The 144,179-nt window shown below is 38.2% G+C and overlaps 1 protein-coding gene and 1 long non-coding RNA gene across 4 annotated transcripts; one reads left to right on the top strand and one right to left on the bottom strand.

Moving 5' to 3' along the window:
- Positions 1–32,491: 32,491 nt before the first annotated feature.
- On the bottom strand, positions 32,492–121,859 carry KHDRBS3 (KH RNA binding domain containing, signal transduction associated 3). 2 transcript variants are annotated; one of them, XR_008433190.1, is made up of 11 exons: positions 121,376–121,859; positions 95,357–95,475; positions 84,162–84,278; positions 81,912–82,058; positions 75,481–75,620; positions 67,433–67,625; positions 55,346–55,428; positions 40,123–40,181; positions 36,698–36,847; positions 35,264–35,320; positions 32,492–33,237 (listed from the first exon to the last, which is right to left on the bottom strand). XR_008433190.1 is itself a non-coding variant. In XM_053954586.1 (9 exons), the coding sequence occupies exons 1-9, from the start codon at positions 121,461–121,463 to the stop codon at positions 36,756–36,758; spliced, it is 1,038 nt and encodes a 345-aa protein (XP_053810561.1). In that variant the 5' UTR covers positions 121,464–121,859; the 3' UTR covers positions 35,815–36,755. The 2 variants fall into 2 exon arrangements, 1 of the variants encoding a protein (XP_053810561.1); XM_053954586.1 differs by lacking the exons at positions 32,492–33,237; positions 35,264–35,320 and having other exon boundaries at positions 35,815–36,847.
- A 274-nt stretch (positions 121,860–122,133) lies between these two features.
- Positions 122,134–130,987, top strand: LOC128790543 (uncharacterized). Of its 2 annotated transcripts, XR_008431795.1 has the most exons (6): positions 122,134–122,452; positions 122,762–122,877; positions 123,056–123,186; positions 125,094–125,202; positions 130,490–130,552; positions 130,654–130,987. It is a non-coding gene; the product is annotated as an uncharacterized LOC128790543 (long non-coding RNA). The 2 variants fall into 2 exon arrangements; XR_008431793.1 differs by lacking the exon at positions 122,762–122,877.
- Positions 130,988–144,179: the final 13,192 nt, after the last annotated feature.

Here is a 144,179-nt window from a genome sequence, read left to right as displayed (position 1 = left end):
TGTTTGTTTTCCCAAGTAACTGGTATGAGTGATGGAGAGCTGCTTCCCTGGGCACTGCCGAACAACTGCCTGAACTTGAGTGAGAAGTGGTGAATGAATTCCTTGTTCTGCTTTGCTTGTGTGCATGGCTCTTACTTTACTTATTAATGTGTCCTTATCTCAACCCACGACTTTTCTCACTTTTACTCTTCTGTTTCTCTTTCCCATCCCACAGGGAGCAGGGGAGGACTGGAGTGAGTGGTTGTGTGCTACCTAGTTGCCTGCTGAGGTTAAACCACAACAGTATTATATAAAACACATAATTATATTAATATGGTTATTTTTGTACAACGGACAGTGTATTTGTTATGAATGCCTCACATGTACTGTGTTCTGAATATGTTACATGAAGTGCACAGCAGTTCATATGCAGACACTACAGCAAAGGCTTTTTATAGATATCTACAAATGTTTATGGAGTTGACTATTACATAAAACCACCAGTAACAGCTTCTTGGGGAACCCAGTTCTGTCACTGCATGTTAGGGAATATCTAAAAGCTGCATGGAGCTCCTCAGGAGACACCAGCCTCATGCTACCTCCTTCCTGCTCCCTGATTAGATTCAGACAAGAGGTAGGGGCTAAAGAGAGGGCTCTGCTGAGGCTGAGGAAATTTGAAGAGGCAGGAGAGTTCAGATGTCACCAGTCTTGAATAACACCTAAAATCAAGTCACAGGAATGAGATTTCAGAGTCAGACTCCTTATTCTCACTTATTCCTTGTGCTTGTTGTCTGCATCCATGCCCAGATCAAGCCCCCAGGCTGGGAAGATGACAGATAGTTTAATTCCTAAATCTTCCATGCCTATACTATTCCCAGGACCAGGCCCATGTTTTCTTTCCAGGCTGCACTTTTCCAGCCACTCAAATATTACTTTACAGCCATGTTTTGAGTCAATTCTCAGTTACCAGCTTCTTGTGGAGCTTGGTGATGTCATTGGATGAAGGATCTCTCTCCACAGATAAAGTACTATTCATTTGTACCATATCCCTTCATAATTACTGGAATCTGTCCCACTTGCTAATGCAGAAGAGAGAGGTCTGAGTAACAGGAAAATACTCTTAATATCACAGATTACTTCTCCATGGGGCAATTTGTCAGAAACAGTTGTGAAGGTTGTAATCCACATTCACTCCTGCAAGATCACAGCAAGGGAGCATACAAGAGAGTAATTTCTGGAATAAGGGGTAGGTAAAGGGTGAAAAGAGCAGGATAAGCAATTCTCAGAAGCTCTTTGGAAAAATATAAACAATCTGGTAAGGGGGAGGAGGTGTGGGAGTTGAGCAGAAGAAAATTAAAAGGATAATTAGAAGAGGAAAAAAATTGCATTGCTGAGAACATTTTAGCTGGTGAAGCCAGGGATTTCAGATGAATTCACAGCAGACAGATGGTAAAAAGGGGGAAAAAACCACCAGCCAACAGCACACCCTATAATCAGTTCCTTACCATGAATATTAGGGGGATTTAGTTAGGGATAGGGAATAAGGAGCTAGCAGCTTTAACACAAAATTGTTTTGTATTTTTGCAACAGAGGAAGAGGGATCAGAGCAACTAGAAACAAAAACCAGAGCCCTGGTTTGTTGTGGAGTGTGAGCTGGAACAGTCAAATAATCCTCACCATCCCATACTGATATTTTAGCTGCAGTTTTCACATTTCCTTGTGACTGTAGTTGGGATTATCTTTTTTCCTTGGACACAAATATCTCTGGGCACCTGAAAATTTAATTGATGAACAAATGGGTAAATAGACAAGTCTTTATCCCATATCAATAATCAATGTATCCTAAAGAAAAAAAAAAGTGGAATTCAATAAAAAATTTATAATCAACTCAAATACGTCAATTCCTCATCCTTGGATAACATCAAACAGAAGCTATAATAAGCAAAACAGGAAAGAAGGAAAATCATCTCCCCAGTGACTAAGAAAGCACAGATCTTCCCAAAGCAACAGGGTGAAGGACAGAGATTTGAAAGCTGCTCTGACTACAATGCATCCTCATGGCATAGGGCAGAGATCAAGAAAGGAAAATTGCTTTGGTTCAGCACCACAAATGCTGCTGTCTTGCCCTGGATGCAAACATGACCCTCACAAACCTGCTTGGAGGTCCCTTCACAGTATTCTCCAGAGCCCTGATCTATGTCTCAGCCCCTTGGGGGCAGGTGGGGGTGTCCCCATGAAGTAATTTTTGGCTGAGATGCTTCCCTTTGGTTGTTTCTCTTTTTTTTTTTTTTGGTAGCTAAACTGAGATGCTCTACACATTACCAGCTTTCGTGAGGGATATGCTTACAGAAGTGACTTGTTACTCCTGTCTAGTCTAAAGCTGGGCTCAACCTACTCCCAAGATGAAATGGATCCTCATGCAGACTTGGAAAGGCCCTAAAAAAATGAAAAATTTCATTAGAAAAACCATTTCCCACTGAAATTACTAGCAGAACTCCCATTGAGTCAATTAAGGGAAGAACCACAGTGTTTATAGCTCCCAAAACTGCTTTAAGATGAGGACATCTGACTCATGAGGATAGTAACCAGAGGCAAGCTACTCACACACTTTATTTTTCATGGAATCATAACTCTGGACAGCACAGATGAGACCAAATTGATTTTAAATAGAGAAACTTTTTTTTTTTTTTATGTAACGCCAAAGCTTTCAGATAATTTTGCTGATTTCAATAATAATTTAAATTTACACTCTCACATTAATTTGGGATTTTTTACAGAGATATTACTGAAAATTAAAGGAAATTAAATGGGAATGAAAGAAAAAAAGCCCAAAACCTTTGTGATTCCTCTAGTGGCGTCTCTCTCATGAAGATGATTTGATTTTGAAGTGCTGCAATTTGCATGTTATCAGTTCATGCCTGGTTGGAAACAGGTTATATTTTGTGTGGTTTGCTTTAGTTTCTTCTGTTACTGCTGAGGTACTAAAAACTGTATTTAAAAAAGGCAAAGGATTTTCACAAGCACATGTGTCACAGACAGGGGGAGATCAGGAGGGAGTCATTCATCCTAGCCATGGATGTCCCATATTTCCCCTCACTCAGCACATGTGGCGCTGCCCATGCGCTGTGAATCTCTGGACACAATCCTGGCTATCAGCAGCTCCAGGAGAGAGCTGCAGCCCCCCAGCCCTGGCCAGGGGGGCAAGCAGAGACCTGGCAGGCTCTCCCAAGTCCATCCTTGCAGACAAAGTCCATGTTGTCCATAGGTTTCCCAGAATTCCTCAGAAGAAGCTTTCCAGCCTTCCCACTCCCTCCAGGAAAGCAGTTCCACCCATGCAGTGGGCTGCATTAAACATCAGCAGCTGTGGGAAGTTTCATATAACATCTTTGACCTAGATCATGCTCTCTCCAAACCTCTGCCTCTCCCAGCTGTTGGATGCTCCTTTTTGCACAGCCCAAAGTTATGAATAAAATGGCTTGGAGGACCTGAAGCTAAAAGAAATGTCAAATTATGATGGGTAATACTGCTCTGCTGGAAGTACAAACTTCCTTTTAGAATAATTTCTAAAGAACAAAAGTCTCCATTTCACAAGACCTGGCTTTGCAACAGCCATTTCCATATTTCAGTTGTTTCTTCTCAGAGGCTGTGATTTCTTGATAGATCGGAACTTGCATCACTTCATCTTCCACTTTACTAATTTGATGAGCAAAATGGAACTGCTGTGGTGGCAATTTAAGCGTATTAAAGGAAAAAGTTAATCCAAAATTTTGATTCGCCAAATTTAGTCCATTTCCATTACATTTAATAACTTCAGCCTCTCTTAGTTCATCTGTACTTATCTTTAAGTCTGCATGGCTGGGTGGCATTAGAAATAAGAAGATTATTCATAGTAGGGTGCTCTGCCTATGAACTTTTTCTTAGCACTCAGTAGAGATAAAGAATATTTGCTCAACTGTATATCACTTCATAATCATGAGAGGTCGGCTCTTCTGTTCTTATAAAATCATATCTCACATCATCAGCCACAGACCTTTCAAAAAATACCAAAAAGGGTATAATTAATTCAAGCAGAGTAATCATTAAAGTATGAGGATAGTCAGAGACATGCTTTCTCATTTCCCTCCAAGCACACATGAATTATGAGATCCAAGTCACAGCTCTTGTACGGGACTAGTTCATGCATTTGTGGAGAGGAGGGAACTTGCTGCATGAATTCTCAACTTTCCTCTGCAAATCTGTGCACAAAGCATTTGGGTCTGAAGGCCTGAATCGTGACGTGCTTCACCACACCATGGAAAAGTGGGTGAGGAAGGGAGCCTGAGGGAAAAGCTCAGTAAGGACTGGCACTGGCACGGCTGGGAGGGAGCAGGCTGGGCAGCTTCCTCTGGGGCTGGCAGCAGGTGCTTCAGTTCTGGAGGATTTAAGGAGTGACTGGGGAGGGGGGGAAAGTGAGAGAAAAACTTCCACGCAATCCTGCAGCATCTGGTGCTTCCTGGCCTGTGGAGTCAAGGAGAGAGAGCGGAGCCCTTGGAGCTGGCGTGGGAGCAGGTGGGGGAAGGTGCTGCTGTTATTTGCAGCAGACGTTCCTTAGCAACAACCTGGAGCAGATGGAGGGCCGGGTACCACTGAGCAGAGCCTCCATCAGCAGCCCCTCAGCCTCCTCGGGCTCTCCCGCGCAGGGGGAGCTGAGGCAGCACAGCAAATTCTACCCGAGAGCTTTTCTCCAGACAAAAGGAAGGGCTAAGGTGATCACTTTGACTCATGCCAGCTTGAAGCCTAAAGATATGTGAGCAAATTTCATTAAACAAGTTTGATAAATACCAACAATATTGTTGCAATTATATAGCAGTCGTTACATATACACATACATATATGCATACATATATGCATACAAACATATTCTGTTACTATAACTGAGTAACTTGGATTTCTAGGAATGCTGGTAAATCTCATAATTAAATTTAAAGAACATAAATGTGATGAAAAAAGTGTCTTTAGGTTATACTAGCCACACTTGATTAAAAAAAAATATAATGTCTTAATCTGTATCTGAAGTAAAAGGAAGATATCAGATCCTAATCTGTCTGAAGTAAAAACAAAGTGATAATCCACAGTTAAAAAGGTTATTTGAAAATGGACAGTTCACAGATGCAGAGGATTTCAGTGAAAGTCTGCATTGGCAGATGGATGTATTACCAAATTGAAGAAAACAGGGACCTTCTGTGGGATAACTAATTAATCTTGTACATGGAGAATGTGGAGAATCATCAAAGTTGAACATAGCTAACAGCAGAGGTGGGGCCTCCTGCAGAGTGTCTATAAAGCTGTAAAAAATACCACCAACTTCTGCATGCATCCCTTCTTTTCTTCAAAGTCAGGTGTGAAGAATTGAGCACTCTGATATCATATCCTCTATTATGATATTGCATATGTAAATATTGTCCTATCATTAAAGGAAAAGGAACCCTACTGTTTGTATTTGATCTGCCTACATGCCCTTGAGGTTTGGCTGTGATCTGCATGCAAAAGCAAAGGGGAACAAAAGTACTAAAGCCATAAAATTTCATGATCAAGAAAGAGCCATAATTGTCTCTAGGGGGAAGAGCAAAACTTCTCTATTCAGAGTTTGTACATAACAAGAAGTATTGGTATTTCTTGTGTCTTTTTAGGGCTAGGATGTTTGAAACACATCTAAGGCCATATTATAATTATGTTGGTAAAACTCATGACTTCAATTCCTCTTTTCTATTAATATCACCATCGACAAAAATCTGATAGATTAATTGATTTATCTTCCTTGATTACCTTGATTAATCAGGACCTAGATGAACCTTTTAAAGACGTAGGAATAGCTCTGTAGCCAGCAAAAGAAGATAAACACTTGATTATGTATTCTGGTGAGTCAAGCTCACCCATATGGGATCTCATCTCCATTTCCCTTCTGCTAATCTACCTCTTAGCAACATTTTAGCAATTCCTGTGGGTGATACATCAGTGAACAGAAATTGGAAAATGGCAGATGAGTCCGAACTTCCTTCCATTAAAGACAATGGATGCTTTATTCCATTAACACCAAGGACACCAATCTGAGCAATAATGGTATTTAATATTATTTCTTTGGCAATGGCTGGACAAAAGGAGAAGAATTCTTTTTTTTTTTTTTTCTTCACTGTAGAAGTATAAATTAAAAAGAATGTAAGCAAAGCAAGGCTGAAGTTTTCTGTCTCATCAGAATTTAGGAATTATCAAAAATTTTGTAATTTGAGGAACTTGCTAATTTTCCAGGTTTCTCATAGGTACCCTACAGGTTTGTCTAATTCTAACCTTTCAGCCCAATTCTTTGTCCACCATCTTACCAAATTTTCTGATAATTCCCAGCTTCCTGACAGTTCATCTGCCAGATATGACAAGATCTGAGCATGGAGCTGCATCATGGATCCTCAAGAGCCAAAACTCCCTGTCTGATAGACCACCGTGCTCTCAGGCTTTCCAGGGTTTCCACAGCTCCAGAGTCAGGGATCAATACCCTGTCACAGATAATTTTCAATTCTTATTTTTCCCCTTGAGAAGCAGTAAAGCTTCTCAAATTTCAGGATATCAGATCTTAGGTGACTGACCTATGTTGTCTCCTCAATCCAAAACCTGGGGGCAGCGTGAACCAGCTTGGGCACACAGGCAACATTTTGTTGTGGGTGTTGCCAGACGAGTGGCAGTTCATACATGGTCATTTCTTAATTTCCAATTACTGCCCTATCAGGTCCATTTCTATACAGTATATAGTGGGTTGGACTAAACCAGGGGGTGCTGTGTAATTTGTTTGTTTATTCAGCCCCGTAACAGTTACAGAGATTTCACAGACTGAATTACAGCTCTCAGGTAAAATGGCCCCAGTCTGTAGCCAACAGGCACTGCTGTCCCACACCACTGAGATGGGAGTCCCTGCACAGGTCTGGCAGCACTCCTCACCTGATTGTGCTGAGTCTGTGCAAACTCCTGTTGAGCTGTCTGTGGAATGCAAAACAGCAGCTTTAGCATCTCACTAGATACTATTCCTAGCTGCCTTAATGTGAAATAAGTTTGATTTAAACTGATGTAGGACTGTCCAGGTTGGGATTTGCAGCACTTTTATTATGTTGATTGATGTGACTCCTTTTCTTAAACAAGTACCGCAGGAGGGCAGGTAAGGGTAAGATGAGGCAAAAAAAGAGCAGTATTATTACTGTTGCTGTAATTTTAGCATATTTTTCCATCGCAATCTTTCTCCAATAACAAGATACTATCTATCAGCAATCTGCTCTAGTGGAAGGTCCTTGCCCATGGCAAGGGGCTTGGAACTTGGTGATGCCTTAAGGTCCCTTCCAACCCAAACCATTCTGTGATTCTATGATCTTCTTAGCCATTATAAGGCAATAGTTCTCAAAATGAAGTATGGGCAGGAACTGAGATTAGTACGCAATCCCATACATGACATCCTTGCCTTACAGTTGCTGCCAGCCTGAACATTTTCTTTATGTTTAATTAAGTAATTTAAAATAGCTTCTTCCACTCCTTTTCACACACATAAAGCAAAATACATAATTGATATTTCCAGTGTTGTATCCTTTATAACTTTATCCTCCATCAGGGCTGATTCTTTTACCTGCTAGGAGAGCCAACTTCACGTTTTGTAGAATATCCCTTTTTTATGCAAAGCATTAGCAAGAAGGACATTTCAGCACCAATCCTGAGAAAAGGACATTGCAAAGTGTCTTCATGTTGAGATAAATTCAGTGTAACATGAATAAAAAAATTTCCAGTGCATTTACATTCTGAAAGCATACCTAGTTGGAAATCTAGATAGCTTGTTTAAATCGTCAGTCTGCTGGGTTCAATGCCATGGAAATTGGAAGGCAGTTCTGCTTTTCAGGACCTCCTCTACTGTATCTTGTAGAACAAATTTGAATGTGCTTATGACCAGAGCAGAGAAATTTGATTGTGACACTTGTTTTTATGGATTGTGTCACTTTTCATAATACACTGACTTTTCCAGGCTTCAGTTCAGCAGGCTATATCACTTGATTGCAGAATAATTAGTGTGAAATACATTTGGTTTTTTCCTATACTTCTGTTTGGGTTTGGGTTGTTTGGGCCTTAGGTGTTTTTTTTTGGTTGGTTTTTTGTTTGTTTTTTTGTTTGTTTGTTTGTTTTTTTTTTTTTTTTTTTTTTTGGAAAAGGTTCATATGAGCCTTTATATAAAGGAGCCGCATCTTGTATAATTTACTGGAATCTTATTGTTAGTCTTATTATTATTACTACTACTTATATTTTCCACTCATAAAAGTAATAACTTGGGAAACAGCTCCTTTGTCTTGTGAAGATTCATCCTATTATAGTAATTCCATTATTCTGGTTAATCCCTAAAGACAAAGAGGAAATTTCCCTGCCAATAATGAAGGTATTAAATAGCAAGTGATTCATTTCTGGTGCAATCATTGAAATTGTCACCAAGCACACAGATGGTGACCTTGGGGATATGAAAACCTTGATGCAAATTTCTCTAACCCACCCTTTGGTTTACTTTGGTCTCAATAAGGTTCAGATATTACACAATGACCCAGTCATCCCAGGACACACAGATACAGTGCTGAGGCTTAAAGGAACAATTGCAGAACAAACTTTTATATGTTAACTCTGGTTTAGAGGGAGGAAAGACTATAGTCTCAAAAAATGCTATTTAGAAAAGGCTGTCAAAAACAATAAAACCTAAGATGGAAGAGGTAATTCCTGCCATTGCATAGTTATTTCATTCCATTTTGGTTTTGACACTGAAAAATACCATTATATGAAACTTACTGTCTCTCATACTCCTAAGGATGTTTAAAAATAGCTGTCTTTTTGTGTGCCTTCATGGCATTTCTTTCAATATACCTTTTCCCTTATTTTTAATTTTAAAAGTTCTCTAGTATTAAATATTTTAGCTGTACTGTCTCACTCTTATTTAAATTCTCCTGGCACTTGTGAAGAACTACTTCCTGCAGGAGTGAGAGGCAGCTTTCACTCCAGATTGCCTTACAATTCCCCAGTGACAGCTCCCCCTTTCCTTGTTTACTTTCCTGGAATTAATGTAATGCCACCTTCATGATATAGGGGCAGATAGCAGCCTTCCCCTAAATTCTTGTGTATCAGCATCATCTCTTGTGCAAGGTAGAGAACAGGACCTTGGTGAAAACAGCACACAGAAGATGGGGGATAAATCACCTCAAACTTTCCAGTCAGTTTGTGGTGTAGTCTGAAAAAACATTGCACCTAAACAAGGGTTTCCCAGCACTGGCTTGTCAGGATACCAGCACAGCTGTATGTCCATTCTGAGCTCTGTTCTGGACAATTCACACATGTAAGTTGAGTCAACCCCCCATTTCTGTACCCTCATGCCCTTTCCTGAGAGAAAATCTCCATGCCCTTGTCCAAGCCTCTCACCATCAAGAACACAAAGCTATGTCTTCATTAACATCCATCACTCCTAACCCAATGCTTTCTCCATCTGCACTTGCATTACCAATCTGTGCCTTATCAGTGTTAATGATCAAGCAGGTCCTTAGACAGAGGCACACATACCCTCAGCTCAGACACATCTCTGAAGAAACCACCAGGTGCAGCTGCCTTTGCCCTTTTGCATTTGCTTGAGCGCTGTCACCAGCACACTTACCATGCTTGATAAACTCTGGAATAAGCTATTCCAGACTCCTCAACTGCCTGTCTCTCTGTCTCTTCAGTAGCAATAAGGTCATTCTTAAAAATAAGGAAATAAAAATTCTTTTTCGTAGAAGGGAATGACCTTTATTTTTTGCATGTCTAAGAAAGCTGCATTAAAATAAGATGAATACTGTGACAGGAGACAACTAAAGATGGTAAATTTAGGCTGACACTTTGTCCTTAACTTGAACTGTTCAACAAGTGTACAGTAAAAACAAAGATTTGGCCTAAAATCAGATTATTTTGGGATATGTCGCTGTGCAATATTTTTAATACATTTTCAGGTACTTCTTGAGCAGCCTGCTGTAGGAGACAGAATCACTGGGAAGTCAGGAGTGCTGTAAGATCATCACTGGGGATTTGAGTCCCTTAGGACCCGATGCTATAAAGTTAAATCACAGCAACAGAGTCCCTGCCCAGACAACTCTGAAGTTAAATGCCAGAAGGGATACAACAGATGAGTCATTCAGGCAGATGAGGGAGGGATAAGAAGAAAATGAACTGGCTGAATGGATCTGATAATAAAAAGAATGAAGGTCAAAAGAAAAAGGCTTGTGAGTCTTGACAAGGAGGTTTCTCACAAAGGTGGGAGTTATGGGAAAGTACCAGTGAGCTTGAGGAAGAGTCCAAGAGAAACATGAATGTGGAGCTGCTTCTGTCACACATCTAGAACAGTCTTTTGGGTGACTGTAAGTTTTATAGTCTATCCAGTTTGAAGCTAAGTGTTCTGAGATTAAAATCATACAGCAAAACATTGTAAAATTTAACTGCAAAACCACATCAAGTTAGACTCGAAACACTTGGGGAAAAAATTTGCACACTGAGAAGTCAAGACTGCTTTCCAAGCAGGCAGCCAATGGAGGCTCTACCCCAAAACTGCTTCCAGTGAAGTTGAAACTGAACACCTGGGTAGAAGTGGGAAAACTGAGAAAACAAAGGTAAAAATCCAGGTTGCAGAGGGGCTGCCTGCATAGCGTTAAACTCTTTGTAGGGCTCATGATGAGGATGGACTATGAGGGTATTTAAGGAGGATGAGGCCATGAATTTTGCCATTTGTCATGGGAAACAGATGGCATTAAGGGATAGGGCAACTAGTGGAAGCTGGCAGATCGTGGGTGGAGCAGAGGCAGGAGCTGACATTGTGATACTGATTGAAAGAGGCTGGGGAGATAGTTCAGTTCAGTTCATTTGGTTCAGTTCAGGCAAATAGGTGCTTTGTTTTTGTTTTCTTGTAATAGGAAAGGAGAATCCTGAGGGAAGCACAGAAGGACGTCATGGTGGGATGATGTGGGCTCAGTAGCCTGGGAGATCATTCCTGACAGCAGCGACTTACACGGAGAAGGGGAAGGTCAGTTTATACAGGGCAGGGTGACAGGCAGCTTCCTTGCTTATGAAAACAAGATCTGATCAAAATCTGGGCAGGAATGTCAGAATGGCTACAAAAGCCTTTAATTTGGGAACGAGTGAGACTTAAATTTGAACACTGCTAAGGAACTGAAAGTTCAACAGAACTATGGGATTATCTGTAGCAAATAATTTCAGATTATGATTTTAGGCAACAACCTTAATAAGAGTAGGAGATGGACAAGGAGAGGAAATTGAGAAGGAAAATAACTTTTTTGATGTTTGTTTATATTTTATTTTTCTTTTCCTTTTTTTCTTTGAACATATGTGAGATAAAGGAGCAGATAGGTCAAAGTGAACAGGTAAATACTTGCAAGATGGGAGAGCCATTGAGGAAGAAAAGACAGAGTAGGGAAGTGGATGAAATTTTTCTATTGGTGGAAGCAACCTAAATTTAAGTTACTAGATTATTTCATGCTGTGATGAAATACATAAAGGAAGACCCAAGTTAGTGTCATCCCTAAGGAACATCAACTTCAGCTATAATTTAGGCACCAAATAATCCGTATGGAAGGGGCATGGTATGGATTCTCCATCCATAGAAACACGCTTAATGACAACAATTATGTTGACATGACAGCCAGAGCAGATGTTTCACCATGTATGTTTCACTGCTCACACCAGCACTTACTAAACCAATACTCAACTACTTAAAATATTCTTCAATATCATTTTTGTATTGGTTCCTTTCTGATGTATATTTTATTCCTTTTAAAGCAGAAAAGTGAGCTAACTGAAGCACACAAAAAAACCCCTGCAGCTGATGTTTTTAACCACAGTTTTCTGGGAAGGTTGACCAGCAGTCATGAGTCATTCAGGGTTTTCATTTTTCTTCATGACTTCAACACAGTGTCACTAATGTCTTACTAACTTAATTGTGCTTGTTTCCTTATGCAGAATGAATCCTGACTAAAGAGTCAATGTTCCTGGTACAAATTCACAAAACATATCAGAATTTCCTCCCAGCATCAACAAGGAAAAAAAAAAAAACTGATTGGTCTTTTAGACTGACTTTCTTTCCAGTCCTATTTTGAACATGGTAGAAATTTTGCTGTTCTGAGCAGATGGTTTAGTAAAGTTGGTAGGTAACTTCCTACATTTTGACAGTGTAAAAAGTTACCACTAGTTTAAAATTGTAACTGCAAACCACACCACATTGTAGATAAATTCTATTATGAGAATTAACTCAGAAAGTCTTATGCAATACTTTATTTTTATTTATTTTTCCATTTTAACAAGAAAGTTTTACTATCAGGGGCTTTTTTCCATCCATTTAGGCCCAGCTCCAGTTTCAACATAAGATGTTGGGAAATATTGTATCACTGTGCAAAAAAAAAATCAAAACAAAGCAGTTGTTCAGCAGGACAAAACAACTTATCAGTGCCCAGCTGGGATGCCAAGAGGAAAATCAAAGCAAGCACTGGTGTCTGTAGGGTCCTGCACAACATGACAAATGTACACAGTGATCTCAAGAGAAAGGAAGATGAGCTCAGGAAGAGTGTAATGAGCAGTGCTCTGTCTTTGGGAGTCAGCAGCACCAGGAGCAACTGCAGTTCCAGTAAAGCTCTGCTGCCTAAAACATTTTTACATTGAGCTGTTGCTAATCAATAGCAAGGAGAACTCCTGTTGCTGTGTATTCCACAGGAAAGACACCACAAAAGTTTCCCATGACAGGTTCATGGCTGACAGGGGCCTTGGAGACCCTTCTGAGAGCCAGCAAGGAAGGGCAGGACTGCGAGGCTGGGATCCATCCTGCCTCCCCTGCTAAGGAGAATCTAAATCTTCTGCAACCCCATGGTAAACAACTCCCATTTCCAGTGGGAAAGAGGTATTTGAGGGGGGCCTGGTCCCATCCCAGGGTGACTCCTAAGAGAGTTGCTGAGGGTCTTGGTGCATGGGTGGGATGTGATTTCAGTTAAAAAGGGCAGTGAGATGAAATGGAGAGAGGGACAGGGATCAGTACAGGTTGGTGTGGGTCACCTGTGCCCTTCCTCTTGGGCTATGCTGGTGCCATGAGGTGCCTCTCACAGTGCAAACAAGAGACAGGAACTGTCAGGTATTCCCTGTAAAAGGTGTGTCTGATACACTCACAGGAAAACATGTACCAGGTTTCTCAGCTGATCATCAAAAGGGAGGGGTTCCAGTGCTGACTGACCCCAGAAAAGGCCAGGGGAAGTGTGAAAGGAAGTTGTAGCTGGCAGATAGCTGAGTTTTTCATCCCCAGCTATGTAGCAGGATGACATTAGCTCCTCTGATTGAATGGAGGCCTCTACATAGATATCAATAAATAAATCAAAACCACAAACATGAAAGCTGGGAGTGTTTAATTCAGACTTGACTGTTACTTTCTTCTCTGCACCAGGACTGGACCACTGTGAGATATAAAGAAGCATTGACTCTATTAGATTTGAGCTATTTACCATATTAATCATAATCCAGCTCACCTTTCAAAAAGTAAATAACATATTTAAGATTATCAGACTCAGTTTTGAGTAACATTTTTCTTATTAAACAAGCACACAGGACTGGCAAAAATCAATAGGAGAGTTAGAGTAGCCTCCCTGTAGAGGGTGTTTGTTATCTCCCGTAAGTCACAGTAAAAGATGACAAAGCTGCCACATCATAAGGAAAAGTAATTTTACAGGATTCAGGTGGGTTCAAGTTTCCATCTTCTCACTGTAATCCAGTGAATCATGTGTTTCTACCAGCTAAATGAACCTGCAAGCCTGTCAGACACAGGTGGTTACAGAGCTCAGTGTGCTGATTCCCATTTCCTAGGCCGTCTTTCCTTAGCTGTCCTCTTTAGCAATAAAAAATGGAACTCTAATTCTTCAGGGTCAGTGCAGGTTGGTGTGATTGGGTGGTGTAACTGCCCCCAGCTGCAGGTGGCTGGCTGACCACATCCATATGGGGAGAGGAGGGGATCCTCATTTCAGCTGGCAAGAGGAAACTTGAATGGTGTCCAACACATTCATCAGCCAGGTGACACAGTTCACTTCCCTCACTGTCCCTGTCACCTCAAATAACTGGAAATGGCCATGTAAAGTGAGTGAATTTGCTATAGTTTAGATTAAAATTATCATGTATAAAAAAAGTTTCCAGATAGTCTGATTTTTCTGTGCAGTTTCAGAAGTGTGAAACTTTAAAATTAAGAACTGACAGTAAGATTTTTAGGGAAGGGGTATTTCTTGTTGCTTATTTATTTGTTGTTTGTTAAGGGAGGGGTTTGGTTTCTACCAAAGTGGAAGTTAATCTTAAATTCTTATTTGGTATGTAAGAGCTATTATTCATTTGTATTATCATAAAGCATTAGATCTTGCAGCTGTAGTGGGAAAATCAGTGGGAACAAGACGAGGTAAGTAGCCATTACTGATAAATGTTTCTAATGCAAAGGAAAGGAGGTAAAAGCAGAGAAGGATTAATCAAATGGCCTGTGGTTTTAGAGCGTTTTTGTTTCAGGGAAAGGACCCTTATACTTGCCCTCCAGATAGTAAATTGCTTTCAGGGGGAACTACTGCCAATTGGTGAAAACAAACCTATATATGTAGAGATGTTAAGGACACTGGGAACAATAATAATAGTATTAAAAAGTAAATATGTGGCTTTGCAGTTTTACCTGTTGCAGTACCAGTCTCAGACATAGAAGGATTTTTCCTTGTCCTCTACTCTTTAGCTACTACCTGAGTAGAATAAAACTGTTCTACCAATGACTTTCAAACTTCACAGTTTGCTTCTGTTACCCAGATTAATGGGCTATTATTTTCTGTGTTTGTCTTACTACCTTTGTTATTTCTGACTTGAAGTGTAGCTCCTGATGATCAATAGAGCTTCTAATATGCACATACTCACACTGTTAGCAGTACTAAGTCATGCACAGGACTCACAGCCGAGAGTTCACTTTGTTAGCTCTGTTCTCCAGCAGTTTCATAACCTTTCCCTGTCCTCTGCATACGTTTTGATAACTAGTATTGAGTGGCTCTCCAAAGTGAATACTGTACCCTGTTTAATGAAATTAATCAATAATACTTGCTATCCTTGATATTACATTCTGGGGACATTGAATTGTACATCTCTGGAGCACAGGGTTGATTTTACAATGTTTTAATATTAATAGCAGGTTGAATTGAAAAACTCTTTTTGTTCCATTTTAATGATAGAAGAATTTCTCCTCATGTGATGTAAAAGAAAACTGTACATTCCATGAAAAGCAAATTATTTGCAGGGTCTTTCTAATTCTGATGTTTTGCTGTAAGTTTCCTGTCAGGCCACTGCAACTGGGATAGTTCACAATCAGGTTAAGATCATTCCAAGCCAACACCAAGTTTTGGTGCCAATACCACAACCTCTGTATAAATGTGTGGTTGATGCATACCACAGGAAAGCTTTCACTGCAAGAAATCCCTATTCAAGGGAGTATGTGGTCACCTGAAAAAGTGATATGTGGAGCTGTAATCACGGGAAGGCAAGGTCGTCTGAGAGAAGGAAAGGTCTTGGCATGAAAACATCTGCCATGTGATTAGTTAGAAAATCCCCAAGGAACTACTTGAACACCCCAAAAATCAACCTATATTCAGCCATATATGATTGTTTCACAAAGACATAATTCCTGCCTCTTTTTCCTCCACAGCTTTTGATTAAAGAAGACAATGAGTCATGGTTGCCTCTCTGTAGCCCATTCTGAATTTGTCTACAACCAGCAGATACAGACAATGGCCACTTTTCTGAGGTGTCATAAATAAAAGTTTCCACCTTGGGCTAAACTACTGGCTCTCTCGTGGAGCACTTGTTGGGACCTCTGCACTGTGTGGAGGGATAGTATCTAGTTTTTCAGTTCAGTACTCAGCCATGATTAGCAAGAAATCCTAATTTCCATGCCCATATTCTCTTATCCATCACATATCCTCATTGCTGCAACAATGCCTGGGCAGTGGAGCCCTTTCACTGGTTAGTCCTGATTCATCTGTGGAGCAGGTCCCATACACAGATGCAATATGTGCATGTATTTGTACAATCAGTGACTGGAATGAACTGCACCAATTCAGCTGTCACAGAAAATTATAGCGATTCCCAAGATATATGTTATGCATGTTTAAAGAACACATAGTTTTGTGGTTTTTTTTTTTTTTGTTTTGTTTTGGTTTTTTTTTTTAAGTCAGTAATTGTAATTCTTTCCAGATAAAGAGGAAAAGGGGTAATCCAAACCTGCTTTTGGGTTACAATATGGCTAGATAATTATGCTACATGTGTCTGGGATCATTCTTTGGCACAGATTTGCCTCTATCTGTACTGTTAAACTCTCCCAGCCTTGGAAACAGGGTGGGCATCCAAACTGGTTTCTGGGAATGGTCCTGGGTCAGTGCTGACTCCCCAGCTGTGTCCAGGATGCATTTGGGAGAGTGCCAGCTGGATGGAGCCAAAATCATAGCAGGAGCCATTTAACAGGTCAGTCCATCAAATTCCCATTGCTGGGAACATTCCCTGGTGCCATTCAATTAACCAGGATAGATGTAGTCCAAAAGTCTAAACTAATTACCATGAGAAGAGACAGTAATTCAGTGACGGTGTTTCATGGCCATATGCTGGCATCTTTGGAGCCTGGAGAGGAAATGAAAACATCTTAAGGAGAGCTTTGCCAAGTGAGAGCTCCAGATGACAATTGAAATAGGGGAAAAATATTAGGCATCGACAAATTGTGAGCAGAGTAAAAATCAACAAATGAAGAACAGATGAGCCCATAGAAATAGGGCATGATAAAACTGCCCTTCCCTTGCTTCCAGAGTATTTCAATAGAAAGGAAACATGGTGAAGAGCCAAAGAAGCAAAATACTCAATTATTTACAAAATTGTGCTGTTTCATTTTTAAAAAATACTCTTTAAATGCTGTGTTTGCTTTACTGGAGTGAAGAGTTAACCACAGCCTGTTCCTCAGGGAGAGCCCAAATCAGCTTTCATTTCAAACAGATTTCAAACTCTGCTATCCTGGACACAGTGATGTGAGGAACAATTACAAGAAATAGAAACACTTTGTCAAGAAGTCTTAGGATAGCAAATGTGCCATGTACATGCTGGAGCCTTGTAAAATTCAAACTTTCCCAATAAAAATGCAGTTGTAAATGATAATTTCCTCCTCGGGTTGAACTGAAGAGGTTGAAAAATTATATGTGTTCTAGAAATTCCAACTATCTTCTGGCATGGATTTAAAAATGGGGTGAGATGAAGTAATCTAGTTGCACATGAGAGGAGACTGCACTGTGATACTTCATTGTTCATTGACCTCTGAACAGTTTTTGTCAGACCTCCAGGGCTAGCAAATATCAGGATCATGGGAAGCTATTGCATCAACAAGGAGATAAACAACTACTTCAAAGGCCATTTCTTGCACTGTGGCTCTGCATAGTATCAACTACTGGATGCACTTTGAATAAAGCCTCAAAAGGTGAATAAGCAGGGTAAATTCCCTACTTGTTTACTGGACCACCGGGTGGGTATGATAAATGTCTCTTCCTACTCTTGTTAAATAGAAAATATTTATCTACTGAACCTCCAACTAAGCATGACAGTGAAAGAGGAAAGCAAAATGTACACAGAAGACACAAAAGTAACCTGGTTGCATCTCAGCAAGTTCTCCTTTATCTGGAAGAATACAAAATTTGTTTGATACCACTGCATATCAGAAATGCCTCACTCCCACTTGTAAGAAGACATTGTCATAACATGATGTATCTACCCTGTTAGCTTTTACCAACTTCCATTCACTAAATAGTGGGAGATGGATAAAGGTCAATTGGCAGCTGAGATAATTGAGTTTAATCATGAGCCACCTAAGTGAGGGAAGACATTACCACCTGGCATTATATAGTAAGTACATTAAACTGACTCTTTTCTGAACTATAAAGGTCATTGTACATTGTATAGCAAAGGTTGTGCTGTGAAAATGCTAATTGATTTTTAATACTGGCTGCTGACTTTCCTGTAGAGGGTGTCAAGTGCCTCTTGGGAGTACTTACTGACACTCATTCCAAATTCAATCATCATTGTCATCCCATGCCAGCAAAAACAAATGGATTTTTGAGGTCCAGTCCAGCAAAGCTGGGAAAGGACTAAGTGACTCTGTCCCTGAATGACTAAAACGCCTCTGTCCAATTTGGGTAATATGTTTGAATCTCTCATCCTGAAAGAAAGATAATCCTGTCCTCTTGCCCATGAGATTCAGAGATGGAAAGGGCAGGTTATCACCATTCACAGAACAGGTCTGAGCACTTGGTACCATGTCTACAGGGCTTTAAGTGATTAATTCATATTTCAACTGACTTAATTAAGAGTTAAATACAGAATCAATACAGAAAATATATCACCAAACCAGAACAAGTCCTGAGGAGGACTCTGAGGTGATCAGGGCTGGAATGCCCCAGAGGAGAGGCTGAGGGATGGGCAGTGTTCAGCATGGAGAGGAGGTGGCCTTGGGGGACCTCACAGCAGCTCCCATGCAAGGTCCTCAAGACGATGGAGCCAGGCTTTTCCCAGTGGGGTGTGGGGGGAGGATATCAGAGTCTCACACTGAATAGAAAGAGGTGTTTTCCCTATGAGGATGGTCAGACAGTGGAGCAGACTGCCCAGCCACATTGTGCCTTCTCATCCTTAGAACTTTTCAAGACCCAAATGGATCAAACTGAGCCATGTTACAGGATCCCATAGCTGACCTTGTTTAGAGAAGGAAGTTTCAATAGAGGTCTCCTGGGGTCCATTTAACCTGAACCCTGTCAAGCCCATGAAATGGGCACTTTGGTGCTGGATACTCCATTTATGTGAGCCATCTGGGAGAATGGACAGGTGGGAATATCCATCATTCTCCACACTCAGCACACACAGCAACCAGCACAAGCCAGATGTGCTTCCAGCACAAAGCTCAAACACCTCTGAAGGGGGATACTACATGGTGATATTTTGGCTTCTGAAAAGGAGACAATTGATGAATTTATCTGGCATCTGTATAAATGTCCAGTAGCCTACTCCTGACCCTCATCTTCAGTGCCAAGAAATGTATTTGAATTGTACACACAGTTATAAAATGAATGCAAAATTCAAATCTTCCTGGTGCCGGTCAGTTGAGTCAGAAGCATTTCTAGGAAATCCTCAAAGATAAGTTTAAGATTTGGAAAAATGTAGTTTGGGAGGGCTGTGGTGTGACAGATTACCTGGCTCACAATGGTGGGCTGCAATGACAAAGGGAATCTCTGGCAAGGCATTGGCATATTTCTGTGTCCATAATTCCCTCAGTTCTAAAATGAATTCTGGAAGGTTGATCATAATTTGTATTAGATCACTACTATGTAGGAACAACAACAATCTGTGACAGCAGGGAGACAGAAGTTAATGATGACAGCACTTTAACAAAAAACCAAACTATAGAAACAACCAACAAAATCCAACCAACCAACCAACCCACCAACCAACCAAACAACCCACCCCCCAAAAAACACCTCACTACAAAAAGCAAAACTCCCCTATTTCAGAACTGTGTATTTCTAAAAAAAAACCAGCTCCAGAACCTCTTTAAATGGCACTTCCAGTAGTTTAGACAACATTATCGTTTATGTAGAACTTGTCACAGCTTTGCACAAATGCTCAAAATAAGGAAAAAGCAAAAAAAAAAAACCAAACCCAAAAAAACAAAAAAAAAACCCAAACAAACAAACAAAAAAAAAAACCCTAACAAAAAAAAAAAACCAAACAATAAAAAAACAAACAAAAAAAAAAACCCAAACAACAAAAGCAGATGAAAAAGCACTACCGGGGCTTAAAAGGTACAGGTGAAAACAAAATTTATTATTTATTCCCAGTGCAATCCAAGTTTCTTTTGTCAGATTTAAAGAATTTCCTCCAATTTCCCCATTAATCAGCTGATGAAGCAGACCCACATCCTGACATGAAGCATAAGATAACGTCAACATTATTTGCAAACTGCTATGTTAGGGTGACAGCCTAATGCTTATTACTATCAAATTACTGTCATTTTATTAAAAGGACCAAAAGCTCTGGCTTTGCTAAGCAGAGCTCCCAGTCCCACCAGAGCAGTGGAGCTGCTCCCTCTTCCCCCGTGCTGTTCTCTGTGATGGAGCACAGCATTTGCATCTGTCTGCACAGGCAGCTCTGTGAACGTGCTGGCTAATGAACAGGGCAGGGAATTTTACACTCCAAGACATCTTTTATCTGAATATCACCCTCTGGTTTTTGATAGATTTTTGTTTGGAGGTTTTGACCTTGTTTGTTCCCCCCCCTCTCCCCCACCGAAGCCTTCTTATGTATTATCCCAACAGTTTATTGTCCTAATAGCTATCCTCCCTGTGGTGTTTGTGTTGTTGGGGACAGATTCTACTTGACTTCCTCTGTGCTGTGTCAGTTCCAGCACTTGTGAAGTGACATGCTATGAAATTTTAGAAAAGATATCACTGTGCCACCTTCTAGACTTGCATTTCCTAGTCAAACAGAATGTAATATTCTCATCACCTATGCTGTTCTAGTGTAAAATAAAAATACTTGGTAGCAGGTCTGGGCTAATTCACTCCATAGGATTGCATGCAAACACCCTAATATTTATTTTGGCATTGCTAACAAGACCTGGAATTAGACACTAAAAAAATTCAACCTTAAAATCAGTGATGATACCCTAGAAATAATATTGTTAAGAGCTGGAAAAAGCACAATACTTACACAAGGAAAGGAAGGGCACGCAATGTCTTCTGTGGTGTTTTAAACAAGGTTTGAGATCCTTTTATCCAGCTTTGGAAAGAATTATTGAATTTGCATTTTTTGAGGGGGGAAATACATTTTGAGCCTATTCTGCTGAATGAATACAAGCACCAGGACTGGGAGTCCTTGTGCTGCACTCAGTGCAATCATAGCACAATTATTTAGCTAAGGCTTAATAATTTCTTGCAGTACAAGTTAATGTTATGAGATTATCACTTACAATTTCCAGAAGGATTTCATTACATTCATAAAATACCAAGAAAAAAGGCATCAAATCTAGGTATTCTGTGCTCCACTTGGTGTGGCCCTTCCCTCCAGTTTGCTTGTTACAGTTGTTAATGAGCAAACTGCAATTACTCTTGATTCAAATGGGAGTGAGAATGACCTTTTCCACTTTTGTTACAGAGAAAATAAATGCAGGATATGTTTCTCTGTACATATTGCAGGAACACACATTCATTAGCATGTCCCACAGAAACATACATAATATGGGAGGTGGGAAATAGGATGGGAGTGCTGACGGATAAAAGCAATTGGCTTAGTTTGTCACTGTTAAATCTCCCCAGCTAAAACACCCAAAGTCAAGCTCAGTGTCCAAACCAGGCACCACCTCACTGAGCTTTAGCAGCTGATTTCCAGATATGAAACTGAGATTTGAGAATCCACCACTGTGAACCAGAACCAAAAGAAACTCTGTTAGATGACTACACGGGAAAGTCCTGCCTCCTTTCACCACTTCTTACAGCCTATTCAGCTCTTTTGCCCAGAGAATTTGTGGATGTCCCATCCCTGGAAGCCCCATCCCCAAGGCCAGGGTGGATGGGGCTCAGAGCAACCTGGTCTAGTGAAAGGTGTCTCTGGCCATGGCAGGGGGTTGGAATGAGATGGTCTTTAAGGTACCTTGCAATTCAAACAATTTTATCATTCTATGAATCAGAGAATCTCATACAAAACTGAATGACTTTTAATTAACCTATTTAAATGTATATCTTTGCTTCATTTGGATTTTTTATCTGATATCCATCATTTAGGGAAGCACTCCAACTCATCATCCAACCCAGTCGTGACCATGACTTGTCCCATTCGTGAGACACAACCCTTCTACTGTGTCAAATTCTTATTCTACATTGTTGAAATTCTTTCAACCCTCTACTTTAAAAAAGGTAAAGTTGCTAAAATGAAGGCAAGCTATGGAGCTTGCACAGCAGGAGAGTGAATTTCATATATGCACAGAGAATCTTTGTGTGAAGACTATTTTTAGGTGAGCTGTACACAAAGACCAATCCTGAGGGTTTGGAAAAATTAGCATCCTTGAATTTTTCAGGAGCTATTTCTAAGCTTGGCTTGGCTAATCCTGAAAACCAGAAACAGCTCATGACCAGACTTTTCTATGTGACAGGAAGGAGCTTGCACATCACACATGGCTAATCTGAGGGAGCTGCATCGGGGTCACTTTACAGTCCTCATTCTGTGTTATGTGAAATTGCCAAGATGATACATCTTTCTATCTAAAAGAAAAACAGATACTTGGTGTATGGATGTATTTTGTGGTTTGTTTCATTGGTTCATTGCTTGGTTGGTTTTTTAACATCTTTTTTGCATAATAGATTGTTTACTTATTATCTAATTTTACTAAAACACTTATGTCAGATCTTCTGGTATAAATGGAGGAAGTCAGCTGAAAAACTACAGTGGGAATAAACACAAACTCAAATTAAATATAATTTATCCCAAGAACAGGCAGAAGGAGCACATCTGGTAGTATTCTAAGGCTATTTTTTCAGTTTCAAACACAAATGACCTCTAGTACACTGATATTTAATTACAACTATTTTGTCTGATTTAGTAAGCCTGAAAGTCTGTTCTGTTTCTTTTCTGTGTGGGGAGAGGTGAAAAGAAATAGTCATCTGCAAGGATATAATAATTTAAGGATGCATCCCTACCAATATCGGATTTTAAGTCTGCAGATGTTTGAAAAAGATTTTAAAGTCAAATAAGGCAGAAGATTGGGAGCTCTTTACTCCCAGGGAATTTCACATGCTTGAAGAACAGCAATTGCTTTGTCTTCTGCTGAAATGCCACTCTCTTGGGGTAAAGAGAAGCAGCTGTGTAATAACACATAGTGATGCCACACAGGAACTTGACAGGAAAGGAAAAATTGCACGTGAAAGCACAGCAGCACCAGGAACTTCTCTAGACAAACTGTGCAGTCATTACCCTTTCAGATTTTCGGGACAGAGATGGAAATTAGGCTTCCCGCAGCACAGGGCCTTTAAACACTCCTCTGTGGCAAAGTCTGAAGTCTGATATCTTACTTGATGCCTGGCAACCACCACCTCACAGGGCCATTTGCTCTGATGCTGCTGCTGCAAGTGCTGTTCCGATGTCACAACAGCAGATACAAGTTCATTCACAAGCAACCTCTCATTACAGGCAGAGTTTGCTGGTGCAAATAACTTTAGCCGCTTTCAAAAGGGGGTGGGGGAAAAAAAGGAAAAGAAAAAAGGAAGGAAAAATACAGGAAAAAAAAATCCCTGAAAAAATGGAAAGGCGGCAATCCAAATATGAATCAAAAGCTGTACCACCTACTGAGTCAACAGGAAACTGAATGAGATAATAAATACCTGGCTCTGGATGAATATGAGATGCTCATCAATGTGGTTTACTCGCTTCTTAAAGGGGGAAATGCAGGGTGAAAATTAACACTCTAGCTGGATATCTAAGAGACAAACAAGTTTCACCAGACCCTTAGGAGATGGATTTACCCCCATCCCCACCTACAGCTAATTAAAGCATTGGTAAATGTAAATGGCACCCAGAGAAGGAACACTGAGGCAGTTCTTGTGGGGCTCACAAACCACTGCTCTGACCAGGAGGAGGGGAGGTGATCTGATAGGTCACCAGAGCTGTCTGGTTTGCACAAATAGCCTTTGCCTGAGCAGCCTGGGTGGTGGGAGTGTGGCACTCTGCAACTAACCTGCAGGCCTGGTCAGGAGAGTAAGGATCATTGAAACATAAAGGTTGGAAAATTGAGGCCAAATGTTAACCCAGCACTGCCAGGTCCAGAAGCAAACCATGCCCCCAAGCACCACACTGACATTTTCTGAACACTTCCAAGGACAGGGATTCCATCATTTGCCTGCATAGACTGTTCCAATGCTTGACCACCAGTGAAGAAAATATTCCTAATATCCCCTTAAGGTTTAAGTGAAGGATGGAGACACAGCTGAAGAGATGCTGTCAAGTCTCACTGGGGACCTGATCTGTACCCAAAAAACCCCAACCATTTCCAGCAATTTGTGAGTCAGTTCTGCTCTTCCCATTCACTGTATATGGACACAGGATCCAACAACTCAAACAAATGAGGCATTCAAATTATCAATCTGGAAATTTCCGTGGTAAGCAATGCTTATCAACCTCAATTAACACTGTGATGGTGATTGCTGAGTGATCACTATCTACCCACATCTTCACACACAAATGGGCCTTTCATTATATTTTCATCCCTGACCAGTTAGAAAGAACACTAAAAGAGTAGCTTAATGGGCAGGAAAGGAAATGAAATCTTGTGATTTCAATGAAGATCAATTGGGCAAGGTTTGGGCCATTTCTGTGCATTTCATGACATCTCATTCACTCTTCTTTTTCTGGTTTTTTTTTTTTTTTTTTTTTTTTTTTTTTTTTCAGAATTTTCTCTCATCCTTTTGGAGCATTTAATTTCTTCCATTACTACTCCTGTATTTTTGTTTACCTTTCTTGCTTGATTTTGGGAATTCAATGAGAATAATTTTGGCAAGTTTCGATCCTTTCACTGCTCCTCATTTTGTCTCAGTCCATTTGGTTGTAGTCACTCCATTTGCATTTTTTTTCCAATTGCATTTGATTTGATCATATTTTTTTCCAGAGTTTTTGTTCTACTTTTCTTCTCTTTTTTCAAGATTTCTATTCCTTTCAGCCCTGATTTGCAAATAAGTACCTTATTACAAAATTTTGAACTTTGCCTAAAGGTCAGTGACTTGTGCTCCGATGATTAGCTGTCTAAATCAAAGCTGTAAGTCTTTCCAGCCTGTCTCCATTCTAACTAAATATACTGTGGCCAGGGAATTCAAATTCTGATTTTTCTTTTGAAAGATACCGATACATCATGATGCACATCCTAAACTATAGTTTTTTTAATTTTGAGCTTTTTAAATTTTAATGCCTCTTACATGGAGCTAATAGGAAAAAGACATTCTCAGATACACGTACTAATGCAGAGTTGTGTTCTGCTCACTAGACCTGAAATACTCAGTAGGTGCTGAGAAGAAAATAAATAATATATTGCAGTCTGCTAGATATTCTGATGCTTTAATCCTGAGAAACTCCTTGAAAAATAATTGCCTGCATATATAATGAAAATTCTGCCTTGTTCTCTAGATGTACCTGTAGTAGAACAAAAGATCTGCAGGGATAATTAATCTGTAGCACTGTTCCTCAAGCACCATCTGATTAACAGTATTTCCACTTACACAGTCCTTCACTGGATTGAGTAGAACAAGCTTTCAGCAGTGAAGGACAATAACAAGACTGGTGGTGAAGTAGCATAAGGAAATAAACTCTTTCCTGCTGACATATACTGATCCCTGTGAAGTTATTTCTAATCAGCTCACTTAAAGTCTGTGTTTGCACAGTACAGAAGTCAAAGCAGGGAGCACCAACTTCCTATTTAGTGTGTTTATTCATTATTAAATTATTTTTTAAACTCTATTAACAACTGCAATTATTTCAAAAGCCATTTCCTGAGTCAGTTAGGAGGTGCGAGATAACCTGAGGCAACCAAATTGGGCTCTTAGCCTAGGAGCAGAGTTCCTGATGTTTCCCAGGGTAACCAAATCACACCTGGCACACTGCTCCTCCCCTCTTCAATGGCTTCAATGGCTCAGTTCTGCCACAACTGCCTATAAAGGAGCCTAGAACAGCTACTGGCCAGAACTGGGGTTACATTATCTGGGTCTGACACACCTGAAACACATAAACCTCAATAGACACCGATGTTGTGCAGATCCTTCCAAACTATTGAATAAAAGTTGTAATAGTCCTAAGGCCTGCTGGCTGAGGGAGAAGTAGAGATATGCAAACATCTTTCTTTTACCTTGATGGATTTGAGAAGAAAAAGTAACAGCAAGAAAGCATGCAGAGTATTTTTAAACTCCTTCTCATGCATTTTTTTTTACAGAAGCGGAAGAAGGAAGGACCTGTGTCAGTTTGGGTTCCTCTCAAGTACCTTCATTTGGGTGTTGGGTAAATGCTGACTAGTACAGTGTCCTGAAAGAAAGTCATCCTTTAAAAAGCTGCATTTTTTGAAAAGAAATGTTGAAATCAGTTATTTTAAAATTAAACAGTAACTCTGTTCCAAATCCTTTTTTTCTGCAAACCCATGTTTTTCTGGGAAAATTTCAGTTTCCAAGGAATATTTCACCAATGCTAAACTTCAGGCTTGCTTTAGCTCTTTTTCTGTATAGTGCAAAAATTATCTACCTGCATCACCACTCCCTTTACAGAACAGTATTTGAAAGTTAGTGAATTCCTTAAGTGTTATGAGCCACAGAGGCATAAAGTCTTAGATTTTCATTAGCAGAAGTGCTGCATATTTTCTCTTTCCTAGTTAAAAGATACCCTGCACATATTCTAAAGGATAGATAATGTTATTTAAACTGCTCTGGATAACTGGATAAGTACACTGGAGGTTTTTATTTTCCTTCTGTGTAACATCTAATGGTTATTAGTGTGGACTGGATACTAATATTTCAAACACTAGACTGAAAGAGGAAAACTTTTACTTTACATTGTTCTAAGTATTTATGCACAGAAATTCACCTGCTTTTTCTGGTCTCTAGACTTTCCTTCAGAATTTAAAGTTTTCTCTTAAACAGCAGCTAACATTTACAGCATAATCATAAATTCATAGAATCATTGAATATCCAGAGCTGGAAGAGAATCACAAGGATCACCAAAGTCCAGCTTCTGTCCCTGCACAGGATAGCCCCAAGAATACAGATTCAGAGAAGATCCTGAATTGGAAGGGAAATTCCCTCTTGTACAAGTCCTCTCAGCCAATATTCTACCTAATCCTGGGATTTAAGATGCTTTCAACCAAAAGCATGTGGCTGTGTTTAACAGAAGGCTCTGGAAACAAATACTGATCGTGAAAAACTCCTGATCAATGCATAAACTATGAAGGTTGATAGAGAAATATTTGGAGCAGAAGCCATCAAAAAAGAGTCTGCCTTTCTTTGTTCCTTGCTGTTGTTTTAAAGGTATCAACAAAGATGGTTTTGAAATAGAAATATGAGTGAGATTCATCATTCTTCAGTTCAGACATCTAAGGTTTAAACATCCAGATAAGTTTAATCACCCACATGAGCCAAGGGGGAAGAGCCAGGTGCTTTCAGAGGGTGAGTCACTACCCAAGCTCAATCCATTTCTCTCTCAAAAAGCTGATTTATCCTTTGAGATTGTTTCTCTTGGTCGATGATAAGGGAAGCCTAGGCAAATAGTCAAGAGTTTGTCATCTGAGTTGAACATACATAAGTCAGAACTAAAAAATCCAGCCTATTTCTTTTTACAAAATTAAGAGCCATTTGTTAATTCAAAAAGTAGAGAGTGTCATGTAAAAAGTGTAATTTGTGAGTTTACCACAGCAGTACCCAGAATTTCTAGGTGCAGCTTGCACGAGGAACAAGAGTTGTGTTGGTGTGTTAGCACCAGTAAATACTGACTGATCTCCCTTTCACTTTGCAAAGACAGTAGGATGTGCAGTACATTAATAACAAAGATAGAAATGGAGAATTAACCCCTGTGAATAAAAGGAATTTGATTATCTTAACTCTTACATATTAGTCTGAAAAACAGTTAAAGAAAGTAAGTGAGAATTATTATACAATAATCATTGATCCATGTCTCTCAAGCTCAGACACAGTTATGAGATCATCCAATCTAGCTGCCACGTAGGAAAACAAAGAGAAGCCCATTCTTTTCATGTAGCTTGCTGCTGTGGTTAATCACTCTCATTTGAGCCTAATTTTCTATTTAAGAGTGCAGGGTTTTTACTCAGCATTAGTTGTTACTTTTTTTTCACTAGTAGATTAGAGTAATTTAGTACTTGTTATTTTCTCCCTGTGTGAGCAATTATAAACCATAATCAAGCTTTTTAAGTCTCTCACAGTAAGATATCACCTTCTGTCCTTTGAATTATTCTTCTGAAGGGCCCTTACCAAAACCGTTAAATTATGTACACATGCCTATAAATATTATTCAGTACACAAAGTGACCTTTCAAAGGAATATTGATTGTGGCATTTATGCAAGTTATATGCTTATATCTTTGAAGACTATCACCAAAACTTAGTGCTGCTGTTCCTACTATGTGAGGAATTTCAATGCCAGACCAGTTACATATAGGCAGAAAAAAAGAAAATGTTAGTTATCACAGGCCATAACTGTGACCTGTGTTTATCTTGCCCCTCTGGACTATGATATATCACTTCAACTTCCTAACATCAAATATGTTTAAACTGAGAGTGAACTTCAGGGAAAAATAGATGGAATAACCTAAACAGAAAGAAAAAAAAAAATATTAGCAGCTATTGCATGGCTTCCCAAGCTAGCTTAGGAAAGATATGTTCTGGAACATGATGGTTTTCCTCTTCAACTTCAGATTTTGAAATCTAAATTGTCTTTTAGTATTTAGCTTTCTTTTTAACAACCACTTCTCAGTTTCCTTTTGTGTAATATGCTTGTGTTATTTTTTACATCTTCATTTCCTCAAGCCTGTAATTAGTCTAATAAGGTAAATGCATTTCATGGTCACCACCATCAAACACATCACAAAACTTTGCCACAATCCCTTATGCATTCATCCCATAGCTTGTTCAGGAGAACTGCCTGAGGATCAGCTCTGCTGTCTTGACTTATTAATTCTGTCAGTCTTAGAGTAATCCTATTTCTGATGTAAAAAAAAAAATAGTCTTAAAATGAATAATGAAAAAACCACACACACTTTTCTTATTAGTAAGCTGTATGAGAAAATCATCACTGGAGTATTTTAAATATCTAAGGGAATTTTCTATTCAAACTATTTGAAGTTAGAGCCTCAAGTGCTGTAAAACATACTGGTATGTACTCTAATTTTGAATTTTGAAATCAGGCTTGTCCTGTCTTATTCATTGCTTATAATTGAGATTGGCTCAGTTGGTCAGAGCATGGTGCTGGTAACACCAAGGTTGTGGGGTCAGTCCCTGAAATAGCTGGACTTGATGATCCTTGTGGGTCCCTTCCAACTTTCCTTCTGTGAATCTGTAAACTTCTAAGAAGATTAAGGTCAACTTTCACATGTGGATGATTCTGATAATCAGCATTAGTCAGATGATTTCCAGGAAGCACGCAGGCAGAAGTCTATACAGTATTCTCATTTGATTTCAAACTGTAATTAACTATCCTGAAGGTCTATCGAATTTTCTAAATAGGAAATATTTATATTGTAATATAAACGTTGCAAAATGTTTTAACAAAAGCCCAGAGTCCATGAATGCAGGTTTAGCAGTCTCACTATCTGAAGCAAGAGCATCTTGATGCATGGATTTGTGAACTGGTAATTGCACTATCAGAAGAATTAACTCAAGGACAAATGTATTTTCCTTCTTTCAGTAAGAAAGACAACAAACAGCTATCTCTACACTAAGAATCTTTAACTCTTAACAGAGGAACAAAAAAAACCAAGGCAGGTATTCAAATGAATAAAAAGTGTTTCATGCTCCTGAGATGTTTAGGACATCAGGATCTTTGTGTTGATCTTCATAACCAGATCAACAGCAAGAGCACAAGTTACCAACAACTCTTTTGCCACTGAAGACAAAGAACTTGAGTTCCTGGGTTACTGCTTGAGTAAGCATTTGGAGCAGTTTACTATGTTTTGTCCAAGGGAGAAAAAAAATCAGTCTCTGGAGTCATAAAAAATCCCACAACTTCCCATTATCTTCACAAAGGGAGTGGAATTTCACTGTGGTTGAAAAGTGGTTTTTTTTATTCTAAATTTCAGTAGGAATATAAAGATAAAATTATTTATGCTATTTATGTTATTCCATGCCAAATGCTTCTAAGCATAAAGAACAGGTTTAGTATTTAGCTTTGCAAATGTAGAAACTATACTCCAAGGATTGATTTAGATTTAATTTTTTTCTTATAAGATTGTAATAAGATCAGAATCTTGTTTAGTCAGGACTTCTGGCTCAGTGGCTATCTTGAAAGAAAATTAGATTTTTTGATTACTGGATATATAGATTCCTGATAAATTTTGCCATAAACCTTTACTAAATATAAATTATTTTAATTTCCTATTTGTCAAGTGCATCTTTGACCAAAAAGTGAAAGTGTCCATTAAGCCTATTACCTAATGTCCTATTTTTAGGAGTGTTGACATCTCACACTTTTAATACCTTCCTACTGATGGAAAAAAAGACCTAAAAAAGAACTATGCAGCAAAGCGGCTTTATTTTGGCCCCTGGCTATAGCTTAAACATCTTTAAAATCCAGGTTTGCCAGAGATGTTCTCTTGACTTGCAATCATGTGGAAAGCCTGCCTGAAGACAAGGGTCAATGCACAATGAAGTATCTGAGGCTGCACAAACATTTATCTTCACAATGTCTGCTTTAATACTAAATACTTTCAATAATTTCCATTACCAAAGGGGTTTTTCTCCCCATTAAACAAATGCAGCTGTCTCAGACAAAACTGCTGAGCCTGTGAAAGTAATTCTCAGCCCCTTCACCCAATTAGTCTTTTTCATAAAGTTATAAAGTCAAAGATATTTGGATTCTCGGTGTGTATTTACCTCAGCTGCCAACAATGCTGGTGTTCTTGGACATGGGCAACCTGGAAATTCTTCTACAAGTTTGGGCTTTTAGCACACATTTGTGAACTTACTATAGAAATCCAATTATAATAGCTAAAATAGTTTTAAAAAGATTGCAAAATTCAGTGTGGGAAAATTGGAGCAGAACCACTCAAGAACAAATATGATTTTATTTGTACCAAATCATTATATATGCATTTTAAGTTGAGCTTTGCATTCTGATCTTTAAATTTTCATTTCCATTGTTACCAGAAAGATGAAGTTCCAGCATGAAATTTATGTTCTTCAACATCACTTAGAAAGATGTCTGACCTCAAAGTATGTTCTAATTCATAGTCATGGAGCAAACATCTTTTCATAGATTTATTGTACCTCATAGGTGGGGTCATCCCCAAAAGAGCAGACACAATGGGAAAGGCTGTGATACAGACTGCACAACTCATTTGAAGCAGCAGGCTCACATCATTCCTCAAAAACTTTGAAGTAAATTGATGGCACCGAGAACTGGCACCTGGGAACAGAGCATCAGAACTGTCCCACAGTATAACATCACTGAGGCAGCACAAGGCTGCAGGTGTGCTCTTGAAGTGAGTGACAAATGAGACCCAGATTTCACTCAAAACACAATCACAAGAACTTAAATTTTTACCTAGTGATGATAAAACCCAGCAAAAATGGAGCCACAGAATCAGAGAATGGTTTGGGTTGGAAGGGGCTGAAGTCCAGGCCAGAGACAGCCAGTCCTTAAACTCTCAGTGAAACAAAGCAAAGTACTTGTAACCCCCACAGCTGGATGGCCACAGGCAGCCCACTTTGACCAGACCCCAGTGGTTCCTGTTAGGCCACTCAGCAATCAGACAAGACCCCAGGAAAGCCACATTTGCTAGATAGCCTTGACAGTCACATAAGTCATACTAGCAACATATTTTAGTATTACCAATAAGCAGCCCATGACTCCAGAGGGAAAGGTGATACTTGATTCCTTGAGCAGTTCATAGCACTCCTCAAATGAGCTTGTGCTGGCAATCCTGGTGTCCAAATTACAGAAGGTAAAATTGCATTCTGCTTATCTAATTCCCCACACAGTATCTATATACAGTTTTCATACTTGGCCTGCATTTAAAATGTCAGGTGCTGTTCCACACCAGAGGCTCCTGCCTGTCAGTCTGACAGAATCATTATTATATATCTCTTGTGCTCATTCAAAGAAGTTTTTTTTCTTGATTTTGCTTTCCCTTATTTAAATAATTACTATTCCTGGCTGTAGAAAACAGTTTAGAAATGTAGTTTTAGCACAGTGAGAGATGAAGGCAGGGAAAACCTCTCCAGATGGTGAGATTAACTGACAAAATCACCTTAAATATTCAGAGGTTACACATACAGACTTTTAAGTGGTCAGTTCACTAAGTCTATTAAAAACTGCCTTACTCAAGATAATTTGATTGGTGCCACAGTTAATAGGAAATCTTATTTTTATCCACAACTTCAAAGCTATTTTTCAGTAGTCAGTATATGGAATTAGAAGTAATGAAAACCTGTTGAAGAGGCAGCATTTTCGTGTGAAACTGTCAAGTGGTATTGTTTATGTTCAAGACAGCAACAACACAGAACCAAATTATACTTCTGTTGGCAATAAATTGAGATTCAGTGAAGAAAAATACATCTGATGGAACCATAATTGATGAATGGGGCACATGTGCTCTGCAAGCAGTATTTATGAAAAAGAACAAAAGAAAATAAATTATCAGAACTTTATTTCTGTTACAAATTATCACAATCACAATTAATATAAAACAGCAAGCACTGAGGAAACATGACTGTTGGATACAAGATTTATCAAGGTGTAAAAGCCTCAACCATGACTCTACTACTAGAAAACCTGTTACTGTGTATTGGAGGAAAGATTTCTATGCATCAAACACCAAGTGAAAGAGAATAAGCAGCATAGTATAATTGACAGGGATTAAACACCTTCTTGTTATACAAGTTTTTGAAGGAAAAGGAAGTTGGAGCATTATTTCAGCCCAAGAGCCTTGTCTGGAGCAGACTTGTTTACAATTAGCTATTACAAAAAGCTTCAGCAGAAAACACCAATCTTCATTTTAACTTATCCATGTTGTTCATACATTAGACAAGCTATTTCCAGAAGCATTTAAGTCCGAGTCATGAAACTTCACACACTCTCTCATACTTGCTGCATAAGGCTAAAAAGAGTCACTAAAGAAAAGGAGGTCGTGTTATTGCTTTGTAACAGGAACTTAGATGGAAATTCTTTATTGAGCTCCAAATAAAACATTGTTGTACCACTATACAGTTAAGAGTTTCAATATACAATTATTTTTAAAAAGTGTATGCTGTTATACACTTTAAGGCTTTCATACAAGAAATGCTGAGCAGGATTTTCGTACTCGGTCTCGTCAGTGTCTGAGCATACGGGTAAGTACAGTGCTCTAAGCAGTCCATAATTGACATGGCAGAAGTTCCTGAAAAAGAGCAAAATACCCTTTATTTGTATATATCTTGAGACTAGAGATCTGAATTCTCTGAAGCCTGTCAGACTGTAAGTAGAGGAATCAGACAATTATGCATATAATAAATGTATGTAGATCTAGGCAAGCATTGCAGAAACTGCTATCATTGAAATTCAGTGGAAACTTTGTAAGATTCAATAAAGGCAAATTATTGACATGATTAATTATGACCATTAGCATTATTTTTTTTGACCAGTAACATACAATAACAGTCCAGTGTAAGAGTGCAAAACTCTACTAGAATGAAAACACACTTCTAAGTTTGTCACAATGGAAGAAAGGCTGCCTTCTACATTGGTCTAAAAAGGTCTCTACCTTTTTAAATTATTTTTCCCTCTGCTCAAAATCAAATGGGTTTAATTTAAGAGATTACTCCACATTAAAAAAAAAAAACACAAGAGAAATGCAATAGCAGAACAATGCTAGTGCATGTTATTTGAGGAAATGCTAAGGTAAGTTTTGCACTGCAAAAATATGGTTTTGAAGAATATCCAGTACCGTTTGTTTGAACTAATGTAGTTTATTGTGCACACACAGGACACGAGAATTGATACTTTTTTTTTTTTTTTTTTTTTTTTGAAGAGGCATGGAAACATTTTCTTAGGAGAAATAAGATGTAGAGCATTGGAAGAAGGAAGACTTCATTCACATGGTAATCATTCAATGGTGCACTTAGAGCCTCTGCTATCAGGGAGAATCAGGGAGACACATTTTTCCACCCCAAAGGGAACCTAAAACAATTTAAGGTTGGGACTTCAGGGCAGAGTAGCAGAGAAGTGGCACAAATCACACATGCTGATTACACATTCATCCTCCATACTGGAGGCAATAAGAAAATATGGCATTAAATAAAAGAGAGTTGGGTAAACAATACAGAACACTGAAGCCACTTCTGATCCACTTATTTATCTATTAGCCACCCTTGTTACTAGGTATTTTAGTTTCAACCCCTGAAGTTTCATTCTGTCTATTTAAAATAATACATGATGTTTGCAGATGAACACTTCTTATGTAATTCATTATATTATGTGATTTAAGATGTGACTAGAAGGAGAGATTGTGCCAATTGTTATAAATATTTTTAAAAGATATTTATATATTCAGTTTTGCCATAGCAATTCTAGTAGCTGGTATTAAATCTTTGCCATCTGAGCCCCAAAGGGGAGAAATCTTCTTCAAGCTCTCCTACTCTTCGAGTCCTTTGATTTAAGCCCTTAAAACACTCAAAACAGTTCTAAAGCCATTTTGTATGTACAAAAGGTTCCTTTAGCCTGTGACAGCAGCCTCTTAAATTTATTGTAGTACACAGAGGCAGTGCAACTTATGCAATATTTCACAGTATAAAGCTCTATTTATCTGAGGTTTGTCAACTAAAAACACTGAGATCATGAGGTTAGCAGGAAGAATTACCATTCCAAGTAGAAAAAGATCTGTTTTATTTAAAATATACACCATCTGAGCATAAATACAGTTAAATTATTTCTTTCTTTATATATTGAATTGATCGGGAATCAGCTATTCTTCAGCTAATGTTTCTTAATGGATTTGTTCTCCTTCAATTAATACCAGAAATCAGTCTGCTACTTGTGCAGAAATTCCTGCTTTGAAAATCAGTTTACAAAAAGTATTTTTCATATTTTAGACATGTTTGTTGACCAGATTAGAGTTTTAAATTCCTATTTGAAAACTACAAGCATCAAATTACATTTGGTTTCTTCAGCTTCCCCTGTCCAATCAAAGACTTAATGGTTTGAGCTGCTGCCAAAGCTATGCACACCCTTCAATATACAGCCAGGGGAGTGTCCACACACTGTGACAGCTTAACGTCCTGATTAATGAAAGTTTAAAACTATTACTTTTCCTACCAGAATTTGACTCAGACAGCAACACCTAACTTAAAGCTTTGTGCAGAATTTAGAACCTGATCAAAAGTTCCATTATCTATCTAGTAATTTTACAGATGAGTAAAGATACCTACCAAAGCATCAGAAGGTAAGGGTTTTTGTTCTCTTGGCTGTCCAAGGAGGTGAGTTTCCTGACAAGAGAGGAAAAAAAAAAGATGTTTTTACTAAATTCCAAAGAACTTCAAATAAAAACTAAAGAAAACAACATAAATAAAACTGTAATTAATAGAAACAATGCTTAAAAAAAACTTTAGATAACATTTGCAATGTTTAATTTACTAGAATTTATGGAAAAATAATATATTACAAACTATTGGTTATGAGGTTTTACAGTTGTTTAATAGGGAATAGTTTGTCCAAATTTAACTAGCTAAGCTAAGGCTTTTTAGACTAATACAAATTAAACGTTTTAAAATGAGAATTTAGGTGTCCTCATAAGTCTTTCCTACATTCTAAAATGAAACTTTCTAAGTTGTAGCCTCCCTGTTTTTATTGGTTATATTAAGATAACTTAAGTGAGATTAAAATCTTATTTGATTTATTTACCTTTGCAAATGAAGACCGTTTTAAGGGTTACACATCCTCTGCCTCTGACGAAAGCGACCTCAATTAGTCAAGTCAGAAAGTCTTTAAAAGCTTTGTGTTTATTGCTTCCAGCACGGAGCGAGGTGGTCATTAACGTACCAAAATTCTCATAAAAATTCCAAAGTTGCACTAGTGAAAAAATGCTCAACAAGGTGAAAACTAGTCACATCTTTTTCCAGAAAATTCATTAGCTATTTTAAACCATTTTTAAACAAAAGTATTTTGATTTAATGTGGCACTCAAGCAGATCCATACCATTTGGATATTTTAAACAGCATTTATATCTACTGTGAGTATATAGAGAGATACATTTAGGTTTAAACCATTTTGTTTAAAAAGAAGTTGCACCATGTTTAATATGAGCCTTTTATGCTGATCACTGTTAAACATTTCTCCCTGTTTACTACTATTTATGAAGTTTTATTATAAGATAAAGCATAAAATTAATCTCACACACACTGATTTTTCTTTCAAAAGTTTATTTAGTATCAAGCAAGGGTAAAACTTTGCTTAACACTACAGAACATTTCAAGACTTGAGTTACAAAATACCACATTATTCGCATTTGTAGTTGGCTTCCCTTTTTACGCATGTTTGCAAAGAGAAAATCTAGCAAATGGCTCAAAATAAAAGCTAAAAACTAAATTGTTGAAAACCTTTAAAATAAAAGGTTACACTTATGTTAAAAAGAATGGACTAACGTATTTAGTAAACCTAGTTTTTGTTTAACACTAGTTAATCAAAGGTTATTTTTTTGATCACCTATTTTTTCAAACACAGTTTGGAAATAACAAAGTTCCTTGTTTTACATATCTTTCTGTCCAGGTTGTTCTTTCAACAAAATGTTTTAAGTTCAGTCCATCCATTCAGATTTTTTATGCACTTTGAGTTAATAAAAAGGGATTGTTCATAGAAAAAATTACTTTGAACAGTATACAGGACTGGTGGAGATTGGATATTTCACAACATCAGACAGTACAATCAGTATCTGGCATATGGCTGGTCTCTGTAGACTCCTTTTGTTGTCCTTGCAGAAGGTGTCTTGTGCCGTGAGTTGGTCCACTCTTCTTGCCCTACAAGGAAAGAAAATATGGTCAGAGCCCTTCCAACATTCTCAGATGCTGAATGTAATTTTTCTTATCTGTGAATCAAACAGCCACATTCTGTTTACAGAAATCAAGGTGTACAAGTCTAACACTTGAAACAAGAAATCTGGGTACAGCACATCCATCTGAGCTATCCCACGGTGATTTCTCAGCACACAGGAGCAGGGAACGTGACAGGCTAATGGCAAAAATATTTACGGCTGTGGAAATTCAGCTGGACCTGCTTGTTGCAAATGCACAGAAATGTCAGCTCCTGTAGCAGACACACCAATAATTGCTATGGGATGAAATGAATGGAAGGTATGAATTATGTATAAGGAAATAAGCTGTCCTCAGAAATAAGTTTCTCTGCATCAGTGCCAATTTAGGCCTAATTCAAACACACAAACCAAGCCTCAAGTATCACTACAAACATTTGTGGTTTTTAACGTGCTAGGGCCAGTATTCCAGTTCTCTGAAGGTAAACTACATCTCCTCTGAAATGCAAGAAATAGGAGGGCAGATTAAAAAAAAAAAAACTATTAAATGGGCAAGTAACATTGGTTGTTTGAATTTTGGCTAAAAAATAAGTTTGTAAAAAAAAACTTGTGCTGCATTTAGTGTTTCATGATCCTACCACCTTTTAATGGCAATAAATATTTTTAAAAAGTAGCAAAAATTATCTTAAATGAGAGTCAGGCCCACTATGCCAGGCAGTTGCAAAAGGGAAAACACAGAATTAAATGAAGAGTATAAGGAAAAAGTACTTGGCTACACTTTAATGATGTAAACAAATCAGAGTACGATATTACATCTGCAAGAACAAAAATAAAAAAGTAGCACTAAAGAAAATCCCCAAAAGAAAACACACATTAAAACAGTGTATGTGTTTCCATACTTATTTTTGCTGAAATGCCCTGCCCTAAACAGACAGGTGCTTCAGTGAACCCAATGCAATCCAGAAACTGAAGGTAGAATCCAAATGTATGGCAGAATAAATGTAGACATCACTTTGTCTTAAAAAAAAAACCTCAAAGAACCCCTGCAATTTGAATGCTGAGGTAACTTGCTCTGACATGAGATATCTGAAATTAGATGACAAGGATCCCATATGTCAAGGGTTCAGTTTCACAATCCCTTCACAGAAGCCTCATCCTAACTGCTGTTTAATAATGTAGGTGGTAGGTGGCTGCCTGCAGAGTCCAGGCTATAAATCATACCCAGGTGGTCAGGACATTTGCCTAGGAGGTAAAAGGAACAAGTTCAAATTTGGCATAAGGTTGAAAGAATTAAACTTTCACCTCAGGCGATTTCCAGGGGCATCTGGTAACAATCTCTTGTGCTTCTTCATCACACAGAAAGCAAGATTTACATTAAAAAGAAAAAGACTGAGCCTAATAGTACGGGCAGCTGAGAGGTAGGAATTTGAAATATCCTAGCTTTTAAGCACTGTTGCAAGAACTGATGAAATGAAAAGAGAAGTCTTGGTTACAGTTTAAGGGGAATACTTGCTCTTTTTTCAAGCAGTTGATCAAATCAGCAGGATTATCTTACTGTTTCTCAGTTTTCATTTTGGTGCTGTTCAGGGCTTCAAATCCTAAAAACACTGGTATTTTTCCTACATCCTCTGGATTGTCACCTCAGTTTCTCAAAGGAAAAGTTGAGATACCACCTGGGAATCTGAATTTCCTCCCAGCAGCACGAGACAACTACCTGCTCACTAGGCAGTGTTACTTTCTGTGAGGCATCTAATGTTCTTTACATATAGTGATACGGTTATTAATCTCTAACTCTGATTTTAAGGGATATACTTAAGAAATAAAGTGTACAGCTAGTTATATGTGCAAAAACTACAGTGGCTGCAACCCATAATAATTCTTCAAAGTTTTATAGTCTTTCTCTCAACTTGAATAAATACATCACTTAATATTCTGAGTGGCTGTGCTTTGATAAATAGGAAACCAATTTTAAATGCAAAAGCAATGAAAAATCCATATTTTCAACCTTAAATATTGCAATCAATATCTCTCCCCATCAGTCTATCTACATTAAGCCGTTTCATACATTTTTCCCCCATCAATTTTGCATTACTGAAATAGTCTTAGAAATATCAGGTTTATAATGGCAAACAGTTTATTTTAATGCTGAAATAAAGATTTAAGCTATATATCTATCAACACCAACTGAAAGTGCTGGGGGACAGAGGAATTTCACATGACCTCTTCTTTTGATGAACTGTCTTTCTCCTTAAGCAAAATAATTAGTTTAAGCAGATACATTGGGCAAACTACTGCATTAGGTGCATTTATCACAACTTAGTTTAAGTCATTTTAGTTTCAAGCAGGAAGCACTTCCACATGAAGTTGAAGAAATAGACCTCCGAAAATTTCAAGTAGAGCTCTAAAGTCACTGAAGTATTCATTACTCAGAATCACATCTTTTACACAGGTTACTAACAACCCTCCAATGTTTGAGATTTGAGAGATCTGGACTGTATTTTGATTTCTAGCCAGAGACTTAACGTTTATCCCTTAATCAAAGGTGCCTTTTAAAATGCTTTATGCTTCCAACCCATAACAGATTTCTTTAATTAAACCTGTCACTACCACATTTGTATATTAAAAAAAAAGGGATCTTTACAACTGGCATATGTTTTTTTGCTTCATTACGCATTGTTTTGTCTCTATACAGAGTAACCCACTGACCTCATATCTATTAGCTACCTGAAGTACTTCCCTAACCTTTACATAATGACTCCCTGCTTGATTTCCCAGGACTGATGCATGAAAATGAATTAAAACAAAAGGACCATACAAGGCTATACCACACTCAATTAGGCCCTAATTCAGCTGGGAGCTTCAGCAGATTCCAACCTTGTACCAAGTCTCAATGCAAGCTGTGCTGCACCAGAAGCATTTGCTTTTGGCAGCCAAAAGTTCCAGGAAAAAGGTCCTCCAGCCCCATTTTTTTTCCTAAATCTCATTGAATGTGACATGGAAAGGCAGCATGCACCATGATTTAAGTTTTATTTTCTCTGCATCTTTGGTTTTAGTTTCCCATGACTGCTTTAGCTAACAGACCACAGAGGGCATTTTTCTCAATAATAAGCACATGAGGAGCTCTGTGACATCTCAGGAATCCCTGAAGTAGCCATTACCTGCTGCAGGACTAAGCCTTGCCTCACAGAAATTATCCCTTCATTATGTTTTTTTTTTTTTCCAAGAGTCTGTTGCTGCAGTGATTGAGCTGATAAAGCCACTCACCGTAGGAGTCGTAGGTGTCTTCACTCAGTCCATGGCCATAGTCGTAGTAATCTGCTCCACTGCAGGGCAGGAGGGGTGTGGAGAGAGCAGGAAAGAAAACATGAGAAGAAATAATTACACATTCTGCCTCTGAAAAGAGAGCTTGAAGGATATAGCACATGCCCTAAGAAAGGTAAGTATCCATGTGGCAGTGACAGCTGAGGTCCTGCTTGTTCATTGATTAGAAACTATATTTAATTTCATTCAGGATTTTTTTTTCATCACTTGCTACTCATCCACATTGTAAATGTGGATGTGTGAATTTCACATTTAAAATTATACTTGGGAAAGTTAAAGATCTTACAAGTGTTAATGAAAAAAATGAAGATGTAGGTACTGAACCAATTACTTTGTCTTATAAATTCCTTTTCATTACCTACTGCTACCTAGTATTTAGTTTTTATATCTTCAAAGTCACTGATAAGAATGCAATAAAGGGTAAGCTATTTGGTGATTGGAGGGTTATACAGCTGCCATGTGTGTACAAATTCCAGTGTTTTCAAAACAAGACAGCAGAACACAAATATAAAGGCTATCATTTTAACAGGAAGAAATGACAATAGGAACTATGTTTAAAGATGAAATCCGTAGTTGTTAGGATTCAAAAGTGTGGATGAATACCATAATCATGGCCTAAAACAATCCTCCTTTTCATAAAGGTTTTTCTATTTGTATTAAGACCCCTGAATGGAAACTGAGGAAGAGCCCTTATTTCACATCATTCCATTATGCTCTTGTATTTCATGCAACTCTAGCTACGTGTAGTCTTCCATACAGTTTGTAGGATATGAAAAAAAAGTGCCTAAATAGTTCTTTTCCTTTTCTTTCTAACCACAGCCAGACTCAGGGCTGACAATATTTGGAAAATACTCTATGAAATGATGCTACCAGATCAGTAGACTCTTAAACTTTTTATTTCCCTTAATGGATTTATTCTGCAAGGAAAAATCTTTTCACAGAATCACCTCCTGAGTGAGAAGGAAATCACTAAAATATGATCATTAGTAAGTAATTACTGATATTGACAAAATGTTCCTAACATTAGATTGATTGCTAACAAAATAAACACCACAGTGAAAAGAAACAATTTATAGCCTTAACATGAATTAGCAGGTGAAGTATTTATATAAAACAAACAACACATCACAATTACTTCTGAACTGACAAAAGTATTTGTTGTGCTTGAGTTTGTTTGTGTTTATTTTTGTTTTTTTTTTTTTTTGTTGTTTTTGTTTGTTTGGGTGTTTTTTTTTGTTTGTTTGGGTTTTTTCTTGTTTTTTTACTTTAAATGAAACATTTTAAACTCCTCAAGGCCAGGAAATATTTTTTATTGCTGGTATAATGCTTCCTAAACAAAAAATTTAACCAACTGCACTTTGAAGACCCATAAAGAATTATCCCTACAAAGCCTTTTCTCTGTGGTTTCTCAGGTGTTGAGGACCCCAGAATAAGGGTAAAGTTTGAATAAGAAGTATTTTTTTCCCTGCAGCGGCCAGTAATAAAAGTCTTTATTCTGACAATGAACTGAAAACTGACATTCACCATTCTTCCACACAGAGCTTATTTATTTTAAGACTGTGATCGAGTTTAGAAGTCTAAAGCAGCTGAGCTCCATCCCTGTATCTGTCAATCCTGTCAGAATGACTTTGTGGAGTCGCATTTCATAGATCTAATACATCTATTAAACAAAAAAATGAGTCACTTTACAGCAGACAAAGTGCAAAACAAATAAACATCAGAAAGGAAGGAACCTTTCACTTATATTGAAAGTATATATACAACTCATCTTTATTAACAGACAAACCCTTCAAAATTAATAATATGTCTGAAAAGCACAAGGTACAATGGGAAGGAAACTTGCCCAGTGCAATTGGGTACCCAATGCAATTGCCCAGTACTCCCTGCTCTACTTCATTCATGTTCTATGAATAATGCCAACATTCTCCAGTCAACTCTGTGTTAAGCAAACTCAAAGCTTCAGATGAGAAAACCTCAAGAGCCAAAGAAAAGGGTACCTACAGATGGTTGTAAGGAGGTCTGGGTGAAAAAAAAAAAAAAAAAAGACAATTTTTTCATTTGTTAAGGAGTCTGAATATGCCATGGTGTTCACAGCTAAGACTGATGCTAATGGGTTTTTTGAGTTCTTTTAGAAATACAGAAAATTCTAGTACTGTGTATGAACTTACAGCTTATAGAATTGTATTTTGTTTCAAAGCAACTGCCTGCAAAAAGCAACTTATTCAAAGCACCCTAAAGCAATACTAAACTTCTAAATTGTACATTTTAACACATTAACTGAGATAACTGAGATTGTTGAGGTCATTTCTGCTGCTAAGACTTCAGTAGCTACATTAAATAATTCTTCCTGTGGACAGAAGATACACATTTTTGCTTTAAAATAATCCTTTACATTTAGACACTTTTAATATATATTCTCTGACATCTTAGCAGTCTGACTGAAGAATATTAAGCTTTTTATTTCCCTTAATGGATTTATTCTGCAAGGAAAGGCCTTTTCACAGAAAGGCTTGGGTTGGAAGGGACCATAAACATCACCTAATTCCATGGGCAGGGACACCTCCCACTAACCAGGTAGGTCAGGCTGCTCTTCTTCCTTTCATTTTGTCTCATAGAAAAGTAAAAAAAAAATCCACAAACTCAGTTAATTTTCTTCTTTATCTCATGTGAGTCCCTATTTCCAAAAAAAGGAAAGGAGAAAGCATGACATGGATTCTTCCCTTTTGAACCCAACAAGACTAGACATGGACTATGCTTGGAGTTCTTTTGTTTTCCTATGTGAATTGTCTTCATGAAACCACCTTCTTTATTTTCCTTATTTTCTATGCATCTACTTTTTTAGAAAAATAACTGGATTACATGCTATATCCAGCATCTTCCTAACCATCAAGTAAATGGTACAAGTGCAATTAACACTGGAGTATCAGCTGTGTGTATACACAGACCTTTTGCTTATATCCCCTCTTTTTAACTTCTTTTGTATTCCCATTCCAGCATAATAGCTTTGGGCTGACAAGAGAGAAGACAGAGATGGCAAAGAAAAATTGCTTTGATTTTCCATGTCAGCATAAAAACTTGAAACCACTTAATGCTATGGAAGGATTAGACAACAACAATAAATTTAAGTACATTGTTTCTAATTGCTGAGGGCTGGGCAGTAATCCTACAATATTCAGAGGAACTGTGAAATGAGGCTTAAATAGTGGAAGTAAGGCCAGGGGAAGAGCCTGTTTTCTGAGTTAAGAGGAAAAGCTTCAGACAAAAAGGAGAAAGCTCAGATTCTAGCACAGCAGCGCTGATGAAGCAGAAATGCTTCTCTATGGCTTTATTTACTAAACTAGAGGACTGGGAAGCTTCCTGCCATTGCTCTGGAATCACTATGAGAAGTATCTTAAAATACTTTAGTTTAGAGGTATTCAACATAAGCCTTCAAAGGCCCTAGGAAAAATGACCTTGATTTCTCAGGCTTTTCTATTAAGCTGATTTGTTTCTGAAAATATCTTGATGAACCATAATAGAACAAATGTTTACAAAAAACAAATAGAAATGACTGCTCTAGACATGATGGTGAAGCCTTCAGGAACTTTACCTTTTTTACTTTATTAACTATTAGGTTATTCTTCCTAGAGACATTGGGATATTCTCCTAGGACAGATATCAACAGTAGTTTAAACCCAACTCTCATGGGTCCCTCAGTACAAGACAGACATTGAGGCATCAGAGTTGTGTCCAGAGAAGGACAGCAGAGCTGGGAAGGGTCTGGAAAGTCAGTCCTGTGAGGAGCAGCTGAGGGAGATGGGTGTGTTTAGCTATAAGCCTGGAGAAAAGGAGGCTCAAGGGAGACCTTATTGCTCCTGAAAGGAGATTGTTTCCTGGGGGGGGGTCGGTCTCTTCTCCCAGGCAACTAGAGACAGGATGAGAGGAAATGTGCCAGAGAGATTCAGGTTGGACAGCAGTTAGAATTTCTTCACTGAAAGGGTGATCAAGCATTGCAATGAACTGCTGAGGGAGGTGGTAGAGCCACCATCCATGGAAGTGTTCAGAAATGTCTGGATGTGGCACTGAGTGCTGTGGTTTAGTTGACATGGTGGTGTTTAGTCAAAGATTGGACTCGTCTTGGGAGGTCTTTTCCAACCTTAATGATCCTGTGATTCCATATCAAAAGAGGTCACTTGGCTATTTTTGGGACAAGCCTAAAACAGGCAGATCAAACACATAGTTCAAGTGTACTTCCAAAAATGCACAAAAGTAGTAAAAATATATTGCACTTAATTCATGTGACTGCCACAGCTCTTTACATTTGATATAGGCATCTTTTAGAACAGGCACTATGACATTTCTGTGTTTGAAACAGAAGCAGTGGGGCAGGGAGGCTGCTTGCTAAGGGAAGATTAAAAGGTCTCTGACTGAAAGCTCCTAGTTTACTGGAAAATCCCAGACTTAAGCATTGACAAGCCCGGTATAAGCACCGAGTGATCTGAAACTGCCTTTGGCTTCTGATGAAAAACGGCCTTGGCCAACAGTTCAGCTTCCAGTAATGCTTATTAGGGAAAAGTCCAAAATTTCAGTTTTTTCACATGAGTATCAGAAATAATTTTGATCCCTTTAGGCAGAAACCAGGGCAATTTCAGAAAGTGACAATAAAACCCTTGCAAACACCAAGGTTTCCTTTTGTGCCAAGGGAAGCTCCAAGCACCACCCTTTGTGCTTCCACCCAGAGTTGCACAGAACAACAAAACAGAAAAAGCAAATGAGGATCTCTCTAGCAACAGTTCTTATATGATAGACCCGGACTGATATGATCACATCTGAAGAGAACTCTTCCATAAGGATAAGCCTCTTTCCATCATTCCTGTCAGATCTTCATGCTCAGCTACTTCTGATAGCAAAAAGCATCTGTCAACAGCAAACAGGAGAATGTCCAAGACAACAATCACTGCAGTGAAGCTTCTCATAACTCTGTAATGTCTTGAACATTGAGCAGCTGTTCTCAAATGCTTCTGTGGATCACTAGAACACCCTATTCTGGAACCCAGCTTACAGCAGGACAGCAGAAATCCAAAATATCAAGAGGAGACCCACATCTTTTCTTACATCCTGTAGATAAATTTTTAGTTAATCCCCAGTTCTGCTGCTTCTTAGTAGAGATTTCTTTACTACATACTTTTATCCCTGCAGCTCAGTTTGTCTGTCAAACAGGTAATGACCTCAGAAAACAACTGAGACCCCTATGTGAATGCTTTATAAAATACAGAAAAATGACACAATCTTCCTTGAATTATAGCCTATTGTACTCTCAAATGGATCATACAAACAGCAGATCTGTTACCTGTAATCCTAAAAGGTGACCAGAGTGCCCTCTCAATGACCCCTTAGCTATCACTATTTAGGAATTACTTTTTGTCAGAAATGAGAAATTTCACTTCTGAATAGTGAAACATCCTCAGAGGCATCTGCATTCTGGTACTACCTACAAGGCACAGACCTATCTAGGTTATTTCTAGCAGAACTCTACAGAGTTGCCTAGGGCAGCTTTACCATCTGAAATGTCCAATTATTGCTGTCTCAACAAGATTAATCTTTCCCTGCTACATTCTCATGTGCCACCTCTCAAGAGAGGAATGGAAAATGGGAATTAAAAGAGGTGACTGAAGTGTGTGGTACAAATAAGCAGCAGCTATAGCTTTACCTTGAAACTATGAAGAGAACAAAGCAACAAAACATCCCTCAACATGAGAAATGCTTACCATATTAATGTCAAAAATCCACTACATTAAATAAGAAAGTACCAGCAGAAAGACTAAAACTCAGGTTGCATAAATTCAGCATTTTGGTTTGGCTGGTAAATTAGAACCCAGCACCTCATCTGTCTGCTTTGCAAAGCGGGTTGTCAACTGCTATGGTAGGAAGCTAAACTTGAACTCTTTAACTATCCAGGTATGTACCACTCATATTTCAGCTACTAAATGGAAAAAAAAGACATGACACAACATTGACATCAGAAAAAGATGTTTTCTTCCCTCTCTCTCCAAACAGACAAGATTATTCTGGGCAGTGGAAGCAGCAGAGAACAATGACGATCTGAGAGATAGCAGTTAAAAAAAACCTTAGACTATTCACTGCAATACTGGAAAGATCTGGGGTATTAGTCCAGCTAATTCTAATTGCTCCAGCCAAGTTCAGTGCATGTTGGTGTCAGACATCCAAAATGATGTCACTTGTCAACAGACTGGAGTACAAGACAACACCGCCTTTAACACACTGTCCTCAAAAAGTGCACAGGTGATTTGTCACCACTCCATCAGCACAAATACTGCTCCAGAAGATACACATCATACCTTCTTATACTTCTAATTTACTGATGGAACAGTACAACTTTCAACACTTTTCTAAAAAATTGGGGCCTTACAAGTTGGAACTGAAGAACATTTGAGAGAAAAGGTATCATTCCATCCTGGTTTTATATAATACAAAAATAATGAAAGTGCCTTCAAGGAATACATTTGGTAAAAGAAATCAGGTTTAATTGTTTTCAGGGCTGCATAATCATATCCTTTACCATATTCAAGATCTTTCCAGTACTTCCCTAATATCCTTTGCACCTTGCCTCTCCAAGTACAGCAAGGCAGGACTCTTCCTCCTAAGGACAATTCAATCCATTTAAGTGCAAAGAGTAATTTCCTGGCCTTGTGTGAGCTCCACTGCTTCGATCCATACTCATGTTTCAGGTGCTTTACATACAGCACTCATGATACAATTACACCTAGATAAATGTGGTTATGATGGTTAGTAATACATTATTTTTCACCATCTATACCTGACTTATATCAAAATTGTGCTTAAAAGCACAATTTACTGCCCTCAATACTTCTACTGAAATAAAATACAAGGACAAACAATTAAGACCATTATAAAGCTTTCCTGCAAGCATCTCCCATTTTTAAGTTTCCCAATTAAGTAGGCATTTCCTTACCAACAGAAAGAAGGAAGATTTTTCTTCCCTTGAAAAGCAAACTGAATACAACAGGTACTCAGAAAACTGCAACTTTCAATTACTGCTAGTAAGCAGCCAAAGTGTGTTGACTGTCAACCAGCAAAACAGTGTCAAATCTTCATCTACAAAAACATGTTCTGTGATAAAAATATGTTCTGAGCTGATGCAGCCAGATTTCTCATTCAGCTAATAGGCACTGGCTTCCAAGTGTGAGTTTCCAGTGAAGTTCCTTCTTCAACCCACACCAGGGAAAAAAGAAAGTCTTCCCTATATAGAGCTATATGTCATTCTCTAGTCTACAAATGTAAATTTAAGATGTCCTTTCTGTAGTCTGGAGAGAATATGTAGTCTCTTTTCTTTATCTTTGTATCTCTTAATCAAACTGCTGGAAAGTTAATTACAATGTGAGATGTTTGAGAAGTCTTTTCTAAATGAATAACTTTAATTTGTAAGATTGATTATCTGTGTTCTGTCTCCAAAGCCCATATATCCAGCACATTTCTACAGCATCCTGCTGATGCCTGGCAACTGGGTATTCTCCCTTTCTCTTTGTCACCTCCATCCTCCAAGCTTAAAGAACCTTATTTTTAAAACAAACTGTAATTAATTTGAAGCCTTCCTTTAATTAACATTTTTTTTAAACTATGACTGATTCTACTAGTTACACTAACAGGTAGAACACAGAACTTCAAGTTTAAAAAAATATTCCTTGTAAATGATTTTTTGTCCTATTTTGGACTTGGAAGATCCACTTTGACCTTTCCCTTCCTCATGTTTTAACTTCTGTAATCAGTCAAGGAAAAAAATTCAAAATCCTACCAACTACTAATCCTCTTTAATTGTATTGTGGAATTCAACCACCAAGTTTAAGATGCTGTAAAATCACCGAAGCAAAATTAAACCAAGTATGCAAAATTAATTAGTTTTATGAAATAATGACTTTTCTTGATTCCTCAATACTTGTAATTTGATGTTACTGCTTTTTTTTTTACTACTGTAACACCTGCAAATTAGTTTTTCTAGTAGTTTTCTAAATTTATTTTCAAATGCATTTTTACTTGTTTCTTAAATAAGGAGGCACAGACACATTTAAGAGCAAAATCAGGAAGAAAACCAAATTAATTTTATTATAATTAGTACAGATGAAGAGTAATCCTAACATTTATTAAACAGTGAAGTCATCTACCAAAATCACCACGAGAATTCAAAAAACCTTTTCCAGTTTTATGACTGCACCATGAGATATGCTTGTGCTTCTTCCATGACTACAGCTGAATCATCTTAGTCATATTCCTTTTTACTGACATTTCAGACCAGATTTCTGTAAGTGAATTAAAAAATTAAAATACACAATTCACAACTAAAACTATCTATGCTACTGAGGCACTTCTGAATAGTTTACCTTGTCACATCTTAACATGTAATTAAAAGAAAAACATCTGACTAAACCTGAAAAATTAGATTTGAAAAACTGCTGTAATAAGCTCTTTCAATAATATAAGTGCAAAAATTAAGCAGGAAACCACATCCCAGGATTTTTATTCAAAAGCTACATTAGCTTATTTATGCTAATGCTTTAAGGCTTTATTTTGCAGAATTATAACCTCTAGAACACTCTGGTACATACTAGATGTTCATAAACAACAGCAACACAAAATGCCAACCCTTTGCACAATCCCCAGAAATCAAACTCCTGCAGACTGATTTGATTTATAAGTCAAAGCATGAAATATAAACAGCTACAAGCATTAAAATTGAGAGAATTACATCTTGGAAACTACAGTAACAGACACTCATTTGCATATAATGCATATTTATACATCCTGGAAATGCATGATTGCTGACAAACTCAACAATGTAAATTTAAAACACTGAGCATCACAAACAAACTGTTAGCAATTAACTTTCAAATACCAATAGCAACATCTCCATAAGCCAATTTCAAATCCATATGCTCAGCTCTTCACGAAAATCCTCCTATTAAACAGGAATGTCATCATCTTTTGTGTGACTACTAAGCATAGTTTCAAAAAACACCTGAATATTTGAGCTCCTAGTGGGAAATGAGGAGGGTATTTCCAAGAGCTACATACCAGGAATCAGCTTCTCTTGTAACTAAAGTGCCTCTGTAATAATATAAAAAGCAGTACTTAGAGATTTGAAGGATTTTAGCAAATCAATTTAGTTGTATTCTTCAAGCATCAGTTGAACAATGGCCACTGCTGGATTTCAAGGTGTTTTTCTAAGTCCTTTTCAACCCAACATCTGGATTCTCCATTGTTAGGTAACTACCATAAGCTACCAAACACAGAATTCCTCAAACCTTTCACACCACGGGGTTTTTCAGCATAGTCTTCCCTATTATAAAGACATTTTTTGTCTTGAATCAGTCACTTTTGAAATAAATGGTAAATAAGGTAATGATAAAGGAGGCTCAGGGGGAACCTTATCACTCCCTACAACTACCTGAAAGGAGGCTGTGGAAAGGTCTTCTGCCATGTGAGAAACACTGGATATTGGGAAAAATTCCTTCACTGAAAGAGTGGTCAGGCACTGAAACAGGCTGCCCAAGAAACAGTGAAAATCTTAAAAGAAATGTTGCTGTGGCACCTGGGACATGGTTCAGTGCTGAACATGGTGGTGGCAGGGTTAACAATTTTATTTATTCTTGGAGGTCTTTTCCAACCTGAAACACCATGTTTTTAACATACCTAGGACTTACCACAGGGGAAATTATGTTTTTATGCCTTGAAGTAAAAGATCTAACAAAGTTGCAGCGTGTAACTCTTACTTCCCAACACATCAACAATAACCACAGAATGATTTAGTGGCACTGAATAAACTTAGGTATACTAAAAAGAATTCGCCAGTTCCCTCAGCTCAGATTAGGTTAACTGTGTGGCTCCAAGGCTCACAAGCAACTTGCAGGGATTTGAATTTATCACATTTTGGTATGATTGGAAGTGATAGTAATTATTGTTAGATATGCACAAAGAGCAGTTGAGAAACACTATTTAAGCCAATGGCAAAATGGTTGTTGCCAAGAGAAATCTATAGCACTATTAGGTAAATGTGGAAACCCCAGAAGAATGCAGAAATCTGTAAACAAATCAAGCAATTTCTCCAAGTCTGAATTTTCCCCCTTTTATGTGTGTGTTTAGATTAAATTCTGCAACAGAGTGAAGGTGAGATCACCTTGACTGAAGATTTAGAATACTTTCTAAATTATGAATTATAATTAAACACAAAATGACATTACTATATAAATGACTCATTCTTGTCCCTCACCAGACCCTGGCACACAGCTACACAGAGTGTCTTATAGTTTAGGCTTCTGATCTCTGTTGTAGGCTGAAAATAAATCTAGAAAGACCTTTTCTTGTTTTCCTAGGAAAAGTATCCCATTTTAAATGCTAGCAGACAAGCCTAATGAAGTTCTTTGACACTTCTGAGTGCATGAAGCAGACAGATGGGGTTTGTCCACATTCTTTTTTGCACTACAGTAACTGTATTAGCCATCCTCTCTCGATGGTAAACCTAAAAGCACACAGTAAACCCTCTAATGCTACTGGAGAAGTAAGAAACCCAGCCCCCCTTTTTCAGCAACCTTGCCACATAATCTGGATTTCAGCACCAAACCTCGTTCCCTGGCATGTTAACTCTCTGCAGCATCTGTCACCGCTATGAATGGTTGATCATAAGTACCTCTGTAGTCATCTCAATGCCATTAAGCAGATGGCAGCGCTAAATCCAAATGATGTAGTACATCTCCCTGGTGGACTTTGTTTCCATACACCACCATTATTCTGAAATTCCTCAGTGATAAATCTTATGTATTCTAGAGAACATTAAACAGTGAGCTGACAGAGACAATTGATTTATTAGCATCCATCTCCCTTTGCCTCACATTTCCTCATTGTCCTCACAAACACTTGTGCAGATCATGTATGGAGTCACTAAGGGACCAAAAGCACTTTGGCTCAATTTGAAGCCTATTTTGGAGATTTAAAATAACTAGATTTTTTTCATGCTGAAAATATTTAAACTACAGTTTTAAATGAAGATTCAACTAAATCCTCTTGATTCCTCCATAACACTGTGAAGTGAATTTTCATAATAAAATTGGTCTACCATTAACACCAGACTATTAAAGCACCCACTACTTTCTGCAATAAATCCAAGTAAATAACTACAATTCTAGACAGGCTTGGGAAGTCCTTTAAGAGTGAGCTAAGTTGTATAAGGATGCATACATGCTGGTGACAAGCCTACATGTGTCTGACATAGGCAAATATCAATACCAGGAGTCACGAGTTTGGCTTTCACAACTGTAATTCACATTTTACCCTAAGATCTTGACAAGGCTTTTGGCACACAACTGCACATGTGAAATTAATAAATATGTACATAGGAGAAATTTTATGAAGGAATTCCTGACTACATAACATGCCCTTGACTGCATATCATGTAACCCTAAAGACTCATTGCATATTGGGGCATGAAGTGATAGGAGAAGAGGATATGGCTTTAAACTAAAAGAGGATAGATTTAGATTAGATATTATAAAGAAATTCTTTACTGTGAGAGTGGTGAGGCATTGGCAGAGGCTCTCTGGAGAATGTGTGAATCCTCCATCCCTAAAAGTGTTCAAGACCAGGTTTGATGGAGCTTGGAGCACCTTGGTCTATTGGAAGTTGTTCCTGCCCATGGCAGGGGGTTGGAACTAAAAGATCTTTGAGGTCCTTTCCTACCTAAACTATTCTATGATTCTATGAAGCATTTGCTACCCTCTGATTTTCAAAAATGGCATTAAAAAAAAAATTTAGATTGTTTTGTTTTTTTATAACAAGACTAAACAATCCAGTTGATTAAACATCCCAATTTATACTGAAAAAATTATCTAACAATCCCTCTGCAAAAAACTATACATGTAATTTAATCTTCTAAAAATCAATTAGATATCTAGTAAAGCACAATACAGCTTCAAGGGATATTTAAAGTCTTTTCAACCATAAAAAATAATTCTGTTAAAGGATATCCTGAAGCGCTGTTTGGGGCTTTGTTCCATGAACAAGGAATAGTGGATAACAAAATGTTCTAAATGAAAGCAACATTTTTTTAATAGGATTACAGGGCATTAAGATAGATGAGAACTCAGAAAATTCCCACGTTTCTCTCTCTTGTTAGTGCTGTGTAAGGTTTTAACTCAAACTTCAGATTGCCAAGCACAAGGAAGGATTCACACCATGTCAAATAAAATACCATTAAAATTCTAACCACTCATGATTTGGTGTCAGCAAGCAGAACATAGAATGGAATAATTTATTTGCAGAACAAACAAAGTCTCAACTACCTTAATGCACACAAAAATACAGTTTCCTATTCTTCGTATCTAAACATGTTACTCATCCTAATCCAACTCAGATTTGGCCATTTATTGTCCTGATTAAAAGAGCAATAAAGGAGAGTCACACTGTGTGGTGCTGAAAACTGAATCTGGAGAATGCACTCCTGTGCACCTCCAGTAAAAGATTTGCTGTCATGCAACCACTTAGAGATCTCCAAAACTCCTAAAGAGATTTTAGTTTCTATTGCAAGTTCCTATCTTTAACAGAGGAATCACTAAATAAGCCAAATATTTAAAACAAAAATGAAAATTTTAGCTGTTTCTGCCATATCACATACCATCATTGTACACTTGTGAGCATTAAGCCCTGTTCCTACACTCAAACTTGGTCACGTACTAAAAACTACTGCACATAATTTAATGAGACAACTCATTTTCAGTTTACTAGCTACTGCTCAGACTTCCTCTTTAATACACAGTATCACTAATATTGCAGTATTTCTACAGGAATCAGTAGCAGAAGACATACTAGAAATACTATTACTTCAAGATTACTATTTTAGAAAAGGAAAGAGTAAGTTATTTCCACATGCTGGTCACCAAATGATACATTTAAAACACATCACTGCTCTCCATGTGCAAATGCAGTTTCTTTCTTGCAGTTTTATGAGGGCAAAAGTTAAGAATAAATAAGGCTAAACTATGAAAACAATGCACTTTGCCCTAATTTCCTTCATAGCAAGGGCATTATAATGCTCCTGAATATGATAAGTATCTCATTGTGGTTACAGAATGATATTTTGCAATATGGGCTACTACTTGATATTCAGACTAAAGACAGGTATGCTGGTCTAGGTAGGTCACATGGCTGTTTATAGTTATTACTTTTTGCCTGCCAATACCATCCTAAAAATCTTTCTGCCAAGCCAGAAAATATGCCAGAAAATGAGTGCTGATATCCTGTGAGAAACATGCAAGTGAATAATTTTCTTTTCTTTTTCTACAGAGTACTTAAGAAAATTAGGGGGAAAAAGTAAAATAATCATTAAGAAGGTAACAAATTCATTAAAATTTAACAATATATGTATTGTGAAACTGCAAGTAAAATAAAAAGTAAAGCAATCATTTTATGAAATATCTCCTCCTAGACAGCTAAGCATGTGCAAATGTATCTAAGAATATTATACATATTCTTATGTATTAATCCTTTACAAGAGCTATTTCATTCCTGGGGAGATTTGCTTTTTTCCTAATTTTAGTTCAAAGGAAGAAAATCTCAGTGAAAACCTTCTCAATGTGGGGGAAAAAAAAAATCAAATCTAAATAATGTTTAATTTTGGCTCAGGCAAATGACTTTGTAATGAAGTCCAAATGTTTGTGTACAATAAACCCATTTACCAACACCACAAGCAAGAAGGAAGAACAGAATTGCCAACATAAAAGTTGAGGACTTCTTTGACAATTGTCTTTTGGGGAAAAAAAAATCCATTACCAGCAACTGTTCTCGAAATGTTACATTCTATAGAGTCTCATATTTTGAAGGTTCTACACTGCAGATTTCTTAAGTTATATTTTTATCAAGCTTAGAGGCTGTAGGAGCCAAGTATCAGACACAAAGGTAATTTCATTATTTTAGTTCTCAACAATAATGACACTTGAACTTTCCACTATGCTTTTTCACACTGACTAAGTTTGTTGAGCACAGAAAAATATTCATTTACACAACAAAATGAAGCTGGGTGTGACAACACTACAGCAGAGCAGGTGCCAGGTGTAAACAGCTTTGTTCTCAACTTTGCTGTGAACAGTTCTGTACTATTTCAGATAAAGCTGCATTGTAGATCTTACATATTTAGCAGAAGGTAGAACAAATCTGCTTCAAATACACTACTAATTCATTACAAGAGATTTATCAACAGAAACCTCAGTAACCCTACCTCAGAGACAAGTAGTAACTTGCCATAAAATTTTGAGACATTGTCAAAGATATTAAAACATCTACTATTGAGCAAATTATGAATGCTTGATCCAAGAGAAAAAGAATGAAAATAAAATACAACTCAGTAAAAGGTGGACAGAAGTTCTGTTTCCAGAAGTGGAGATGATCATCCAAGCTGCTACATTTGTAATGGCATTTTTGCCATGAAGTTCAAACCACATAAAAGAAGTAGTTTGTACTTCACAGCATGTTTCCAATTGCTGGGTCACATTGTTATTCATGAAGTTGCTAAATAGTGACTCCTTTAGGAAAGCAAAATTAAAAAAAAAAATCAAAAGTGCTTAAAAATACTGCTGAAAATTAAGTTGGAGAAGGAAAACAAATGGCAAGAGATTCAAATTTGCCACAAGGAGTTCCACAGAGGAGAAAACAAACTGACAGGTGTATTTTTCTTACAGTAAAATACAGGTTAAATATTTGAATATAACTCTGTAAAAGTAGTAAGAAAATTCAATCAGTTGTGTTTCAGAAAATTTAATACATTCTATAAAGTTGTCTTTTTTCTCCTCTCCCTTCCTTACCCACTCCTCCCTCCCACAACAAATCTGAGCTAAATTTCCCTGAATTTCTTGAACTTTTGAAAACTTTGATTTAGTTTTAGTGATGGCAAATCCTATTACAAGTTCTCAGTTCTGTTTCTTTTCAGCCTCTCAGAAATTTAACTTTTATACTTATGTGATATTAAAGACAAGTAACCTGCAGGTTATTTCTAAAATCCTCTCATAAAATTTTTGCTGTCTAAGATGAAATTGAAAAACTCTAAGTAAAATTAACTGGCCAACAACAGAATTTTTCAATTGCAGTTACAGTTGATTTGGAGGCTTACCTTTGTGCTTGAGTGCTATAGCTGTTATCATAGGAATCATAGCTTTGTTCATCATAAGCAGCTCCATAGCCATCATCATATTCCTGAAATGACACAAAAAGATGCAATATTAACTTCAAGCACACTCCACCAACAGAGCAGTAGCCCAGTTCCACGTGTGAAAGACAACACTCTCCTGAAATGTAGGTATGTGCACCATGAAGTGGCAAAATCTTGAGATTACTTCTACCTATACATCTTAGGCCATAATTTCTTTGAAGGTATTTTAAGCTATTGGCAATGTGCTTTGGAAAGATTTTTTTTTCATTAACACTGGCTTGTGCAGATGACAGTACCAGCATTTCATGTCTCCATGTTCTTGAGTTTGAGTGAGCTACTGATCTTCAAGAAAGCTCTGAGAAGCATCTCAGGAATCAAAACATCTGAATAAATATTGTACTTAGGTAGCTGAAATATTTCTGGACAATAAATTCAATTCTATGTAACTCTGGATAGGAAAGAACTTCTCTAGAGGTAAGGCTAGCAAGAATGATAGTTTTACTACTCTGAATGACCTCTGAGTAGCACTCTTCAACTTGTAGGAGTTTAGCACTAACAAGAAGCTGTAAGTAAGACTTCTGACTTCTCTCCACATTATTCACACTATTTAAGTATACATTGTAACACTTCTCAAAACAGTGTTGCATTTGAACACCAATTTCAAGAAACTACTAACCTCAGCCATATAGAAGTCTAGGATAAAAACAAGTGACAGTGATTATGTGTTTTCACAGAGAAGGATGAGCTATACAAATCTGAAGAACTGGCAACAATTTAATGTTTTGTCCAATAATACACCTAAGTGAGCTAAACACGGGAAAAGTAGAAATGGCATATCTACTGCACTGATTCCTAAGATATCGTAATATCTAAATCCTGTCTAAATATGCCAAAGATCTCAATGGATATTTAGGAGTATGTTGCTAGATGAGAATCACCTAATGAGAAGATACTTTAAAGGCTGGGGGAATCAACCTTCATATATGTGTGTGTGTGTGTATACATATATATATATATATTAAAAAATTGCCTTTTCTGAATAAGTGTACATCCAGTCCTAGCAATTAAAGGATAAAATCTCATGAAAGAACCAATATTTTCACAAATGGAATTTCTAATAATCTTTCAAGGGTGACAGAAAACAAAACCAACCATCAGTATCAATCAATTTAGATAGGAACAACAAATGATGGATTGTCCAACTCCAGTAGAAAACATCTCCAATGATGGGAATCTGACAGCTTGCTATAGCAGAAGGCAGTGACATCCTTAAAACAACTGACAGAAAACCTAATTTCCTATGAGTTTTTAGCAAGTTTTCCAGTCATTTGAAATTGCTTCTATGGAAAACAGGCAACCTGCCTATCAATAGGGCTTCACCACTGCTAGATCAGTGCACATGAATGTTTCCCAGCAGTGATTAGGAGAAGGGTGTCTATGAACATTTGCCAGCACAGTTGAGTGAGTTTATTCATTGGTTTGGAAGAAGAAACTAGGATTCTTTCAACTGTCAGTTGCATGGAGATCCATGAATAAATAGTCACTCATAAAAGGAAATGCATTTTCTCTTTCAGTAATTCACTGTCCAGAAACTAAAAATTAAAATGGACTCTTATGATTTTCTTGCCCATCAGATAAGGGTTTTGTTGATAAGCCACAGACTAAACCCCAACCCCACTGCCTCCTGGCAGTTATTCCAAACAGGCATTTTATTACTTATTGATGCAATACACAGGCATCTGTTAACAATGCAAACCCTGACCAACAGCAGAAGCTGCCTGAGCCAATTTCTTTGCTCTGTTCCAGAATATTTACATGACATTTGGTCTCCTCTCATAGACTCTCCCAGCTGTGAATTAGCCATCACTAGAGTGGCTTCCAAGCTTCAAACTGGGCACATCCAGCAGTGGCAACAAATGAAAGCAGAGGACTGAAACTAACCTTTTAATGTGTTAGGAAAGCTTTGCCCCTAAGGAGTCACTAGAGACCTCTTGAGCAATCAGTCCTCTCATTCAAATTTATGTTAACTGTTTCACTGAAAAAATAGGTAATGAAAGAAAGATGGTAAGAGACTGAAGTTATGGTGTTCCTATGACTTCTTGAAAACATAGGAACAAATAAATTTGAAAAAAGATCCTTCATAAGATGTTCAGCAGAACAAAAGGAAAATTTGGGGGAGGTCCATTCTGTATCAGACTGAACTACTTATTTTATTAGCACTTATCTTCCAGAGAATTTTTGCCCAGGATTCATCACTGAATGTGTTCACCACTCCATGTGTTAGTATGTCGACAACTGCTGAAATTAAGCCCTGTGTTACGATATTGTTGATGGTGGTTCTTAGAAACCTTGTATGGAAAGATATCTGGTTTATGGTTTGTATGTGGGACTCCTGTCAGAATTAAAACTGTCAACCTGGGCTTCTGAGATTACTATAATCTACTTAAATAGATCAATTATCTTTTATTGATGTATTTCAGAGAATCACTGAATGGTTTGGATTGGAAGGGACCTTAATGATCATCTTGTTCCATCCCCTGTCATGGACAGGGACACCTTCCATGTGTCCAGACTAGACCAGGTTGCTCAGAGTCCCACCCAACCTGGCCTTGAACACTTCCAGGGATAGGACAGCCACAACTTCCCTGGGCAGTCTGTGCCAGAGCGTCACCACCCACACAGGAAATTTCCCCTAATATTTACAGTTATAAACCTCAAAGTTTACACTAAAAGCAAGATAAATACGTGCAGCATGCTCCAAAAATAAAAAGGGTTTGCTCTCAATAGCTTGTTCTGTTAAGAAATAAGAGATTCAAATTCCAAAATATGTGTTTGCTCTGCACAATTCCTTTGAAGTAGCAATTAGGCAGGAGCAGCTGAAGTATGTGTCAGAGCTTTCCTTGAACTAGGTCTGACAGTATTTGCTCTTAGTCATGCAGTAATTGAAAACTTTCTCTTTCAGGAGGTTACAAGTAAGGACAACCAAGACAGAATTTTTTACATTTTAAATTAAATTCATGCTACTTGAGTATTTTCTTTCTGAATCACACCTCTAATGGCTTCAGTGAATGTTTTCTTCAACTTTATTTAGTATTTAGGTGAAACATCCAGGGCCATCTGGCATATTTCAGGGCTATAAAATACCATGCTAACTTAAATGAAAATAACTATCGTTTTTACACATGTATAATGAAAATGGACAGAACTGAACTCACACACACAGAAAGTCTGTAGTTAAGTATACCTTTGTACTAAGTACATTCTACTAAGCCCAAGCATTGCTATACAGATTTCTTTCTAGTAATAACAGAAGAATTATACTTTCATAAGAACCTTCTGATTACATTTTTCCTGCTGATTTTTTGGGCATCTTTCAGGTACTTATAAAAGCATTCACTTTCATATCTAAAGCCATTATTCTTCACATGGATTACAGTGTCTGTATCCCTTCAATCTACTAAATGTAATACAATGGACTTCCCTCTCTATTCATACTACATATGTCTATGAATAGCTTTTCCTAAATGTACTCAGATGTCAGAAAGTTTACTGGTGAACCCGTATTTCATATCCCACTTCAAAACCCAAAAGCCCACACCAGATCATGTCTTCATGATCTGAAGCCGTGAACAGAAGCCTTTTCTTTGTTATTCATTATTCTACTTTTCAGGATAACCTAGAAAACTTAACTCTTATCAGATTAGTCTGATCAAAAGGCAACAAGTGTGCTCAACAGTCTGTGCCCACAACAGAAATGTGGGGAAAAAAGGGTTGAAAATGATGAAGTCCTTTTAAACTACAGGTATTTATCACCCAACATTTGAAGTATCTACCAGGAAGGTATCAAGAGCAACTGTCTTGACTTCAGGCTTAAGAATCTTCCCCCAAAATAACAGAAAAACTGGAGTTACAACAGATAATCCAAAAAGAATATGAAATTACTCTGTAAAAATCTCAAAGCTTGACAATAAAGTCCTTTATTAAGCCAACCTATAAGTGTTTCTATTTAAAGAGAGCTTCTGCCTGCAGTGGTCTCAGTGATGGTGCCCACAGGTGAAATAAATCCAAAGAGCAGCACTGGTAGCTGTAATTGCTCCATGTAAAGAACAGACATTATTCATTAATAGAATCAAAGGCAATGTGTAAATATGCACCATTTGAATATATTAAGTTACTATCATGGGTCAAAAAATGATAAAAGCAATCTTTGCCACAACCTCTGCACTGCCCAAAACATTATAAATCATGCTAAGCCTTGCTCATCAGTGCTTTTTAATTAAAATAGTACTCTGAACAAACCCTTGCAAGTAGAGAATAGGAAATGGTGGTTTTAAATTGGAATCTGTTGGCAGTGACAATGACAGACTACAGTTTGGACCCTCTTTAAGGAAAATGAACAATGTTTCAAAGAACAAGACAGAGAAACAGGAAGAAGAAGAGGGTGAAAGTGGCTTTTAACAGAAAGGCCATTTGCAGAGCTGGGAAAAAAGATCATGAGATCAATAAGAAATCAATTTTCCAGCTGTTCCCATCTAAGGAAATCTATCCAAGGGAAAAAAATAAGGACACTACAGCTAAAATGTTTTCTTTTTACATTGTTTCTTTTCCTCGTCATTCTCTGAAATTAATACTTACACCACTACTTTATCCCAGAACACTGGAGGAACATATTCACTTTTAGATAAAAACTATAAAATTAAAAAGAAAAGTTTATGCAGAGATTAACTTGAAGGAGACAACACAAAACAACATCAGTGCAATGAACTCCTTTTGGCAAATTAGAACTGTAAAGGGAAGGAACAGCCATTTTGTTACATGGGAATAACACCCCCCCCTCATTTAATCAACAGGGAATATGAGGCAATCAGAACAAATATGGGCAGCCACAACCATCTTAAGTCTGAGCACCAACATCAAGGACATCAGCAGCAAACATGCACAGACTGTAAGCTCTTATTTTGGAGATTTTAATCTGTTTCCATCCAGAAGGAGCCTAGTGCATATCCAACCAGAACAAATAAGGTTTTCATGAACGAGAGATGCAGGAGTGGATTGTTTTTCATGCACCTCAAAAAAACCCTGAGGAGTTGCTAATGAATATAGACAGCAGCATTTAAACCAAATTACTATCAGACCAAAACAAGTCTGGTTTTCTATACAAAACAGCAGGGAGCAGTGCCAGAATCAGGAGGACTCATTCAATAATACCAAGTTTCAGATAAGCAGCTTAAGCTAAAATACTTGGGAAGGAATTTTATAGGAACTTTATAGGTGAACACTGAGTTCGGCAAGGGGAAAAGCTGTTCAGTCTTTTCTCCAAAGCACTCCACTTTTTCCACCACCAGTGTCACCCCAGTTCCTGGGAAAATGGAAACATTTTGCATTCTCTCTCCATCTCATCCTGAAAACCCCAGAGAAGATACAAGATTTGAAATTAAACAAAACAGTTATTTGAAGGGATTGAAATATTAAAGCTTTTTTTCCCCCTGCATTTATTTCTTCTTGCTTGTCCTTATTTACTATGAAAAACAACGTTCTATTGGGAAGAAAAAGCCAAGAAATAATGTTTTCATGTTATGAACTTGCTTTCCGGAAGTCTTACCAAATTCCCCCTGAATTTAAGAACAGTGTTAGCACTTCTAAAAAGCCAGAACTCAGCTAACAAACTGCTTAGAAAATGGCACAATGCCTAAATGGAAACCACAGTATTATCCACAAAGGGGAACAGGGACAGCATGGACAAAAGATTAATTTCTCTGCTTCTTAGAGATTGAAGCTAATTCAAGCCCTTTTCCAGGAACCCAAACAAAAAGCTTCACATTCAAAACAACTAAGCAAATAAACTCACTGATCTAAAATGCTGCATGTCATTAGGAAGCTATCAACATTCACAAGACCAAGGTAAATTAAAACATGGTGTAAATCTTGCAAAGTGACACTGAAATTATACTTGAACTCCATTCAAGAATTTAAATTCTTTTCAAAGTCTTATGCCATCTGGACTAGCCCTTACTTTCACTAATATTTTGCTACCTCAACTTCAAGAAGCCTTTACTTGTAAATTTAAAAACTGGGGCTTTTTATATGGTATACTGAGATTTTTCTCTTTTCTTCCTACAGATCTTACCCTTCTTCAACCCAAAACAACAAGTGAATGTTAATGAGAAAATGCTACTTTAAAAACAGTTCACCACTCAAAATCAGCAGTGTATTAATAGCTCCAAGAAATTGCTTCCACATTAATCCTAATTTTCAGTTTTTCAAAATCTAAATTAATTATGATCTCAGTAGGGAGACAGGGAATTCAAGCTTAAAGCTGGAGATTAAAACAGAATTTGCACTGGGTTTCTAAGGAAGTGAACTAAATAACAGGATATAGGTTTTTCAATGGAATGGGCTCTCCCCTGTAAATAGTAAGATTGCAATTATTATTTTACCTAATGGATACATTCATTCATATTTTGTAATAATCACTAGATCATGAAATTAATTTCTTAGCCATCCAGACATTATTTGTGAATCAACTTCCCCTAAGGCTTATCAAATTTGTAGGATTTCCTGCAAAACCAAAAGGACAGAAAGTGCTGTCTATGCTGGGACAGTATCCTGGTGGTCAGCACATCATCTCCTGAGGGAACCAAGGGAATATGAATACCTGTAACAGGAATTTGAACCACAGGCCTTCCAATACCAGAAAAATACTGAGATTTCACTTACAAAGAGAGACAGAGCAACACACCATCTGCTCATTATTTTGGGTGAGATATTGTTAGACAGCAGGTTATGGTAATGTTTTGGGTCTTCCCCATTTCTCATGGGAAACAGGACAAGCACAGTCTCATAGTATTGTAATATCTGTAATACACATGTATTACACAGTACACATATAGTGCTAATTACAGTCTCATAATACAGACCGAGTGTGAGAACTGCAAGCTTGAGTCTGAGGTCTGCTTTGTTCATCAGTTAAAACAATGGATTTCTAGAAATACCCCCATATGAATGCTTCAGGAAATGTAAAGCTTATAAACAGCCCTAACCTTTATGGTTTTGAAGAAAGAAGAAATAAAAAAAAATGTAGATTTTAAAGAGTAGGTTTCAAAGTTTGTTGCTGCCAGTGACTTTTTTGAATCCACTGTTCCGTACATCCTTTTGAGTGGCCTGTATCTGTATCCAAGTTAAAATAATCTTGAAATCTAATTGGAAATAATTCACAGTGCTCTTTTTCAAGTTACAATTTACTTAACATTAGAAAGGCTCCCTTGGTCTCTTACTGGTAGACATTCCATCTTGGTTCCATTTCTTAATACACAAAGCAATGCCATTGAAGCTTTAGCTGCTAGAAATTACACATGTGATCAGTGCATCAGAAAACTCTGCCCCTGAGTTAACCCTTGTCTGAACACAAGAAAACATAAATAAACTGGCCAAACCAGAAATAAAGCTCTGCCACAAATTTTCCCCAGAACAGGGAGGAATATTTAGAGCTGGCAGTCTTCCAAAGTAGTGTTGAAGCAAGTCTTGGCCACAACATGCAAGACTGATGAGTTATTTTTTAGTGTAGACATTCCATCATGCCAGAGCAAAAGGTTTTAAATCCATGTTTAAAGTTCTTAATGCCTAAAAACGTGATTATCAACTCAGATAAAACTCACTTCGTATTTAACACAATTAAGCAGCCAAAACAGGACTTGACACAGCATCATCACAAATATATTCATGCAAAGTACAGAAGTGAAAGATGGCAGAATATTTGCAAAATATTTGCCTTTATAAAATAAAAACAGCATCAAATAAAAACCTAGTCTTAAAAAGCTTCAGTCTCACTGCTGTGTTGCTAATTTGGAAAAAAGCCTCAGAGGTTGGAAGCTGCGAAGAAGACAACAGCAGGGCGAAGCCAAGAGCAGCAAATCTTACGAGACAGTAACTGAGACTGAGCAATTCTGTTCTAACCCATGTTTGACTCAACATTTGGTAAGGAATTGACCCTACACTGTTACTAATTTCCTGCTTATTGGAAAATTGTAGAAAAGCTTAAAATTTTCAGCTAGTACTTAAATACAGTTTCTATTTCTTATCGTAGTGGAATAAGTTGCCGGCTTAAAAATCTATAAAAATATTTATATCTGTTACACAGTATAGTTCAATGAGTAGAGAAAAAAAACTCACATTTAATTAAGAAAAAAAATGTTACTGAAACCATCTGTAAGTTCTTCAACAAATGTAGCATCCACCTAGTATGGTTTCCCTCATCCAACTATTACAAAAATAATCCTGGCCATGCTTCACACGTCACAACATGTTTTCTCCTGACCTAAGCAGCTGAGGAAAGAAAAATGAGAGTCCTGTTAGTCTTCAGAGAAAGTTTATCACAGCAACCAGAGCAGTGAGTTCAGAACAGCAACTATAAAGCTGGCTAGCTGTAGAGGCTGGAATTTTTCCTATATAAGCTGATGCTACAGCTATTAAAGACTCAGTCTTCAGAGAAAATGATAAGGAACTGTCATTTAGTGGCTTCAAGAGCTTCATCATGGTACTAACAGTGTGGTGGGGTCTCAGGAGGAATGAGTCCTGCAGCTGAGACTCATACATAAGTGACACTGGCAACAGTGGAGTGGGAAACTACTTATATTGAACTGGAAAGACGTGACACTATTGCTGCTAGCCCAGCATGTTGCGTGACTTCGGCAGAGAAAGCCAAAGCATTCAAAGGCCACCAGCGCAAAGAAAAGCTGACAGAAGACAGAGGCAGCTCACTCTGAGCAGAGCTTTCTGTAATGGGCAAGATTCTGGAACACTTCCCTGTGGACTCTAAACACAGGACAGCAATGTTCAGAGTTTTCTTGATCTTACATCAAAATGCATCTCAAATGCATTTCAAATTAAGGACATTTTGCCTGTGATAATTTTCCCATGTGAAATACTGCCTTCCAGAAGTAACCCTTCAAAAATTTCAGTATGAAATAGGCAATTCCCTTTCTCATTTTAAAGATAACTATTTTAAAAAAACCCAGCTATTTAATCAAGAAGAGGAAGAAGAGATAGCAGGATAAGCAGGAGGCAGAACTGAGTTCATCACAGATGTTAAAAATTCATTGGTTTCAAGGACTACACAGAGTTAGCAAAGGGAGTGAGGGAAAAATGAAGCTGTAATTCACTGTCTGTACCAAGGTAGATTTAATAGCACTCAACAGAGGAAATGGGCAAGGACTTTACATACCGAAAGCCCTAAATCACCTTTGAGATATTCAGTTACAGGAGTGACTGGTTCAAAGCTTCCAAACACATACAGTTTGCTTCCTCCTGGACTTGCACAGTTTCACATTAGTTTAATGAGTACAAAGCAAAAGCTTGTAAGCCTAAGGGAATGAAAAGCTTTATGTATCCTCAGGGCTTTCCAACCTTCAGTGGAAAGTCTTCTTGTGGCAGGTTGACTCTGACTGGACACCAGGTGCCCACCAAAGCTGCTCTGTCACTCCCCTCCTCAGGTAAGGTTATGGGAGAAACCATAACAAAGTCTCATGGCTCAAGATCACTCACCAGTTGCTGTCCCAGGCAAAACAGACCCAGCTGGGGGAAATTAGTTTATTACCAATGAAATCAGAGTAGGATGATGAGAAATAAAAACTCAATTTAGCAACATCTTCCCCTGAACTTTCCCAGTCTCAAATTCTTTCCAAAATTCTCTACTCATTCCCTCACAGCAATGCAGGGGATGGGAATGGGGGCTGTGGTGAGTTCCTCACACCTTGTCCCTGCTCATTCCTCCCCAGGGACAGGATACTTCCCACTTTTTACCAGCTCCAGCATCAGATCCCTCCCACAGGGACAGTCCAACACAATTTTCTCCAATGTGAGCCCTTCCCTTGGTCTGCAGTTCTTCATGAACTGTTCCAGTGTAGGCCCCTTGCATGGGGTGAGGTCCTTTAGGAACAGATTGCTCCAGACTGTGATTTTTTTCCCTCTCTGAAATACATTATCCCAGTGGTTGTACCACCACTGCTGGGCTTTGGCTTGGTCAGCAGCAGGATCACCTTGGAGCTGGCTGGCACTGGCTTTGCCGAACACAGCAGAAGCTTCCAGGAGTATCTCACAGAAACCACCCCTGTACCCCTCTGCCACCAAAACCTGGCCACAAAAACCCAATACTCTTCTAAAGGTTTCTCTGTAACCGGTCTGGATATCTCAGTCTCCAAAGCTTTGATGGTGCTTAAAATAGTTTTTGGTACCCCCCAGTGTTTCTGATGTTCTCATTCTACAGACACTTCTCAATCAACAAGACCTTATTCTGCTTAGGTTGGCAAACTAATACTTTAGTATTAGATATAACTAAACAGGAATTAGTAAAGAAGGCACAGAAATACTACTAAAGACTCATACCATGCTCCCTTAACTTGTAAAAGACAGAGTTAAGGCACTTAGATAATGTACTGCAAATGGACAGGTAAAAAATACCAAGCATCAAATTTAACACTGAACATGCAACTCACCAATGGCTTATGTCCCTGCTAACACTTTTCTAAAGAAAAAATAGACCATCTAGGACTGCTTTTTCAACTACAGCTTTAAGTACTATATCTATCTATCTATCTAACTATATCGATCCCTGCTAAGCTATCTTTTTTGGAAGGTAAGTGATCCAGTTCTAAAGAAAATTCTTTTTAGAAGTTATTTAGCACAGTACTATTTTTCTGTACAATGCTATTTTCTAATTAATGTCCCAGAAGTGAAGCATACTTCAGGATACTGAGGCAAACAGCTGTTAATTCCACACCACTTCTATAGACACATCCTATAAATAGCAGATCATAAAGAAATATGAAGTTACTCAAAGAGGTTTATATTCTACCATCTCTCTATGTGTTCTAGAATGTATGTCCTGGAAACAGGTGTACAATGAGGATTGATTCCTTGAAAAGCATTGAGAGAACCACTTATTTGCAGTACCCACTTTGACTAGTCAAGTATAGCCAGGGGAAATTTAGGCACATGTTAAAGTATTCTTCCTCAAGATTAATGAACTACATTAACTTCTTTTGAATTTTTCAGTTATATGCATAAATGTTTACATTAACAACACTGAACTTCTTCCCTTATAAAGCTACAAGTGTTATACAGAAAATGGGCTTTCTGACAAAAGGGAAAAAAACTGGTATTTGATTTAGATGGTTTTGGTGGGGATCTTTGGAAGAGGAGAGGTGAAGATAAGTGAAAGAAAGGTTTAGAGAAAAGCAAAAAGTATCTAAATACCAAAGACATTTTCAGGAACACAGAATCTCCTTTTTTGCTAGTCTAAACAATGAAGTCCAGACACACTTGGCTGTAAAGAGGGCACACTAAAACTTTTAGTATTAAAAGCATTGTCCTTGAAGGTATTATTTTTCTATAAGACTAAATTCATTTTTATCACTATAATTTTGACTTAATGATCTTTTTTCTCTATCTTACTGCTCTGTAAAGTTCAATTTAAGTTTTCCTTAACAATTCATAACTGCATAATTTTGTAATATATAACATAAAAAGTATTTTGATATGATTCTAATGTTTAATACAGTAAAATCAAGAGGAATATGTATGGCTTATTGAAATACACTGTGCATTGTTAAAATTTTAGGATTAGTTTTGAAGCTCTCATAAAAATACTTTACATGTCTAATCATTAAACCACTGTATGACCACAAAGATAGGCTTAGGAGGGAAGATTAAAATATTATTCTGTTTTAGCTGAGAATTAAAAGTCTACAACAATCATGATTTTTCAGGTTTTTTGGAAAGCAGAAACCTAACAGTAAACATTTAAGAGGTACATAATTATTTTGCCAAATGCAATGTAAATGTCTTTATGGTGGTGTATACATATAACCTGATTTTTTTCAATTAAACAGTTCAAGCCTGAAATGATAAAGAGAGATGACTGCATTTGTCAGAGATGTTGGGTGTAGCACTTTCTTAGGTGCTAATTACAGAGAGTGTAGAGAGTTCTGAAGGGACCTGACCTCTCCAGAATGACACACGCTCCATGCACAGCACATCCACAGCTCCACTTACATATTCCCCGTAGGTCTCCTGTGCCGGGGGCGGCGGCAGGGGCCGGTACCCTGCTGGGGGAGGAACTCCTCGTGCTCTGGGTGCCAGAAGTCCCCGGCTCCGACTGACTGGTCCTCTGCTGGGAGGGACTCCCCTGGGAGCTGGTGCCCCTCTGGGCACTCCTGCTGGTGGTGGAGGCACTCCCCCACGGCCCCTGCAAACACACGGATCACTCACCATTAAACACTATAGCCAGGACCTCCCTTCCAACACCTCCCTCCCCCACATCATGACAGTTTTGCTTTGCTACAGCCAGAAAAAGTCTAGAAGAGATTTAGTTTGTCCTTTCTCTGTAGGCTTAAATCTGATTACACATGTTAGGCAAAAAATGTGGGAAGATACAAATTAGACATGGGATTCAGTGATGAACCTTGCACTGACTTGAGTCATTCTCACACACTCAGACACACCCAAAAACAATCTGCTCCAATCAGTCAACTTCACTGATTTGACTTCTAGTATGTGAAATCACAAGCACAGAGCAACAGCTGCATTTGAAGGTGTCAGGTTATATCATATTCAAACCCTGCACAGAGGAATCAGTTGCCACTCCCATGAAAGCTCCTGAACACAACCCAAAAATCACACTGGGTGCAAGATACTGAGTGCATCACAAAAAGTACATTTTATTTTGCTTCTGAAGAGATTTCCATGTGTTTCCAGGAAACATCCAAACATAGTAAAACATGCAGGGTGATTATAGGATATAACCTGATGTCCTACACACATTTAAGAACACTAAATAACAGTATATTTGGTCTAAAAATTCTGAAAGTGGGATAGGCACTAACTTGTATTCCATTACTTTGGACACTTAAAATGGATGAAAAATAGACTTCAGTTGAACCAGTTTTCAAAATAATTTGATCCATTTAAAAGTGGCTTTTTCTCCTACCTCCCTGTAAAGGGAGAGACTTAGAGGTACAATCTGTGAGAAATTTGCATCATTTACTCTCTTTTAAATATGACATCTAAAACATTGCTAATAGACATCTCCTTTTTAAGGAGATCATCTCAAACCATGAGCTATAATTGAGTCTGAATAACTGCTGTTGACAAATAGAATTGTTCCAAAGAAGTCAGACCCTTATCATACACTCTAACAGATACATAGAAGGAAACAAGGCACAAGCTCTACCCTATCTTTCTACCTACCAAGCCATTATCTAATTAATCTCAAGATCAACAATTGAGTAAAAATGTCCTGATTTCAGTAGAAATTTCCAACTTGAACAGTATGACAAAGATCCAGATTTGGCCTTATGATTTCCTATCCCATTTAATACAAATCATATAATTTCACACCAACAAATGAATCAGAAAACAATGGCAGTCATTTTGCAACAAATAAGTAGTATTTCAAAAACTGCATCACTGAATGAGGAATACAGAAAATGTAAAAATACAACCAGGATAGATTTTATTAATTTTATTACTGATCAAAACACTGTCACAAAGTATTTTAAATAAGCCTAGAGAGTAAGTGATTTAAAACTGTGCTTATTACTTGGTTTTGGCTAATCTGTAGAATGCTTCTACATTCTACCAGCTGCTTATTTGACTTCATTGTAGTGGGGACAGAGGTGAGCAGTGAAGTTTCCAGACACAGCCTGCTGAAGTAATATAAAAAAATAGCAAATGTGATACTTTCCAGGAGAAGCCAGAGAAAGGGAAATGAACCTAGTGGCATAGACTGTAGTAAATACCAACTCAAAAAAAAAGGTCAGTAAAAAGATTCAAGAATCATTATACATAAAATCACGACAACATCCTTCAGGCAGGGTGCAAGTGAAAGCAGGAAATGGGATAGGCTGAAAAACATGGAAAAACATTTAAGGGAAGAAAAAAAGGTAGTTTTTCAAGTTAGTATAGATTTATTCTTGAGAAGTAATTAGAAACCAGATCCATATGATGAGGTCTTTTCTGCATTTCAAAAAACAGTTAATAAGATTGGAATGGTGATGGGTGGGAAATAATATTTCTCTTGTATTATGAGATCATTTATGATCTTAACTTTTCATAGCTTTGTTCATTCCTCCTACAGGGTCTCTTAATCTGAGATGCATGGTTCTCATGTTACTGCAACAGGCTGGAGGAGACTGGAAAAGCACGAGACAGAAAACCCAGTGACAGGAGAGTTCAATCAGCACCACTCAGATTTGAGTTGTAGGTTATCAGGTTATGATGCTAAGAGGAAATTTTTAGAAACTGTAGATTGTTGTTTCTTTTAACTTGTACAAAAGTTTGTAAATTGTAAATCCTTTTAATTTAAGAATTGTTATTTTTAAAGAAGTTATGGGGAACTAAAGAAGCTTGACATACATTTACAATGAACAGACTCAAAATATAGAGGAACCACTTGAACAGTAACCTTTGCACATCTTTGCAAAAACAACAGATCTGTTCAGGTAGTGCTTAATTTGAAAAGGGCAGCTACACAAATTACATTATTTCATTACTTACACTTGCAATTCAGTATATGAGGAAAAAATATACAAAGTGAAGCACAATTTCTATAAAACTATAAACCTACTAGAGAAGGGGAGAAAAAGCCTCTAACAAAAGTGTCAGAAGGTGCTAAGGTGATTTGTAAGCACTGTGGAGTAATCATAGATGATGGTTAATATCTAAAAATGTGCAAATGCAAAGTCTATCTTACTGTGTCCACTTACAGTATTACTAAAGCATTGAATTTTGTGCTTAACATCTCATTGTTTGAATCCTGAAGTTATTGCGTAAGTAAAAACATTTTCAAGAAAATCTAATATCAAAATCTAATGCCACTTAGAACTGTGCTACACAATGTTAGACTCAAAATATTTGTGAATGTTCAGAAGGACTTCAAAAGCACTATTCTAATCACTGATTCTCACTGAAATAGTATTTTACCAACTTATACAACTTAGATACTTCCTCTTTGGCCTTTGTTAGCAATAATATTTGACATTTCTACTTTCTAGTAGTCCCACAGTGTTTCTAGGATTTATTTCCAGCAAGCTGCACTTACTGTCCTTGCCCACAGTAGCAGGCACAGCATCTCACACTCATCTCCAGCTGCCCTCAGCAATAGCCACTTCCATCATTTCATTTAGCACTTTCTCTGCTCTAGAATCACACTGATTTTTATTTCAAGTTTAGCCTATCATTGAATGGCTGAGTTGGTAAAATTATTCTGATCATGAAATCCCAACTAGAGTTAGTTCACAGCTTTTCTTCACTTTTAGTGAAACAAAAAAATTGGAACAGTTTATGGTATGAAGATCCTTTTCACTATCTCCCCCAGAAACATTAAATGGAAGAATAGCTTTAAAAAAAATACTTGCAAAATTTAGGACCAGTTCTTGAACACTACATTATTCAATTAGGAAGCACTTGAAATTCTTTAATTTTAGCATTTATAGTTCAATGTATCTGCAGGGATTTACACTGTTCAATAAATAGATCTAACAAATTTGGTCACCAGATGCTGATATATTACCTTCATTTGAGCACAGCCAGCTACATTCAATGTTCCTTAAACAGTAAATATTTTTTTTTATATTAGACATGTGAAAAATAATAGACCTGTTATTTCAGTGCTGGCATTTTAAAATACTGAAACACTGATATCCAGATACAACTCAGAACTCAGATTCCTGACCTTTCATCCTTTTCGAAAAAAAAAAAGCCACCATTGAGTAAAAACTCTTACACAATTTTTATTTCATATTTATATTTCAAAACAGTAATACATATATTCATGTTTCAATTTTTTGGAAAATGGGATATCAAAAAACTAAAACAAAACAAAGTGAACATTAATAATACCTGCCTTTGGCCTAGATCCTGAGCTGGCTTTGTCAAATATTTATTTTGTGCTACAAAATCTTTTGCACTTCACTACCTACATGTTCTCAAGAAAAAGTGATTCTTCAAAAACAGAAACCAGTTCATTCCAGACACATCAGGAAAGCAGCTGGAAGTTGTGAACACACTGCAGCAGTGATCCACATCAGCTCATCTTACTTCTAAGACAGAAAGTACTAACTCACAACTTCTGCAGCAATTTTATTTCTCCCCAGACAGTGACAGTCAACCATTAGGACCCCAGCCATGCATAGACTGAAATATGAATAATAAATGGAAAAGTAAAAAACCCTCCATACCCTCTTGAAAGCATAAACCAGAAATCTGCCATTTCTTTATTGAGACTATTGTCTTAAATACAATCTCTCTTAATCTGAGGAGTGAACTCAGCCAGCTCTACCTTATTGTGGCCTTCCATGGCCTTTTAATAACTAAATGGAGCTGCTTGTAAGAAAAAGAGAATAATTTTCTCAGGGTCCCTACTGATAGGACAAGGAACAACCACTTTCAATTGAAGAGGGCAGGTTGAGATTGGAAATAAAGAAGAAATTCATGATGAGGGCGGTGAGACAACACTGGAAGAGGTTGCCCAGAGAAGTTGCAGATGTCCCATCCCTGCAAGTGTTCCAAGGCCAGGGTGAGACTTTGAGCAACCTGGTCTAGGGGAAGTTGTCCTGCCCATAGCAGGGGGTGAAATGAGATGGTTTTTAAGGGTCCCCTCCAACCCAAACCATTCTGTGATTCTAGCACTGTTTTCTAGCCATAAGTGACATGAAATGGTTTCCCCCCCTTGCCATCTTAAGGTATCAAGGAACTTTTAGCCAAATTCTTAGACTTATTATTATCATCATCCTCTAGAATTTCACTTTTCTAAAACATCTCAGTTGGGAGTCACAAATACATGATCCTTGAATCTTATTTTATTCTTAAAATAGTGTGAAGTTTTAGAGAGAAATGCTGTTTTAGTTACAAAACCTCCCTAGAGGTGTACATTAACATGTATAGAGTTATAGAAAGGTTTGGGTTGGAAGAGACCCTAATGATCATCAAATTCCAACTCTGTTGCCATAGGCAGGAACACCTTCCACTAGAAGGTGTATTTTAAGTCTTTAGTTCATCAGAAATCAAAATTCACATTTTGGTTGCTATCATTGATAATGCACTGATTCATGATGGGATTACACATGCACTAAAGAAACACTGATTCCTAAAGAGTTACATTTTCTCATTTCACACCATAACAGCATCACATTAAACACCAAGAATCCTTTCTAAGCTTGCTATCACAATAAATTAAAAAGCAACTGGTATGATCATTTTATACAGTTGCCTCCAGAAAAAAAATTAAGATCATAATAAAAATAAAGGAATAAAAACTGGACTTTTACCACTTCCCCTTCTTGTTGTAGAGGAGAGGGGTTATGTCAAAGTAGCTTAAGTGCTCAGCACAAACACTACAGAAAATAGAAGCACTGTGATTACTTCTGAAGGTCATCTTTACCAGTATTAGGGACAAAACTTGGGGCAAGATGGGGGAAATGGAAATAGCTATAGGAAGCAGCTGTATCCTCTGAGATCAATGATGAGAAAAGAACATTCCTGAATGTAAAGCTCGCAATACACACACAGCTCTTCCAGAACAAATTCCATCCAGTCACCACAAAACCTTACTTGGCTGTAGAGTAATAAAAATTTAGTCAAGAAAATCAGGAACAATCCAGAAAAATGAATAGAGTTGCTATACCACAACCATTAGGAAATTACTTACCACACAGGAACGTCTGCACAGAAACTAGAATTTTTGTATGCAAATACAAATGTACTATTTTCTACAAAATAAAATTTTATTATGGAGCTAGAAAAAGATTTAATAAGATGCATTATATCATGTCTGATAAGGAGCAAAAAAGGCATAAATTAGTACTTTTTTTTTTTAACTGAAACTATTCAGGAGTAATAGAGGTTTCAAAAGTGGGAACTTAAACACACTCAACAGGATGTTTCATGTATAAAGGCTGGTATCATAACACCATTCTGCAGATTACAAAGAAAGGTTAGGATCAAGGTTTTAAACTTCATTTTGCAAGTCTTCTGAGGCTTTGCTTCAACTTCTCCTTGATATCTCAGGGATGCTGCCTATTGAAACTGTTTTATCCAACTCTGAGACAAAGCCTTTAAAGCTCTGCTTCAACGAAAGTATTATTCATTGAAATTCATTTCTGCTAAAAAAGAATCAGAGCATTATAACTGAGTTTGAGATCAACTCAATGGCTGTAGAATCTCAGTAGCAACAGAATTGAACTTCACTTAAGGAATATGCTAACAGAGCACTTCAATTTGAGAGAAAAGTTTCTTGGAGTCTAAGAGAAGCCTTGATGCAAGGACAAGTCAGACACCCTTTAAGTTTCCTTTAGAATAAATGTGAAAAAAAGTGATGACAGAACCACAATCTTTTACTGTCATCTCCAAATCAAACACTAATAGCATTTAAATTTACCCTGAAAACACTTCAATAGTTGTAGACCAACTTTGCAGGATTCTGTAAGCTCTGTGACAGTGTACCTCTTGCATAAAATGCAGATTAGAAAAAATAATTTATCAAAGTCCAGAGGACAGAACTCATGATGTTAGAAATGTAGTACTCTAAAAAACTATTTACATATGCACATACTAGGTACTAACATTGTAAATTAGTTATCAAGCTTTGGTGATAGGGAATTACCAAAGAATAGCTTCTGTATCCCAAAAATATTACCTGAAGGATATGGAAAATGAAATAAACTTTAAATAGTACTGAAAATGTATCCATACTGAGAGTCTGTAACAGAACCATTACTGTGATGGCATCTGTATCAAAGTTACAAACAGTTATTTAGAAAAACAAAAAAATATTTCAAAAAAAACCAAACAAACAGGAAAAAAAAAAAAAAACAAAACCAGCACACACACCAAAAAAAACTCCAAGACCAAATGAGGTCTCCAATTTGAAAGAACTCTTGTAGGGCTGATTACAACAACAAGGGGTGAATCTTGGTATATAATTAACTACTCAGAACATGAAAATCAAGAAAAGCAATATATATATATATATATATTTACACGATATTACAAAATACAACAAAAATTTGATGACAGAGAATTTTTTTTCTCCCAGCACACAACCCACAGTAAAAATAATTTCTTTAAATTAAGATTCACTCTGCATTGCATTTGAAAAATTTTCAGGATACATGTAACTAAGCAAATCTGTATAAATGGAATATTTCCTTAGTGCTGCTGCTTCTAACATGCTTCATCATCTGAGATAAAATGCTTCAGGGTATTATTAAGAAATTAGTTTACAAGAAATGCATTGAAACAAGAAATTAGTTTACAACTTGCATTCAGAAATGCAAGTTTCAAGTTGCATTGACAAGAACTGCACACAAAACAGAAGATCACCACAGTTAGCAGTCACACTTAGGTGCTGCAGCCACAATCCCTGTATTCTGTAACCTAGAGAGTTATGAACTTTATTTAGGTTTTGTTTTCACTCTTCAGAACTTGAAGGAGTTTCAGCTGTCATCTCAGTACTGCGGTGAAGATAGGGGATGCTAGAGTAAAAATAATACATCTCCTGTGACAAAGAAAAACAGCAAAAGCAGTAGACCTTGCCTACTCCCAAATCAAACAAAAGCCACTTTTCACAAAGTAAGTGTCACTCAAACAAGAAAATCCAAATTCTACCTCCAGAGCACTTCTGTATCATTTCATCATGACTATGAAAACTTAGTAGTACCATAAAAAAGAAAAGCATAACTGTGTAAGTTGGAGATACTGCCTGAAATTCACATCAACTGAGGTAAGAGATTTACTGCTGTGAACTCCATAGGGCCCAAGCACAGACTGCACCTAAGGAGTAAGTCAAGGCTAGAAACAAGCTACTCACAGTAGGATTGAACATCTCCTATGCTGTGCACTGCTTCTTTACAAAGGCAGCATTCCAAGTTCCACAAGTCCATTGTTAATTCAGTCCAAATGAACTAAGCTTCCATCAATAACTGTAGGTTGTTTCCCTGACCTTTTGCTCTTATTTTGGGAATCCTTCATGCTGTACTTGGGGGAGAAATTGTGTTTGAAGGAAAAAGCTTGAAATACATACATTCCAATGAAATTCCACCTACCTGGATAAAGCAGGAACAGGTACTCCTCTTGCTCGCATCGATGCTTTTCCACGGACAACTGGAACTTCCGCAGTTTCTGAGCCACCATTTAAATATGTTAATTCTTGAAGCTGTGCCTGTCTGATTTCATCATTGTAGTCCTAAAACAAGGGGGAGGGAGAGCGAGGAAAAAAATCAAATTTTGTTTACCTACTGCTCTCAACAAACACTGCTCCTGGAAGTTTCCTCTCAAAAAGTTAAACATTCCAATGAAAAAGTTTAATATACATAATAAGATAGGAAAAATTCAGTCCAAACATTATTAGAGAATTCTACATAATAACTGTCATTTTTGCTCAGGCATGTTGTTCTTTCCCTTTGCATATATTTTTATGTAGCTTTACCAATTAAAATGGTAATGTTAAAGTCCTGCAGAGATAAGAGGAAACCACAAAAAAAAAAAAAATCAAGATCCCATGTTCTGAACTGAGATCCAGTTTGTAGTTCCAGCTGTAGAATGACTGTGTGTGAAAAACAGGAAAAAGAGGAGAGAGTTGCAGAAGTGTAGAGAATAAATACATTGTTGAGTATAACACATGAAAATAAAGGAATAGATTAGGAATCCACACTTTTAAAGTCAGGAGTTCTAGAATAAACACAGGAATTCATTCAATACACACATGCACTGTTATCTAATAAGAAGAGCTCAAAAATTAAATTCTATAATATGTAATGATAAAAATGCCAAGGACATACAGCTTATTTCTGTCTGCACAAATCCTCTACTCTCAAGGACTATCAAAAAGAAAGCTCAGGCTTTTACACACGGAATTAATATGGCACTTCTCAAGCACAGTTTTCAGGGACCATGAGTCAACCTCTGAAACAAGCAGAGCACACAGGAATAAAACAGACCTAGCACTGAACTCTTGAGATATAAGTATTTTTCCATCATTTCTCCTCCACTTAAGGTGAGCCAAGCAGAATGCAGCCATAAAGGTGAATCAAAGATAACTATTTTACTCAAGGGGCATCCGTATTGAGCATCAAAATATTAATAGGTGCTCCCATACGAACAAAGGGATACTTCTGATACAACAGCTCTTCTGCAAATCCTCCCATTTCAAGAAGGAAGGTTTGCTCTAACACTTCCCATTTTACAATTCAATGACAAAACAAAGAATCTGCATCTCACTGCAAATCTGAGTTTATTACATTTATTCACTAGACAGGGACCAAAAGATTGTCAGGCAGTCTTAAAGGCTTCGAAACATAACCCTGCATTGAAAAAGAGATTAAAACTTCCATGAATTCAAATCTCTCAATTATCCTTGAAACATTCTGCTTCTCCTAGACTTCTATAAATGGAAATAAAAAAGTTGTCCTTTATATGCCATTGCTGAAGAAAGTTACTGGTGTTAAAAGAAGAAGCATCACAACAGCATTGTGTCCAAACTGCTTTAAATAGGTTCTGAAATTTAACTCCCAATTGCCCACCTGAGATCACCATCTATTAAGCAGCAGAAGCAAATACAAAAAAGGTCTAAAAGACTGAAATAATTGTTTCAAATGGCATAATTGAAGCCTTTGAGAAACAGAGTCCATTATTAAATGGCCAGGACCCAATACATAACCAATCCATCAAAGGGAGTAGACTACAAACAGGAAACTGAATACTATTCTGACCAGCTACTGTACAGAAACCCACTTCGTATTTTTTGTTTGTTGCTGGATCAGAACTGGCTACAAATGCAAAATTCTATGTCCTGTATAGAACAAGATGCCAAGAAACTGTAGAACCAAGATACAGTATCAAAGTTCTGACAGCCTGTATCAGATGCCCTTTATGATTTCTTCATGGAACATCTTTTTCATAACTGGGCCCCTGGAAAAATACCTTTGATCATTTTATACTTGATTAATTTAATCCCTTAGCAAAGATGTGCTCCGGTTGCCACTCTGTGTGTTGGGTCCCTTTTCTTTTCTCCCCGATGCTTTCTCACTTTCCTGCAGCACATTACCAGACACAGCAGCAGCCTTAGGTCACAGAGAAGGCTCCACTGTGCACAGCACAGAACAGAAAACATGGCCCTTATCACATATGCCAGAGGCAGCAGGAGGATACCGAGTGAAGGGGCAGTACAAGGCAGCCACGATAAGCTGCAGTGTTAATCCATTAGACTCTGAAATGGATTCCTCAATTAAAAGTAGCAGACGGTCAATTTATGAATACTCACTGCTGGAAACAGCACACTTCAAGTCAAATTAAGCAGACAATCTTTTCCTCACCTAGAAGATGGATACGGAAACCCTTTAGACTGCAACCCTCCTCTGAACAGCTTAGGCAGTGGCAGCACTTGAATTTCAGTGGAATTCTGCTGCTGAATTTCAACTGAACAGGTGTACTCTCATTTTATGAATAAACTGCCTACCCTAACTAACTGCAGTCTTACCCAGCCATGAAGGGTGCATTTACATAAAATCCATGCAAGAGATTTTCATTCCACAAATTCCTATACTTACATGATCTAAGTAAACCTTCTTTAAAATTTTATCTATGATTTTCATCCAGCGAGACCAACACGTTGGCAGCAGCTCTTCTTGGGATAACTCCAGCTTAAAGACCTTATTTCAATTTATCACTCACACCATTAGCAAAGCTATTTATTTATATCATGTTAGGACAGGGCTCTACAAATCCTTTGCAGCTTTGCAAAGCACTCAAGTAGATCTTTATCCTGACAGTGAGCAATCAATAATTATCAGGTTTCTAGCCACCTTTTTACACCTTACAGTTACTTGCCAGCTTACTTCAAGAAAAGTTTTTGAGAGCTTCCAAAGGCCACCAAGCTCTTCAAGATGCCATTAAAAGCTATTTCATCACCACATCTTACAAACCAAATATGCAGAAGGTAGGACAAGCTACAGGAAAAGGTTGTGAATTCTGCTCACATTGTCATATAACTGATACAGATTGTTCTCTCAAAGACATTTCTATACTTTGCTTTAAAGACAAGGAAAACAGGAAACTCTGGAACCAACAGCAAAGGGTAATTAGTGCTGTATTTGTCAGAAGACAAATGACTGCCACTACTCAAAAATTAAGCCAAACAGACTAAGTTCTAATGGCCAAAACTGCTATAACCATAGAATCACAGAATAGCGGGGGATAGAAAGGGCCTTAAAGAGACCATTTCATTCCAACTCTCCAGCCATGGGCAGGGACACCTTCCTGCTCACGATGCTCAGGGCACCATGCAGGCTGGCCTTGAAACCCTGCTATAATACAGCAACCAGGGAACTGTGAGGTTGAAAGTACCTGGCTTTTTGACCTGACAGAAGTCATTCTGAGGTAGCCAGTATTAAGGACAACACCCACCAATCTAATACTCAAACAAGAGTTTGAGTACTACTCTAATCTAGTGTAAATCTAATACTCAAACAAGAGCTGACCAAAGAGTCTGGCCAGAATAAAGGGAAGAACTAAAGACTCTGGCTAATTTAAAGGAAGGTAAAAGAATATACTTAAAGTCAGAAACTGCAATTCCAATTGCAGAAGAAAGGTAAGACTCAAGGCAACATAGGCACAGCCAAAAATACCCTCAAAACCAATTTTTATTTTTTTGGGTTGAGTAATGCCAATAGTTTAAATGAAATTACACCACTGCAGCTGCTTGTGGTTAAATTTCAATGCAAGGATACTTGCCCATGAAGCCAATAAGAGAGGCTAAGGCATTTTTGCAATAGTCAGGTACAACAAGGATATTCTGTATGCTGCATTCTAGCACCAAACATGATGTTATGTTCAGCACTGATCTGAAAAATGAACAATAACCATATTCATAAATTGGATCTAGCATCTAAAACTATAGGAAGTCAGAGTGACCCTACATTGTAAGGAAAATGCAAATTATGATCATAATCATATATACTCATAGCAGGACATCTTTCCTGAAATAAAACAGGTAATTCCTTAAGAAAGCCACAACAGACCTTGGAGAAAAAAAAACAAACAAACAAACAAAAAACAAACAAAAAAAAACACACACAAACCCCCCCCCCCCAAAAAAAAAATCAAGTTGCATTTGGCAGCAGTGAACCACACAGCAGTTCTAGAGAAGAAAAAGCTGCTCCTTATTCCTTCATTGGCTGCTGCAAGGTGGGGCAGGCGAAAGAGATTAAGGCATTTAGAGCAATTCTGATAAACTTACATTTGAAAAGCCAAAGGGAAATTAAGACAGTGTTGGCTTGATCCCACAGTTCAGGAAAGATTATGTAGCATCAGTTCAGCTCAGTATAATAAAGATGCAATGATCAAAAAATAAAGATGGAAAAGCATATAACCACCAGTCAGTGGAACTGCTCATTATCAGTCTGTAATTCTACTGGTTTAACACACTAATGACCAGGTTTTGATAAGCTTACTTCATTTATAGCAACATTAGGGAAATCGAGCTCAGTGAAGAAAAATAAGACCTCTGATGAAGGGGGCATGGGGATCAGGCATAACCTTCCTTCCAGCATGTGCAAAAATCATTTATCAAATAAAACATATTTCTATCTAAAAAAGGCAGCTGTTTGCTGTCCAAAATAGCCAAGAACTTAATTCTCCCTTATCTCTCCACACCATTAAATCATGAATCGTGTAAATAGAGTAACCTTTGACATTATGACAGCCCAGAATTCCTACAAATATTCTGTGGAGTATCCCCTGTCTGATCAGTGAGGATGTCTGAACAGTAGTACGCTCATTCACCACTTTTCATTTGCATCAAGAAAAAAGCAATTTGGAACCTGCAGACAAATGTACAATGTGATGCTTGATTTTTATAAGATGAGAACATAATACCCAGGACATCTTTGCTTTTTAACTGTCCTAAAGTGCATCTACATTAGGGTTATTTCACATCAGGACACGTTCCTACTGAACCTACTGACCACTGTCACTTATCATGCTTTGGTTCATACCACGATGTAGTATTGGGGCACATGAACTGACTTCATTCAGACAAAAACAGGTCAGAAGAAACACTCAAGGAGCACACAGCTCCAGTCACCTGGAGATTTAGTTTCACAAAATAACTTGAGTTGGAAGGGACCAAGAGGGATCATTTAAGTCCAGATCCTGGCTCTACACAAGACATCTCTAGAATCCCACCACGTGCCTGAGAGTACTGTCCATTTCTTGACCTCTGTCAGGCTTGGTGCTGTGACCATTTCTCTAGAGAGCCTGTTCTGGTGCCCAGCCACTCACTGGGTGGCTTCTTAGATGTGCACTAGGTTTGGTACAAACTACAATTCCCAAAACACACACAGGAGCACTTGTTAAGTCACCAGCACAAACTGTACAAGAGACAACCCCAAGTGGTCCCTAGTACGGCCACTCTGGCTCCACTCAGACATTTACAAGCTGCTGTCACTCAGACACATGCCTCAGGAAACTTTCCTTGGCCATGTCCCCCCACTTCCCAGATTTGACACAAAGACTAACACTTGGGTAACATTTTCAGCAGTAAAAATAAACAGAAGTCAATGCACCTTGAGAAGGCTTTGCTTTCTATACTATTCCTTCGATCACCAATAAAGACTGAAGAGCTAAAACTCAACAGCTAAAACAGTTGTGAACTTCACACAAACATCACCTCAGGTGCTCCAGAGTTTCCTAAGAGAGACTGGATTTTCTCAAGCAGTTTAAGATTGAAAAGAAGTAAGGTTGCTTCTTACATGAGGAGCAGATGAAGTTATCTTCTTAAAGAAGACATTAGAAACCCATTACCTAGACATATCCCGAACCTGGAGTACAAAATTTTACTGGAAACAGGATGTCATTTTATACATCCATACAATGGAAGCTGAAGCATCCACCAGAAAACAAGTATAGCTCATGTATCACTAGTATTGTGATAAAGACAAAGACACAAGATAAACCTGTATTGATTCTCAGCACACAACACTAAACCAGGATTACAGGTGAGAGAAATACTACAGCTCCAAATGTATTAGTTCTTAAACAGAACTGATGCTTCACATGTACCAAGAACACAGGCAAGGCACACATTTTACAGATTTTTACAATTATTTGTAGCCTGCCATACTTTGCATATGACTAGTTAAACAAGATTAAGTTTCTCTTTCACTGTAGGTCAGGTCATGAGATTTGTGTGGACAGTTACAGATTCACCCAGTAACTGCCTGTATCAAAATGCCAAGTATTTGACCATCATAATTTCTTTCACAAAGGAAATCAAGCAACATGACCTGACCAATACTGTGCACTGTTCAGAATCACAAAACAGTTTGTGTTGAAGGGACCTTAAACATTATCTAGTTCCAATCCTCTGCAATAGGCAGGGACTCCTTTGGTAGACCAGCTTACTCAGTTTTAGAGATAGTATTTCTCACGCAAGACTACCAGAATGCTCACAAAAAAAAAAAAAAAAAAAAGTACTAACAGGGATGAGGAACTTCTTGATTTCTTCCAATGCATGTCCCATTCTGGCATATGCTTCTGCAGGTGGAGCAAACACTTCAATTAAAACATGTAGGTCATCATTTAGGTGGAAATATTTTGCCTCTCCACTTTTTCTCAACTCTTCCTCCTAGGAGATAAGAAAAAGATTGGTTTTACACACTCTTGTTTGAAACATTGTAATGCAAGTGTTGAAGTTTCTCCAGAGCAATTTGCAGACACTGTTCACTCATGTTCAGATGTCTGCAACCAAAAAACTAACATGAAGTAAGAGCCAACAACCTCTGCTCACATACAGAAATTGTAATACAAGGAGGAATGCTTCCAAGAGTCTTCCCAGGTGCACCAGTTTCCTGAAGAAGACAGTCTTTTCTTGAAAGTAAAGTCTACAGAAACAGGTTTGATCTAATATTCCACAAGAGCAAGCTTCTTTTACCAATATTATTTCAATCTCAGTATTACTATGCTGTTCTCACTGAAGTCTTTATCCAATGTGTGGCATCCTTCACAGAACTGTGCTATTTGGACATAAAGCTAACAGCATATGAAATGAGGGAAGAGAACATTAGCAAAAAGTGTTCACTAGCTATTTCAGTAGCAAGTTTATTTCTTTCATCTTCCTTCACCCAACCCACTTCAATGACTGCAAAGCTGAGTTCAATGGAGTAAAGCAGAGCTCAGTTCTCAAATACTGACATTCACATGCAAAATATTCACAGACCAAAAGGGCAGCACTTGCTTTTTTCAGGCTGCCCCTCACCCATGTGCACTTGACTGATCCAAAAGGATGAAACCAGCATTAAAAATAATTTCATTGCTTTACCAGATAACATTATATCAAATAATTAGCAGTTCTGTTGTCTAAAAAATTAACACTCCCCTGCAGCTTCCCGTATTTGGCAAGCACCAGGTCAGCACTTCACCTTTGAGATAACTAAAATTGTAAGTTGCAATGATAGCTGGAATCTCCCCTGCACACCCCTAATTATGGGTTGAGGTTTATATGTGACAATCCGTTTCTGCTCCTCATGAATAGCGCTCTTATCAACAAGATTTGTGTTTAACTATGAAGATGCTTAAAACAGAAAAAAAAAGAAGAGTCTAGATTGCTGTCAGAACACCCAGACCAAGAATATTAAGGCCAAGAATATTAAGAGGTCACTCAGGATTAGACTCTGTCAGTAAAATCATTATTTTGTCAATAAAAGTAAGAGATCACAAAAATAGAAAGTAAGCTAATATAAATGTCACAACTCAAATATTTAGTTTTAATAGGAACTGCTTCACAGTTAAATATTTTAGGCATAGTTACTCAAAACATATGAGCCACTAGCACTGGAAGCTAGTTGAGTTCCCCATATACTCTTTTTTAGTATATACTTGCACCACACATTCCTTATCCTTTTCTCCTACAGAGGAAAAAAAAAAAAAAAAACCACTGTGCAGTTAGTTTGTGCAGAAAACAGAGTGCTAAGAAACTTCCTTTCTGTGTTTATCAATCAAGTTAGTTGATAAAAGCAATAAGCAAGAGAAGAGTCACCATTTTCTGCATAGGACCTGGTAAAAGAGCATTGCAATCAGCACCTTCAACAAAACATACAGAATTTCAACACAAGCTTTTTTAAGATCATTCCCATAACCAAACTTTTAAGGTCACTCTGTGCTTTTTTTGCTAAGCTCACTTTATTATTGTATTTTATTTTAGTTATGTAACATGACTTGGCAATGCTTCCATTACTTTCTCCATTACTTGCAAGGCCAGAAGTTGGACTTTGATGATCCATGTGGGTACCTTCTAGCTCAGGATATTCTGTGGTTCTATCAAAACACTACACACTAAAACTCTTACAACAGCATACAAATGAAAATGAGTACACTCGCTCACTGGCTACAACTCACAACCTTGGGAACACAAAGCATTTCAGGTTTTTTTCTCATTTCCCATGAACATCAACACAAAAGCCACAATTTGTTCCCATTCCAGTATCCCTCTTTGACAGCAGTTTAGCTCCCATAAAATTCTCTCACTTCCATTACTTGACATCTATTGGCTTGGTTTGCCCACTGCATATGCATTCTTGGCTTGACTGGCCAAAGAGAGACATTAACCAATAATAAATATTAGGATCTCCTATGCTTTTTATTTGTTACAATTTTCGTTACAAGGTTTGTTCCCCTCTCCTCAGAAATTTAAGGTAAGTATCAAAACTCCATTGGCATACGCAGGCCTTACCTTTGTCTTGTCCCTCATAGAACCTTTTCCCAAAATAGACATTTTTGTCAGTGTTTCTTCCTGTAAACGCTTTAGAGAATTACCACGTGGACCCAAAAGTTTTCCCACAAAGTTGAACTGTAAAAAAAAAAAAAAAAAGAACACCAAAAAACAACACATAAATCTCATTGGATTTTTAATTGTAAATTAATGAGTAATGAGTAAATTAAAAGGGTTATTTTGCTGAAACAGTTTCTGGTCATAGATGTAAATGATTAGATTGTAAATTAAAAAATATTAAGTACAATCACATAGTACAATTAATAGAATGTCAGTGGCTCCAGCAACACAGAAGTATCTAACTCAAGGATAACTTGGTGTCCACCACCAGGCTGCCAGATCAAAAGGAGCCTGTTGACAAAGCCCTCTTGCTCCAGCTAACAGAAGGCATTGTGCCCAAGGTTTTTGTCCTGCTGAGGGACTCCAACCACCCCAACATCTGCTGGAAAAGCAGCAAGGTGAGCTGCAGGCAATCCTGGAGACTCCTGGAATGCACGTGGGACAATTTCCTGACCCAGGTAACAGACAGACCTACCAGTGGGGAGGCATTACAGGATCTGTTGGTCACCAAGGCAAACAAGCTCAATGGGACATCAGGATTAGAGGCAGCAATCATGCATTGGATGTGGATCAGGTAAGGAGTAAAGCTGCTCTCATGAATTTTAGGAAAGCAGACTTCCAGCTCCTTAGGGAGCTAGTCATTGGGAGCCCCTGAGAGACTGCCCTCAGGGATGAGAGAGTAGAACAGAGCTGGCAGATCTTTAAGGAAGTCTTCTATTGGACACAAGAGTTAGTGATTCCCAGCAGCAAGAATTCAGGCAAGGAAGGCAAGAGACCCACAGGGCTGAGCAGGGACAGGCTGGTCAAACTAAAGGGCAAGAAACAAATACACAGACAGTGGGAAGTTAAGACAGGTGACCTGGGAAGAGTATAGAGATGAAGTCTGGTTGTGTAGAGCTGGGGTGAGCAAGGCCCAAGCACAGCTGAAAATGAATCTGGCAAAGGACACAGAGCAACAGAAAGGGCTTCTCTAGATGCTCCAACCAGAAAAGGAAGCTTAAAAAAAGGTATTGTTCCCCCTTTGCCCTAATAAACAATGCTGGAAAACTGGTTACAACAGATAAGAAGACTGAGGTACTCAACAACTGAAGTGACACAATCATGTCAAAAAGATAGTTTTAGGCAGAAATAAAATATAGTGATGCTGAATAGCAAATGAGCTTAAGCCTTATGGCCTCATATTTTTGAAACAGTTCCTAAGTTCTTTGCTTGTCCCTCTACAACCGTGTCACTGAAGAGCCAAGATGGACTGCACTGATCTCCCTGCTCACCTGGAGTTACTTGAAAGGACCTAACAATGGGGCAATGGCAGTCCCAAATCTCTTGTTGCTACACCAGAAGTGCTGATGGAACAAAGGCCCAGCTGCACTCACCCTACAATGCAGAAAGTCTACAGCTCATTTCTTTCAGGTTTAGACAAAAAGGAGAACAAGCATTAAAGGTCAAGTAAATATGGAAATATAAGTTTATTCCCCTTACTAGTTGCAAATTCAATTCCCAATGTAGACCTGACAATACTATTGAGAAAAATGGCTTATAGACTACTAAAGTCCACAGAGCTTATTAAATTTAAGGCCCTGCCTGAACCAGTATTTTCTGAAATTATCAGGTCACATCAAAAAATTCTCATGGAATTTCCTTTTTTTTATTAGAGTTGTCCATTTTCTTCATATGGATCCTAAGATACAGTCAAAAATACTAATCAGAAAGATGGAACAGATACAGGCAGAAATTTCCCTTGCTGAGAATATTCAGGACTCAAGGCCACTGATGGGGTCATGTGCAATTTAATTTACAATCCTTATTTCAACAGAAGGCTGAACATCTGAAGGCACAGATGTTCTCTAGAGATTCCTTTTAACTTGGACTTCTGATTTTATTGTTTCTGCAGATATAACTACGGAAAGCAAACAAATTGAAACAATTTGTAACAAATTTGAACCTTGAGATGCCAATTGTTCCTTATCAAGAGTTTCCTTTAAGGAAGCTCATAGTTCAGCTCAAAGTAAAGCTTTCATGTAGAGGAACACCACCTCAGTTTTTCAAGCATTACTTAAGATTACTTATGTCTACTTATAACAGCCTTTTAAGCTACTGGGAACAAAAAGAAACACTTACTCTTTACTGCAGCTATATTCTTTCAGTTAAAACCAAGTAGTTTAATGTTGTGTAAATCTAAAAATTTATGTACCAAACTTTAATACCTCCAAAAGTTGTCATCTTTTAAAAACCATGAAATCTCTAGTGCCAAAGTCAGACACTACAGAAGCTATACAAGGACTGCACAGATGACATGTTCTAGACACATTTAATGAACATGAAAATGTATTCTCTGTATCCTGAGATCCACTGAACTATTCTTTTCTGTGCACCGAGGTGCCAAATATTTGATTTGACAAGTCTGAAGCATTAGAAACTTGTGTTGCAAGTCTGAAATTCTGCTGATTTAAAAGCACAATACTTCCAGGTATAGCTTAAAAGCACAAACAAAGGTTAGTAAAATATGGCTTGAAACGCACTCACAAAGCATTTTTGCTCCCACATAAAACTGAAAGGCTTTGGAACATTTCAGTTGATTATTCCATAAACAAAACCCATTTATGATATTGAAGGAATACTTTCAGTAGAAAACAGATTATTTACTTTGAACAGCTACTGAATTTTGTTCAAACTATTGGTTTATCTCCCTTTTACATCAAATTGGAAACATCTGATCAAAGGTTTATTTTGAGATATTTCATAGATACAGAAATACGCAAAGTATCAGTCACTAAGTTACTATTATTACTTATACACTGCTTTCAATCAAATAATAGAATGACTCAAACCTAAAGGTACAAATCCAGCACACAGTAAAAGAAATTTTACTTACAAAATTAACAAATCCTGTTTATCTGCTGGTGTTACAGAAGCAAGTAAGCCTGGCAGATCCAGGTTAGCTCTTACACAAGATTTCTCACATACAAGTTGCATGGGTGCTTCCCATGTTCCACATTTAGGGTTTATTTGCCCCAAGAGCACATGAACAAAGAATAAATTCACATTTGTTATTGAACTCAAAGGTTATAAACTATCTCTGAATTAGATACAGACATCTGAGCAGCTCTGCCTGGCTCAGACCAGTCATGTTCACTAGTGCTGGATTAGAATCAGACATGCCAGACTACCCTCTTTACTTGCCCCTCCCAAACAGCACAATCACCTCTAAACTGTTGTAATTACCAAAATTGTCCTTACCTTCACCAACTTCAGCTTAACACTGTATTAGAGCAGTCACACTCTATTCCAATGCAAGCTGGTGAAGTTTTCAGTTCTACAGGAGAGATGAACTCTTAAGAGTCAACCACAAATGTCACTCTACACTGGATCACGTTTGTCAAGTCAGGAATTGTGTCTGCACTAAGACAGCTTATAATGTATTAGATGAGTACTAGTAAACAATGGACAATGGCATATAAAAGAAGAGATAAAGTTCCCAGCTCAAATTTGCTTCTAGACCAGCTCTGAAGGATTTGGTAAATATGGTATCACAAGCAAAATTACAGACGTCTTTGCAAAAACAGTATCAAAACTCAGATTAACAGACCTGGGAGGAAACAATTAGATAAAATGGGAAAAATTAGCACCCCACCTACACTTCTAACCAAATAATATTCTGCTGTTGATAAATTGTACCCTCTGAACAAAATATCATTATTACAAACATTAGTTTGAACAAAAGGATGGAAGATTTGAGAGGTGTTCTTATTCCTAAAATCTGAGATCACTGAAAGGACATCCTCCTGGTAACTCTAGTTTACTTTGTGGGTAAAGATACACCATGCAGTGCAACAGCCCTTCCTCAAATTCCTGGGGCACAGGATTTTTCTTTTGACCATGGTGTCCATTAGCTGCCAAATACTGGTTAACTGTACTGAAAGAGTGTACGTGTTTCCCTTTTACAGACTATCATAAAGGCTGTAACAAATCTCCAATTTAAAATACATCTTAAATATAAAACATCTTTCACAACAGAAGCAACTAAAAAAAAATATTATAAGGTTTTTGCTTCAAAATTGTCTCCTTTCTTAGCTGTTCATAAATCCTCATTTTAAGAAGCATTTTTTTCAGTTACCGCACAACGGAGATTATGGGCATCACAGTAGCACCCATTTCTTCAGAATCACCAAATCAAAACGTGAGTTGAACAGCTGTCTAGAGATTTGTTTCCTTACCACACCACTGCTTGAAACTATTCCCTGAAAACATTTCAGGAGAAACACAGTTACAAAGAACATTCAGAGAACATGATATTATTTTCAGAACTATTTGATATACTATATGAATTTTAAGCAAAAGAAAAAAATCTAATGCCAGTGCTATAGCATTTTTAAACGTATATATTACAGGAAAGGGTTTATAATAGAAAAAGTAATCCTTGTTTATCCCCAACCAAGGCAAGTATGCTAAGAATGGTTCATCCAGCTTAAAACACTTAGTGAAAGTATAAATGCTTGACCAAGTGCTTTCCTGTAAAGCTTTAAGCACTCCATTGTTATTAAAGCCATATAAAGCTTTCTTGACATATTAGTTTTCTGCAATGATTTCTCTGTGACAGGGTCACTAGAAAAAAATAAAAAGCTAATTTAAGATTCAGAGCACTTTCCCTCAGAATGACCTGAAACAAGGCGAACTTCAAGGTTTTTCCTATTCGTCTCAGAAATATAGTTTTTATAGAAAGGTAAGTGCTTCAAGCATCAATGTTACACCACAAACTACTCTCCTTCATGTAACATAGTAGTGAGTCTTTAAACATTTATTCATAGCAGAGAGCTTGGTCACTTTTACTACAAAGTTGCTCAAAAGTAATCTCTGCTATTACTATTGATGCTTGCTCCTCCACATTACTTCTGGTTATGCAATGACATTTTCTCATTTCTGCTTTAAGAAATTGGCTATTATGAAAAATTGCTTTCCAATTAGTCATGTGATTAAAATATTAATCTCTCCATTACTTTACATAACAATGGCAGATACATTGTATATGACAATGATATTTTAAAACCTGTATTTTCACTTTAAAAGTTGAGCCAAAAAGCTTAAATGGAATACCAGTTCCACAAGTCAGTAACTTTTGAGAAAATATATTTAAAGTATCACTTTGGGGAACAACAGACCATTTCTTCCTAACTTCTGAGATTTCCCAGTATTTAAGTGTAGATCTATGAGCAATTTTAAAAGATGGTAGCCTGTCAAAATGGAAATAATTATTCCCCACAGTTTTGATCCACATCATGGAAAGCCATCATGATTCCATTTGCCATCCATGGAAACTATTTTTTCACCTATTTCAGAACACCCAAGTTCAGCAAACTGTCAAAGCAAAATCAGGTTCTGAGACTAAACTACTTCACAATGCATGTTCATTAAATGTATTGGAGGAGGATAACACCTTCCTGACTCACAAGTACACAACAAAGCTCTAAAACACCTTTCACACGTGATGGCTCTGCATAGCAGAGTTGGGACAGATCCAGAATCCCTCCACAACTACATCAGGACCTTCCTTGAGTGGCCAGCTTACCTTTTATGCCTTTAAGTCCGTGAAAGTTTGAAGATTATTTTCAAGCACAAAACACAACAGAAATACAGGTTTAAGCATCACATTCTCACACATAACCCAGAGTCAGCTGAGGTATTCAGCAGATCAAAGAGCAAGTGACTCTAACCTTAGTGCCCTAAGCTGATAAGATCTCATTCCACTACCTTTAGTGTAGACACCCAGCATGCACATGGACTCCTTTCTATAGGTAACTTGATTTATCAGTTCTACCACAAAAAGTTGGCCCTTTCCCTATAAGGCTGCATAAAAGCCCAACCTCATGAATCTTTACTTGTAGTAGATGTCCCAGTTACAACAGGATTGCAGACAGCATTACCAAAGCTTATTCAAGCTTCACCTAAATACCTCAGATAAATTTCCATATCACAGCATTTCAGGCTTCTTAGAGGCATCTGCAGGGCTGGACTAAACCAAAAACTCTAAGCCTCTGCACAATCATATTTTGTAAAGATGTGACTGGGCCTGCAATCTATAGAGGAGTTTCCACAAGGTTTTGTCTTACCAGGTAAGACTATCTGTCACCATATCAATAGACATTAAATCGGGGACTTTTTTACAGGAGTCTGTAAATAGCACAAGGAAATTTATTAAAATGCACAACCAGCCTCAAGGAGAAACTGAATATAATTCCTGGGACTAACCATCTTGAGTTATTACATAGCACAGACAAAATTCAGGTCATCTTGGTTATTCCATCACCTTCCATCAAGGTCCAAAAATGAAAAAAATCCATTCAGACCAACTATCTGTAGCATAAGATTAAGCATGTTAACTAACACTGCCAAGGGCTGAGTAAGACAAAGGTTCCCAGTTAAAGGATATAATTACAGAGTATCACAGAAAGAACCAAGAGTTCTTAGGCAGAAGGCCAGTTATGCACATTACCAGGAATACTCAACTATTTGTGTACTAAGCAAAAAAAAGACTAAAAACTCATCATTTTTCAGGGTGAGCAAAGATGCCCAAAAGAGTGCAATACATACTTTTGAATGTGAGGTCTGCCAGGTTCTTTTCCAACAGAAACCCAGCTGCTCTGCACTTTAGCTGAAGAGCTTCTGCTGCACTTAACCTGTCACCTTCCAGGGCTGTCAGAGGTAATTGCACAGGACCCAGCCATGAGCTCATGAGAATGGATCTGACAGGACAGGAAATGTGAGCAAGCATTAGCATGCCAGGCTGATCTGATCAGAGCCTGGACTGCCTGACCTGTGCTGAGACTATTATGATTTATTCAAGGAATCAGAATTACAGAAAAGTTTTAAAGAAGGAAAAGGCAATGTAATATACTTTTCGGGTCTAGCAAGCTGTCTTGTTTGGGGGCAGGGCACTGATGGGTTGTTTTGGTTCACAGACCTCTTTTATAACAAAAAATAGGACAGGATTAATTAAATATCAATATACATAAACAGCAGAGACATTTTTCTTTTCCAGAGTTATCCCTGACAAATCCAAGAAAAGGAATAGCTTCTGTTGTCAAAAATCACTTATATTTGTGGTTATTTTAATTTTCATCTATTTAACACTGTTAAGGATTTAGCAATTTTAATAACTTTTTTTTTAATCTAGTTTAAAAGCAGGATTGTTTATTTAGGGGAATATTCTGTTAATGAAGTTGAAGCAAACTTTGTTTTTCCTCACTACTTGCTGGTTACCAAAGTTAGATTAAACCCAAACTGTAACCCAATGCTTGAGAGATTTATCAATTATTGTAATTATTTTGTCCGCTTTAAACATCAGATTCTCAGGTCACTAACCCCATAAAGACTACATCTCCTGAAAAAATGGAGATGTCTTTGTTCAGGATCTTGCAAAACAGGTAACAGCATTAGCGTGGATGGCAGCAAACATGCCAGAATGATAGGGGAACTCTGAATTCAATACTGATAGGCAGAACATTTTTTTTCCACAGATTTCATCCATATTTAAGTCTGGAATTTCTTCTTCTGAAGCATTTGTCACCAATACTGATCAGTAGAAAGAAAACTCAAAAATGAGAAACAATTTTTTTAACTATTTTTCTGAGGAATTCTCCCTTGGTATTTTCTACCAACAACATATTTGCAGCAATACCAACACCTACCACAGGTAAAATGGTTTAGGAAACTGCACATATACACAGAGAACAGCAGTGCAGAGGCACAGAGCATTTATGCAAAACACCATTTCATGCTTTTATGAGGACCACAATATTTTTTGGCAAGTTGTGCAGAAGAGAATCACAGAAAAGAACAGGATGGAAGGTACCTTAAAGATCACCCAGTTCCAAACTCCTTGACCTGGGCAGGGACACCTTCTACTCAATCAGGTGGCTCAAAGCCCCATCCAGCCTAGTCTTGAACATTTCCAAGGATGAAGCACCCACAACTTCTATGGGCAACTATACCAGATGCCTCACTGCTCTTTTAGTGAGAATTTCTTCCTACAATCTAATCTAAATCTCTCCTCTTTCAATTTAAAGCCATCCCCACTTGTCCAATCACTTCACACCCTTGTAAGAAGTCCCTATCCAGCTTGCTTGTAAGCCCCCTTTAGGTACTGGAAGATGCTGTAAGGTCTCCCTGGAGCCTTCTCCAACTCTCTCACCTCATCTTCCTAGCAGAGGTGCCTCCAGCCCCAGTCATCTTCATGATCTCCTCTAAACTCATTCCAACAGGCCCACGTCCTAAGCTCTGGGGACCCCAGAGCTGGATGCAGCACTGCAGGTGGGGTTTCACCAGAGCAGAGGGGAAGAATTCCCTCCCTCACCTGCTGCCCACAGGGCTTTGGATGCAGCCCAGGACACCTCTGGTTTCAGGGCTGTGAGAGCATATTTTGGGATCATGTCGAGCTTCTCTTCCATCAACACCCCAAGTCGTCCTCCTCAGGGCTGCTCTTGCTCCATTCTCTGCCCAGCCTGTATTTTTGTCTGGGATTGCACTTGGCCCTGCTGAACTTCACAAGCTCTGCACAGCCCCACCTCTCCAATCTCTCAAGGTCCCTCTGGATGCCATCCTGTCCCTCCAGTGTGTGTCAACTGCACCACACAGCTGGGTCAGTGAACTTGCAGAGGGTGCACTCAGTGTCACTGTCCATGTCACCAACAAAGATGTCAAACACTGCTGCTCCCAGTACCAGTCCCCAAGGAACTTGTCCTTGGTCACCACTTGGACACTGAACCAATGACCACAACTCTGAGTGCAACCATCCAGCCAATTCCTTATCCATCAAGCCATCCATCCCTCCCTGTCTCTGAGGTTTAGAGACAAGAGTGACACACGGGACAGTGTCAAATCCTTCGCACAAATCCATGTAGATGACTTCACTTGCTTTTCCCCCTTTATCTACCAACCCTGTAACCCTGTCAAAGGAGTTCACCAGTTTTGTCATGAACAGCTTGCCCTTAGTGAAGCCACCTTGGCTGTCACCAATCAGACAACATGGATAAAGATCCAACACTGGTACTCTACATACAGTTCAGGGGAGCCAAGATGATTAGAACAACCCCGTATCTATCGCAAAAATCTTGACAAAGCATCTCTAACTTCTGAGCCCTCCTCTGAACACATGAAATAGAAACAGGATTAGCACTTCAAAAAGTTATTGATGCAGAAGGACTTTGTTCTCCCATGTACAGGCATCTAAAACTCATGTCACTTACTGCAGACTACAGTATGCCAGGATAAAGTTCTTAGCTTACCATGTTGAAGTTATGTCACTTCATACAATGTATTGTAATTTATTAAATCTCAAAAATAAAACCACAAGCCTGGTTCTAATAACCAAGAAAATTGCAGTCACTCGCTGTGGTTTAGGGCAGGGGCTTTTCAGAGGTATCAGGAGTACGTATCATAATTCTGAACTGATACCTCCCAGAATACTCCTATACAGTGAGAAATTTTAGTTCATTTTGACTCTACAGAATCTTTAATGAGCAACCTTTATCAAATATCCATCTATAAGCAATAAAATGGAAATTTCTGAGAGACATTTAGCCCCCAAATATTGGGGTAAAAATATTCATAAATATTATGTATCTAGGATTTTATTCACTCAGGCAGAAGAGAGATTTATGTGAATAGAGATACCAATATTTTCCTTTCTGTGGAGCAGTCCTAGTAGAGATGCAGGAACTCACATGACGCATCTGTTCTGCACAGCTGTTTTATTTTGCACCCCTGGACTTGCTGAGACATAAGTTCAGGCTTCTTTCCATAGCACACACCAGGCTTTATTCCAGTTCAGTGTCTTCATGGGTCAGAATCAAACAGCAGAGCATCTCTAGCCATTCAAAATATGGCAAGGGCTTTCCTACCAGCTATCCTAAATAATTTCAGTGTTTAGTCCTATAAGGAAAGTTGACACTAGATAAAGAAGCAGAAGTATCTTTCAGAAGGCAATATTTCCCTTTTTAACAGCCAGTTTGCCTTTCTTGTGCCTGAGCTCAAGTATCTATATCTCAACATTTAGAAGGAAAACACTCTGTTTGCAAACACTGACCACAGGGTAAAGGGTTCCTATATTTTACCTTCCCATTTCCATGTTTCTGCATGCTTGTATATAGCTTTACTTAGCCATAAAGATGACTTAAGTCAGAGTTCCAAAGGGATGCCCACATGATGTGCATCCCTGCACTCACTCAAGGAATATTTCATGAAACTTTGAACAGCAGCAAAGGAATCCCTGCAAGTTATCCTGCACAGGCATGTGAGAAAAACACTGATACTGTGCAGAAAAAAAAAAAAAAACAATTATAAAAGGTTTTCCTAAACAGGAGGGAGGAATGGCGACTTTTTGTCCTCCACGAACAGATAGTCTTGCAATTTCTAGTAGGAAGAAAAAGTAATTTCAAACAAATTAAAAAATGCTAACCTGACTGTCATAACATTAACCTTAAAATTTTAAGCAGCACCAAAATAATAAAGTTCCACAGCCTACTGAATGTTGCATAAATGCTTCCAGGCAGCAATATTTTAGTGCAGGATAATACTTGGCAGTAAAGAAGTGTTAAGAATTCAGGGTGGGCAAAGATATTAATGAAACAGTCTCTACCCCTCCAGAACAGACTGCATAATTTAGCAGTCAAGCTATAATTCATTCAAGAATAACAATAGCTGAAACTTAAGAGGATGAGAAGAAAATTTACACAATTAGTTCCTTAATGGTGCATTTTAAGCTGCACTTCCAGCTACAATAAGAAAGTTTCAAAGCCTGGCATCAGATTCAACTTCAAAATTTGTTTTTCCTTTTGATATTCTGAAGAGGAGGATCCTGCTATCCCAAAAATATGGTTCAATTATTGCTCTCAATATACCATTTTGTGTGACCAGCACCACTTCCCTGTACATTTATTCCAACAAGAATCACTTCTACCTTAGAGCTCCTACAGAACAGGTTGCAGAAGAGTAACAGTAGTGACTGGTAATAGTTGTAAATGTTACATTAAAGAATAGTTAAGATACTAGTGAAATATCTTTTAAAATAATTTAAGTTTATCAAATATGAAAATTCAGCTTACCTTAGGGAATTGTTTTACTGGAATGAGAACTTTCTGTCCCAACTTCATATTCTTATTGATGACTACATCAATATACTTTTCTTCTTCCTTTCCTTCCCCTTTTTGGAATTTTTCAATTTCTGTTAAAGAAAAAAAGTTATTTTTTCAGTTTAATGCAACAATCTAAAAGCCGAGAAACTTCAAATTCATAAACACATTTCAAAGCTAATACTGAATGGCATACTTATGGCATATTGTGTAATCAATACATGTAATTGGTTATACAAGGTCAATAGGGTAAAGCATGTTTCCCTTTTTTATATATTCATGTTTATACCAGCACCTTGAACTAGCATTGCAAACACTGTACTAACTTAACACTAAGGATACATTTTTTATATGGCTCAAGTAGTGAAAACTATGCCTAGATACCTTTGAGCATGTATAAATTAGAACACATAATATAGTTTAATATTTAACAATTTTATTCCTCTTCTATAAATAAAGTATCAGTTTTAATGGTGGCTTTCTACAGTGCACTTAGGAACAAATGTCAAGTTAATCTTTTGGAATTTCAGAAATGTAATTGAGGCACATAGACCATACCCAAAAATCCGAGATTAGTGCTATATCAACAATGAAATTATTAGGAATGGGATTTAGAAGTTCAAGCCCTGGCTTGCATGACTATTTGTTCCAAAGGTACACACAAAACTGACTCTTGATTGTACTTTTCGGCAAATATTGACTCTCCAGTGTGCCAATAAAAAACTGCAGATTTCGTTTCATTAGAGAGGATTCATGAGGAGCATACAGGAAGATGAAGTGAAGCACTTCTTGAGGTATTTGCTGGATTGGGTCCATCATGCTGGGGGCTGCAGCAGTAAACATGTTAGCATGCACCAAAATCCAACCCATTTCACAAGTGCCAGAGAAGTTCTTCTGTGGGAATTTAGCACTTGTCCTCCACAAGTATCTCCATATATCTTGTTAATCTGTTACAAGAAACACCCTTCTACTCTACCTGACTACTAGAAATTAAGGACATTCATCAAGACCTTGCAGTTTCTTTAATGGGAATGTGATCTTAGGCCGACAGGAGACTGTAATAAAAACTTGAATGCAAAGAAACCAATCAAAAATATAAGAGAAACCAGCCTTTAGTACACTTTCAAAGACAATCTGTTTTGAAATCAGGTCCAATGAACAACAGAACAAACCAACAAATGTCTAACTACAAAAAAAAAAAAAATCCATGCATCATTAGCAGATTTGTTTAATAAATGCCAGTCCATTTCCATCTACAACTACAGAAATTAAGATGCCAATGTCTTTTTTAATAGCTGAAACTTATCTTCCATGCAAGTTTTAACTTCACTAACACAAAACAGAAAATAAACAATTTATCCAAGTTACTGTTCAGTCCCCGAAAACTAAGGAAGTCAAACTATCAGACTATCTGAAGGCTTCCTGAAGGAAAAGAATTCCCCAGCTGTACTTTCAAAACTTCTTGTCAAGTCCGTACAAAGTTTTTGATTCCTATGGATTGGAGCAATGTAAAAATGCTGGAGAAGCCCTATCATTGCTCCAGCATGTCCTTTGTTTCATCATGCTTAATAAAAAAAAAAAAGCTTCCAGCATCATTATCCCACCAGCTAACAAGAACTGAAGAACATTTCAATAGTCAAAATCCAGGTAAAAATGGAAATTTGGAAATGTCACATTAGAGACTAAGGAACTATGGGTAATTAAAGAAATGTAAAGTTACATCAATTTAATTTGGAACTCATTTCCAGGTGAAATGAAGACTAAAATTTTATAGGGTGTGGTGTTCCCACTTAGAAATCAGGTGACTGGTATCTTTTAGAAGTCAAAGTTTCCAAATATCACATTCAGGTGTAAAAGCATAATACTGTCACAGCATTGAAATACAGATATACCTCTAACACTGCTCTTCCCTCATATAACAAGAGCAGTAGTCTTGAAAAACAAGATTAGATACTTAGATGCTTTTATGTTATACAAGTAAAAACACAACACTAAATTTTAAGGCTGCTCTTAGTATTACACTCTTACTATAAACAGTCAAAGCTTAAAACTGACCAGAAATCTGCTGATCTTTAGCAATATTTTACACCATGAAATGCTGATTATGAAAATTTTAATAAGAATACATCCATTTGTTAAGACTGAAGCAAATGCAGTTGCAACAAAATTTGATATTATTTGATTTAGTATTGATTTTAAATGTTAGGACTAAAATTTTTTCTAAGTCAGAAAAGCACAGTTAAACGCCATTAAATATTAAATTCAATTAATGCATTTTGCTGTATTTTTTGTGACAGAGCAGTGCACCAATACCCCACAGGTAGTTCAATTGATCCCAGCCTGATGCAAGACATTTATGAGTTCTCAGTCACTGTAATTACTGTTACAGTAAAGGACTTTTTCCTGAAGAACCTAAACTTACAAATTAAAAGCACCTTCAACATCAAAGCCCACTAAGCTTTTATGAACTGGTAAAGCTAAAAATTTGTTTTCTCATGTTGAGACATATGCTGTTATCCCCAAATGCACAGCATGGCATACACTGCAATATCCCCTGCCCACCTGAAAGTGAGAGCCACAAGTTTATGAATCAGCAGTGGCTTAAGGAACTTCCTAGAAATTGCCAAGAAATATTACACCTGGAAATTAGTTTCTTCAGACACCTCAGATGCACTTACAATGCACTTGAAGAGTTAAGCACAGAGTTCTACCTCAGGACCTTTCTTCAGCTGTGCCAGCTGTATAAATTCCTTAAGAGATCAATACAGTGCTAATTGTATTTCCTAAATACTTCAGCTTAGAAAAGTTATTTGAATTGGTATTTGAAGGACTTGGTTGCAACACTGTGATTAATGCTAAATATTCTCATAATTTGGGACTACTTTGAGCTGATAAAAAACATAAGAGCATTCTCTTTTTGCTCTAGTAGATACTGAACTTCAAGTCACTAAAGTAATTATTAAAAGAAACACATTACTAACTCCAAAAATCAGTTTTCTTACCCCAAATATCTACACACTTTATCGAACATTTAAGCAAAAACTCTTTATTCTTTTTCTTGCACTGTTTAAACAACTTTCTTTTTGCTTGAAGAAGCTACTGAAACCCATTAAGAGGCTGCAGATCAGCTCAGCAAAATGGATCACAATTTTCCCCATTTATTTTAAAGACAAATTACTTTACTAACAAACAGCCATAGCCCATTGCCAAAGCAGTACAAAGTAAGATTAAGTAATTTTTTCCTGTTATGGTCTAATGTTAATCAAACTGATTTAAGACTTTCTGCCTCTTCATTGCTATTGTAAAAGACTTTAGTTTTGGATGAACAAAGTCCAGTCCACCGATCACATTTTACCTCAGATTTTTTTTTATTTCTTTGCATTTGAAATCTAAGATGAACAGGAAATACAGCTAAGCATTAGAATTTTATCCATATCTGCACAGCTCTTGCAATATCACTCACATACATCAAGCTTTAAATAATTAGGGAAAAAATCATTCCAGATGACACAGGAAATCCAATCAGATTTTCAAGGTCAAATGGATAGGAAGATTTGCCTTTTCTTAATCCTTAGATTACATTCTGCACTGCTTTGCTATATGAAGCAATGCCATTTCCTAGATCACAAACAGTAAATAAACATGTGATTAAAGCTTCCCATAATGTTAGAGATTAAAAACTCATGTTCTCAGACCAAGGATGCAGCTAATGCAACAGGAATTTAACTGCATGCAGTAATAACTGCATGGATAGATTTTTTTTCTTTAGATTTAATCATAGAGGAGATCTAAGCAATGATTAGTCCTCAGTTAATTCACCAAATAACAGTGGTAGATACATCAGATAATGACGAAGTAGAATTGTTTCATATTATTCTTCAATTAGAATTAATCTTCCTGGGGCAGAACGACAATCCAGGATTCCAGCTCCCTCAGCTAAGCCAATATAAATACTTGTGTTTAATGCTGAGCAAAGTGATGCCCTATTTGTCTGTAGCAAATCAATATAATAAATATAAGAATGAATGTCAACCTCAAAGTAAACAGAAATGCTTACAGCATTTGTCCTTAAGGCAATATTTCCTTTACACAAGATCAGGAGAAATAGAAACCAGGTCAATTTGCCTGCAAATCCTTAGGGAAGTTTCTATTTTATTTCCTGAGATTCAGATGTCTTACCATATACACTATTATATCCAAATAATTTTGTACTAACTTTTTTCTACTTTGGATGGAAGAAAAAGTGAAAAATGCAAGGCTCATTCAAGGATATCCACATGATCATGACTTAAGAGACCAGGGCATTGATGGAACTGTATTGCAATTGCACTAGAAGTAGTTTCCACATTCATTTTGAAAGTGAAAATACTCTAAGAATTACATTATCCTTTAAAAATACTCCTAAATCAAGTGGGTTTGAAAATGACTAACATTATATAATAGAAGCAATAGATTTTGCTTTATTTGGGCAATTTTACTGGCTTGTATCTACAAAAGGGAAACATCAAAATTTAGACTGACTCAATCAAGCATGTTGTACAACTACTGAAGCATAGCCCAACAGCAATAATATTTCTCAGTGAATTCTCAAAACTTCACAGTTGACTTAGAAAAGTCACACCCTCCTCAATTCAGAAAGCTCTTAAGTCAAAGTGAAGGCTAAATATCTTCACATACTTCCCCTGTCCTTTTAGTTCTTGAAAACTCACTGCTTTTGACCATTGCTGGAGACAGAACACTTGAGCTGGATGGCCATCTCCTCTGGCAGCCTGATTCCCCTTGGTTTCACATCAGAAAAAAATCAAACTGATGGTACTACAAAAAACAGACCTCAACTTATTTGTTTGCATTTTATGAAGACCTCCTTTAAGGAACACAGTCAAGCTTTGGTAAGAGACAAGCTTCCATAGGAAAAGGGGGACTCCAAGCCAGATGTAGCAGAATTTCAGAAAAAAATAGTCTTTCCTTTATGGACAAAAACTGACAATATCAGCATTCCATACTGTTTATTTGGAGATTTTCACTATGGCAAAACCCGTAATTTATCCCAGAAGACATATTTCAAGAACATCTATTCTTAAAAAATATTAAACCTTTCCCAACAAAGCCAAGTCATAGAAGTCTGCTGTGCCAGATGCTGACTAATTGCATCACACACTCCTTCCAGGAGTTCTGTAAATCCAGAGTACACATGATGGTGAACCCAATTACAATTCTAAGTTTGATTAAATTGATGAGAGCTTAATCTCATTATTGTTGTAGTAAAATGGTCTTGATCGTGCTTTAGATTATACATCTTTTACCCTGTGCTCCTTTATTCCCTGCCCTACTAGGGGATGATTAAAAGTTCTTTGAATCAGCACCTCTGCAACCAATATTGCTTATCTTTTGAGCTGAAAACAGTACTACTGCACAGCACGAACTTGAACTACTTTCACCACACCAAGGCTTTAATACATTCCAAAAGGCTTGCTGAAATAAACCCCACAGACTTCCTTACAACAGCCTCTAAGAGACCTACTACTCATTCCCTGTCCTCTTGATCAGCATGAAGCTGGAAAACCTTCCCAACATTTGCGCTAAACAGAAGGGGCAACCTTAGCCTCCTACTTTTGAGTATCTTAAAGCATGTCTAGCATAGTCTAGTTTGCTTCAAAACAGTTTCTCTGTGTAAACATTCACAAAAAAAATGCAGAATTTCCCGATTTCAACTGTATATAGCATCCCAACCCCCCAGAAAAACACACAATTAAGTTCAGCAACTAAGCATTTTCTGATATGAGTAAATGCTTAGACAAATATCCCTTTTTCTACCTCCAAGATGTTTCCAAACTAAACACTAATTAGTGTGTCTTCATAAAAAAAAAAAAACAAAAAAAAAGGAGAATTGGGGAACTAAAGTCATCAAACAAAAATAGCTTAAAATGTTTAAAATAAGGAACTAAATATATGTGGAATGGCAACATTTAGACTCATCCTGAATGGGTCTAAAACACAAATAAATAATGCAACAGAATTTTCAAGTTTTAATGCTGTTTGTCTGTGCACCCACTCCCATTCCTTTAAGAGCCTCAGAAAACTTCACCTATTCTCCTCAGCCAACATTTTAATCCTTTAAAAAGTCTTTTTAAAAATTGCAAGTTTTGCATCCATAATAGGTCCCAATTCTGAACTGGCAGAAACAGTAATGCATTAAGAGCATGAATTGTGCATAAAAAACCACACTAATTTGTTTCAATTAATGTGCATTATTACAATAGTTGAATTCCGAATAACTGTCTTTCATATGTCACCTTAATTTTGTAAAAGCAACTGACAATGAATCTAATTTCAATTTACAATAAAATAAGCAGTTCATGCCAGAATGATGTCTACAGCAGCATTCAGAATCCTCAAATTAATAATAATATCCCTGTTGAAGGACTCAAACTAATCTTTATTTAAATTGCATTCACATTCACACAAATAAGTTCTATTTTACAGTCTAAGTACTACTATCTGCACTGATCTGAAAATACATTTCAGTCACCAATATGACAAATATTTTGAATGGACTTTTTTATTTAAGCAATTCAAAACTAAATGAACACCTATTACCTTCACATCAAAAATGACTCCACTAAAATCTGTTTAGACTGATTAATATTAGCAGTAAGGTAGGAAGTACCACAGTAGGAACTGTCAAAATCATGTATAAGTTATTAACAGATGTTTAATCAGTCTTGCTCAGGAAGAAAACAAGAAGTAGATGTAGATATCAGTCCCATATCCTCAACCCACTCCACTGAAAATTATTTATCTCACTGTGAAGATAACTTATAACAAAATGCTAAAATCACTGTATGATTTAGCCACTGTACCTACTGTACATTTACCTACTGCAGATCTTTAAGCATTAATATTTTTAAATTAGCAAGGTCAGGCATCCACTAACTACAAAAAGTCAACTCATTTGTTCTGTAACTTAAAAATAAAATCCAATATACAGAGCATCTTACACTACACTTGGTGCATAGGACCCAGGCAAAATGAAGTTAATATTCTGTATCAAGAGTCCTCACAAGCAGCTGTTTCACCTTTTTCATTTAAGCACATGAACATGGCCAGGTAGCTCTTACACAAGGTTTCACTTATGTTTTGGTGAGACATCAAGAAGGGCCTATAATCTTTCCTCCTTATCATGTACATAGCACCGCAGAGTACTACAAACTTTCTGTGACTCCTCTGACAACTTTCATAAGAAAATGCATAAATCAGATTGCAACAGAAAAATGGACACAACCTGCAGCTCTCAATATGCAAATATCACATTTTAAACTATTGCCAAGGTGAAGTAGTAGCCATAGCACATCCAGTCGTTGACCCTTGAAACAGACAGACTTGAGCACTATTAGGACCACACTTTAAGGCACTGGCAAAGTCTTCAGTCTAAAAATCTACCAGCAGATTCAAGCAAACCATATTTAATACTAGAAGATAGCTCTGCTAACAAAACACATCCCTGTGTTTTTTATAACAGATAGTTACACAAGTAACTGTACAGCTGTTTACTTAGCATTATGCAAGGTTTATGTAGCCATCAGCAAGACAAAGAAGTGTTATCTTCTACTTCTCTAAAAATCATTTTTAGGCAACTAGAGATTTGCCAGGAGCCTCCATCCCAATGACAGAAGGCCAGCCAGGGTAGAGCCTCACACTCTGGCAATCCTTAATTCAGCAATGTGTCATATCCCACTGATAAATATCAGTAAAACACAACTCACACCTTCTGTAAGTCACAATTTAATTTTTTTTTTTTAAACCATCACTAAAGCAAAAGTTTCAGGAAACAAATACTGAGGGAGCTGGCTGATATCATCAAGAGGCCACTGCTTTTGTAAGGTCATGGTCATCAGGGAATGTCACTGACGCCTGAGGCAAAGCAGTCCTATCTTCAAGAGCAGGGAGGATGGATCTGGGGCACCACAGCAAGGTAAAACTCACCTTGATCTCTTGGAAGGTGATGTAGTAAACAGCTCTTGAAAACCATTTCCAAGCACAGAAGGCCAAGATGAGAGCAGTCTGCACAAATTTATGGCAGGGAAGGCACAAGTGCTAAACAACACTATGAACAATATGAGATGAGACAAGAGCTGATGTGTCCATACCATCTGTAGTAGAGCTTTTGAGAAACCTCCCACATTCCATCCTGGTGTGGACTGATGAGACACAGGATAGAGACATGGACCATGAGGCAGACTGAAAACTGACCTGCCTGGCTCAAAGGACTCTGTCAGGGGCATCACAACCAGGCCAGCCATCAGTGGTGAGCTCTGAGGGTCAATGATATTTAACATCTTCATCAATGACCTTGCTGATGGCACAGAGTGCAGTTTCAGTAGCTTTACACATAACAGAAAACCAGGAGCAATCCAAACACCAGAGGGTTGTGATGACACTCCAAGTGCCTTGATGAGGTCTGACAGCAGTCCTATGCAGTTCAAAGGGAAGTGCAAAGTCCTGTGCCAGTGGAGGAACAACCCCATGCAAGAGAACTCCATGCCTGAAAACCAAACAGCCAGAAAGTAGCTTTGCAGAAGAGGACCTGAAGCTCAAACAAGCTGAGCACCAGCCAGGAAGGTGCACTTGCAAAAGCCACCAGCAACTGGGCTGCACGAGAACAGCACTGCCAGCCAGCACTTTGGAAGTGGTGATCCTTCCTCTCATGCAAGTATTAGCAAGTATCTTGACTTCTGCTGTTTTGCTGAAGAGTTCTAAAATTATTTTTGGAGGAAAGATTTGTTCCATCTTTGGTACTTTTAAAAAAATACTAGTTCTAATAAATTCTTCCCAAGATTTATTTCTCATGAAAAACTGGAACATAGAAAGCCATGATTTGTTACCTAAAAGCACAGTAGAAATCAATGTTATTCATTCATCATAGGAATGCTAAAACAGTCCAGAGAAAAAGATATGGACAGACCCAGGGTACAGCAGTCCATTGTTTTCCCTGTCCATGGCTGAAAATGCACACAGCATGCAGCTCTTCCCACTGCTTCCCAGAATGCAACATTGTCCAAAACACATTTTCTGTCCAATAAAAACTTGTCACTGTCCATATTTCACACCAAGTTAGGGAAAGGAACAGAGATAAAGCTACTGCAAGTATCTATAGTGTTTTTAAATTCTTATATTTAATTCAGCGAAATTCAGAGATAGCACCAGACACTGCTATGATTTAAACTCACACCCACTGATCCTACATAAGCTCTACCAACAAGTACAACTTCAGTCTTACTACAGAATTGATAAAAAACATCTATATATTCTGTGGCATTGCACTGATTGAGTGAACTCAAAGTGAATGCAATCACTGCTTAGAGCCTCTAAAAGATGAACCATTGAAAACAGTATAGGCTGGAGTAACCTTCATGCACAATCTTGTTTCAACCTACTGTTTGTAATTTTCTCATATTGCTGATTTTTAACACAAGCTTCCTGGTCCTTTGACAAAAATGTCTCAGCATCCTGAGAAATTCCATGTCTGAAACTTTGTTTACTAAAGCACAAACTATTGATGTGCAAGTAAGCTTTGAAAAAGCAATCTTGTATAGAAAGAACACAAAACCACAAAAACAGGTGTATGTCATGGGTCATAAAACAGATGAGCTGTATATTTTACTCTGCAAAACAAAAAAAAAATTAAAGTTTTTCATAATATTTATGAAAAAGGTAACAATCTAAAGCATTTGTGCATTCTGATCCACAGATGTATGAAACAAACTTACGGACTTTAGTTGGCACATGTAAAAGAAAAGGAACTAATTCCAACACACCATCCTGAATTAGGTTAAGAAAACCCTAATCCTCTAACCTCAAAGCCAGGTTGGATTGGCTTTTAGCAAACTGGTCCTGTGGAAGGTGTCCTTGCCCATGGCAGGGGGGATTGGAACTAGATGACCTTTAAGATCCTTCCAACCCAAACCCCTTCATGATTCCTTCAGAAGGCCATCACTTCCACTGCCAGCAGATAAAAGAGGTAAAGCACCACTTTTGACAAAATTATTATAGGCAGTACTTTTATTTTTTGTCACCCATTACAATCCTGGGTTGCAGTAATGTAACTTGGCAGGAAAAGGCAGCTTGCACATCTACTGTCCTATGGGAAAGTGCAGCTTAAAGAAATTTGTGTGGTAATTTTTTGTATGAGCTTCAACATAAATTGGATGTTAAAAACTTCAAACATCCAAGTTAAAAATTAACTAGCAGAGGGATAACATTAATTACAATCCCTTTTACATGCTCAATAGCAGGCAAACCCAAATTATTTTCTGTGTATGAAGACACATATTACACAGAATTAATGTATATTGCTACCACATTCGATTTTTTCCCCAAATATTATGATATTAAACTTATTCTCATGAAATTAGTTGAACCACTTCACAGAATTGTAGAACAAGATCAGACTCCCCTAGAAGAGTTATAAAAGTTGAAAGTCCATCTTATGGACTCAATCCAGATGCAAATCTTAAGGAAAGGACAAAACATCTTTCAACAGGCCAGTTTTTGCAGGAAAATGGTCACATCTACAGCTGCAATAAATCTCTGCCTCTGTAGAACCATGTGCCTGTCTATGCAGCACCTTCCCTGAGGAAGGCAATCTTCCAACTTTCATGGTATCTATGAAGAAAGGATTTTTTTCTTAAACTATTATTTCTAGCGTTCACCTAATAGAACATTATGCATCTTTCCAAATTTAAGAAAAAATGAAACAGACCATGTTTTATACCTGCATAAATATATGAAGTAACTACCAACTTATGCCAGCAAGCTTTTGCTGAAACGCATCTTAAAAAGACAAAATATACTACAGTTTTAGTAGCATTTATGGTATGGTTTACTTGCCATAAAAAACAGCTCTGACTCAAAATATTTCTCTAAAGAAAGTATCTTCATGTTTACCTTAAACGGAACTAAGCAGCTCCTTCTGGTTAAGTTATATTTTGACTTTGTAAATTTGTTTACAAAAAGCACCTTTCTTCAGTAGAAAGTATTTTTAAAAGTCCAAGTTTCATTCCAACAGACATGGTTATGGTATAACTGTAAGAATCAGGGAAACTGCATGTTCTGTGCAACTACTCAGCAATCAAGACATTGCAAATTCATTTGTCTTAATAGTTTGTTTTGAAGATGGTTTAAAATCAAATGCTTATATAGTTATCTAAAATGTGATGCCTGAGTTTTAGTGCAGCCAAATTATGTCACATAGTTATTTGATAAATTAACTTTAGACATGTTACTATTTTAACTTTTCATCCAGCTAATTTCAGAATGCCAGCTTTCACTGAACACAACTTTTTCCCAGTGATGAGTACATGGGTTCTTATGGGAGTAACTCCTATATTCAGTAGTTTAAATAGCAGATTTCAGCACATTTCTACAGCTTATACACCTAAAATCATCTACTACAAAGTGTCATGGGCACAAAACAGCTGACACCTTTAAGTGCAGTGGAACAATTCACAGCCAGGGAAGTTCACCTACATTCAAGGTGAGACAGCAAGAACAACACTGGTCATATTTTTAACAGTCATGCTGGGAACCTGCAGAAGCTGCTTCTAACCAGACACCTGCCCTGCCTGTCCCCTACCTGCCTTCACAGCCCCATATATTCAAGTTTCTGCTCCTTCATCACTTCTGTCTGCCAAGAAACAATAAGAAAACTGCCAACGCAAACTACCTGAGGTGCCATTACTTCTTGATTCAGTGATGCTTAAATTGCTTTTATATGGGAAAGAAAATGTTGATGCTCCATTTTCTAAAAGTACAGAATGAAGTTATCTTCTAGATGTGGCAGAGGACAAAGGGAATGCATTTAAAAAGAAATACAGCTGCTTAAGAAATTTAGAGTCTGGGTACCTAAAAGATGAAGGACAGTTGAGACAGCAATAATCAATTAATAGGGTTGACTTTTCGATTGCTCCTTGCTACTTGAGAGAAACAAAGCAAAAAAAAGTGCATTTGGGAAGAAACTCAAGCAGTTGCAATGGGTACTTGTGCACCCGTGAAGAAGACTTCTAGAGAAAGGGTCATATGTTAGCAAATTTCAAATCTCTCCATTCCCCCTCTCCATTCATTGACCTTAGAGCAAGTACAGGAATAACACGTTCAGTCACATACAGAATAACCACCTCAAGAGGCTGGAATGTGTTATTTTGCATATACCAAACAAATAAAGGTGCTTCACTGAAAAATCTGACTGTCCACTAATACATCTGAAAAGGACATTTAACCACAGGGAACAGAAACTCTTTCTTGTGCCAACAGGAGAGACACACTCACAAATCCCTCTACCAAATCTGACACGTGGGTTTAAAGGCTCAATCATCAGTGTGTCACAGCCAGAAAATACCTGAAAGGCTATAATGAATTTTCGTTGATCATAAATGGAACTATATTCCCAGAGCCGCTCTTTTTGCAAGATCCCTTTCTAAAGCAAGACACGACTAATTTAATGAGTTATTACTCATACTTGCTATAACTGTAACTTTAAAATTACAAACATAACACTACATTATCAGAAAGAGCTGGGACTGAAGGAAAGCTTTTATCACTAAATTCATACAGCTTTTACTTCACCCTTGCAAAATAACTATGTATTGGCAGTACCCCTTGACAAGAAGCATGAGATTAACTATGTAGCTGGCCAGGAATATCTATTCTGTTTAATCTATTTTTCTGAAGGGGCCATCTGCTCTTATTTCTTCATTTTGTGGCTTAGCTTGAAATTGCATTCACTATTCTGTTAGGATTTCAATTAGGTACACATAAAATTTCTCCCATGTCAGGATGGCTGATTTGAGGATGAAATACTGTAAGGGGAAAAGGTGTTATTACAAAAAGTTGATTGACTATTATTGACACAGCTCAAACAGCTGATTAGTCATCAATAAAGAAAAATAATGCTAACATTTGTTTTATTACAGCACAGCTTGACATCCATTACTAACAGTATGCACAGCCATGTTTAAGGTACCAAACCTGAATAAAGGAACTACATTTGCTTTCTACATTCCCTCCACTCAGCTCTTTTCCAATGACTCCGCAGAAAAGCTTTAAATCTCAGCTTTGATAACAGCACTGAAACCTTTCCAAATGAGGAGCCAAAAAATACCTAATACAGATGCTGACATGACATACCTACATGATTAGCATCATTTGCACAGACTTAGAAATAATGAAGTTACTGCTAAAACACTTACTGAAATGCAAGCTACAGGGTTGAGCTCTAGCCAGTTACTACTACTCCAATGCAACAATACAAAGTTAAGTAAAATAGTCTGAAAGAATGGTAAAGAATTAAACCTACAGTTTTACCTTATACTTTATCCAAGTGGGAAAAAATGTACTTTTGATTCAGTTATTTCCTATCCATTTCACTGCTCTCCCCAGAAAAATGACCAAGCAGGAGGCTATCCCAGCAAGTTGAGTACTTTAGCTCTTGCCTAGAGTAACTAAATAAGTATTTAGCATCAGCCTCATGCAAGGCAATGGAGCAAGCAGCCTCCTAGCCCAGGCAGTCATTGGAAGCTTTGGTCATTGCTTTGAACACATGAACAGGAATAAGGGATTGGTACCTTCAGGACCTACAACCTACTCAGAGGCAGAAAATACATTATGTTAGCAGAATGCTCAGCACACCAGTGAAGTCCAAACTACAACCTAAAAGTTAAGAAAGCAAATCACATCCATTTTCCACTATCAGGGCATTAATCTAAAGGATAATTCACTTAGAGTTCTTTATAGACCTGATCCCACAGCCAGCTACTTGCCACTTAGGTGGTAATGAAATACACACCAGCATTTTTAATTAATGTTATATTCAACTACATGAACTATTACTTAGGGTTTCAAACAAGGCCTATTATTTCAGGTCTGCAAACTATATATGTGCATCTATAAATAAATAATTTATAAATACCATTATGGTAATCTCCCTGTACTCTCCATTTAATCAGCTGATAATAAAGGAATATTCTAAGAGCTTGAAATTTAGAAATCTGAGAAAGTTTCTTTTAAAATTTTATTCAAGATTTTTCAAATTGGACTGACAGCAGTCTTAATAGTTCAAGCATACATTAAGAAAACACCACAGGTCAAAGCTACTTCAGGTCATAGAAGGGTTTGGGGTGGAAATGACCTTAAGCATCGTCTAGCTCCATACCCACTGCCATGGGCAGGGACACCTTCCCCTAGGACCAGGTTGCTCAGAGCCCTGTCCAACCTGACCTAGAACACTCCAAGGGATGGGGCTTCCACAGCTTCTCTGGGCAACCTGTGCCAGTGCCTCAGCACACAGGGAAGAATTTCTTCCTAATATATAACCAAAATTTCTCATCCTTTAGTTTAAAACCATGCCCGTGTAGGATATGGTGTCATCCTCAATATATAAAGTGAGGGCAGAAGGAAGAGGTGGACATTTGGAGTGGGATGAATAAAGAAGGGGGAGGATGTTCCAAGTGGAAGCATTTATCTCCCCCAGCCACAGTCAGGTGTGATGGAATCCTGTCTTCCTGGAGATGGCTGGAGACCTGCCAGCTCATGGGAGGTGGAAAATAGATTCCTTATTCTCATTTGCCTGTGTGTGCAGCTTGTGCCTTGCTTATCAAAGTATCCTCTCTTCACCCAGAGTTTTGTAGTTTTTACTCTTCTGATTCCCGCCCCCATTCCCTCGCGGGGGAGGGAGCGAGCGGCTGCGGGGGCTGAGCTGCGGGCTGGGGTTACAGCAGGACAGGGACACACCCGCACCTTGAGACGCAGAACAGACAGAACACAGCCGGCTGCGGGAGCTGCAGTGACAGGCGAACACCGATGGCACCCGGCCCCCGCCGGCAGCCGCGCGGCCCCGAGCCCGTTCTCCGGGGGATCCCACCCGGGCTCAGCTCTCCCGGGGGGATGACACCCGCTCCTGAATCTTCCGGGGGACTCACAACCCATGCCGGGAGCCCCAATCCCGCTGAGCTAACGCCCGATCCCGGGAGTTCCGATCCCGGCCCTCCCGATGGGCTCACAGACGATCGCAATCCCAGCTCTCCCGGGGGATCACACCCGTTCCTACAGCCCCAATTCTATAGCCCCGATTCCCGCTCTCCCGGGGGATCACATCCGTTCCTACAGCCCCGACCCCCGCTCTCCCTGGGGATCACACCCGTTCCTACAGCCCCGACCCCCGATCTCCCGGGGATCACACCCGTTCCTACAGCCCCGATCCCGGCTCCCCCGGGGGATCACATCCGTTCCCGTTTGTCCCAGGGAATCACACCCGTTCCTACAGCCCCGATCCCGGCTCTCCCGGGGGATCACATCCGTTCCCGTTTGTCCCAGGGAATCACACCCGTTCCTACAGCCCCGACCCCCGATCTCCCGGGGATCACAGCCGATCCCTGGAGCCCCGCAGGGCCGGGCCGCTGTCGCCCCCTCCTGGCACCGCTCCAGAAATAATTCCCGAAACGCTCTAAAACCCTCCCGAAACAGCTCCCCCGAAAATTAAACATACACAATGCCTTCTCTAGTAACTAGTGCCCTATTCGTAATAGAGTTGCCTGGCAAAGATACGTTCAAAAATCGTTCTGCAAAGGCTGCATCGTCAATATTTCTGCATCACTACATGTAAGATGCTGTATTAGAATCTTGTAGGAAAACCCACTGTGGAAGGCTTCTGCTCTTTCCAAAGCGCGCTCATAGTAATAGTCTGTAATCGCCCAAGATCCTAAAATTCAGAGATGATATAAAGCTGGAAAAATTCTTCAGAGGTCATTAATTCTCTGTCATGACTTAGCCCCAGCTGGCAGCTAAGCCCCACAGAGGTGCTCCCTTCCCCCAGGAGGATGGGGGAGAAAATCACAAGAGTAAAATTAAAAAACTTCGTAGGTCAGGACAAAGATAGTTTAATAGTAGGTAAAGCAAAATCCATGCACATAATCAAAGCAAAACAATTCATCCACCCCTTGCCATGGCCACAGGTGCTCAGCCATTCCCAGGAAAGCAGGGCTCCATCACACATTGCCACTTATGTGGCACTTATTGCCACTTATATGGCAACGTTGGGAAAACAAACACTATTGTTCCAAACTTCCTCTCTTCCTTCTTCCCCCCAGCTTTATATGCTGAGCACAACGCCATATGGTCTGGAACATCTCAGCTGGGGTCAACTGTGTCTTACCCCATTCCTTGCTCCCCCTCAGCCTCCTCACCGGTGGGGTGAGGGAGCAGAAAAGGCCTTGAAGGAGCAGAAGAAGCCTCTGTATAAGCTCTGCTAAGCAGTAATGAAAACATCCCTGTGTCATCAACACTGTTTTCATCACAAATCCAAAGCACAACCCCACAGTGGCTACCAGGAAAAAAAAAAAAATAACCCCATCCAAAAAACACCACATCCCTCACAAGCACTTAATGACTACGCTTACATCATTCCCAGCATTTATTTCACATGGTATTAACAGGCTTCTGTGAAGACTCAGGAGCCTGCAGAAACAAAAAGGTCTAAAGAACAGATACAGTAAGCCTTAAAAACATGATAAATCTTTTGTTGTATGCTTTTCCACAGTAGGCCAATAAAAACCTAATCATTTTTCCAGGCCATGGATGCATGGTGCAATAAAAAGGTCAAGGGTATATGATAAGCAAAAAGAATCTTTAAGACTAATCTGTGCAACACAAGACAAATTGGACCACAAGAGTCTTTTCCAGTCTTTAAGGTGCTGCATTTCACCTTGCAGACTATCCAGCCTAGGATATTACTGGGATAACTCTACATAGGGAGCAAGTGTTAACAAGGGCTAAAGGTATCACTGCAGCCCATCTGCTGTGAAGCGGCTTAGCTCCTCCAGATACACTGGGCTTTAAATGGAGAAACGGAACCAATCATTAAGAACAAATACTTTTGCTCTGAGAAACATCTCCAACTACCAGAAATATTTTGGGGACCCCTTTAAAGGAAGGCAGAAAACTGATCTGTGACCAAGTTTCTTCAAAATTAGGACATCTTGAGCCTAAAATAATAGGCTGGAAGTCGTCGGGAAGCAGTTGGATACTTAATAAAGATTAAAAAATGCTTTCTGAACTTTCACGACTCTACAAATGGATCAAGAACATCATACCCAAACTGTGTTTCTATAGCTGAGAAAAATCTGCTTTCCTTCAAGCTCAGGAGGGGAGATGCAGTACAGTTAAACACCATAAAATGTCAAATAACCAAACGAACATGAACCATAGTGCCTCTCACTTTCACAGAAGTGAAGTTTATCATTTAGCATTAGTCTGGAGATAGACAGAGAAGGAAAGGGTGATTTTTTTACTTCACTGCTTTACCCCATGGAGCTGTATCACTGAAGTCAGTATAGAAGGCACCACAGCATTTCTGCCTAATAGCAGAAGAAAGGCAACAAAAATCTCCTTAATCCTTCAATACTGTGGATGTGATTGCAGGGAGGAGAAACTGGGCTTCTTACCAAGGACGCATCAGGATTGGTACTTGACCACCTCTAGTTAATTAGGACATAGATCAAAATGAGCCAGTAACAAAAACCTTTGTCCACTACCAGCAAATGAGAAAAGGACACATAAGGAAGAATGACCACATAAGAAGCAGTCCTTCCATTTCTACATCTGAAAATCATCGTTTTTATCCCAAAGCAGTAGGGAAAATTGGCTGAAAACATGTAAAACCTTTTGCTTTCAAACACATCTGCTTCCCAGAGTAGTTACTGAATGGTCTGAGGCAATAAAAGGCTACAGACATTTCCTCTCTAAGCATTCAACAAATGCAGCAGCAGAGGAGAAGCAATTTTGATTTATAGAATCATAGAATACCCTGACTTGGACTTCAGTCCTTGTGGGTCCCTTTCAACTCCTGGTCCTGCACAAGACCAGCTCAAAAATCCCACCATGTGGCTGAAAGCATTGTTCAAATATTTCTTGAGCTCTGTCAGGCTTGGTGCTGTGACCACTTCCCTGGGGAACCTATTCCAGTGCCCAACCTCCCTCTGGGTGAAGAACATTTTCTCAATATCCAACCTAAACATCCCCTGACACAGCTTCAGGCCCTTCCCTCAGGTCATGTCACTGGCCCCCACAAAGAAGAGATCAGTACCAGCCCCTCCTCTTCCCCTCATAAGGATGATGCAGACTGCAATGAGGTCTTCCCTCAGTCTCTTCTTCTCCAGGTGGAACAGACCAAGTGACCTCAGCCACATCTCAGATGGCTTTTCCTCCAAACTGTTCATCTTCATAGTCCTCCTCTGAACACCCTCTAATAGTTGTATATATTTCCTATATTGTGGTGTCTGAAACTGCACACAGTACTTAAGACATTTTCCTATACTCTTTGTCTTGTCCACATAAAAGCATCTTACTCAGACTGTTCCTTTTGAACAATCCTGATGGATTATTAGAGTCAAAGAAAATCAGTAAATCCTCAAAGGATTTGCAACTTCAGGTTTTCACTGTCACTATATTATACCGAGATCAGCACAGCAGCAGTTGTTATAACAAATTTCCTGTTGGATCAAGTACAATGGGTTTACTGAAATGATTTCTAATCTTTTAGCTTTCCAATTACTTTGTCAACAAATTCTTCCTAGAAAATTAAGATCTGTAAAAGAACACCTCTACAAGCCAAGAAAGTGAAAGATTTACCATCTACAAGAATTAAACTGACATTTTTTGCTGCCTTGCAACTTTGTTGAAGTTGAATTGCTACCTGCAGCCAAAAGTCTGATAAACACATCAAAATAAGAAATGAAAGGCATCCAGCAAATAGCAACTAGAGATGGAGAACAGAAAGGAAATCCATTTAACTGCCTAGCTTCTTAACAAGTTTGCCTTGACAATAAGGTAAAATGCTGAAAAACAACAACACAACATAAAAGAACCATAAGTGATAAATATGACAAAGGCAAGTTTAAGCAAAGGAAAATTTTAAGATAGGATAAACACACAAAGAATAAAACATGCACCACTCAGCTGCTGACGTACAAAAATACATCAGTCAATCTAACAATGCTTCTTCATGCTACCTCTCCAGTTACTGCTCTTTAATTTGTTCCTTGGCATAAACAGCCAACCTATTGTACCTATTGTACAGCCCAAGGCAGTGACAGTTCAAAGAGCTTAACAATTTAGCAGGGATCAAACGTCCATAAATGCCACTCATTTAGAGGCAAAGATGTCAAGACACACAAAATCTACTGGTCCTTATATCTGGTTTAAGAGTTAATCATCTATTGCTAAAGCATTGTGCATTTTTTCATTTGTACTTCTTGGCCAGACACTTCACCATCAGTTTGCAGGGCCTCTTCACACCTTTATTCACTCCTGCAGGCAGTCAGGCTCTCCAAGCACAAGTCAAAGATCCCTTTCACACACCAATCAGACTAACAAGAGGCCTACAGACCTTCTCAAACTTGCAAAACATTGTATTTTCCCCATGATTTCCTCAAATATTAATACATGGACTTCTGTACCTAGAATGACCCAAGAAAAATAAATTCCCAAGTCCATATGCCCTTATGGCCTTAGCTTAAGGCCATAAAGATACTAATTTTCTAGTGAGTGTTACACTTGATTTAAAAAAAAAAAAAATCACATTTGGCTAGAAATATATGGCTCTAAAATAATTCCCAGAACTACCACAACCCCTGCTAAACAGCTCCCATGGCATGGGTGAGACTTGCCTTCCCAGGATTCAGGGCTAGACAGCCCCACTTTATCAAAATATTCCATATGGGCAGTATAGAAGCCCTGTCCTTTGTTACCTTCTATTTGAAAAACAGTATTAATAATGTAAACATTAAGCTTGCAAGATTCCTGCAGAGCTCAGCTAAGAACAGTCAGTTAATTCACCATAAAAATATTAGGTGTGTCAGTTACCAGTTAATCTATTTAAACATGCTTTTTACTGAATCCTGCTAAATACTAATTAAAAAGTCATGCAGTACCACACTGAATACTTTGCAGATGCTTCTCAACTCTGAACTTTGGTACCTGAATCGTTCAAACAAAAGTGCATCCTAAATTCTTTTGTTTCTTCATTATACTTGAAGTCAGAGGGCAGAAAGGTCACATACATAAATTTTAAGTACATGCAAGAAAAGTCAAACAAGCCACAGGCTACAGGAAGAGTGCTGGGACCTTCTTTCTGATTTCCTCAGTAAGTACTCAGAAGTTACAGTTTTAGTTTGCATGGCTGATGTCAAAAAGCATTGAAAGTGACAAACCATGTCAGCCTGCATTTGAAACCTTTAAATTCAATCTCTTTCATTGACTGCCAAAGCAAGTGTGCAAGTGAATTAGGAGTCAGCTTTACACTAACTGTGATTGCAGTGAGTGGCTCCAGGCTCAGTCAGGCTTCAGAACAGATGAGCCCAGAGGTGAGGAAAGTATGATTATCTTCAGCTGCATTTTGCAGAAGCCCTGTTAACATGACCAGAATGTCTGATAAACCACTTCTCCAGTCTTTTAAGAGAGCAAAATTGAAATCTAACTTTTAGGAAGCCCTCTGACTGCTCCAATACAGTTTCACTGCAGAAAAAGCAAAGAGCAACCATAACAAAAATGTGAACTTCTGAAGTTTTACCAAATACAGATAGCTGAGATGAGAGACAGACTCTGAAATATCCCTTCTGCCCTCCAAGAGTTACAACTTTTCATGCTGCTTTAAGAAAACAGAAATAGAAGCCAAGTCAGCCTTCCCCAGTTTAATGGTGAAACCATTACATCATATCCATTCCCATTACTGCCACTTTAATTTCTCATCACACTTGGCCTGGAAAATATCTAATTCCACCTAAACGTTTTACTTAGACTGTTGTCTTCTAGTTATCAGACTAAAACCAGAAGAGTTTATTTCTGATTAACTTCTAAGAATGGCAAATAAAAATGACCAGCTGTCTGAAAAAAATCTGAGGACCACAAAATTTACTACATTTCATACGATGCTCCGAATAATTTTAAAACACTCTCGGTTTCTACAGTCATACCTCATTTTCAAAACACCTCTGACCTTCATGAAGTGCTTTGAAATTCTCAAAGAGTAGGACACTTGAAACAAGTATTGTTTTTGTGATTGATACTATGAGGACAAAAAGGAGAGTTTGGGGTTACACTGATAAAGTACATTCAGCATTATTAGTGACTGGAATGAGCAACACCTTGTGTGTGTGCCATGCCATGACACTTGTCCACACGGAAAAGTGGATGCTTCAGTGGCAAACTGATTACTTATGTTACAACATATGTGTGTCACTCCACATAATCACATGTATTTTTGATAATTTAAAGAAAAACACAAAGCCCCTTACATACTTAAATTTATTGAAAGTTGTCCTGGTTCTGGCAGGGATAGAGCTCATTTTCTTCCTAGTGCCTGGTACAGTGCTGTGATTCAGATTCAGTATGAGAGTTGACAATACAGTGATGTTTTGGCTGTTGCTAAGTAGTGCTTACTCTAAACCAAGGACTTTGCAGTGTCTCATGCTCTGCTGGGGAGCAGGTGCACAAAAAGCCCAGAGGGAGCACAGCCAGGAGAGGTGACCTGAACTGGACAAAGGAATATTCCACAGCAGAGGATGGATGTCCTGTATATAAACTGGGGGGAGTTGACTCAGAGCCCCTGATTGCTGCTCAGGGACAGCCTAGGCATCAGTCAGCAGATGGGGAAAAACTGTATTATGCATCACTTGGTTCTCTTGGGTTTTAGTCCTCTTTTTAATTTCCAGTATGATTATTATATTTTACTTTATTTCAGTCATTAAACCCACAAGTTGTACCTTTTTTCAATTCTCCCCAGATTCCACCAGGGAAAAGGGAATGAGCGGCTGCACAGTACCTACCAACCAAGCTGAGCTTAAACCACAACAAAAATGAGTAATATACATAGAACCTTAATTTATTGTTAAGCTCCTACTTCAACCATTTTTTACAAAGCCATCTCTGCCTCTGCTGAAAAAAAAAAAAAAAAATAGACCACTAATACCCTCCACAAAGCAGAAAGTGAGCACACTCTATTCTCCCTGATATTTAGGGAGGTACAGCTCTGGTTACTGAAGTCCCAAGCAAAATTTGACACAAGAAACAGTAAGTTCCTGCTGATCATCACTAGCCATGTGGCTCAGGGAAGCCATTCAACACAGTTAGCACATACAGCCATCTACTGATGGGAAGGCTTGGTATTCCTGTACATCATCTCATCAACATTTTAAAGGAAGCCTAGCCAACTTCAGATACTACCTCACATCTCAAAGCAGCTAAAATGAGCTTGTAAGGAAGAATTCCAGAGGTCCAGTCTGCACAAGAGCTGTTCAGCAATGGCAGCAGCCCTAACTTTCATTATCTACTTATTTAATTACCTACAGAAACTGAACAACTACCAAGCACCCATTTTCACGTCTCCCCTGTTGGAAATGTGTCTGGTATCACCATGTTTTATTTACAGCTAGCTTCTTCCATTTGCAGTTTCACACACTTCATTCAACATTCACAAACTGCTCGTCTTGAACCACTACTATAAATAAATGTGAAAGAAGGTAAAGTAACTTTTCTGTCATTGATCTTTCAGTATTTTTAGAGCATCACTCATGAACCAAGTTATGAGAATCAACACTACACTTGCACATTTACCAACATTTACATACAACCACAACTGCAGAGACAGCCTTCGAAATAAGGTTTGATTTCAGAACTACCATCACTCCAACAGACAAATATTTTTCAGATTTTGCATAAAGATGAGCACATGAGAGTTGAAAATAGGGAAAAATATAAATGTACTAAGCTCTTGCTTCTTCATAGAATCTCATCTTTCCCCAAGTTCTTCATTGACAGAATTTACTATGAGCTAATAGCTGGACAAAATTCCAGTTCCCACTGCCTGGTACCAGCTGCAAATTAATCATATTAGCATGGCCATCTTACCACACGTGCAAATAAGTATTTCCAATCTATAACATGCTTAAGGGTTTATAGGCAAAAAAAACCTCTTTTTAGGATGGCTTAATGTTCAAGTATACAAATGCATCTTCTTAATTAGAACAAGGGATAAAGTCTAGTCTCCTGGAAAAGATTGCCACTGTTCTAAAATTTAAGCAGTAGCTAAATGTTTCAATGACTGTTTAAAACAAAATTTAGGCAATAAGAATTGTATTTGTGTCCCAAGGAAACAGAGCATCAAACCCTTGAACAGAGTTCTCAACATGAAAAATCAGGACTTACTGTGCAGGAACATTGAAGGATACTGATATTTGATTTCAGTGATTTCAAAACAGTGTTTCAAGGCAGAGAAATTTCTGTCATATCTTAATTCAGAAACACAGATTAATAATACTGCCCATGAAAATATTCCTACAGCATCTTAGCCATTTCCACATTGTTCTTTTTTAACTGAAATGTTAGCCAGGAACTTGAAGCAGGTCAAGCTCCGCTTTTTAAATTTAAAATTATGTAATTTGTGTGTACACAAATTAAAATGTGTAATTATAAGCACAATATGCAAATTAATCCACTTCCATTTGAAAACTATAATTACCACATTTCAGAAGTCTACACCCAGGATTTTCCCTAGAAACCAAATTTCACCATGACTGGAAATTTGTTAGCAGTTTGGCTCTTCTGTCTAAGCAGTAAACACACCTGAATTACTTCAGCATCTCAAAAGGATTCTACTTCATCCATACAACTCTTAGAAATTACTTGAGTTTCTGAAGAAAGCCAGCTGATGTACAGTATTTCAGTTTAAGTAAATACAGATAGCAAATTTAATGCCACTAAGACACCAAAATGCTATTACATAATTAAGCTGGTTATTTAAAGCACTTAAAGCCTTTGCTAAGACATTCTCTGATACCCAAAAGAAGCCAAACCTGGAAACCCATTTCATTCTAAACTTAAAAGATAAACAAATCCAGTTATAAAAAAATAGACAAGCTTTTTCAATTGCCTCCACATGAACTAATATAGAAAATACTCACTGGACCTGGCACACAAAATCCAAGCCAGAACCATTACATATGCATTTCCACTCATAATTGTCATTCATTTAAGTGCACAGAATTATTACCATTGAGAAAAAAAAACAGTCCCTGATAAAGTTAGTGTCATGGCAGGATGGGTTTGTAAAACATCCCCTCCTGATGTCATATTTCCCACTGTATTATACAGGCACTTCATTTGAGCTGGCTCTTTGGTGATTGGACAATTAAACTATTTTACATAGATATTATACAAATTTCCATTTTAAACTGGAGTTAACCAGTTGATTAGTCACCCTCAATCTTTCTTTTCCCCACCTCTAACACATGAAACACTTCAGATATAACCCAAGACTTCACTTTCAAATTAAATAAAAAAAAATCAAGACACCTACTAGATTACAGAGGTTGGATGCACATACATCTACATTTTTACACTGACAATATATTTTTTTTTTCTGGAGCTGAATGTATGCATACAGATACTGTGATGAAAGGCAAAAGTTTCAGTCCTCCAATTTATCATTTCAATGAGAAACTCAAAAAAATACCATAAACTCAGTCAAAAGGACAGATTTACTTTCTTTAACACTATTTACAAAACAGTAAATCACATGGTTCTGTAACTCCCTGGAACAATTTACACATGCAGAAAGATTCTTCACTACCTAAAGAGGAACTTCAATAATTTCTAGCCATCAAGTTTAATTTTTACAAGTTGTTTTTCATTTACAGCAAACACAGCAAATAACTGCTTTTTTAACATAATTCTCCTTTTCCCACAATCAACAGGGACATTTTTACAGATTCAAAGTTTGGAAAAATATGCAAAATACCAACCACCCATGGACATGGACCTTCAATTCACTTAGCATATGCATTCCACAGTTGAAACTGTGACAGCTACCCCTAACTCCAGAGTATTTCAGACAACAGAAATTCTCCTTCTGATTCTGAGACAGGCATTTGCATCTATTACACATCAAAATCTACAACACATTAGAAGAACCCACATCAACTTAAACTTGTTCCTGTTATAGGATGTGAAGTACACCAAGCACAGCTTTGTAATCATTGCAATTGAAGCCAAAATCATTTTGGCTATCAATGTGTTTGGTGTGTTAGAGGATCAGTTCATAGCTTATTTCACTTGAGCATCCTAAGCACTAGATCAAGCATTTGTCTCTCCAGAGCTGTACTTGAAAGTCACCTGCCAATTATATATTATCTCTATATGTACATTAAATCATAGTTTAATTCACACAGAATGACTTTTCTAGTCAGTACTGCATCACAGCAACAAAAAGCTAGCACTTTAAAGCACATCTGACTTGACAGATGCAGAAGGGGTGGGAGTAATTTATTATCTGGAGTTATATAATTGCAAAACAAAATGTGTTTTGTGTTTTTGTAAAGGTTTACTAACACGGATTGTTCGTTCCGTAATATCTTAGCCGCAGAGTCTAAAGTTTCTAGGAAAGGCCATGGGTAGTAGGCTCGTTCTTAAGAAAGCTCACACATATGTAAACAATCGGCTGTTCACTGTTCACAAACAGGGTAAAATAGGAGAACCTTCTGGGGTTCTAATTGACATGCAGCCCGAGCAGAGCACAGCAGACACGGCCATTCAACTCGGAATAATCTATAACTCGAGTAGTGAGCGGCGGCAGAGAAAACACGGATGGAAGAGGGGCAATGCGGGCAGGCATCCAGCGTGCCCGGGCGATGCTGCCCGGCAGGGGAAGGGGAAGGCGCCGGGAGCCGGCAAACACCGACAGCCTGAACGCAACAAACCCCGCCAAGCGGTGCAAGGCAAGGGTGAACCCCGCACCGAGAACCTCACCGGGAGCCTGAACACAACAAACCCCTCCAAGCGGTACAATAAAGAAGGGTGAGCCTCCGGCTGAGCAGCCGCGGCGGCCGCCGCTCACTCCGGCCCGTCCCCGCCGCGGGACAAGGCGCCCCGCTCCGCCCCGCCGCCCCTCACCTTGGTTGACCAGCCGCAAGGCGTGGGTGAAGGACGGGTCCAGCGAGTCCTTCTCCGCCATCAGCTCGGGCAGGTACTTCTCGTCCATGGCAGCGGCCCGGAGCGGCAGCGGAGCCGGGGCGCCGGGTGCGCCCGCGGGGAAGGAGCGGGTCCGAGTCCCAGGCAGCGGTAAATCCTCGGAGGCAGCGCTTCCCCCTGGCCGCCTCCCGCCCGGGGCTGCGGGGACGCATCCAGAAGGAAGCGCCGCAAGCCCCCGGCCAGGAGCGGGGAGAAAAAGGGCGCGGGCTGGGGGGACGCCCCCCCTCAGCGGACAAGGGGCGCGGACAAATCACTCTGCGGAAGCGCACAAGAAGATAAGACGGGAAGAGACGCGCCCCGAGAGCCGCTGACCCAGGCAAGACGGGGACCGCGCACACAATAAAAGAGACTGCTAGGCAGCGGCTAGCGCTGCGCACACACCCACAACACAAACAACACCGCCGGCGACACCGAGCCCACTGAGAGCGGAAAACGCGCCGTGCCAGGGTTATATAGCGCCCCAGACCACGCCCCCCGGCCGCCTTTAGCCCCGCCCAGGAGCGGTGCCCCGCCCCAGCGCCTTCCAATGGGCGGGGATAGCAGAGCCCCCCCAAGTGTCGCCGCCTTGCTCAACTGAAGGCTCCTATTGGATGGCGTCACCTGTCAGTCAGAGACGAGGCGCTGCTGCTCATTGGTGGCTGCTGCTGGCCCCGCCTCCCCGCGGTCGGTGAGGGGCCGGTGCTGAGGGATGCTCTCAGAGCGGCTCCGCACCGGGAGCCGAGCGGGAGGTGGGTGAGCCCGTGCCCGTGCCCGTGCCCGTGCCCGTGCCCGTGCCCGTGCCCGTGCCCGTGCCCGTGCCCGTGCCCGTGCCCGTGCCCGTGCCCGTGCCCGGAGCCCCTCAGCTCCCACAGCGACCCTTCCGACACAAGAGTCCCCTTCGGGGCCCTCTCCGGGGCTGTAGGATCTGTGAGAGGGGTCGGGGATCCAGGACGGCGTTCTTTTCCGTCCCTGTCAGATCTTACGGAGCGAGGCAGACCTTGTGTTGAAAGTAGTGCAAAGGTGCTTTTATTTTCTTTTTCCCTTTCACAAACAGCGGTATCCTCTATCAGGCATTCTATGCTTTTTCCTCTAGTAATACAAACCCCTTTATAAATACCAGTCAAAAAACCCTAATTCTGATGAGTTTCCCAGATGTGTGGCTGTAAGTGGGTTTGAGATTCACCCTGTTCTCAAACAGGATAGAGAAGCAAAGTTTAAAAGACCTTGCTCAAGCCCATTTTCCTGTTTTTTCAGAGGATGCATTTGTTTTACTAGATCATGATTTGCTCTGTTCTTTAGCTTTGAGGCTTTACATCGCTTCCTTATTAGTCCTTAGGTGTCTCATCAATGAATCTCGGGTGACAAAAGCCTGGAGGAAGCCAGACCAGCTCTTCTCTGTCACAGAGCACAAGGGCAAAGCAGAGGAAAGAAGCCAAACCCATAAAGTAGCATTTTAAATCAATGTTTACTGGATAAGCCAATAAGGAACTTTGATGATCTAAACTTAAAAGACCACTAAAAATATTCTTATATCTGTGAATTGAATAACCATATATTTACTTCTGTATTTCATGAAAAAAAAAAAAATCTGTGATATATCTTACTCATATTCTTGCAATACAGGGAGGAAGAAAGCTCTGAAAAGGTAAACCAGCATGAGAAATGCTCACTCAAAGCTCCGAAGCAGAGGTTAAGTCTCCCTTCTCAGAACTGCGAGTGCTCTTTCACCCTGAAAACCAAGACTACATTTTAAGGTATCTTATTCCTTGTTGTATTTCACAGATTGCAATACCCCATGAAACAATGTCTGGTATGTTGCAACATGAAACATAGTTGATTTATACTCTCTGTAAAACCATTCCAAATAAATCTTGATCCAAAATGAACAGAAGCATATTTGCAAAGTACTATTTAAAAAATTCTTTTGCATGACATCAAGCTCAATGGATAGAACTAAAGCATACAAGCAGCTGGAAGAATTTGAATTAAAATGAATGTTTTTTTTCAACCTTCCATATACGTCTTCTATATAAAAGTACTGAAATGCAACCATCTGTTGTGAAACAGGAAGGCACATACAACTCTTGACACAGAACAATATGTAGGAGTGTAATCTTTATTGAGTGACCTGGAGCAAAAAAATATCTATTTTGCCAGTTAAGCCTAAATGTACTTAAATTTGTACTAAAGCATGCAGGACCTCAGACAGAAAGGTAGTTATGTTTTTACAATTTGTGTAAAACACAATGCACCTTTCTTGGAAAGAGTCATATTCTTCCTGGTAACTGATTAAATAAACATTTGATGTTTCAAGAAACCACAGTATTTCTTTCCATATTATACCAATTCCCTCTGGCTTTCAACAAAGAAAGACTTACTTAGGAAGTCTGAAGACTTGCTTCTCTCCAGGTCTGTAATAATATAGGAATTATAAAATTATCCATGTTGTACCCTATTGTTCAAACTCAAACCTGTACATAACAAATGCAGGATATTGTTTTTTCCAATGAAATTCACTAGGATGCAACAAAATAAGACAAGGGCAGAAAGGATGGGAAATTACGAGCCTTAGGCCCTAGAAAGCAGCCCAGGATGTGGTTAGCTGGGAAAAGACTGCTAAGCATCACTTTTACTGTCCAGGAAAGGCAGGAAACACCATCTTCTTAAGGATTGATTTTTTTTTGCTTTCTTATTGCTGAAATCTATGCAGAGCTTGAAAAGCAGCCTTGCTCAAGGAGATGCTTGGTAAGTATTAGCTGTAGGATTCATGAATATTGAAAAGCCATGAATCCAAACTTTTAAAACTCATTACTTAAATGTATTTTCTCTCTAACAGTTCTTGTCTACTTTGCTGTTTAATGCATGTGGTAGTCGCAGAAAGTTAGTTTGATAAGTGGACATCAGTCAGTAACCATGTCAGACTAATATCCATTGCTCCTTTTTAAGCACCAGTTATCTGACCTGATAGTGTGTCTGTCTATCTATAAGTTAAAATTGTAGGTGCCAAAATTAGTACTCATATATCCTAGAAGCATTAGGTTGTATTGGTATCTTCACTCTTAGGAATGAGATTCACTTTCTTGTACTAAAACGATGTGAGGGGACCATGTGTAAAGAGGCAGAAACTGAGCTGTGTCCTCTCTCTGAAATATATATTGTGTACAAATTAATCCACTTAAATTTTCTTTGTTGGATCAACATAACAAGCAGTAATTTCACTAATAAGTCTTTGTTCCAAATGTTGCAAGTACAGCTAAATGTTTGTCTTTTCCACGGAATCGTTGAATGGTTTGGGTTGGAAAGGTCATCTACTCCAACTCTGCTCCTGCAATACATCTTCAACTAGATCAGGTTGCTCAGAGCCCCATCAAAACTGACCTTGAATGTTTTCAGGGATGGGGCATCTATCACCTCTCTGAGTAGCCTGGTATAGTGTTTCACCACACTCATTGTAAAGAATTTATTTATAACTAGTCTGAGTCTACTGTCTTTTACTTAAAAAACATTGCCCCTTGTCCTACCACAACAGCTCCTGCTAAAATGTTTGTTCTGATCTTTCTCATAAGCCAGCCCCTTTAAGTACCAAAATGCTACAAGGTGTCCCCAGAGCCATCTGTTCTGCAGGCTGAACTGGCCCAACTCACTCAGGCTGTCTTCACAGGGAAGGTGTTCCAGACCTCTGACCGTCTTTGTGGCCTCCTCTGGACCTGCTGCAATAGATCCCTATCTTTGCTGTCCTGAGGACCCCAGAGCTGGATGTAGCACTGCAGGTGGGGTCTCATGAGAGCAGAGCAAGGGGCAGAATCACCTCTCTCACTGTGCTGCCCACAGGGCTTTGGATGCAGCCCAGGACAGGGTTGGCTTGTGGAATATGAACACACCACAGTCAGTGGCAGCTTGGTGTGATCACTGAATAGATGGAACACTTGTCACAGGAGAAAAAAACAGAGTAGGCAGTAATTTAGGCAAAATCAACCTTGTGGTTGGTATCTACTACAAGGCACCTCATCAAGTGGAGCCTGTTGCAGCACCCTCACTCAGATACAGAAGGCACTGCACCCACAGGCTGTCACCCTGCTGGGGTAATTTCCAATTCTGTGGTAGATTTTACATGCTTCTAATGTAGTCCTTGCCTCTGATTAACTCCTGGGTTCCTGATTTAAATCTCAGACCACAACAGACTGTTACAGAATCATTTATTTGAGACTTTAACTCACTAAACTGCACACAGCTGAAAACCTGTAGAAGAAGGGTCCGTTTGGAGAAATGGTTTGTCACAAATACCACATTTAGTGATTGATGTGACTCACCACAATTCTGACTAGCATGTTGCTAAGTGGGTTCTGGTTTCCTTAATATTGCAGTGTGTTACTTGCCAATTTCTATTAGGCATGATGAAAGTACCATTGCACTCCTTTCTCCAATATTCCTCTGGCTTTTTCTCTTTCTTTTTTTTTTTTTTAACTTGCATGTGTTTTAAAAATGAATAAATAAATGAAAGTGTACTGTAATATCAATACATCCATGACAAATTATTTTCAAAATATTTTCTCTAAAAATTCACCTTTTTCTTTTTTATATCTTTTGCCTCATTGTTCAAAGTTTAGGCTTTTTTGGACCTAATCAAGGTAATCAGCCAAGTTAAAGTAGAACACAGTACACAGACTGTATGAGACCTATAGAGAAAAACGATTACATCATCTACAGCACATAAATTCTATCATTCTCCCTTACTTTCTTTCTAGGTCTTAAAGGCTAACACACTGTATCAGAACAGTCTCTCTGATTTCTAATGCAGCAATTGAGTCAATACATTGCAGTGAGTTCACCACGTTTGTCATTATATTCAAGTATGCCATGATCTGAAGGATTTTTTTTCTTTCTTCTAGGTATTTTGCTAATGGCAGCTGTATCAGTGGAGCTACAATGTAGTCCTGTAGGAGCAGTCCATGGAGCTGCACACACATGTGCCTTGGTTATATGATGTACCTTAGGCATCTTGATGAACTTTGTATTCTCTGCTCTGAAGCATTTTGTAATATCAAAAGGGTTTTTTCTAATCTTGTTTTGAATGAGATGCAATGATTTTACAGCCCATTATTTGTTTTGTACAAGTATTTGTTAACAATCTAGATTTTGTAATTTTCTATTATGTACCTGCTAATACACCCTTCCTCTAGTTCTAATGATGCAAAAGATATCAGTGTTATCATGGCAAAAAAACCTTTTCTAGATAGTCTTTTTCTCTTCTGTCATATTTGAATATAAATACTTCTTTAGTAATCCTTTCTTGATCTTATACTGTAGCTATAAAGGAATGCTGTACTATTGCTAAATTCCTCTGCTAGGACCTTTTGCAAAATTGTACAGTCTTTAATTTCCTATATTCCTGCCTAGTACACTTACAAAAGTGGTTTGCTTTGAGCACTTTGTGACTGCCTTCTCTGGTGCTGGGACAATCAACATGTTTTACAAACCTTGATGCATCTGGTCCTCCCACATACCTCTTTTATTGCTCTGAATGTGGATGATGCCAAATCCAGTATACCCTTATCTCTGTTATACCTGTCCTCTTCCTGCTTTCACATCTTTTAGCACATTGTGTTGTGTGCTAATGAATGTTCTCTTTTGTTCTTAGGACAGCTTTTTACAGGGTGAAATGGTTTGTTGCTAATTTTTTTCTTCCTATATTCAATCCATTAAAAGCTTGTCTCTCACAGACTATCTTTTCTAACTACCAAGTCTTCATCAGCCATAAGTTATCTGTTGTCTTGGTAAGATCATGATGTGGCTCCCAACATTTATCTTTGTATGGTGATGTTTTCTTGAAAAAGAAACAGAACTCAATTCAAAATTAAAATCTGTGTTTTCCTGTCTGCTTGCATGAGTTTAGTGGATATTTGAGCTTTGAAAATATCAGTGCCTTTTTCCTTGTTACCAACTGGAACCAAGGTGAAGAATATTAGCTACTCCAACCCTGAAATAAATCTGCTGCCTTAATATCTTCTATATACCCATATTTTCTGCAATATTTCATTTCTGATTTACCCATGGCCTATTTCTTTCATTATTGTGCATGAAAACCACATCTCTTTTCTTCTGATAATATATCAGAAAATAACATTGTTCTGACTGCTAAGATCCTCAGAGAGTCAGAGTGAACTAAAGTTATTATATAATAGGGGCCATTTGGTGATGGTGGTTTATTGCATTTGCTTTTAAACTTTAACTCTACACAGTAATAGTAAAGCAGCCTTATAAACAGTATTTCTTAAGCTTCTCTTAAGAGGGAAGAGGGTTAGCAGTAAAATGTCCATTTTTCTCTTGGAATAAAAAATCTTATTTAAAAAGCTGGAGGGTGAGTCAGAACATAGCTCATGAAAACTTTGCAGACTATGTTGAGACCAAAGTGCATGCAAAAGTAATGCTGCTTTTAAGTGACCTTGCATACTTGAAGTGACATTATGAAGCAAAGCAGCAGCTGTAGGAGAGCCCCAAAAGAAGCAATGGCAGGGGGAGAGGAGGGGCAGAAAACAAACAGGAAAAGGCATAAAGCATTTTCTGTTTGGAAATGGAACCATGCGCCTTCTGTACCTTCTACAAGGCAACACGTGAAAGAGGAACTCACCATGTAAGACAGCAAGACTCAGCTTCCACTCAGAGCACACATGCAGATCAGTCTGTGAAACGTGGATTTTATGCATGCACCCACTCTGCCAGGATACAGTGGAAGGATCAAGCAGTGCAAAATGTTCTCAGCATTCTGTTCTTGGTACCTTTTTTGAGTTAAAGAGTAAAAGTAAAAAACACAAAGAGTTAAAGAACAGCGAGAATCATCAGCCTTTGCCATCAAGGTTTGCTCAGCTCACCAGCAGTTCCTGAGGAGGATGTTGTGTTTTTATATTCAGCCCCAAATAATGTAATTTCCACTTATAACACAAAATAGGTATGTTTTCTACAGCTAATTCTTTCAACCTACCCATCAATACCATCTCCACAATGTTGATGTGACTGTTGCGTGTGTATCTCATTGCTTAATTTTTTAATATCACAAAGCCAGGTAGATGATATATGCAAAACAATTGTTTTAAAAAATATTTCAGCTGTATATACATTGGTAAATGCTAATAATTTTTTAAAATACCTTGGATAGCAAGGCAGAGTTTTGTCATTCTCTATGAATTTTATCTCACAAGAAATCTGTTCTTTAAATCTGTCACATAAGTTTAGATTAATTTCTATTGAAACTTCTAATCATTGTGTTTTGGTCCTATATTTTAAAATAAAATGTTTACTTACTTAAATTTACTTTCAATTTTTGCAGTAAGCAAACTACATATTTAAGTTAGTAGTTCTTTAGCTTTGGATAGTACATAGACAGAATCATAGAATCACAGAATATTCAGAGCTGGAAAGGACCCAAAGGGATCATTGAGGCCAACTCCTGGCCCTGCACAGGACACCCCAAGAAGAATTGGCACTGTAAGATACAGCAAGAGGATGCTTTGGGGAACGGTAAAGGAAATGTGACTGTGAGAAGAGAAGGAGAAGTCACTAAGAAAACAAAACAAAACAAACAAAAATCTCAAAAAACCCCAAACAGCTGTTTCTATAAACTGTGCCTGAGAATTCAGTAGGTGATAATGGCCTGATTTCCGATTTTTAACTTATAACTCCAATGGAAAGAAAATAGTCCTGATCATCCATTCACAAGTATCACAGCATTTCCATGTATTAAGATTTTGCAAAATGAGGGAAAGTAAGAAGCAGGACTATTTCATTATAGCAGGACTATTTCATTATAGATCAATGTATAAAGTGAAATGTTAAGGCAAGAATATATCTTCACTTTCCTGCTGGAATATTTTCATTAGGTGCAGTGTCCTTCCCTCATTTCCCTCCCCATCATTTCCCCTAATAATTTGGGATTCTGACTTAATGTAGTTATGTGACTTATATTGAGAAATAAATTTTTTGTCAAAATAAGTTACTAAAAATCCATAGTTTGAATTTTATTCGTGCACTGCCTTATTTTGGCAGTGAACAGCCGCAAATATAAACCCAGGTAAGAAGTGCTTACTAAGGCTTAAAATGTATCCAAGCACACACTTCCTTAAAAATAATACCTCAGTAGTCTAATATCTCAATTCTGGGTCTTATTTAGGGGCCTCTAGATATTTTATTATCTTTTTTTCAAATTAGTGGAGGATTAGAACATATTATTTCCCAAGGAAACCACTTTTGTTTTCATAAGGAAACTGTTAAGTTTTATTGACTTTTGAAGAGTTTTACCCCTTACAGAGTTCAAGTAAAAGTGCAGCACTTGAATAGTAGGGTATGAATGGGTGTTTGAAATTACTGTGAGAAGCTAATGATATCTTTATAGCATTAGTATTTGGTAATTGATGCCTTCATCCTAAAGTCTCTACTTTGCTGCTTCAGCAAGTTCCAAAAATTAGCATAACAATCCTAAAGAATAGATGGGTCCCTTGCTGTAAGTTTCTCAACTACTGATTTTTTTCATTCATTACTGTGATTTTTTTTTCCTGGTGTTTTGCCACAAATCTCCTGTTCCAATGATACCATATGCAGTTAAAATTATCTCATCTTAGATTTGTTTTTCAATAAACAGAATGTGTTACACAAATGTGCCATATTCATGGTTGTATAATAAAACAAATACTATTCTCTAAACGACACAAATAATTAGATTTTTAATATCCATTATTGTTTGGGTTCATGATTTTTTTTTTTTTATTTCTGATTGCTTATATTGTAGCTATAATAATGTGATTTCTTATGTTCTATATTGCATTAGATTTCCACAGCAAGATTGGGAAACAATACTAAAAATATCCAATGCTAAGTATAACCAGATACATTTCTATTTCTTTTTTTTTTTAATATCACAGAAATAGAACAGCTATAATTTTACACTAGTAACAGATCTAATTTCAGTAAAAACACTTCAGGTAGGCTGGGACAAATTAAAGCATAGAAGTGGGAATGTGTGAAAGAAACATGCTTTCATTTTAAGATTATGTTATTTATCTACAGCAGTGTTAAAGTCTTGCTGGTTTTTCAATATGGAAGACTATTCAAATGTCCTTAACACAACAGGTTAGTGGTCAAGTACAGCTTTATAAAACATTGCTTTGCTAGATGCTGTTGTCCTTTACATGCAGGAAAAATATCAACATGAATATTTTTTTTCTTGACAGCACAAAGAGCACAATCTTACAGGGAGCTGCATGATACAGAACCAAAGAAAAGGAGAGTGAAAAAGACCCCACAAGGTCATATAATCCAAGAGTTTGCCTAAGGAAAGAGTACAGGGAGCACTAATATCTGCTGAACTGCCTTGCCAAAACTTGGATACAACTTGGATACAAGGCCCCCAGTAACAGCCTTCCCTTGCACTTTCAGACCTCCTTTTCTGTAAAGCATTGGGAGCTGTGAGTGTGCCAGGAGAGAGCTCACTGCAGGACCTGAGCTTCTGCCCTGAAGCTGTAAGACAATAAAGCTTATCCCGCTTGTTCAGGTTATGCAGAGTGATTTTATGCATCCTGTATCTTGCTTGGTAATATTCACCAAACCTAAAGATTGTGAACAATTATGTGATATTTTTGAAACCTAGGTATCTATAGAAGTGCCCAGTTACCCTTTCTTATATCAAAGATAAAAGCCTAAATTTACCTGCCACGATAGTACTCCTCACTATATCTGGAAAATATTTTCTGTAGTTTTATTATGCTAAATATCTTAGACCTAAATGGCTGATCCAGTCTGAGGCTAAGTTTGGCAAGGGCATCTGCTCTGAACCCTCTGTTACACCACTGCATCCCTTACTCTTTTCCCTCCTTACCCATTTGTGTTCCTGGTCTCAGCAAAAGTCTTCATAGGCTACTCTTCAACCATTTTTTTATTTGTGGGCTTTATTTATATAGTAAGTAGTAGAGTGAACCTTGCCATCAAACTTTGTCATGCTTTTGCAAATTTGTATCAAACCTGCTTTTGTTGATCCCTTGCTGGTGATTCTTTAAGTAACCTAAACCACTCATTCTTGGCAGCAGCAGCTAGCTTTTCCTTATTTACATTGAGCTCTCAACTTTGTTTTCTTCTGGGGCTTTGTTTGGTTTGGTATGGAGTTTTTATTAACGAAAAGAAACCCATACATCATTTTGTACTGATTACTTTTATCCAGATCTGCTGACACAGCAGGAGTCTTTACTGGAATTATTTCCAACCTGGTTTAAAAACAGCCATCAATGTCCACCTCTAAAACCCATAAAACCCTAAGGCGTCACACAGAGCTATTGCTATTGATAATGTGTTTCTTTATCCAAATTGAGAAAAAAGAAACCCTGAAATTTTGAATTAATTTCTCCTTCTCCAGTGTCTTAGAACCAACCCACCAAAAAAGGACATTAGCACCAATATAAGAAATTTTGGAAGAAATAAATGTTCATATGCATTAAAAAATGTGAAAAATAATATTATCTCATATTAAGAAACCCTTTGTGTGTTTTAAAAAAAATTAAGGCACCCCCAAAAAGCTCACAATGTAGCCCTAGATGTTTTCTGTGCCACATGTAATTTAATACTTTCTGGGCTGAGGAAATTATTAGAAAATTTTATTCCTCTTTTAAATTTTGTTGTGAAGTAATCAGTTATAATATAAAACACTGTACAGATGCAACAGAGGAGTAAGCTGAGAGAAGATGCGGTCCCTGTAAGAACCTAATCTTTTGTCTTCATTTACAAGTACCGAAAAATCCTGAATTGAGAACAGCTCTACAATACAATTGTATTGACTGATTCAATAGGGTCTTAAAATCCATTGCCTGATGGAGGTTCAAGAAGAAAGTTCTTTGTTATATGGATCTTGACAGGTATTGAAAAATAACTGCTTTGCAAAAAGAAAACCATTCTGGGAAATGTAGTTCTACTGCAAATGGTTACTTTGCTAATTAAACCTTATTAACACCCTGGGAAAAAGGAGATGAAGAGTTGGTAGCGTGTGGTAAAACTGTGTCTTACATTTAAAGACTGTGGCATAAGCAAGGGAGCCTTAGAGTGCAGCAAGGGTCCATAACCTTGTTTGTGCTCCATTTGGTCAGGGCTATCTGATGGGTTTAGAGCCTGTGTTTTGATTTCTTTCTACAAAGACATGGTATTTTATTAACATCAAGTAGGACCATTTGGTTTGGGTTTCATTCTTTCCTTCATAATAGGGTCTGAGAGCAACATGCAATAAGTCATCTCTTGAGCTCTTGTTAAGATAGGTGGCTTTTTTCGGGGTTTGGTATGTTTTGGTTTTTGCTTTTTTTTTGGTAGTAGTAGTTGAAATCCTCAGTTTTATGCCATTATTTCAATATTCAGTGGGGTGATACAGCTTTTGTTTATACCCCTCTGTTGTCTGCAGGGTGTAGTTTTAGTACACTGTGTAAGGCAGTTTCCTGCAATGCTCCCCTGCAGGCAGGTGTTGCTCTACCACTGGAGAAGAGTTTTAGTGCATTGAATATGAACAGAGGAGAATTTCTAGGAAAATGAGAGTTGCTATTTACTTTGTGAAACAGTGATCTCTTACATTTTATAACAGGGTCACCAGAACTGTGTGACATTTTTTTTTTTTTTTAGAAATTCTCAGTGAATTCTTTTCGCTGTCAATCTGAACCTAGTAATGGATGTTTTAAATTAAAACACTCATTTCTAAACTGGGTTTTGCATGAACTCTGTCTGAGAAGTAAAAATGCATAGCTTAAATTTTATATATGAAAAATAATTACTTCTAGATAACATCTTAACACATCTTATGGAGGTGAAGGAGGGAGAATAGAGGACAAGTAAGAATTGCTAACAATCATGGGTGTAGTTCTGACTTCTTTGTTTAAATTACTGACCATCAGTAAAGGTGGGCAGTGAGGTTCACCACCTGCGCTTCAGCGCGGAGCGCACAGCAAGGACTGAGCTCTCTTTCAGCATAAAAGTGACACAGTATTCACTTGGCAGGGAGGCAGGGACCAAACACGTGTCTGATGTGACATGACAAATCTGGAATAGCACACCTGACCTCCAGCTTTATAGAATATATACATATAATTTATATGTGCTCCCTGAGATGCATATACATACATGTGTCTATCTATCTGTATAGACCTTAGCATTTAATAGCACTAGATGCTTGTGCTTACACAACTGAATTGTGCCCTTTCCCATCCATGGAGAATTTCTCTGTAGCTTATGGAAAGTCCCTGAAAAACACCATCTCCTTTTACAGACAAAAATGGTTGGAATGATTAGGATTTCTGGTCTTGGTTAAGGACACAAATATATTGGCTTCAGACAATATTTATTCTCCTCTAAATGGCTGAGGTGTATCCAATGGCAACACGATGTTTCCTTGTTATTAACCCCAAAGAAATCTATCATAAAATGATTTGTTTTCACAGATTAAGTCTACTCACATAAGGCTAGTGATTTCAAAAATGTTTAAAAATGTAAATACTTGTTCCTCTGTGGCTTAGCCATATTTCTTTTCTGTAGAGATTGAAGTTCTCCACCAAGTTTTTCATGTCTGGATAGTATTTAATGACATTACAGTTCTTTGGTAGCCTCTTATAAATAAAACTAGGATGAGAGCAGATAAAAATAAATACCAGCATAACTGGTAATAGCTATGACCTTGTTGTGCAAAAGGTTGTGTAGGTGTTTAACATCTAACGTGTGAAGGCCTCTTATGATGGACTCTAATGAGTACATTTATAATGGGAACAGAGAACCACCAAAATTTTAGCTGAAATGAACCTTCTGTGTCTTCCTGCTTTTCTCAAGATTGTGTAAGTTTCTGGACGACTATCATCTGCTTCAGTGAGCAAAGTTATCCTCTAGGAAGAGCTGATCTGCTCAGCTATTTTCTATGGCAGTACTTCAGTTAAGTAGGACTCCTTCAGCATGAACAACTTGGAGTGAAATTGTCTCACACCAGCACACTAAAGACAGATGGATAAAGGACTGCAGTGATTTTTTGCAATGTTTTTTTTTTTTTAGGTGCCTGGTCCTAAGAAATGGAAGCCAGAGCCTACCATATGCCTTCTCTGTAATGCTCCAGGAAGCACTAGATCCTTTGAGGAGACAATCAGATTCACTAGGGCACTGCTGGTACCTCAGCAGTTTCCAGTGGAAAACTCTGATGTGTGGGAGAGGTCCACTTTTTTTCTGTCCTTTTTGCAATTTAGGCGCCATACAGAGTTCTGTTAAGGACATCCTAGATAACCTTCTCAGAGTCCAGAGTCAAAACCAGTTGTGAGGGATGATGTTTAATCTAAAAAATGGAAAAAATTTGTGCTAAAATCATTGTGATGCTCTTGTGCAAAACAACCTGCTGGCTTTAACACTCAATCAGAAATCTTTTGACACCAGTGCTTAATGCCTTGAATTTAGAGTGTGGAGTCCTGGAGTCTCAACTTGCCCTCAAGATTATTTCTTGTTTAAATCCAATGTCTACTGAATGCAAAACATAGTAACCTGTGGGTACAGTCAAAGTGTTTGCCTGTGTTGAAAAGGAGGAAAGATTCATATGTCAAGGGGAGAATGGATGTGAAAGAATTGCTGACTGGAGTAGCTTTCCAAGAGAGGAAAATCTTCCCAGCACATACAAGTTAGTTCTCAACAGTTTCTGGGTAAATATTGTGGCTACTGGGGTAATATAATGACAGATACTGATGCAGCTCAGTTTTCATAAACAAAAAAGTTACAAGTGTATTTTGGCAGCTTTTGTCTTTCTGAGTATGTCTCCTGATTGTTCTTAGAAGACACCTTCCAGACTGGGTGTCTGAGTCTTAGGCACTGCTCTACATGTTTTCTGGATCCTGACAGAGCTCATGCTTTGAGCTGTGAGGGAAAGAAGACAGAATTGCATCTGGTAAAAAAAAAAAAAAAAAAAAAAAAAAAAAAAAAAAAAAAGCCATATTTGTGTAAAGAGTTACCGTAAAAAATATCCCCAGGTTGGTTTTTTTTATTTGCACTTTTTAATTGCACATGACTATTCCTAAATCCTACAACTAATTTAGTTATAAAATTGACTTAAATAGCCAGAGAATCCATTTCTTAAGTATATAATGAATGTAAAAAAAATCTCACTATCAATCCTGCAGGAATGTAAACTTTCCTATTCCATTTGTTCTGTGGATGGAAAGATGCAGAGAGGCAGCAACTTAAACATATCTCAGCATCTCCAACCTAATAATATTTGGGTTTGTGGGTTTTTTTTGGGGGGCATAAGATGTTGGGATAGAGATAAGTGTTGGTGTTGATAAAAATGACATAAATAAACAGGAAAAGCATTTACAGATAAATCCTCAGAGCCCTGTTTATTACAACAGACATTCCAAAGCATCCAAAATTAAATAAATAATCTTTGTGCATAATTGATTTTATTTGAGGAAAGGTGTGAGGAAAAAGCATTTACTGGAGAGTACTTTTGATTTTGTTAAACTTAGGGAACCTAAGGGAGCCCCTTGGGAGGCCTTTCCTCATTTATCAGTTCTCTTTGAGAAGCAAGCTCAATGTCTATGTGCATTTCTGGTGTATCCAGAACAGAATATCATCACCTTAGGGTTTAGGAACATCTATATTTCTTCATTGTTCTTGTGTTTCCTTCCCCCAGTTAAAAATACTCATCTGCATGATTTATAGTACATAACTAGGTGCATGCTCTATTTATATAACCTAGTTTTCAACATTGTTTTTGTTTTGCCCTTTCCCATATAAAAGCATATAAATCCAGGAACTCTCCACGGGGTAAATTTTAAAACAAATGTCCTCCAAGCCTGTCTTTTAGCTCTAACAGCTACTACATTATTGACGTGGAAAAAATGGAGAGCAATTTCCAGACAATAACTGCATGCAAGTGCATGTTTTCTTAACTAATTTTTATATGAAAAAATTCTAATTTTATACCTTGGTAAAAGCAAGAAAATCTTTAGTTAGTTTTAAGGTAATTGTCAGGGCTTATGCATCTGTGTTTTCATTGTTGCAAATCAAACCCAAAATTTCACTGTTAATGAAATTAGACACATGTTAGCAGTTAAATAGATAAGCACAAATACTGTCACTCCTTTTTCTATCAAAAAAAAAAAAAAAACCCCACCAAAACCTATCCAAAAGAAAGCCTATCCAAAATAAGGACTATAATTAATTATAGATGAAAGTTTCTGCCAGGTCAAGACATTGTAATGAATATTACTAAGTTATTAATTATGATGACTGTTCTATTCAGTTCACAACCCATCAGCAGTTGTTTTTAGCTTTCTACTCCCACTAGCTTGTAGAAACAATATTATCCTTTAGGGAAAATAAAAAGGACAAAGAATCCTCAGTCCTGTACAAATTAATCTTCAAATAATGAAGGTAGGTGAGTTACATTTGGTCAAATTTCAGATTTTTCTAGAACTATCTGCCCTGAATGGCTTAATTTGTAATAACAACATTGGAAATATAACCTTATAAATGCTCTCTGATGATGTTCTGGGTGCAACTGGTTCAAGAAAGCTGTTCTGATTACCTATAACTCCAGAAGGCTTAGGCTAAGTGAACAACTGAATTCTTTAAAAAAACAAATTAAACTATTTCCTACCTGCAGGTTGCCTCTGACATCAACGTTGGAAATAGCAGCTTTTAAAATGGATTCTGTAATATTGTTAACTCTCATTAGCACAGGGATGAAAACACACACAGGGGTCATCACAGGTTCCTGAGCGAACTCTGGGGACTCTCAGCACAATGAGCAGTGTGGGGGCGGAGCTGATTTTAATCACTGTCTGTGAATCATAAGAATAGAACTAAACAAAATGGACTATTTCAGTAGGAGAGGACTTACAAGACCATCTAATCCAACTGCCTGATCATTTCAGAGATGACCAGAAATTAAAGTGTTTCAATGGCATTGCCCAAATGCCCCTTCACACTGACAGGCCTGGAGCATCGACGACATCTCTAAGAAGCCTCTCCCACTGTTTGACCACCCTCTTAGCAAAGAAATGCTTCCTAATGTCCAGTCTAAACGTCCCAAGTATGGTTTTGAACCATTCCAATGTGTTCTATCACTGGATCCCAAGGAGAAGAGCTCAGCGCCTCCCTCTCCCCTTCCCCCCCCCATGAAGCTGTCAAAGAGCAATGAGGTTGCTCCTCAGCCTCCTCCAAGCCAGACAAGCCCAGAGCCCTCAGGTGCTCCTCACAGGACATGACTTCCAGCCCCATCACCATCTTTGTTACCATCTGGATTCTGTCATGAACCTTCACATCCTCAGCTGGTGGGTCCCAGCCCTGCACTCAGGGCTCCCACCTGAGCACAGCAGGATAATCCTCACTTTTTCCTGCTGCTCATGCTGTGTTTCATGCACCCCAGGATGGGATTTGCCCTCTGGGCTGCCAGGGCTCACTGCTGGCTCCTGGTGAGCTGATCCTTGTCTGCAGGGCTGATCTACAGCCACTGCTCTTCCTATTTAGCCTTTTGTCAGGCATTACTCCACCCTAGGTGCAGAATCCAGTTTAATCTTTTAAATTTTATCCTGTTAATCATTACCAATTACCATATCTGTCTAGTTTCCTCTATAAGGCCTTTTGTGTCTCAAAAAAGCAAACCACTTCTCCCATTTTGGTATCCTCGGCAAACTTGCTAATGGTGCATCCAACTCCTGCATCCAGATTGTTGATAAATATATTGAACAGGACTGGCCCTGGAAACAAACCCAGAGGAACACCATTAGTGACAGCCTTTGGAGCTCTGTCCTTCAGCCAATTCTTCACCCCGTGCTCCATGTACCTGATCTTTCCATAGCTGGACAACTTCTCCAGAAGATGCTGTGATGGACAGTGTCCAAAACTCTGTATTCTTTCTGAAAAGCCTGAGCTCACTTACAAGATCATACAGTTTATTTTCCCTCCAGAGCCCCACAAGGAGTCCCCTGTTCAGCCAAGCTGGATTTCTTTCCCACTTGTTTAAGACACAGTGGAACTGCCAGTTCCTCTGCATCCAAAGGGTTTTTCTTAAAGACTGATCAGTTCTTGAGGACTTCCAAGCCCTCAAAAAGAAAATGCACTAAATAGCTCGTGAATAGCTTTAAGTTTGCTCTCCTAAAGTCCAGGGTAGCAACTCTCCTGTCCCTCTTTCTCATTGCACTGAAAATTTCAAACACAACCATGTTGTCATCTCTGTGGCCAAGACAGCCACTTACCATCACATCACACATGAATCCTTCTCTTTTCACAAACAGCAGATCTAGGAGGGCATCTTTCCTGGTTGGCTCACTGAGTACCTGTGACAAGAAGTTATCTCCTACAAACTTCAAGATTTTTCAAGATCTCTCAGTTTGTCACAGTTTTGTCAGAGAAGTTGAAATCTCCCATAAAGACAAGTGGGTCTGAATCCCACATTTAACTTGACTGTAATTTCACAAGTTTTTTAATAAAGGTAGAAAAAACAGGCAGAGTATTACCATAGATTCATAGAATTCTGAAGGTTGGAAAAGACCTCTGAGATCACCAAGTTCAACAATTAACCCAGCACTGCCACGTCCAGCACTAAACCATGTCCCCAGGTGCCACGTCTAAATGTTTTTTGAACATTTCCAGGGATGATGATTCCACCATTTCCCTGGACAGCCTGTTCCAATGCCTGATCACTCTTCAGCGAATACATTTTTGAACTTAGCTTTTTTTTTTTCTCTCTCTCTGGAGTAGAAATAAATGATTACTCTTTGTTTCCTTTGTCTAGCAATACAAACTAAATAAGTACCTGAAATAAGCAGATATTTTTGCTCTCCTTGAAGCTGCTGGTTATCTTGTGCCTGAGGCATGTAATTTCTGCTTGTCCAGTTTATATAGAGGATAGCTGTAAGGACATCTCTGAAGGTTTTTATATGAGCCTCATTACATCAGTATTGAAGAGCATGGCAATCATAAATTGAATTGTCAGTACAATACTGTGATAATTAGAGAATTAATCTTTTGCAGATGAAGACCCAAGGCACAGAAAGTTGTCCAAAGGTGAGCTATGACAGAGCAGCAATTAGCTTTCAGTTGGCACCCCATGGAGCAAACCACCTTCCTCTGGTGCCCATCATGATCTGACCTGGGCTAACTCTGCTGCGTTGTCGCACAGCAGAGCACAAGCCAGGTGTGTGGCTGTGCCATAAAATCAAAACTACTTAGTGTCATCGACTCCAGTTTCTGCTTATAACCATCATCTCAGGTGACACGCTCTCGCTGGAGCATAGCTATCAAACCTGGAGCTGATTTTCATTCTTCTTGCTTTGAGAAGTAAATTTAAGCCAGCTGTTTCCAGCTGCCTGAGCACAGGCTCTTGGCACAGGCAAATTTGCCAGACAAGATTTGATATTCCCATGGATTAACCTACCAGACTCACTTTGACATTAAACCTCTGCACTAAGGAGGAGTTTCAATTGAGATGTGTTTCTCTGAATGAGTTCAATGTGGTGAATTAAAGAATTCAAAGTATAATGTGCCTTAAAATTGTTCACTTTGGTTCCTTTGCACTGTATTTCTATAATTAATGCTATCAGCTGATCTTTCTGTGTTAAATGTTGTTGGGCAGTCAAGGGAGCTGATATCACATTTATCAATAATTAAAGGTGTGTTTCTTCCTTGAGCTGAAAATGGGGAAATATCTTGCATCTGAAATATTGTGGATAACAGCAAAAAACGAAAATGTTGTATGTGTGATCTGCTTCAGGAATTAAGATCTTGTGCATATGAATCAGTAGAGATCATAAAGTATTATTTTAAATTGATTATTTCATATGCTAGTTTCATTATAAAATGAAAAAATCCTAAATAAACTGTATTTTTTTAGATTATGGCAATATTTAAAAATACAGTAAATGCATGAGACAAGAATACTAGGTAAACCCTTCTCTGACTGTGATACTTCAAAAGTGAGAGTCAAATCTTTTTATGAAGTTCCTTCAAAATATTTGAATACAGAGTTTTAAAATATGTACAATATTCTTCAGATTGCCAAAAATTGTTAATTACAAGACAAATAAGATTCTACTTAGTTGTAGCTGGAAGAAAAAAAGGTTGGATTTTGCGGACTTTTATTTTCTGATGAGTGTCAGTATAAGAACAGGATGTCTCAGGCATTTGTGGTTTCTGATTTTTCATCTGTACTGCACTCAGCTTTGGTTTTTTCTCTGAGATTAAAATCAAAGTGGCTGATACTGTATAAAATTAATAAAACACAAAATTAAAGGGTTTTTTCAACTGCAAGGAGAGTCATATTATCATTGCTTTCATTTTCCTCTTTTGCATAGCAATTTGCAGTTTTGAAAGGTAAGCATTCATTCTGCAGACATTCCTAGATTTCTAATTTACAAGGAAGTTCATTCATAATCCCTTAAGATTTCAGCTTGTTCATGACAGCCCTCTTTTTTATTCAGGATTAAGTTAGATGATGCTGTACAAGAAAACAAAAAAAAACAAATAAACAAAAACTCACAACCACTTTAGTCTCTGGTAACTAGCAAAAGTCGTACATCATTTTTATTGCAAACATTTTCAGCACCGTTCAAGGTAGGTACAAATGCAGCAGGCTCTAAATAAGTGTATTTTCTGCGCAGCGGTCCCTAAGGTGACCCGCACACGAGGCTGTTCCGCTGCTGGCCGAGCACCTGCGGCAGCAGGAGAGGCTCTGATCACGCACTTGCTGAGTGGCAAGAGTGCCTCCCGGTGGCTTCCTCTCTCACTCATCCCCGACGCCTTTACCTTTTACAGCTGATTTTCGGCTATAAATCGTATTATTTCTTTTGTATTTTGAATGCGAGATGCACACTGGTACCCTCCTTTTATTGTGGTCAACAAGCTGCAGGCACCTCCCTACCTGCATTTGCAGGATGCTTTTTTCTGAATTTTTCATATGATTGTTTTACTACAGTTGCAGTAATTGAGGCTCAGACTGGAAAATTCAATACACTGTTTTCTTCTCATTCTGCCTTGGCAAGATTCTGAAAGAAGATGCACAAAGCATTCTATTCCTCAAGTCAAATTTGCATCCAGAGCAATTCCTTTTGCAGCATCCTGAGCAATCTGATTGCTGGAAACTTCTCATCATTTGGTGGAAGTGATTTAATGAGTCTGTATCCTTTAGCTTAATTACATGCACTGGATTTTTGTGTTGTTTATGACTCTCCAAGAACACACAGGTCCACTTGACCTGTCTGCACAAAGCCCACTCAGTCCCTCAACCCTCAGAGAGATGATTTGTGGAAAGTCACTATGAAGGGGCTATCGGGGCAAGCTGTTTTCATTCAAACAATAGAGTATAATGAGTTGAGGCAGTTATGCCTTTTTTTTACATGTATTTTATTCAATTGTATGTGAATTGCAAAGCCTAATTAAATAGCTGTTTTGCTGACTGAAAAAAAATCCCCTTTTTTGAAAGTGAAATAAACAAGATAATTAATTCTGATTTTTATAGTAATATTTTAGTTTTCTATTGAAATGAAATTGTATTTCACTTTGGGGCTGTAGCTTTGGGGGTTTCTTTGATGTTGTTTTTCTTTCTCACCTTAGTACTGCACCTGGGATCTCATATGACCATGAGAAAGTGCCTGCTCTGAATGTTGCAGGCAACATTTTAGGTAACCATTTTGAACATGGAAATCTAAAACTCATGGCTGCCATGCACCCATACATTATTGGCTGCATATTTTCTTTTCTGGGTGGAATTCTGTCCAAAAATATGGCCTAGCCCCTGTGTCCTCCAATTAGCAGAGCCTTGCAGAGGTGAGGAGAGATGTTGTAGGTTGAAGTATGTGTCAGGTTGGTTTTCAGAAACTGAAGAGTGCAGAAGAGCCTGGAATTGCTGGTGGCTTTTGTGTGTATGACTCAGGACTATGCATCAGCTGGTAATTATGGATTTAGACACAGCTTTAAAGACAGGAAACAAACATGAGGTAGTGTGAATCTGTATCAGCAGCAGTTTCAGAGGTAGATGAGAGTTACCAGCATAGGAATGTAGGAGTCCTGAGTGTCTGCACTGTCCCCAGATAGTGCAGGTGTCAATAGGCTGAAGCTGTGGGGTAGTTAATCTGGATACAGGCTCATTCTGACCTCTCTGTGTCAGTATGTGTGCATGCATCTATGCTGTGCAATAAAGATGTGTGAATATTGACAGGGGAGAGCTTTTTGCTGTGTTTTCTTTCACTGGAGCCATCCCTGATGACAGCTTTCCCACAGTTGTTATATAATGATATTTATTTCATGTTCTTAAGCATATAAGGATATAAAGCTATTGGAGGGTGTCCAAAGGAGACCTGCAAAGATGGCAAAGGCCCTTGAGGGGAATCCATACAAGCAGTGATGGAGGTCACTTGGTTTGTTCAGCCTTGAGGAGACTGAGGGGAGACCTCACTGCAGCTACAACTTCCTTACGGGGGGAAAAGGAAGGGCAGAGACAGATCTCTTCTCTGTGGTGACAGTGACAGGAGCCAAGGGAATGGTCTGAAGCTGTGCCAGGGATGTTTAGATTGGATATTAGGAAAAGGTTCTTCACTCAGAGGGTGTTTAGGCTGGAACAGGCTCCCCAAGGAACTGGTCACAGCACCAACCTGACAGAGTTCAATGAGCACTTGGAAAATGCTCTCAGACACATGGTTTGACTCTTGGGGTGTCCTGTGCAAGGCTGGGAGTTGGACTCAATAATCCTTGTTGGTCCCTTCCAGCTCAGGATATTCTGTGATTCTGTGATAGCAGTGACTGCCTCAGGGCCTGGTTTTCAGCTGTGTTCTGTATTTGGTCAGGTGTGCACCATGTTTGGGCAATGGTTATGTGAAACATGACAGTGAGACCTGGTTTTCCAAGTCCACATTGCCGAAAAAGAGGAAGGGAGAGTCAGGTTCATCTTGAGCCAGGTAATCAAAGCAATTAGATCCCAAGCTGGATCTAACAAGCAACTTGGTATGAGGCTCAAGCCTGTTTGGATGGGGCCCTAAGCAACCTGATTTAGTGTGTGGCATCCCTACCCATGGGAGAGAGGTTGGAAGTGGATGACCTTTAAGGTCCCTTCCAACCCAAACTATTCCATGAAGCTATGATTCTGTGAAGTTTTTGTTTACTATTTATGTAATATTAAAAAGGAAAACAAACAAACAACCCCCATAAACAACTAAATGAACAAAAACCCCAAACAAACAAATGAACAAGCAAACAAAAACCCAAACCAAAACAAAATGCTTCTTGTCCGCAAGTCCCTTTCCACACCTTTATTTCTGTGATTTTCCATTGCCTCATCTGCTGTCATCGGCTTGCTCTGGTTGGTACTCTGTGAGATTTCCTTGCTAGTCGAGTTTCTTGGGAGAGGAGAGGCAATGCTTGTCCTGCAGCAGCTTTCTCTTTGTTAGACACTTTGTCTCTCTTGCACATTCAATTCACTAGTGCCCTGTAGAAAAGAACATATTGCCTGACATGATAGCACTGTTTAATAAGTGGTTAAATCTTTCTGTGTTGCTGATATCTTGGCTTTGATGGAGATGGAAGGAGGATATTAAAAGCTTTCAGTAACAGGCATGTGCTGGAAGGACAGTCTTGATGCTGTCCTTTGGTAGCACATAAAGGTTAAGTGTAAGAGGGATATTGTGCCTTAGAGATTACACAGGAAAGCATTCTGTATCTGTTAATCATCTTTCTTAGGCATGCCTGTCTTAACTTTTCTGTTTTGGCAGACTCT

This window comes from Vidua chalybeata, chromosome 1, assembly GCF_026979565.1.
Source record: "Vidua chalybeata isolate OUT-0048 chromosome 1, bVidCha1 merged haplotype, whole genome shotgun sequence".
Classification (NCBI taxonomy): Eukaryota; Metazoa; Chordata; class Aves; order Passeriformes; family Viduidae; genus Vidua; species Vidua chalybeata.
The sequence above is the reverse complement of the archived record's forward strand: the minus strand, read 5'-3'. Positions and strand labels throughout refer to the sequence as shown.

Bases quoted from the DNA above. Each gene is read 5' to 3' on its own strand.
- KHDRBS3 (XM_053954586.1), bottom strand. From the start codon at position 121,463: ATGGACGAGAAGTACCTGCCCGAGCTGATGGCGGAGAAGGACTCGCTG. The intron at 84,279-95,356 runs GTAAGCTGAATT...TTTTTTTTACAG, and splicing joins CAGTAAAACAATTCCCTAAG to TTCAACTTTGTGGGAAAACT. The intron at 40,182-55,345 runs GTAAGCCTCCAA...CCTGCCCTGCAG, and splicing joins TATAGCACTCAAGCACAAAG to TGGAGCAGATTACTACGACT.